The sequence below is a fragment of the Antechinus flavipes genome, chromosome 2 (genome assembly GCF_016432865.1).
Source record: "Antechinus flavipes isolate AdamAnt ecotype Samford, QLD, Australia chromosome 2, AdamAnt_v2, whole genome shotgun sequence".
In the NCBI taxonomy this organism is placed as follows: domain Eukaryota; kingdom Metazoa; phylum Chordata; class Mammalia; order Dasyuromorphia; family Dasyuridae; genus Antechinus; species Antechinus flavipes.
In genome coordinates, this window is record NC_067399.1 from 536,678,226 (window position 1) to 536,822,404 (window position 144,179).

At 36.1% G+C, this 144,179-nt stretch overlaps 1 protein-coding gene across 1 annotated transcript; it reads right to left on the reverse strand.

The window, feature by feature from the left end:
- Window positions 1–13,607: 13,607 nt before the first annotated feature.
- NOX5 (NADPH oxidase 5) lies at window positions 13,608–52,908 on the reverse strand. Its single transcript, XM_051980778.1, has 16 exons — window positions 52,699–52,908; window positions 49,288–49,438; window positions 44,970–45,180; window positions 42,986–43,220; window positions 42,317–42,470; window positions 37,199–37,377; window positions 36,264–36,446; window positions 35,555–35,687; window positions 23,208–23,350; window positions 21,530–21,709; window positions 20,906–20,950; window positions 19,551–19,675; window positions 18,450–18,534; window positions 15,672–15,771; window positions 15,186–15,352; window positions 13,608–14,638 (listed from the first exon to the last, which is right to left on the reverse strand). The coding sequence occupies exons 1-16, from the start codon at window positions 52,816–52,818 to the stop codon at window positions 14,507–14,509; spliced, it is 2,343 nt and encodes a 780-aa protein (XP_051836738.1). The 5' UTR covers window positions 52,819–52,908; the 3' UTR covers window positions 13,608–14,506.
- Window positions 52,909–144,179: the final 91,271 nt, after the last annotated feature.

The window sequence follows — 144,179 nt, forward strand, 5'->3', positions numbered from 1 at the left end:
AGCCCACATCGATCACTTCCTTTCTCTGAACCCTTTGTATAACATTCACAGGTTTATTGATTCTAATCATTTTGGCACTTGACTGTACACTGATGTATATTCATCTTTGTGTTAGCACAGCAGGGAAAATGGCACAAATGAGCAGAAGAGGCAGGTAAAGGAACAGGTGCAGCCTTGCTATAACAGGACTCCAGCTGTTTATGTTGAAGCCATCCGTTAGCTCCCCTGAATAATAGGCAATGCATGCAGCCAGCAAATTAGGAAGGAAGGAAACAAGCATTTATTAAACATCTATTATGTGCCAGGCACTGCCCTAAGCACTTTATAAATATTACTTTATCCTCACAACAACTCTGGGATGTAGGGACTATTATTTCCCCCCATTTTACAGTTGAGGAAACTGAGGCAAATATGACTTGCCCAGAGTTATACAATTAGTATGAGGATGGATTCAAACTCATATTTTCTTCACTCCAGACCCTATAGCCACTGTGGAGTCTAATTACCTTTGGGTTCATCTGAACAGGGTTCATAGTGGACCAGGGGGAGGCATGGAATAAGTCCCATTCTGGAACTCAGTTTCCTTATCTGATGGAACAAAGGATCTTAGGGATTCCTTTAGCATCCTTTGAATATGAGAGAATATTTACAAGTAGCCCCTCCTCCACAAAGCCTCCCTTGCCCATTCCAGCATATAGTAATCATTCTCCCTTCTGAACTCCTAATTGTAATTGCAATTATGCCATGCAATTTTGTGCCTGATTTTCTATAACTCTCTATTGACTTCTCATGATTTCACATATATAAGTATTGTCTGCCTAAGTTCCCTGGCTTCTAATGGTTCCATATTTATAAGTATTGTCTGCCTTAAGTTGCCTCTGTTCCATTACACTTAGCATAGGGCTGGGTGGATGGTATTAGATAAGAGGAAAAGGCTTAGATCTAGGATTTCATCAGCTGGAGAACTCCCAGGGGGGGAAACTCTATCAATGCAGTTGACAACTTCTTTGAAACCTAAGTTTCACAGAGGATTGCAGAGAGTGCTAAGATACTTGCTCAGTACTAAGATATTCTCAGATGTGTCAGAGTTGGGACTTGAATCCATGTTCAAGGCCAGTTCTTTCTCTATTAAACTACGCTATTTCCTGTGTTTCCTAAAGCCTGGATCTCATCTAGGGCATGAGTTGTAGTTTTTCCATATGATCTTCACCATCTGTTTTCTTTCTACAGGCCGTAGTGCTATTGACTTAAGCTCAGATGTGTCCACAGGATGGCCAACATCTGAATGCAAAGTGAAAAATGAAGTTGGGCCGGATGTTTTGTTTGCCTGCAGGATGCCAAACATCTGGATATTTGGGAAATATCCAGACAACTGACCGAATTTCCCTCTCTTAGTGCAGATGGTGTGATCCCAGAGGGCAGGAAGTAGGGTTGGTTAGCACTTTCTCAAAGAAGGCTAGACCAGCGCCATATACAGTTAAACACATCTCAAAGGCTTCTGATGACTTGGTTGGTTTCCTGATGGGTTTCAGGTTCAGGTTCTGGGATGCAAGAGCAAATACTAGTCATTAGGAATAAAATGGGTGAGTCTTATTTTGAGTAGGAGGGGAGGTATCTGCCTCTGCTGTGTGTGTAAAAGAACCAGGGGAAGTTCTCTTAACCCTAAACATTCTTTCTGAAATTATTCACTTGGACACACTGCCTGAAGTCCTACCATTAGTGTCATTCCTTTGGATGGAAATACTTTCCCTAATTCAAAAGAAAATCCATCCTGGGAAAGAGAGAATTATTAAGTCTTCTTGATTATAAAGGCTTTAATATGAATGAATTCATTATGTCTTTTCTAACCTTGTGTGAAATTTTTATTTTCTTGCCTCAAGCCCTTCCTCTCTTATTTAGTCTACAAATAGCTGCCAAAGTAATTGGCCTGAAAGGCAGATCTCACAATGCAATTCCTTTATCTTTATCAATAAAGTCCACCTTGGCTCCCTATTGCCTCTAGAATAAAAGAGAGATATCTTTAGCTTTTAAAGCCCCATTCAATCTGGCAGTCTCAGTACTTTTCTTCCCACACTTTGTGGTCCAAACAAACTGGCTTCTTCTCTGTTCCTCAGGACTAAAAACGCTGTCTCCCATCTCTGTTCCTTTGCACTGGTTGAGATTCCCCTCTTTCCCACCTTTGCTGTGCAGAACCTCCCTCCTCAAGACGCAGCTCATTCATCACCTTCTATACAAAGTTATCCTTGATTCCTTCCACTTTTGGCGTCCTTTCTTCCTAGTTATCTTGTATTGATTTTTGTATTTACTCAATATAAACATGTGTGCATGTGTGTGTTTATACATATATAATATATGCATTTGCATATTATATATTTTATATATATGCATATGCAATATATACTGTATATACTTATAAATGTATAAAAGGCCATAGAACCATAGATTTAGAAGTAGCTAAGACCTTCTAAGTCACTGAATCTAAAACCCTCCTTTTTTGTAGATAAGGAAATTGAAGCTTAAATGGCTGTTCCTCCCAGAACTTTCATTCCTAGATCGGTAACTTGACCAAAATCACACCGCTAGTGTGTTTTAAAACCAGGTTAAATTCCCTATTCATTATATTACACTGGCTCTCATTATGCTAAATCCTCCACAGAATGTAAACTTGTGAATTGAGATTGTTTGATGAGGTTTTTTTGTTTTGTTTGTTTTTGTATTTTTATTTTGTCTTTGTATTCCCAATGCCTAATAAATTCCATACACAGTCCACTCTTAGTAAATATATATTGATTTGTTGATAGATACTCCCAGAGAATGTAACTTTAGTTAGAGAATAGAAGGTTCCGCATGAGGACACTCGATATTAGAGAGGGAATAAGGTCAATGCAGGAATGAAAAAGGAATAGAAGAGGAAAGCTGGGTGGGCCTATTAGGAATATGGACAATTTCCCAATGTTATCAGAGAGAGCCTTAGGTATGGTGCTAATTCACAGAATCAGAGATCTAGAGCTGGAGGCACCTTAGTGGTGGTGGTGGTTGTTCAGTCGTCCGTGACTCTTTGTGAACCCATGTGGGGTTTTCTTGGCAGAGATGTTGAAGTGATTTGCCATTTCTTTCTCCAGCTCATTTTACAGATGAAGGAAACTGAGGCAAACAGTGAAATGACTCACCCAGAATCATATAGCTTGTACATATCTGAGGCCAGATTTGAACCCAGGTTTTCCTGAGTCCAAGTCCACTGATCTATCCACCAAATCTTAGAGGTGACCTCATCTAACACATTTTACACATGAGGGAAACTGAGGCAAACAGGGTTAAGTGATATCCAGGATTACATAACTAATAAATATTGGAGGGGCAGCTGGGTGGTGCAGTGGTTAGAGCACCAGCCCTGGAGTCAGGAGAACCTGAGTTCAAATCTGGTCTCAGACACTTAACACTTCCTAGTTGTGTGATCCTGGCCAAGTCACTTAACCCCAATTGCCTCAGCCAAAATAAAATAAAATAAAATAAATGAATGAATATCTGAGGCTATATTTGAGTCCAGCTCTTCCTGACTCGGGGTCCAGTCTATCCCCCAAGACTTGGAGGTGACCTCATCTAACACATTTAACATATGAAGAACTTGAGGTCCAGAGAGCCCAAGGCCATTAACCCAGATGCTGCCTCCAGAGTCGGAGCCCCGTCCATTGGACCACGGCCGTCGTGGAATCTTTCTGATGGCCCGGGTCGTGTGCGTCTGCGCCCACCCCGGCCGAGGAGTGGGGAAGACTCCAGGCTTTCGCTCTCAGGGATTCCCACCAGTCTCTATTGATGGGCCATAGTCAGCCAGTCTAACGGTCCGGGCTTGGGAGGGATTACTTAGTCTACTCCGCCCTCTAGTGAGCAAACAGCTTAATATCGCGATCAGAGCGGAAAATCCTAAACGGGTTTGCAAAGACTTTCTCATCATGGGATCAAAGATTTAGGTCTAGAAGGAGCGTCAGATGACAGAGTCCCGCCCTTTACTTTTACAAGATAATAACAGACAGCACCTCTGTAGAACGCGAAGGTTTGCAAAGCACTTGGCAAATATTTTCTCATTTTACCCTCCCAGCAAGCCGGGGCGGTGGGTGTTGGTTAATATCAGTAGATGGTTACATAATCTTTCCCAGTATTTGATTCTCCATCCTTAGAGCTTCATTACTGAGGACCGCATAAGCTATTATCCCCTGTTTAAAATGTAAACACTCCTGGGAGGCGTGATACTGACTCTGGTGGAAAGAGTTTAAATTAGGGAGTTAGAATTCAAATCCTACCTTAGATACTTAATAGCTGTGAGACCCTGAACAAGTCACTTAAACTCTGATCCTCAGTTTCGTCATTTATGAAATTATAGGATTGTCTGAGATGACTCTTGAGGTCCCTTTCAGTTCTAAATATATGATCCAGTTATTAATCAAAGAAAATATTTTATTGAAAATAGTCTATTAGAGATGCTTTCCAGTCATTTGAAAGAAAGCAAAACATTGGAAATTAAAGACTTTTGTATTTTATATATACATATACATATACATATATATATACACATACCTTGATATCTGTAATCATATACGTGTATACATACATACATATATATATTCATATATATCTGTGTAAGCCCACACTATGCTTGCTTGTCCTCTGTTTTGCTGAAGGTGGATAACATCATCCTTCCCAAATCCAAGTCTTCCCACAATTTTCTAAATTTACCAATTCATTTCCTACACCACAGTAATATTCCAAACTTATACTATACTAGTTATCTAAAATTATCTAAAACAATATTGATTAATATGGCTGACGTAGTGTAATTTCCCTATTTTTCTTTTTTGATTAAATCTATTTTATAATTTTGTTCAAAATCAATGATTACTAACCCTTACTTTTTTCTAATAAATTCTATTCCCGATTATTATTATTATGTTTGTGTGTATATCTTTTATTTCTTATCCCTGCTGATTCTTCTGCTTTACTTCTACCTGCTATCTTGCCTGCTATTATTTAGTCCTTCTCCCTCAGCCCAGGATCCCTCCCCTTGTCCTTCCCCAACTCTTCCTCTCCTTCTTTATCCCATTTTTATTAATCCACACAATCTTTTATCCCCACATTCTATCCTCTTTCATTCTTATTTCTTTATAAAATTAGAAGACTTTTATACACACATATATACAAATATCTACATTTATCTATCTTTCTATCGATCTTGTTTCCTCTTTAGCACATTCCTGATAAAAGTAGGATTCTAGTTCTTCTTCTTCTACTTCATTTATATAAAGTACTCTTTTTACCTTTTTCTACATGCTTTTGCTTTTTTGAATCACACCATACTCAGCTCTACCCCAATATTTCTTTTGAAGTATTCAATTACTAATGACAATCTTAGATATATGGTTTACACTCTCACATATAGAACATAAACAGTTTGTCCTTCTTGAGTCCCATAAAATTAGTCTTTGGTGTTTGCCTTACATTTCCCTTGGATCTTCTATGTCACATTTTCTATTAAATTCAGATCTTTCTGCAACAAAATCCTGAAAATTTGGCAATTCATTGAATGTCCTTTTTTTTGTTCAGAATTAGACTTAATTTTGCTGGGTATGATATTTTAGGCCACAATCCTACTTCTTTTTCTGTTTAACATATAATGTTATAAGTCTTGTGGTCTTTTAATGTAGTTGCTGCTAAGTTTTGTGAACGTCTAATTGTGGCTCCACCATATTTGAATTGTCTTTTTTTTCTTGTTGCTTGTAATATTTTTTCCTTAACCTGGGAGTTTTGGAATTTGGCTATGATGTTCCTGGACATTTTCCTTATAGGATCTGTTTCAGGTGGTAATTGGTGGATTTTTTTTCTATTTTTTACTTTCTCCTCTTATTCTAACATCTCAGAACAATTTTCTTTAGTTATTTTTTGTATTACTGTATTATCAAGACTATTTTTTTGATTGCAGCTTTCAGGTAATCTGATAATTCTTATGTTTTCTCTTCTTGATCTCTTTTCCAGATCAGTTCTCTTTTTATGAGCTTTCTCACATTCTCTCCTATTTTTTCATTCTATTTCATTATTATATTATTTCCTGTTTTCTTATAACTTCACTGGCTTCCCCTTGCCCAATTCTAGTTTTCAAGGAATCATTTTCTTTCTTAAGATTCTGGATCTCTTTCTCTAGTAGGTTGGTTTTCTTTTCATGATCTTGTTTTTCTTGGATTGTTTTTATTTTTTCCCCTCAATCTCTCTATTTGATTTTTAAAGTTTTTTTTAGTTCTTCTGCAAATTCTTTTTGGGCAGGTGATCATTTAATATTTCTCTCTGGGATAGGAAAAACTTTTGACCTCTAACAATGAAGTTTGGTCTTCTCTATTCCCAAAGTAACTTTCTATGTTTGGGTTCTTTCTTGTAGAACTTGTATACTTGAAACAAGGTGTTAACTCAGTGGAATTGATGAGATGATGGTTCTCTAGTTCACATATATTCTTAGTACTTAATATGGTGATATAATGGTTCTCTAGTTCACACATACTCAGTATACTGTAATGATAAAATTGTAATAAGATATATAAGAGCTGAGAGGACTGGAAAGAGAGACATTCCATCTTTGACTATCCTCCTGGTGACTCTCCTGCCTCCTGCACTAAGATCAAAGCTGGTCCCAAGGTCCTCCAGAGACATTACACTTTCTGCTCTTTCAAATACACAAACACACACACACACACACACACACACACACATTGTTGTTTGTTTGGTGCAATCACCTCTAGTTCTGGAGTGGGGGTGATGGTACCTCTTGCTGCAGTTCTCCCCTCTGGCCTGAAATCCAAAAACAAGAACAGCCAGCAGCATCCCTGCCTCACTGCTTCTGAGCTTACCTGGCTGTGCTGGCTCCTTCTGACCCAGTGCTGCATCTCAATACAGCTAGGCTTGTATCCCTCATCATCACAAATTTCCTCATTCTTCCCCAACTTAGACACCTGACTTCCCACACTGGTTGGGGGATGAGGGTAGTAGTAAAAATTCCTGTGGCTGGGAGGGAGATTACCATCCAACCCAGCTAGCCCCAGAGCTGGCTGCTTGCTGTTTCAGTGGAACTAGCCTGGATATATTTATATTTCCCGGGTGGGCCAAACTTCTGCCCTAGGATCTTTTTCTGTATATTTTCTTATTGTCCCAGGAAGCTCCCCTGTTGCCCCAATTCTTATTTATTTTTACCATTCTGCATTTGCCCTGAGGTGAATTTTTTATTTGTCTTTTTTTTTTTTTTTTACTTGTCTTGCTTATTGGGGGAAACCTGGACAGCTTGGAATTTTATGATTTATCTCATCTTCCCAGAATCCTCTCAAGAATATAGACTTTTGAAGTCAAATGCCTTGGAGCATGAATGTATGTATGACACTGTTGATCCTTCCACACCATGGAACTCTCCTACTCTTCCCTTAAGGATATTTCATTAATTATATTGTCTAATAGTTTTCCTACTGTGTTTTTATCATTCCTTGGTTTTTATATTAGAATTATATTTATGTCATAAAATGATTTTTGGTAGGATGCTTTATTTCTCAGTTTTTCAAAATAATTTGTAAAGTATGAATATCAATTAGTTTTTTTATAAGCTTGATAGAATTTTCCTATGAATCCTTCAGAATCTAGAGTTGTTTGGTTTTTTGGTTGTTGTTTTTTCCTTTTGTAGTTCCTTTACAACTAAATCTATTTCCTTTTCTGAGGTTGGATCTTTGAAGATCTCACCTTGGTCTTCTGATAGGTTGAAAAATTTATATTTTTGAAGCTATTTCTCCATTTCTTCTATTTTTTCAGTTTTATTAGCATATACTTGTACATAATATACTCTGATTCTTCTTCTGGCTTTTTTGTGATTTCACTTTGCTCATTTGCTATTTTAAAAATTTGATCATCTGCCCTTTTATTTTTAATCAAATTAATTAAATTAGTTAAAGAAACAGATTTTAGTTTTATTTATTATTTCTGTGTGTTTTTGTTTCCAAATTATCTATTTCTCATCTCATTTTTAGTATTTCATCTTTTGTGCTTTTTGGGAATTTGTTTATTTGTTGGCTTTTTAATTTTTAAAAATACATATTCAGTTCATCAATCTTCTCTTTTTCTTTTTTGTTAATATATAGCTGTAGGGATATGATTTTTTCCCCCTGAGGAGTGCTTTAGCTATATCCCCAGAAATTTTGGTGTATTGTTTCATCATCTCATTTTTTTGGTTATATAAGCATTGTTTCTGTGATTTGTTCTTTGATTTATTTACTATTTAGGATTTCATTATCAGGTCTCCATTTGGCTCTGTGTATTTTGTTTGTGATCCCAGAATTAATGACTACGTTTTTTCATTGCTTTATAATTTGTAAAGGATGTATTTACTATTTCTGTCTTTTATATTTGTTTGTAACATTTCTCTGCCCTAATATATGATCAATTTTTGTACAAATTCGATGTAGTTCCAAAATTTTTTTGCAATTTTGCTATACCATTTAGAAGATATCACAAGTCTTTTAGATTGTCTTTCTATCAATTTATTCAGTTCCATATTTTCCCTTTTTATCTTCCTGTCAAACTTATACAGAAGGAAGAGAAGCATATTAAAGTCTTCTCTCATTATTGGGTTACTATTTATATTTTCTTGTGGCTCAGATAATCTATTATTTTTGAATTTGGATGCTAAGACATTCAAGGGGTTTATTTTAAAATTTAAGTTTATTATTGATATTGGTTTCTTGTCTATGATTCCTTTCAGTATAATAAGGTTACTTTATTTTTCTCTTTTTGAAAGTTTGAATGTTTTGTGAGATAGCATTATTGAAAATTCTATTTTTTAATTCATTGAGTATACAGTAAAAATTTTTTTCTATCCCCTCAAATTTATTTTGTGTATGTCTTTGTTTTTTAAATGTTTCTTATAGGAAATAAATTATAAAGTTTTGTTTTCTTATTCAATCTGTCACTGTTTTCCATTTTACTGGATAATTCATTCATATTTTAAAAGGATGAGAAATTTATAATTTCCTCTATTTGTTTTGAATAGTTTTTTAATTATTATTTCTCTTCTCCATGATTTCTTCAGTGTCTTTTGTTTAATCTTATTTTACAGGTGGCCCTATTCCTATTGCTCTCTTCCCTTGACCACCAATATTCCCTACCATTTGTTATCCCTTCCCTTTGGGGTTTTGTTTATTGATTCCTGCTTTTTTTCCTAATTTTATCTATATATTTTCTCCATCTTTTTTTCTATTAAGTAAATTCCCACTTCTTTTCAACAAATCTTATTCATTAATTGTTTTTAATTCCCTCTTTTGTACCCATTTGCTGAGATTTCTTTCATTCTCTTCATTAACTATCCTATCTTTCTGTCTACTCCAAATTCTCATTCTGGTTCATGACCCCCCAATTATATGTTCTCTTGATTTTCTATATTCCTTCGTGTAACCAGAATTTCCAGGGTATCCTCCTTACACCATACTCTTTTCTCTTTCTGATACCACAAGAGGTTATTTTCTCCATATTGCTAGCTCTTAATTTGACTTGTGGCTATCAGATACTCTTCTTTATTGTCCTGCTTCACCCCCCTTTTCATGCACCCTTACATTTTGTAATATAGTTCCACATAAAATCATTGATTCAGTCATAAGCTATGTGTCACAAAATTTTGTTTATATTGCCCCAGGCCTACCTCTCTACTCTGATTTCTGCCTTTACCCCTGTCCCTTTGTGACCATTTACAAAGAAATCTCTTATTGTACTGTCTGTTGTTGCTGCTCTCCCTGGATGTGCATTCATTTATTTCTCTGATATTTCAGTTTATTTGGGGTATTTAACAAATCAATAATCTCATCAGGTCTGGTTTTCTTTCTAACAATGTTTCAAACACCTTTTTTTATTATTGAATGCCCATTTTTCATTTCATTTTTTCATTTATTTCATTTTCATTAATCTCAGATTGGCAAATTAACCTAGGCTGAATTCTGAGCTCTGTTACTCTTCAGAATATAAGATTTCATTCCCTCCTGGGAACAAAATAATTCTGTGTTATTTGAATTTTTTTCTTTGTATTTGAGGTCTTAATCCTGGTTGTTTGTAAAACTTCTTTCTGAATTGAATTGTTAAATTTAACCACTATATGTCTTGGAGTTTGCAGCTTTATGGTTTTTTTGTTTTTCCAGAGGCAATCTATGATTTCTTCCAACTGATATTTCATTTTCTATGTTCAGACATTCTGGGCAGTTTTTTTAATATTATTTCTTGTTTTATGGTTTTCAGGGTTTTTAAAAATTTGTTATGTTCTTCTGAAAGATCTATAATTCTTGAGTTATTCCTATGCACCCTGTCTTTGACATCAGGATGTTTTAATTTAATAGAGAACTTATTTTCTATTGATGTTATTATGTTTTGCTTCTCTTCTTATAGATTGTTTTTCACATCTGTGTATTTGAATTTGCAATCAATTTCTCTCTCTTTCTCTCCCTCCCCCCCCCTCTTTTTTCACTGGAATTTGCTATTACAGATTCAAGATTTCCATTCTGTCCACTATTTTTGCTGTGTAGGTTAGACAATCTGTCCTCAAATTTTTCAATTCTCTTTTAACCCACTCAGAAACAGGTCATAATAGTTCCAGGTTATCTTCAAATTCAAAAGTTTCTCTGTATCATCAAGTGTTGGATCATTTTCTTTTGTTTTTATTATTAATTCATAGATGGATGAATTCACCTATTAGATTTGGAGGCCATATTTCCTTCTGTTAATATTTTTACTATTTATTATTTGCTTTCATTTATGGTCTTTGAGTTTTTCTCTTCATGAGGTGTTTGTCTTTTTAGTTAGTCTTTTCTCTCATTTTTTCCTACTGCTGCTCTCTTTCTGACTTCCTCCTTTCTGATGGTGATTTTCCTGGGAGCTAGATCTCAAAGCCTCATCTAAGTCTCTTCCCATGTTAAGCAATTCACAGTTCACAGGCATACATTTCTGCCCCAACTGACTCTGTAAGGCATCGAACTTACTCCACCTGATTGTTGGGCTCTTTCCTTCCGAATTAGTGGAATTTTGCACAACTGTCCCCCCACCTCACTATGTCCTGTTCTATTCTCCCTTTTTTCTCAGTTCTCAGTTCCTCATTTGGTGATGATTCTCCCCAAATTTATTTTAGAGCAAAGGTCCTTAAACTGAAGTCTGCCATTGAATAATAGATTTCACCAGATTCATGAACTTGGATGGAGGGAAAATGCATCTTTATTTTCACTAATCTCTATTTGAAAATTAGCATTTTCTCCCATCACAAGTGTAGGCAGGCAACAAAAATTATTCTGTGGCAGATTCTTTAGGCTTCACCAGCCTGCCAAAAGGGTCCATTACACAAAAAAAGGTTAAGAATCTCTGCCTTCAAGAGATAATGAGATTTCCCAATGGCCAAAATCCAGCATCAAAGCCAGCTGGTCTGGTACTGACACATTTACATAATAAAGGCAGGACTGAGGGTCAGGAGAGTGAAGCTCAAGAATCTACCCTGTTTTGCTTAGTTTTTGTTCTACCTCAAACTCATTTGTATGCAAGTCTGAGTGAAAGGGGTTTCTCTCTTCATTGAAGCTTTGCTAATTATTACCCATGTAACCTTAGTCTTTCTCCTTCTCCAGACTTGTTTCCTCATATGTAAAATGAGATTTTTGGACTGGTGAGACACAGAGTAATATTTCAGATGGAGACCTGGATTTGAAGGCAAAGAACATGGATTAGAAGCCCAATTTGGGGCTCTGCTCTCCGCCCACGTCTGCTCTCAAATTTTTATAACAAGTTTAGATTGCATCTACCTTGTTCTGCCATGTCCACCTCAGCCCAGTGTGAAACATGTTCCATACTCCCTATTACTTCTTCAGGTCTCTTTAAAGAGCATTTTGTCCAGCCAAGAACACACCTGCCATTTTTAGTTCCTTTGTAATAAGTGTTCCTCACAATGTTGTTTTACCAAAAATTCTGTTTTTTTCTTTTTTAAATGAGCAATCATCAACATTAGTTGGATTTAGAGAAGCATTATGATATAATAGTCTCAGAGTCACCATATCCTGCATTCAGATCCTTCCTCTGAAATATATTAGTCCTAGGCATGTATATGTCTGAGACAGTACCCCTCAGGGCTCAAAGCTACTCTAACTCTATGAGCTACAAAGGATTTTTCAGTCTGTATTAGAAGGAAGTGTTTCTGTACTGGGAATCCCCTATATCAATGAAATGATCATTAAGTCTGCACAAAAAAGTGGAGTATTCCTGTATTTTGTGACTCAGCAAATAAGATCCCATCCATCAGATGGTGGGACAAAAAGGGAGGACTGCTTCCTGAAGAGAAGCCTCCCATGTATCATCCACTGGACATTATTATCATTTTTAAATTAACTCTAACAAGAAGACAAGAAAGGCAGATGGATATCTATCAGAAAAACTTCATCATGATTCTGACAGCTTTAATTCACACATTGTCCCTTCTCTTCTGGAAGTAGCATTGTAGTCTAGCAGACACAAATGATCTTGGAGTACAAGTTTTATTACATTTAAGGGAATTTCAGGGCACATACAGTTGAAAATGACAACTGATAGACATTTTTAATGGTTAGTCAGCTTAGCTCAACTCAAACTCATAAGCCCTCACAAGCTGTCCATTATAGAGAGATGCTTCAAGTTCTCTGGTTTTTGCTAAAATATGTTCCTGGGAACCTCATGGTAAAGTAGAATGTGGAAGAGTGAGCATCATCACCTTCCTAACTCCATCCACACCCCAATTTGGGATAATTGTCTACCTGTGGTTCTATCCTCCCAACACTATCTGACACTGATGCTGCCAGTGCTAAATAAGGGAGGGACTATTTCAGCTAAATTTTTAAGTGGGACTCTATGACTGAATGAGATGGGAGTGGGGTTAGAGTATTAAGGAATGAATTATTAGTGGGTTTTTTCCTCATCCCGAAAAAGCATAACAAGAAAATATTAAACAGCAATAACTATACTGATGGCATAAAAAAATTCCTACAGGAAACTCTTGTCTGTCCTCTTTTGTCTGTCCCTGTAGTATAATGACTAGGGCACTGGATTGGAAAACAGGAAGAACTAAACCTTAGGCACTTACTTGGTGTGTGACCCTAGGTAAGTCACAGAACCTTTGTGGACCTCAGTTTCCCCATGTACAATATGAGAAGTTTTCTGCTTTCTCAACATGATCCTATGATATTAGCCTCCCACTCACTCTACTCATACTCTGTCCTCCTGAACTAAATTTCTTTGTTGGTGTCCTTCTAGTCTCCAGATGAGAAAGGTCCTCAACTATTTAGGCCCAGAGTTTACCCCTCTAGTGTTTCATCAGTACCATAAGGACATTTTAACTATCTCTTTTATTACTGACTCTGGCCCTAGAAATTCCTAGAGTCCTATAATTTACCATCATATTGGTCTAGGACAGATCCTTGATGCTTCCATAACATCACAAAATTACATACATATATACATACATGTGTGTGTACATATACATATGCATATACATGAATATATACATATATATGTATATATGTATATATATATATCAATCACTGGGAGTAGAAAGCATGATAAAATAAATAAGAGAGTCAAGACAACCTAGGTTCAAATCTCACCTCAGAATCACATAGATGACATGCTTGTGACTTCTACAGCCCTACGGAGCCCTCTAAGACTCTAGGTCACTAAATAGTTTCTGAACTGCATTAATAGGGGAGTTTCCTCATGGAGAACTTTCTAACCCCATTTAAATCATAGATCCTCTAAAAAAAAAGGAAAAAAATGTAAAAGTGTGTGTATATGTGTGTTAAATACTGTGGATGAGCTCTTCCTGCTGAAATTTTCTCCTAGGGACTCTTTCACATATCTGAAAATCCCAAGGAAGAGAATTCCAGAAAAAACCTTCAAATTTTGATCTTCTGAGAATGCTTTCAAGTGTTGTTTTGAGTTTTCCAATCAGTAAGATAAAAAGAGAGGTGACTATAATGTTTTGGGTTTTGCAAAGAGCTTTCTGATATCCCATCTGATTCTCACAATATCCTGTAAGAGAGATTCACTGTTTTATAATGAGAGACTCAGATTTAGGTTATTCTGCTTGCACATATAATCTTCTCATCCCAGCTAGCCTTCAGCCTGAGATGGTTAAGAAACAAATATCATAGCCCTTCGAAGTTCTAGAATACAAACATTCAAGAATATGTTTTTTCCCACATTGTGTATCAAAGGATATCCATCTGGCATTGGTCTCTTCAGTTCCATCAGGACAACATAAATTTTGGAGATGAGCATTAATACCTCTGCTCTTATCTTTGTCCTTTAAAGTAGTCTATGTGACCTTAAGTTTGATCAGAATAACAGGTTTTGACATGCAATAATAACAATAAATCGCTATTAAATTATGCCTCCAGAAATGGCAGTTTTCCAAATCCTAGGAAGAAAGAGCTGGCAGGGTAGGAGATTAGAAATTCTCTTTGAAAAATCTGAAGTTGAGCAGTTCACAGTGACTCTTCAGCACCTTGGCCAGAGCTGGAGATCCACAGAAGAAGACCTGGACTTGGCCCTTGTTTTCAGCAGCCAACTTTTGGAACACCTGAAGCAGGGGAGGAAAAAGAAGAGGAAGGGACAGAGGAGATTGGTCATAGATTTAAACAAGAAGGGAATTTAGAAATAATTTACTTCAACCTCCTCATTTTATAGATGAGGAAATTGTGGTCTAGAAAAGTGATTGAAGTAGTTAGGAAATCTTGGTTGAAGACAGAAACTAACCCACGTTTCTATTACTAACTCCATGCCCCTCAAACAAGGCACATAATTTTATTTCCTGGGTCTTTTCCTCACTCCTCTACTGGAATGGCCTCCTTTTCTCCACCATGTTCTGTAAAACTTGTAGAGATCACACCAATGTCTCTCTACGATCTTAAATTATAGCCAAAGCCTTGCTGGGATCCCCAGGCATGCTCCCCAGTTTCCCCATTTTAGAAATGGAAAAGATCATGCCTATTTTCCCTGGGCGAGAAGAGGTGGCTCCATGGGTAGGTTTCTAGATGGCAAGGAGAATCACAGACTAGTATGAAAGTGCTAGTGTGTGTGATTACTTTAAACTATATTATAATTATATGATACCACAAGGTTCTTACTTTGTTCCAGTCTGGTCTCCCTGGCTGGGTCCTTGTCTTCAGCCCAGTGATGGAGTCTTTGTTTTCTTTCTTGGCAAGGAGGTCAAGTGCCATCTGTAGACCAATGGCCTTCATGTCATTCTTGCCCAGGGCTGAAGTCATGTACATGTGCAACTCCAAGAAATGGCCTGGGGGTAAGAGAGAGAGTGTGCTTTGGGGAGAGGCTAATTCAGCTGAGCGAGGACATGATCCAGTTCTATCCCTTCTTGGATTTGAGTTAGCAATGGAAAGGCTCTGAACTTCATTTATTTAACCAACTTCTAATTCAAAACTTGCAATAATTTAGGGTTTTGTGGGAATTTCTTTCCCAAAACAGATCCTAATTCCCTTACCACCCTCTTTGACTTTCCCTGTGCCTATACCATTCCCAATTTGCTTATTAGGGAGCACCTCATTTGCAGGCCTTCCTGTAAAGTCCCTTGAGACTATCTGACCATCTCAGTTTACCTCCTGGCTCCTCTTTGACCTGATCCATCTCAAGCTTGGTCAGCAAACTCACAAACCATTCAAATGACCTCTGGTCCCGGTTGATCCAAATGAAATCCACCTAGTGATATTAATCCATCAAATTAGTAAATATGCCATTAACTTTTTCAAGATACTTTCAATCAAGTTGATCATCTGAGCACCTACTGTGCATAAGGCTCTGAGTGAAGATTATTTCACATTTTTACATTCACTCCTTATGACAACCACTTGTGATATTACTACTACTAGTACCACCATCACCACCACCTATTACCTACTACTAGCATTTATTTAGCACTACAAGATTTGCAGAGTGCTTTACACATATTATTTCATTTTATCCTCACAACAATCTTGAGAGATACTATTTTTATTCCTTTTTTTTTTTTTTTTTTACAGCTGAGGCAACTGTGAGGAAGGAAGATTAAGTGATTTATCCATGATTACACAGTGCCTGAGGACAGAGGTAAACTCAGCTTGTCTTAACTCCAGATCAGCACACCACTGAGATGTTAATATTCCCTTATATTCATTTGCCTGTAATTTTTTAGTTTATTTTTCACGTGAGAAAGCTGAAACCCAAATAAGTAAAAAAAATCATAAATCATATATTTTTGAGTCAGAAGAGACCTTGGAGGTCATCAAACCCAACCCGCCCATTTGGCCCATAAGGAAAGTGAGGTTGAAAAATTAAACAACAGATAACCAGAACACAAATCATCTATGTCCTGGCTCTTGACTTTTCCATTGGAATAACTAAGACTGGATATCCTGTTTAATTATGAAATTCAGCCTGATTCTCTATGTGTCTCTCTGATTTGTTGCAAGTATAATGTAATGGAAAGTGTGCCAGACCTTGGACTATGGAGAGCTGAGTGGAAATCTTGGTTGTTTCCCCTATTAGATTAATAATTAATTAAGATTAGCTCCTTAACGTCAAGGACTGTCTTTTTGTATTTCCATGGCTTAGCACAGTGTCTGGCATGTAGTAGGCTATTAATTAATGTTTATTAAATTAAATTAAAATCAGGAGAATAATATCTGGCAACCACTGAGTAGTTGTCAGGAAACCTTAAAGTGCTATCTAAATTGTAAGTTTCTATTATTGTTATAGAATAGGCTCATGTCCGTGACTATTCTTTCTTGATTGCCAGTATGTTGCCTATAGCAAAAAGGTTCATGGCTTCTGAAACTCAGAATTCATGTAGCTGGACCCTCCTCTGGCAGAGGAGCAAACTAGACCCCAAAGAAAAATAATCTATCTAAGGTCACAGGGCTGGCTGATGGCAGAGCTGAGTCTAAAGCCAAAAGTCACCAATCCACCTCCTCATTTTACACATGAGGAATCTAAGGCCCATAGAGATCAGTGATACATTCAAATTCACACAGACATTAGGTACAGAAGGAAGATTTGAATCCAGGCCTTTTGACTACAACCTCTGCAACTTTACTTGTCACCATGAGGTCTTGCCAGAATCTCAAGAAAGTTTCCTTTCTGACCTAGACACTTAAGAGAGAGGGCATCTTAAACTGCTTTTGGTGCAGTGAGTTTGTAGGATGTTCTTGTCCAAAACTCCCAGCCTTCTGGGACTTGCCACATTCTGCACTCAGCTCACAGCCATGGCCATATACCCTGTATCCTTGGCATAGTCCTACACTAAAAAATATGTGGGAAACTCATCTATTTTCTGCCCAAGTTATTTTTTTAAAAAGATGGAAGGAGTTGGATGTGGAACAAATCCTTTTGCAAAACAGAAAAATTAGAGCAGGAATTCTTAACATTTTGGTGATGTGGATCCATTTTGAAGCCTATGGATTTTTTTTTAGAATAATGTTAAAGGTATGAAATATAATACAATGGAAGCCAAAAAGGAGTTTTAAAAGAGGAGATGGAAGTTATAGCATTTCTCCCATCAATACATCCACCAAAGCAAATAGGATGTGCTTTAAAATAACTCAGTGTTATTTGAATGGCCAAGGAATATTATCTTTCCCTCTATCTCTACTCCCACAGCACTACATACATTTCCCTTCCCCCCCCCCCGGAAATTTATTTCTTTATGTTTGTTGACTATCTCGCCTTCAAAACGAGACATACAGTCCTTTATTGGAATGTAAACTTTAGGAGGCATTAGAATCATAGACTCTTAAAAATCTAATAGAGCCTCTTACTCAAAGCAAGAACCCTTTTTGCAGTGTCTTTGACAAAGATTCAAATCCTTCTCATGATAGAGAACTCATTTTTCTGAAAGCCAAGTCCCTCATTTTGTTGTATAACAACTTTAATTACTATGCATAATCTAAATCTTCCTCTCTGCCTTCCCAGATCATATATACTTACCTACGAGTTCTAATTTTCCCCTCAGAAACTATACAGGGTAAGTCTGATCCTTCTTTCATATGACAGCCTTTCCCATCTGTTTTGATTAGCTTAATCAGATGCTTTCTTCCTGATAGATAATTAAGATCCTCTCACAAAAAGGAACAGATGATGAATGGATGAAACAGAGGAGGGGGAGAGTAGGTCCCCAAAGATAGGACAGCATGAGAACATTGGGCCCCTGGGAAAGCAGGATGGGGGAAGCAGGGTTGGGAGAGGCTTTGGGAGAGGAGGTGGAAAAGTAATGAAGGACTCCAGCAAGTTAAAAAGTCATCTTGTTCCTCCCTCAGTGAAGGACATTCTTGCTCTAGTTAGTTATACTTAATTAGAGAAGGATGTGATCCCAGCCACTCCACTCTTAGAAAACCACCACTTACCTTCTTCAGCTTCATCTCATCATCCTTGACATCTTCACACCACGAATAATGGCAGTTGGGACAATTTTGTTTTCTCTTTTGGTACCTGAGTAAAGTTAATCAGAGAGGGCCAATGAGAGAGATTGGAAGCTGGAGTATGAAAAAGAGAGGAAAAGAAGAACAAGGGAGAAGAGGAAAGTAAAGGAAAGGGGGAAAGAGGGTATAATGGACCAAGATACTGATGGAACATTTTTTGGTTGCTAGCAGTGATTATCATGAGCAAAGAAGTTATGAGCAGATCTGGGCCCATTGGAATTAACCTTGGCTCCAATGGCTTGATCTGGGACTGGTTGTGGACCCTTTGGGTATCCATAAAATCATTTTTTAGGACTTTGGTGATGAGCTCCTGAGACCTTAGAGAACCTCCTTGCTATCTTTTAAAAATTTCCTTGTTGATGCTTTTATTTTCTGGATAGTTTTATAATACTCTTGGAAACTACTTTCACTTTTTGAATATTTGAATATGTTTTAATCAAAGAGGAAGTTTGCTTGACTCCTCTGTCTGAGTGATCCAGTGTTTCAAAAGTGGAATGACAACAAGGATAGGCTTAGAATAAGGAAAAAAAAAAACAGAAGGAAGAGAAGAATGGAGCCAGATTCTCTCTAGACTTCAGCAGATCAAGGCTGGATGACAAGTGAAATCTGAAATAATTGAGGAAACAACCGTTCAAGCTTCTGAACATATTGATTTATTAAGTAATGCATGCCAGTAGCATAACACATTGGGACAAGTCTCCTCAGCTTGACATTGGACCCCAAATGTAGGGGAAGACAGATTTTTATGCTTTAAAGGAAAAGTTACTCTGACATAAACCAGGATATAAGACTAAATAATCTAATAGGAGGAAGGATTAGGGACTTTTCAAAGTGGAAAGGGACAGAGTGAGCAGGTAGACTTGTGATATGAAACAGGATGCCACTCAGTTCCTAGGATTAATAAACAGATGGGATTTATAGAAAAATGAAATTTAAGTCTCAAAATAGAGTCAGTTTTTACAAGACAGAGTCAATCTGGTACACAGAATTCTCTTACTGTCAAGACAGTACAGATCTCCCACTCACCTGTACATGATGCTCTGCAGAATGGAGGCAAAAGGAGTAATGCCGATACCAGCCCCAATCAACACTGCATGTTCAGAAGCAAAGATCCGTCGGGTTGGAGTCCCATAGGGACCATCCAGGTAGCACTGGCGTGAGAGGAGGGAAGGAGGAGAATTTCATGCTTCTCCTTCTGGATTGCTGAGCAGCCCTGCTCAGGCTCTGGGGACTCACTCCCTCCCCCCCACTTTTCCTGGGGAAGAGGGGTCTCTTTGAAGAAGCCAGATAATCACTGGGAGAGTCCACGTTTCACTTTTCAGATACAGATTCAGAGATAGGAAGTGCTTTGTCTATGGTAGCTAGGTCATGCAATGGAGAGGGTTCTGGACTAGGAATTAGGAAGGGCTGAGTTCAAAGGCAGCCTCTGACACTTGGCTGCATGACCCCAGGCAAGTCATTTAATCTTGGTTTGCCTCAGTTTTCTCAGTTGTAAAATGGGGATTAAAATAGCATTTACCTGTTATGAGAATCAAATGAGATAATATCTGTAAAATAACTAGTATAATGCCTGGCATGTAGTAGGTACTATATAAAGTTAGCTCTTATTAGGTATTATTAAAATGCATGGCAGAACAGAGACTAGAAAATGGATCCTCTGAATTAAGTATTATATTTAGTACAATAGAAAAATTATTAGACTGATTTCAAATCTGAACTCTGTCATTTACAAGCTAGGCAATGTTGGAAAATTCACAATCTTTCTAGGTCTCAGATTCCGCATCTATAAAATGAGGGAATTGGTTTGAGATCCCTTCCATTATCTAGTAGAATGGCCCAATGGACAGTTTCCATTTGTTATGTCAATGGGGCATAATGACATAGAACCATGGAGTTAGCACTGGATGGCACCTTAGAAGTCGTCTATTCCACCCTCCTCATTTCACAGAAGCGACAGTGAAAATCTAGAGAGGGTACTGAGGCCACAAAATGAACACATCAAAAACACAAATGAAGTGGAATTTGAATCTGTTGGCTAACATCAGAAACAATTATCTTTCTACTTTTTCTTCACTTTGCCCTTCATTTTATGGATGAGGAAACTAACACCCAGAGAGATTATTACTTTCCCAAGACCACATAAGTTAAACAAGAGATGGACTAAAATTCGAATTCAGGTCTTTTCATTTTCAACTGAGTGCTCCTTCACCCATAGGGATAAACCTTCCAACAGAGCCTCTATTATAGCTCTGGTCCTCTCCATCCGGAGGAAAACAAATGACAAATGTAGATTCTCCCAGGGTCACATGACTCACAACTTCTTTAAAGACTTCTACTTGCCCACCCCTTACCCCATGCCCTCTTCTCTTGCATTCTCTTACCTTGATGTTACATAATCGTTGGTTTTCATTTAACAGAGTTAAGACCTACAAGGGACAGAAAGTTGGGCTGGTTCAGAGAGCCACATTAAGCATTTTCCCTGTTCTTGGCCATAACAACCCTTTTTCTATTGCAGGAACTGGGAGGAGGCTAGGGCAGTCCTTCCAGCCTTTTTTAAAGGTCATCCAAACACTGGACTCCAGAGTTATTATGGGGCACTTCATCTGTTCCCTTTGGGAGTAATGCTCTTCCAGGAAGCCAGCAGGAACAAAGGGAAATAGATTCTTGCTGCAGCATGAGTGATAGAGATTACACACACACTCATCTCCACTGCTGATGGCCCACTCTTCCTCTCCCTCTGCAAGATAGGCAGCCCCCCCATTCCCGATCACCGGGGTACGCCATGCCATGCTTTTCCTTGGGCGAGGTTATACGAACCCTTCTTCTCCAAAAAAGGATGAAGGACTATATCCTATATCTTGAGGACTTTTAAGAATGCCAGTTTAGCAGAAAACTGAACCTTAGAGGTTATAGAGTAGAGCTCAGAGTCCAAAGTGACCCCTCTCTACTCCTAACCCCTCTGTTTCCTTCCCCCCTCCAGCTTCCTTCCAGTGCCACAGGCTCACACGTCTTGGCTGAGGCTTCTCTTCTCTCTCTTTTCCACAATCAGTAAGGTCTTCTTCCTTTTTCTGGGTCAGTTTCTCAGGATTGTAGGACATCAGTTCCACTGTTTTCTCCACGTTAGAGGCCAGTATTCCTTGAGTTGTACCAGCAGAACAAGTATTTAAGATGTGGGTCTTGGTTTCCTGGAAACAACAGTTTTCAGTGTTGAGATGTTTTGATTGGTTTTCCTGCTTAGTTTCCCCTTTGAGTTGCTGTGCCTGATTGGGCACGTCCAGCTCTGATTCCTTCTTTTCCCTTACCCTCAGTCACAAGGTGTTGTTTTATCTTATGCTATTTGTTCAGATGTGACTGATCAATCAAAAATTGCCTTGGTGTCATTTCCTGGGTCTTTCTTATTTCTATTACAAAATTATAAACCCCCAGGGGAGGCAGGGATAGAATCTGGCAATGTTGTAAGCCATTGTATACATTACACAGAGAGAGAGAGACAGAGACAGAGACAGAAAAAGAGAGAGAGAGAGAGAGAGAGAGAGAGAGAGAGACAGAGAGAGACAGAGAGAGAGAGAGAGACAGAGAGAGAGAGAGACAAAGAGAGAGACAGAGAGAGAGACAGAGAGATAGAGACAGAGACAGAGACAGAGAGAGACAGAAAGAGAGAGAGAGACACACACACACACAGAGAGAGAGAGAGAGAGAGAGAGAGAGAGAGAGAGAGAGAGAGAGAGAGAGAGAGAGAGAGAATTTAAGGAACCTTAAAGACTTCATTTGTCAGATAAGGAAAACGAGACCAGAGAGGCTACATGATATTCCCCATAATTAAAACACATAACTAGAGGCAGATTCTTTGATCCCACGTCCAGTGTGCTTTTCACTGGCCACTATCTTAGGCCTCCATGCTCCCTAACTACTCCCCTTCCATGTCCTGATGATTTTTTTTTCCTCTCCTGTCGGGAGATGCCTTCAGATTTTTAACTAAGGTATTAGTGCCCGAGAATAGTTTATCTTCTTTCTCCCCAGCATTTGCCTTTTAATTGAGAATAGTTCTAATAATATACAGCAACAACAATAAAAAGAACCTTAATATAAAAAGTTAATCTGGTAATAGGGAAGATCAAGACTCAAAACCCAGAGGAACATAACAATATTAAAGCAGTTACAAGCAACACCTCAAATAATATAATATAACTAATATAACTATATTATATATTAATATAACTACATAATATAATATAAAATAACTAATATAAAGAGTTTATAAAATTCTAATTTTAACCATTAGAATTACAGACACCATCCCATGGGTCTTCTGAAGGCTAACAAATTCTGCAGGCTAATTACATAAGTAGTAATTCTAGCCCTGTGCAGACTTCTATTGCTCAGTAAATTCTATCAACTGACTTTAGGGGGAGTATTTACATTAGTGTCCTAGGCTAGAGGTTAGCTCTAATCTATTCTTAAATTTTCAATGAAGCATTTACACCTTGGAAATCTGCAAACAAGGCTTGACTTTTTTTGGTTGTTCATTGTCTAAGCTTAAGTAACAGAGAAAATTTTAATAATGTAGACTAAATTTTAAGTGTGTCATGGACACTTTTTTTACCCAGAAAGCTGGTTCCAGCATATCTCTGAATGGAACCCATGGCTTTTGAGGGAAACTTCCCTTCTTCTTTGGTAACCTACCTGGGGCATCCTCTGACTTCTTCTGAGCTTCAGGTTCTGGGTCAGTCTCTTGGTACCAAAACAAATGGGATCAGAAGCCTTGAAGTAGTCATACACTCTATTTGTCCATTGTCCCTGAGATCTGACATGCAACCAGATGGTATCTGGGAAGGAGATGAGACAAGTAGAGAAGAGATATAAAATTGAATTTTACAGGGAAGAAATGAGCATTTATTAGGCACTTTTTATGTAATAGACACTGTGATAAATGCTTTACAAAAAATTAGGGAGCCAATATGCCTCCCTAGAGAAACTGCTTAGCTGTTCTCTCCTAAATTCCCCTCCAAACAACTCTAACATAATTCCTCAAAATTCTAGATTAACAGCACCAACAAAAAGTCAGGTGAAAAAATTTTCTAGCAAAGATAATTTAGGAGGTCATCAGGAAACTTCTGTCTCACAGGATGCTCAGGCAAGCCAAGAGCTCAGGGTAAACCACGCAACTCAAGATGCTCCTTGGAGGTGACTACATTGATAACAGAAGCAACTTTGGTAACTCTCAGCCAATAGACAATGAAGAGATAGGACAACTTTTAAACCAAGAGATAGGTTGGAAAGAGATTTCAGTAAATCCTTTGTTGCTACTGAACTCAGGACCCTCTTTTGTTGCCCACATGCAGTTCCATACAGATTGCTGCCAAAAGAACTAGGGCCAAAAGAACTAATTGCACTTGTAGCTTCTGGAGAGCAAGAGCCCTGAGTCATGAGTTCCAGTATGGAGAAGAGTGATAGTGTTGATGGCCAAAGGAGAACAAGGTCACTTTTTGGGTTTCTCTCCAGGAGAACAGTTATGACGCTCCCTGGATCCTATGATCTTACTAAATTATGCTACTTTGGAAACATCAAATCAAAAGCTAGTTCTAAAAAAGAATAGCAAAAAATACCTGAAGCTTAAGAACAGTATCCTCTCCATCCTGGGAGCAGAACCCAATTTTAACACAAAGACCAGAAATAGTCCAGAAACTGGCAAACAACAACAATAAAAAGAACCTTAATATAAAAAGTTAATCTGGTAACAGGGAAGATCAAGACTCAAAACCCAGAGGAATATAACAATATTAAAGCAGTTACAAGCAAAGCCTTAAAGAAGAAAATGTAAATTGGATATAAGTCTAACAAGAATTTCTAGAAGAGTTCTAAAAGTATTCTAAAAATCAAATAGAGGAAAAATCAGGAAAATAAAAGAGAATGATAAAAACAATTATGAACATAGAGTCAAGGGTTTGGTAAAAAACAAGGCACAAAAAATATTGAAGAAAATACCATCTTAAAAACAGAATAGCACAGCAAGTTGGCACAGTGGATATAACACCAGCCTTGGAGTCAGGAGGACCTGAGTTCAGATCCAGCACTTTACACTTACTATCTGTGTGATTGTGGGCAAGCCACTTAATCTAAAATTATCTTGTCAAAAAAACAAAACAAACAAAAAAACAAGAACAAAAACAAAATCCCAGAATAAGCCAAATGGCTTTTTAAAAAGGCACAAAACTCCTCTGAAGTGAACTCCTTAAAGAAAAGAATTGACCACATGGAAAAAGGAGGTTCAAAAGTTCACTGAAGAATTAGGAATGGGCAAATAGAATCTAATGCGCCATATGACATCAAAAAGCAATAAAACACTATCTATACTAGTGGGGGACTTCAATTTTCTCTTCTTAGAAATAGACAATTTTAACCATAAAATAAACAGGAAATGAGATGATAACATTTTAACGATATACTCTACTTCTAGAGAAAACTTAATGGGAATAGAAAAGAGTGTCTTCTTAGCTATACTCCTCACATCACACAAATTGACCATGTGTTATGGAATAAAAACCTTACAACCAAATGCAGAAAAAAAGAAATATTAAATGCATTTCAGACTATAATACAACAAATTATCGTTAATAAAAGCCATGAAAATATGTTAAAAATTAATTTGGAACTAAATAATATAATTCTAAAGAATGAGTGAGTCAAAGAACAAATCACAGAAAGATTTTTTTTTCTTAAAGAGAATAACAAAAATAACAAAAATGCATCCTTATAGCATGCAGCCAAAACAGTATTTAGGGGAAAATATATTTTTTGAAATGCTTAGATCAATAAAATAGAAAAAAAACAGATCAATGAATTTGGCGTGCAATTAAAAAAAACACTGGGAAAACAACAAATTCAAAATTCCCAATTAAACATGAAATTGGAAATCCTGAAAATGAAGTAGAGATTAATAAAATTGAGAGTAAGAAAATCACTAAACTAACAGATAAAATGAGAAGCTGGTTTTATGTGGAGGGGAAGAAAGCCAATAAAATAAACTATTGGTTAATTTGATTTTAAAAAAGAAAGAAGAAAACCAAACTATCAGTAAATAAAATACAAAGGTGAATGTACCATCAATAAAGATGAAATCAGAATAATTATTAGACATTGTTTTGCCCAATTATATTCCATCTAAGTTAAATGAATGTTTACAAAAATATAAAGTGCCCATATTAACAGAAGCATAAATAGGAAACATAAATAATTCTATCTTAGAAAAAGAAATTGAACTCATAAATGAGCTTGCTAAGAAAAATTTCCCAGAATTAGATGGATTTACAAGTGAATTCTACCAAACATTTAAAAACCAAGTAACAACTATTTGGAAAAAATAGGTAAAGGAGCCCAATCAAATCCTTTTATGACACAAATGTGATTTTGATGCCTAAAATCAAACAGAGCAAAACTGAGAAAGAAAATGATAAACTAATTTCCTTAATGACTATTAAGGCAAAAATCTTAAAGAAAATACTAGTATGAGATTATATCAATACAACAAAGAAAATATACTATGACCAGTTAGGATAATAGGAAAGCGAGATTGGTCCAGTAGTAAGAAAATTATCAGCATAATAGTCCTTATTAAGAATAAAATAGTATTTCAATAGATGCAGAAAAGCTTTTGACAAAATACAACATTCATTCCTATTAAGAAAGCCTAGAAATAAGTGGAGCTTTCCTTAAATGATAGTGTCTATCTAAAACCATCACAAGTATTGTCTATAATGGGGATAAGCTAAAAGTCTTCCCAATAAGATTGGGGTGAAGCAAGGATATCCATTATAACCAATGTTATTTAATTTCATTCTAGAAATACTAACTATAGCAATGACAAGAAAAAATGGAGGAATAAAAATGGGCAATAAGGAAATAAAATTTAAGAGATTTGATAGACTACTTAGGGAATCCTAGAGAATCAACTAAAAAAACTAATGGAAATAATTAACAATTTTATAAAAGTTGCAGGATATAAAATAAACTCACACAAATTATTAACATTTCTATGCATTATTAACATTGCCTAGCTGCAAGAGATAGAGAAATTCTATTTAAAAGAATTGCAGACAATATAAAATATTTAGGAGTCTACCTGCCAGGACAAACCTAGGAACTGTATGTATAAAATACCATTCATACAAATAAAGTTAGATTTAGACATTTGGAGAAATATTAATTTCTCATAGGAAGGAGGAACCAATACAATAAAAGTGACAATTATACCTAAACAATTTACTTATTCAATGTCATATCAACCAAAGTACCAAAAAATGTATTGTATTTTAAAGAGTAAGAAAAATCATAACAATTTATCTGGAAGAACATCAAGGGAATCAATGAAAAATAATGTGAAAGAAAGTAGTTGGCTGTACCAGATCTCAAACCATATTACAAAGCAGTAATCATGAAAACAACTTGGTACTGGCTGAAAAGTAGAGTGGTAGATCAGTAGAAGAAATTAGGTATATAATACACAATAGCAATTGTCTATAATAATCCAGTATTTGACAAATGCAAAGATCCAGGATTTTACAACAAGAAATTGGTAGTTGACAAAATGTTCCAGGAAAATTGGAAAGCAGTTTGGCAGAAATAAGATATAGACTAACATCTAACCCTATATACCAAGATAAGGTCAAAGTGGGTACTTGATTTAGAAATAATGGTGATATCATAAATACATTAAAGAACCATGGCATATTTTACGTGTCAGATTTATGAATAAGGAAAGAATTTATAATCAAATAAATAGTAAAGAGCATCATGAGATGTAAAATGGAAAATTTTGATTATATTAAATTCAAAAGATATTGCACAAACAAAAGATATGCAAAACAGAAAGAAAACAGGACAGTGGAACATGTTTCTCTGATTAAAATCTCATTTCTCAGATATATAGGGAACCAAGTTAAATTTATAAGAATAAGGGCCATTCCCTAGATGATAAATGGTCAAAGGATATGAAAATGCAGTTTTCAGAGGAAGAAATCAAAGCTATCTATGGTCATATGAAAAATATTCTAAATCACTATTTGAGGAGAGATATGCAAATTAATGCAACTCTGAAGTACTACCTCACATCTATCAGATTGACTAATGTCATAAAAGGAACATGACAAATGTTGGAAGTGATGTGGCAAAATTGGAACACTAATGTAGTATTGATAGAATTATGAATTAATCCAACCACAGTGGAGAACAATTTCAAATTATACCCCAAAGACAATAAAACCATATATATCCTTTGAAAGTTCTAAATTTAGAACTCAAATGTAAAAATGTTTACATATAATTGAGAAAAATAATGAACAATGCATGCACAAAAAAACCCTTTTGAATATCCTACAAACCAGTCTATCTACAATGCTATAAGACATATTGAGGCCTCCTCTCCATTGATCACATAACTTTTTGTGATCTACTTTATCCCAGATATCTCAATCTCTCTTGTTAACTTCCCACATTAATGTACTGCGTGGCATAGAGAGCCTTCTTTCCTATATACTTTCTGTAACTTGGTCTCTAATAGCAAACTACAGTCTTCTAGGATTTTGCCCAGTGATAGGAATTTCTAGACCAGTATTTCCAAAACAATCTGGCTATGGAAAACCTGGGGCTTAAAATAGAACTAAGAAACTCCTATCTGTTATTCCAAGGAACCTCATGGTCTGTAATATTTTTAGGATAAAGGGTGCTTGCAGAAATTTTAGAGAAAATATGAGAAATTAAGCCTAGTTTTATATAGAAAATAACAGTTTTTGGTATTAACATGATTTCATATGTGATATTCTAAAGGGATATGTAAAATAGCACTATTATTTGATTATAGAACCATATCTACTCTATCAAGTCAATTAAATGGCACAGTGTACCAGTCACTGGATTTAGAATCAAGAAGACTTAAGTTCAAGTCCAATCTTAGATACTTATTATCTACAGATCTCTGGCAAGTCACAACTTTTCTCTGGCTCCATTTTTTCTTCCCTAAAATGGAGATGAATATAGAACCTATATTCCAGTTGAGGATCAAATGAGAAAAGATTTATAAAATGCTTTGAAAAAATCTTAGACTTATATAAATGCCAGCTATTATTATTATTATTATTATTATTATTGTTATTATTATTAACATCAGGATAATATTGATGAATACTCCTCTTGATTAATTCTATAGGGAGGACTTAGCATGTCATGTTTCCTGAAGAATTTGAATTTTGTTTTTATTTTCTTTGGTATCCCGGGGCTTAAAGCTAGAAGAGAAATAAGAGATTATCTAGTCCAGATCCTTAACTTAAAAATGAAAAAAACTAAGGCTCAGAATTAAGAAATGACTGTCCCAGGGACATACATAATAACTTGGCAAAGCTGGTATTCTGGCTGAAAAATGTGTGTCCTTCATATTATATTGCATTGTCTCTATTTGCTTATTTGACACAACTAGAGTATGAGCAATTTAAAATGAGAAATGATCAAAGAATCAGGATTTGGGAGGTGGAAGAGATGTTTGGAGCCTTCTTGAAGGCTCTTCTACAAAAAAAGGAATCTTTACTTATTAAGATACCTGACTAACCAGTGTCTGGTTAAAGACATCCAAGAAGGGAAGAATCTACTACCTCTCAAAATAGCCCAGTCCATTTGTTAGGAAGTTGTTGTTATTGTTGATGATGATGATAATGATAATGATGGTATCAAGCCTAAACTGACCTCTTTGCAACATTCACTCATTATTTCTGGTTCTGTTCCCTGAGACTAAGAAAAACTAGTCTAATCCCTTCTCCATGTGGTAATCCTTCAAATACTTGAAGACAGATGTCATGTTGCCCCTGAGTTTTCTCTTCTCCAAGCTAAATATATTCAACTCTTCATTTGATCTTCACATAACATGGATTCAACACTTTGCATTTTTTGGTTGCCCTATTCTTGGCTCGCTTCGATAAGACCAGAAGGTCTTAAAACTGGAAACTGTTTCCCTCTCTTAGAATAGAGTGGACCCTGTCCTCATCATTCTTTGTATGCTTATTTCTCAGCCCAGACCAAGGTTCTATACAAAACAGATGTTATTTTCATAGTAGGGACTAAATGATTCTTACTATGGGGAGGTAAATGAGATGGGTTATTTATTTCACCTAGTTCCAGAGACTGTACACAGATAAGGAAGCTTTCATCATTCTTTTAATCAACACTGACGTCACTCTGGGTACCACACTGACTCTTAGAAAGTAAAACTTGCAAAGGAACACTAAACACTGGGCCTATTCGTTAATTTTTTTAATTCACCTCTTAACTATCACCAGTATCTTTGACTATATCCACTGAAAGTAGGCAGTCCTGAAAGTATAACTGTAAAGCACTGTTATCCATTCTATATTTTGGCTTTCCCCATTGTGGTATTGATATATCATGTATCAGGAAAAGAAATCAAATAGAAATTTTGGAGGAGTTTTATGGAAGCTGCAGTTTTTGAAGGCCAGCAGATGACACAGAAAAAAAATAGGAACTCAGAAATATGTAAAATATTTGGTATTATATAGTATCAAACCAAATTTTATAATAAGGTACAATATTCCATTAAAGAAAGAAAAAAATTCAGACTTCTTTGGTTCAAAGGGAAGGCAATTTTACACAAATTTTCCAGATCATGGAGGCATTGTACCCTTAACACCGCTGATGGAGAAGGGATAATCATATAGTTTCCCATTGCATGCTCTGAATTGAGAGTGGGAAGTAGGCTGCGTGCTACATCCACTGAATCATTTATTTGCCTCTAATTGTCTTGGTATACCCTTATCACACCCATGTCATATGGATGCTATTATTATTCCTGCCTGAGATAAACCCAAAGATCCCAGCTACTGGGTCAAAAACTTATTTGACAAAAATTCTTGGGAAAACTGGAAAGTAGTCTAACAGAAACAAGATATATACCATCTCACACTGATACCATGATATAGACATAAAGGATAACATCATAAGCAAATTAGTAAAACATGGAAGAAATTACCTGTCAAATCTATAGATAGGGAATAAGTTCTTGACCAAACAAGAGTTAAAGAGGTTCACCAGAGATCAAATGGATAGTTTTGGTTGCATAAAATTAAAAAGCTTATGTACAAACAAAACAAATACAGCTAAAATTAAAAGAAAATTGGGAAATCTTTGTAATCATTTTCTCTGATAAAGGTCTGATTTCTCAAATACATAGTATGCTGAGCCAATTTTATAAGAATAATAACTACTCCCTAATTGACAAATGATTAAGAGATATAAACAGTTTTTTTTAGAGGAAGAAATAAAAATTATTAATAATTATGTAAAATGCTCCAAATTACTAATAATTATAAAAATTAAAATATTCTGGGGTACCCTCACATCCATAAAATTGGCTAAGATGAAGAAAAGGAAAATTACAAATGCTGGAGGGGAGGTGGGAAAACAGTATATTAATGCATTATTGGTGGAATTGTGATCTAGTTCAACCTGGAAAGCAATTTGGAACTATATATAAGAAATTATCAAACTTTGCCCTTTAACCTTGAAATAGTAGGTCTATATGATAAAGAAATAAAAGGAAAGGCTCCGTGTGTACAAAAATTTTATAGCTCTTTTCATGATGGGAAAGAATTGGAAACTGAGGGGATTCCCATCAATTGGGGAATGGTTGAAAAAGTTGTGGTATATAAATGTGATGAAATATTATTATGCTGAATGAAATGTTAAAGAATATGGTTTCAGAAATACCTAGGAAAACTTATATAAATGGATGTGAACAGATGAAGTGAACAGAACTAGGACAACAATCTGAGCAATAACTAAAATATTATAAATATAATCCACCATGAAAGACTTAGTAATTGATGAACTCAGTGATCCACAATAATTCCAAAGTACTCATAATAAAATTGAATTTTTAAAAAACCTCATCGTTATCTCAATTTTGTGGATGAAAATCTGAGGTTGAAAGCTATTAAATGACTTAACATAGTTAAAAGCCTGAGACACATTCTGAACTCAAATCTTCCTGATTTCAAGTCTAGTGGGGGTTTTTCTGCCTCATTTGGGCAAGTTACTTAACATCTCTCAGCCTATTTCTACATCTATAAATGGAAATAATAATAGTACTTCATCACAGGATTGTTATGAAAAACAAATGAGATAATATACATAAGGTACTTGGAAAATATTAAAGTATTATATTTATGTTAGCTGTCATCATCATCATCTCTTCCTCCTTCTTCTCCTCCTCCTCCTATCTTCCTCATCATCATCATTCCAGGCTCTAATTCCAACAAGAATGGAATGAGGGGATCCAGATGGGAAGTGGAGAAAAGAGAGAATTATCTTAGTAGTCCACTCAAATGTCTTCTGCTACTCATCTCACAAGATTGTGAGAAAGTGTTGCTTTTTTAAAGCCATAAAGTGCTATTGAAATACAAATTATTATCGCTAATATCCTCCTCTAATGTACTTTTAGGATGGAAAGGTGGCCTTAGCTTATCCAAGGCTATTCTAATGGGTCAGAAGCCTTGGTAGGTTCTACTAGGCTAGAAAGACTGAGTACAGCCACAAATCCAATGAATGACTTCTGTCTAAGGACAACCACCAATAGCCTGGCCATCAGGTAGCAATTTTTTTCAATCAAAGAAAGTATTAAGAAGATCTTAAAATATTATTGTTTTTAAAGAAATGATCAGCAGGATGATTTTGAGAAGGCCTGAAGAGACTTACATGATTCTAAGTGAAGTGAGTAGAACCAAGAGAACTTTGTAAACATCAATAACAAGATTGTGTGATAATGCACTGTGATGGACTTGGCTCTTTTCAATAATGGGGTGATTCAGGATAATTCTGAGAAGCATCTGCTTTCAGAAGGAGGGACTATGGGGACTGAATGTGGATCACAACATAGTAGTTTCACTTTTTTTGTTGTTGTTTGCTTAATTTTTTTCTTTCTTATTTTTTTCCTTTCTGATCTGATTTTCTTGAGCAGAATGACAATTGTGAAAATGTGTTTAGAAAAACTTCACGTTTAATATATATTGGATTGCTTGCTATGTAGGAAAGGGATGGGGTAAGGGAGGGAGAAAAATTTGGAACACAAGGATTTGCAAGAATGGATGTTGAAAACTATCTATGCATGTATTTTAAAAATAAGCTAAAAAAGAAAAAGCTATTATTTAAAATTGTTTTTAAAAAAGAACATCTTAGTATTGTGGAGGGGTGATGATACATATTACTGAAGGGGGTACTAAATTCTAATCAAATCATAGATCCTTGAAATAGAATAAATTCAAGGGGCTCCCCACCAAGAAAGAAAAAATGAACACTATTCATTTTGAGGAATTGGAAAGTGATATGTCATCTTACTATACTCTGTCTTTATCAGACCTCCTTAGGGAGTATATGATTAGATAAGGGTATCACCATTTCAGAAGGACATAGGAAGTAACTATGTTGGCTGGGAGCCTTGAGTTCATGCCATTGCAAAATAAGTTGAATGAAATGGACTTGTTTAGCCTGGAGAATACTAAAGGAGAATACAGCACTTCTGTTTGGCCCCTTAAGCCAGATCCAGAAGTAATGGGTAGAAGTGTAGGCTTTATGACACGAAAAAGCTTCCTAATAATTAGAACTATTCAAGTGGACTAGGACAACTAAGTGGTGCAGTGGAGCATTACATATGCAATTAGGAAAACTTATGTTGTGATATTCAGATCTGGTTTAAGACACTTACTAGCCTTGTGATCCTGGACAAGTTACTTTATCCCATTTGCTTCCATTTCCTCATCTGTCTGTCATGTGAGCTGGAGAAAGAAATGGCAGAGCAATGTCCAATGTATGTGTCAAAAAAAAAAAAATCCAAATGGGATCACAAAAAATTAGACATAATTGAAATAACTGAACAACAAAAATAACTGAAGTAAATGGGGCTTTCCTGAGAGATTCTTCCCTGGTTCTTCTTTTCTGGAGGTCGTCAAGCACTTTTAAGGTAAGTTATTAAAAGCATCAGTCTCTTCTATCTCTTTCATCTTCCATCACTATGATTTTGTGACATTTTAGACAACCCAAGGCAGTAAAAACTTGGGCCATGATTGACCTAAATAAACAAATCTAGAACCAAGAGATTTTTAAGTGCTGATTGGTTGAGAATTGTCCACAAAATAGAATGTTACCCTTTGATCCAATAGTGCCTTTACAGGGTCTGTATCCCAAAGAGACCCTAAAAAGGGGAAACGGACCCAGATGTGCAAAAATGTTTGTAGCAATTCTTTTTGAAATGGCAAAGAACTGAAAACTGAGTGAATGCCCATCAGGTGAGAAATGGCTGAATAAATTATGATATATGAATGTTATGGAATATTATTGTTCTATAAGAAATGATCAGCAGGATCATTTCAGAGAGTCCTGGAAAGACTTATATGAACTGATGCTAAGTGAAGTGAGTAGAACCAAGAGAACATTGTACACAGTTACAAGATTACATGACGATCAATTGTAATGGACTTGAATCTTTTGAACAATGGGGTGATTGAGGCCAGTTCCAACAGACTTGTGATGGAAAGTGCCATTCACATCCAGAGAGAGAACATAGTATTTTCATCTTTTGTTTTGTTGTTGTTTGCTTGCTTTTTCCCCCTTTCTTGTGTTTTTTTCCCTTTTCATCTGATTTTTCTTGTGCAGTATGACAAATATAGAAATATGTTTAGGAGAATTGCACATTTTAACCTATATTAGAATGCTTGCTGTTTTGGGAAAGGGGGAAGAAAAGGAGAAAATTTTGAAACACAAGGTTTTGCAAAGGTGAATCTTGAAAACTATCTTTGTATGTATTTGAGAAAATAAAATACTATGTAAGTTGTTTTTTTTTTAAATAGAATGTTGTACCTACTCTCTCTTCTTTTGATTGCCTATATGTCTAATATTTATATCCTGACCAGTATTTGTTTCCAGTCCAGTCCTTACACATAGACAATTGGTCTTCAATTTGGACAGTTGGTTCTTTCCTGTACCATGTTAATTAATAATCAACTAACATTCATTAGGGCAGCTAGATAGTGCAGTGAATAGTACACTGGGCTTGGAGTCAGGAAGATTTGAGTTTAAATTTGGCCTCAGACACTTACTAACAGAATGACTCTGGGCAAATCACTTACCCCTATTTGCCTCAGTTTCTCATCTATATAATAAGGACATCCTAGAGAAATGACAAATTATTGTTACATCTTTCTCAAGAAAACCATGGGATCTCATAGAATTGGACATGACTAAGTGACTGAACAGCAGCATCAAACATCTTACTCTGTTCCAGACACTGTCCTAATTGTTTACTGTGCAAATTTCCTTAGGTGGCATTTGCAATTTAAATAAAGTTCTGACAAAATGTGATTGAATGAACAATGACTTTGGAATCAGAGAAACTAGGTGCAAATCCCACCTCTGACACTTATCCTAATGACTCCAGGCAAGTTCTCCATGAGCCTCAGCTTCCTCATTTATAAATGAGGAGATTGGACAAGATGGCCTGGGCAGTCCCTTAACTCTAGTTGTGTGATACCTATGATTCAAATCTACAGTTCTATGAGAGTTACCACTTGGTTTAAGTCAAAGGAATGAGCTCTAATTTCAAACATCTGTCAGTAGGTAGGAGAGAATTTGGAGCCAGAGTTCTTCCCAGAGTCTCTGAAATTACTCTCTAATGGCAGATATCTATACTGTACACATGAACCTTATTCTATCTATAGAAAGGTGGTTTTGGTCTCACTCCAGATGGCCAACCTAATGAAGAAAAAGGGGCTAGTGGGGGAAAGTGATCATTATGAAAAAGAACCATGAGCTCTGTAGGCAGTAGCATCCAAGAAAGAAAAAAGCTTTTTGGATTCACAATTTCCCCTAGGCAGAGTGAATGAGACTATATTAGGGGAATGAGGACATCAGGATTGTAAGGTAAAAGTATCGTTCTTACAAGTGACAGGCTGTCAAATGTCCCTGACACAATCCCTTCCTACCTTCCTGCTCTGGAGCACTGCTGATGGTGAAAGGGTGCCATTCATACTTGGCAATAGCTGGGATGTTCAAATACACGTAGTCTCCAGGCTTATAGCTGAAAAAAGAAGGCCGCTTAATCACAAGGTGAGTGACCTGGGGTTGGAGAAAATAAATTGAGTTAGACAAGCATTCAGAAGAAAGCATTTTAGTAGGGAAAGAAACGAGGGTATCCTAATGGAAGATTTTGAGGATGTTAGAGTCCAGTGAATTAAATACCCTCATTTTACAGTTGAGGAAACTGAGGAAAACAGCAGCTAAGTGACTTGCCTAGGCTCTGATAGCCACTAAGTATCAAAGTTCAGATTTGCACTCAGGTCTTCCTGATTCCAGATCTAGGGCTCTATCCATTGCTCCATATTAGTCATGGAGAATACTAATCTATTAACTGAAAAAAAAAAAAAAAGCAAATGTAAGGAGCAAGGGGTCAGGGCAGAAATGGAATGGGGTGTGATGCCTTATAATCAAACCCTCAATTATATAATGACTGACATCTCTCATTTATAGAATGATTAGATCATAGGTTTAAGGCTACAAGAGATCCTAGAAGTCATTGAGTCCAACCCACTCGAACTTTTCTCTTCCAACTTTTGTTCCCTTAAATCTTCATTGTGATGAATTGGGGTACAATACATAAAAATTAGGGGTGATAACAGAGGACAACCAATATACCTTGGAGGAAAGGAGGTTGGCTTCCACAATACTTAGGGCTGCCATGTGGGACAGCACCAGCCCCACAACTTTTTCCAGGAAGAATAAGAGACCAGGGACCAGCAGCCACTTCCAGAAATTGGGTCCATGTATGATGAGCAGCATCCAGATAGGAATGTAGGATAGGTGGGTCCAGTAGAATACCTGTAAGAAAACAGAGAGAACTACTGGCTGGAGGTGGCTTCAGATTCATCAGGGAACTGTCCTATACTACACCATGGGAAGGTTGAGGCAGGCAATGCGATAGTCAGCACCAATGACTTTTTTTTTTTATGGTTGAGTTTGCCAGAATTAGGACAGTCTTGGCCATTCATTCACTAGGGATAGTAATTTCAGCCAAATGAGGCACAAAAGAAACTGTTACTTTGATTTATTGTCCAGAGTAGAATGAGGCTCCCCACAATGAGCCAAAGGGTTCAAGACCTGCCCTGTAGGGTAGAAACAGTCCCTATCTACTATCTGGCCTCCTGAGGACCGTGCTAAGTGACCAGAAAAGGGGAGTCTTGACCTGGAAATAACTAGCCTCTCCCCCAAGACCTTCACTGGCCTTTTCCTCTTTGGGCCCTGCAAGTCTTTTTTGGCTTCTGCTGTCTGTCATAGGTAGAAAAAACCTGACAGAGATATTAAGTGGATGAGACTGAGGAAACTGAGAATTTATCCAAAGCCAAATATTTTGACTTGAGCATGAAAATACTGTTATACAAATGAAAATGACATGCAAATAACATGTAAACATACTTATAAGTCTTTTGTTCACTGGGACATGGCTCTGGGAAAGCTTAAGGAAGATAACTAGAATAAAGAATGTGGAATGGGAGAGGAGCAGATAGTCACAGACATGGTTCTGAGAGATAGATTCTGGAGGGATGGGAAACCAAATATAAAGGACGCCATACCTCAAAGTGCCCACTCCTCCGGACAAAGGAGCAGGAACATACAAGCATGATGAGGATGAGAAGCTGCAGAACAATGCCTGTGAGGGAAGCTGTGCCACGGACCCAGCCAATGCCAGGCCGGGTGGTGAGGAGATATTCCCAGAATTGGAAGGGATTGTCCACTAATTGAGCCAGGCGCACTAGAAAAAAATCCCAGAATGGGGAAAACAGACAGATAAAATCCCTCTGGGTACCTGGAACAACTATGCACAGTAGATAAAAGCCAAAGTCTATGTTCTGAAGTTCAGAAGCCAGCAGCTACCAGTAGACTCATTAGTTTTCTAAATCACACTGAACTTTCTTCCTCCTACTTAGCATTTAGATTCTTAGTCATAATCTAATGTTGAAAAGGGATTTTGGAAATCTTTTAGTCTAGAATTTGAGTCTCTTCCATCTCTTATAATAGGTAGTTCAGAGCTGGGCACACAGCAGACATGTTTGTTGAATTTTTTTCATGAAGACTCATTCAGGCTTGCACAGAAATACCTTCTGCCCTCTGCTTGCCTGTGCTCTTCAAACTTACAGTGAAGAAATGGAAACTTGAAGCAGTTGAGTTCCTATTTAGTTAGTATCATATATACTGGCTTGAATTAGATATTTAAAGGGTCATCTTGAAAATGTTGTCATTTTTTTTCTTCCCTGGTCCCCATCCCATCAATAGGTAACAAGACCATCAATACCTGCTACCATTGAAGGGAGCCACTGACTTTTTCTCTTTCCAGATAATCCTCATTGTCCCCCTATTCAATTCCCACTTAGTACAGGATGCCCACTGTCAACTCTAGATCATTACACCTTAAGTACCAACTAAGTATGTGCTTAGCTAGAGAATCATTATCTCATCAATCATACTGAGTCTTAAGTATACCTTTTCAGAGTTCCTGCCCTCTACAGGGATAGCCCATTCATCTTTTAAATGGCAACCATTTTTAGGAACTCTGGTCTTGCTTAGCTCTTTACAGGCCCTCCCTACAACCTTGCTCTTAAACAGAACTGGAGGCAAAAATACTTGGATAAATAATCATGATGCAGAAGGCAATAACTCTGGCAAAGATGGACAAGTGGCTATGAGCAATGATTCCTCCTGCTTTTGAAATCAGTCTACGGATTCTAAATGCTTTTTGATGAGACTAAGAATTAGTCTTATCATTCTAGAAAGCTAGTTTGAATTATGCTAAAATGCAAAAGTGCTTAGACTGTCCGTATCTTTGAGCTAACAATCCCCCTGCTAAGCATATACTCAAAAAAAATCAAAGACAAGAAGATCCTATAATTACTCCATCATATTCATAATGACACCTTTTTGTGGTAGCAAAAGTCTAGAAACAGAAAAATTGCCCATTAATGAGGGAAGAACCAAATTGTGGTATGTGAATATAATGGAATACTACTGTGCCATAAGAACGGACAAAGGTGACATTTTAAGAGACACATGGGAAGATCAATATAAACTGTTACCAAGTAAGAGAAGCAGAGTCAGAAAACCATTTCATGTTTTCAAAGGTTCTGAGCCTGGGAGCCTTGGATAGATTTAAAGGGTTCCATGAAGTTGGATGGGAGAAAAAATTACATTATTTTTCTCCCATTAACCTGCTTCACATCTCTCCCATCCTTCATTCAGAACTAAAAGGATTTTCCTAAAATGCAGGTCTGATTGTGTCACTCACTAACTTATTAAACTCTTCCTATCCTTTTCAAGTGCAAATCAAGTACAAAATCTATTTGACGTTCAAAGCTCTTCAGAACTTAGCTCCCTCCTATCATTCTAGTCTTCTTATGCCTTACTCCCCAATATATGCTCTGATCCAGTGATGCTAGTCTCCTGGCTGTTCATGAACAACTCACTACTCGAGGCTCTAAACAGTTTCTCTGACTGTACTTCCTTACTGAATGCTTTTCTCACTCATCTTCTCAGGCTTTCTTTAAGTTCCATGAAAATTTTCATCTTCTATAGGAAGCCTTTCCCATTTGTTTGTTTGTATCTATTTGTTTGCTTGTTTTCTCCCCTGTTTGATTCTAAGCTTCTTGAAGACAGAGACAAAATCTTTTGATTCTTTTTTAAAAATCCCCAGGGCTCAGAACAGTTACTGGTACATAATAGACACTTAACAAATATTTTTTGAAGATCAACTAGCTGAAATTTAGCATTTTCTCCAGATATTAAAAGTATATTATTTTGAGGAGTCCATAGACTATCTTAGACTGCACAAAGGGCCAATAACACAGAACAATCTTAAGATTTTGGAAAGATATAGTAGAAAGAACAATGGATTTACTGTTCAGGGACTAGTGTTCAAATCTTATCTCTGATACTTCTGTGAACTTAGTAAATAACTTTAATCTCCTTGGGTCTCACTTCCTGATCTATATTATACAAGGGACTGGACTAGATGGTCTCTAAGGTTCTTTTCAGCTTCAAATATAAGGTCCTATTTTCTATGAAGAAAAACAATGACTATAACAATTTAAATGGAAAGAATAATAAATTAATCAATCAATTGAATGGAAGAGCTGGGAAAATATGCCACTTTCTCTTCTTTGGAGAAGATACTATAGGTGTGGAAATTGTAAAAACTGTGAGACTTGGCTGACAAATTGGCTAGTTTTGATGAAATGCTCCGCCCCCCCCTTCTTCTTTTATGTTTTGTTACAAAAAAAGCTCACTATCTCACTGAGATATTTAGAGATGAAGGTAGTGTAAAAGTAAATAATCGGTAAAATGTGATTAAAAAGAAATTGTAGGTCAAAAGAATAAAAAACACAAACAAATTGTCATCTGCAGAGTTGTTTGCTCAACAGAATGTGTGGCCATTGGCCTTTTGCATGACATCCACTGAAATATTTAGTGTTGTCATAAGAATATCAAGAATATTCCTATAAATTGGAGGAGGCAGAATTCATACCAGCACAGCCCAGAGCTGAAAATAGATTTTTAAAATATTTTTGTTCTTGTTGGGTCTCAGTATAGTGACCAGCAACGGGACTGACCTTTTAGTAATACAGGCTTTCCTACTTATTGATTAGCTTAGTGAAAATTTATATCCTGGATGTGATTATACACAGTTCATGTCATTATAGCTGGAGGAAACAGGAGAAATTTGCAAAAAGACTTGATAAATCCTCTTTCTAAATACCACTGCAAATGCATGACATGTCTGGCTATACAACTCTTAATGTTCTGTAGCTGTTGAGTCAGGTGTAAGCATGAGAAATAGTATGGCCTCAGTGGTATGGCCAAAAGCATGTTATCTCTCTTTTCTTAATGCATGAAATCTCATCCTTAATCAGAAGATTATAGATCTAGAATTGTAAGAGACTTTAAAAATTATTTACTCCAACTTCCTCTTCTTACCAATGAGAAGAATGGGCTCAGGGAAAGTAAGAACCACCAAATTCAATGTATTGTTGGTGGAATGATGAACCAGTACAGTCATTCTAGAAAAAAATTTGAAACTGTGTCCAAAGGGCTACAAAACTTAGCATATCCTTTGACCTGGCAATATCACTACAAAGTCTATATCCCAAAGAGATCAAAGAAAAAAAATATTTATAGCTACTCTTTTTGTGGTGGCAGAATTGGAATCTGAGGATATGCCCTTCAATTGGATAATGGCTGAACAAAGTATGGTATATGACTGTGATGGAATATTGTGCTGTAAGAAATGATGAGCAGGATGGTTTCAGAAAAACTTGGGAAGATTTATGTGAACTGATACAAAGTAAGCAGAACCAGGAGAACATTGTACATAGTAACAGCAGTGTTTTAAGGATGATCAACTGTGAAAGACTTAGTTACTCTGATCAAGATAATTATCCAAGACAATCCCAAAGGACTCATGATGAAAAAGGCTATCCACCTCCAGAGAAAGAATTGATGAATTCTGAATAGTTTGAAACGAGCTTTTTTTGTTTGTTTAAATTTTTTCTTGCTATTGGTGTTAGTATATGTGTTGTCTTTTGCAACATGGATAATACGGTAATTTGTCTCACATGATTTCTCATGTATAATCAATATTCTATTGTTTGCTTTTTGAAGGGCATGAGGAAAGGGAGAAAGTAAAATATTAAAAAATTGAAAACATATTTATGTGTAATTGATAACATTTAATGAAATAAATAAAAATATATATTTTCAAAAGAACTACCCAGTTCAAACAAATAGTGTCTAGCCTCTAATGAGGCTAGATTTGAACTCAGATCCATGCCTACTGCCCTTTTCATTGCACTACTTTAGATTTTGACATTGCCTTGTAATCTCTAAATTCCTTTGAAAAAATTATTCCTCCCTCTCCCCATTAGAGGAGAAACACAAAATCATTAGCATACTTGTGTGAATATATATATATATATATATATCAAATGGCTTCTTGATGGGTAGATTTGGACAACAGAGGGACACTGGGGAAGATATGGGAGTTGAAAGCAAAAGAAAAGGCACCAAAATAGGGGGGATAGTGGTAGACAGCCTTAACACAGACTTAGAATCATGGAACCTCAGATTTGGGAAGGACTTCCAAAACCATCTAGCTTGTCCTTAATGGAATGGAGATCCCATCTTTAATATCCCTTACTAGTGATCATCACTTGCCTCAATGCCTGTGATCAATCACTTGATCAGCCAGTATATGTGCCATGTACATGAAATGTAATAACAACTGAAACTCTTCTTACTCTCAAGGAGCTTACATGCACATCTTTAGACCTGTTATTGTTTGCCCTTTATTCTCCAAAAGGCCCATGACATCAGGGAGGTGATGCTATGACATGCAAGTGAGTAGTATTTAAGTGAAGGTGAATATTTAAGTGAAATATTAAGTGAAGAATTATGCAAAGTCACCAGTCTCATTTTCTACTCCAGAGCCATCTGGTTCCAATAGCAAGACAAAGAACAGGATGACTGGAGATGACCTTCTTAGGTCTGTGCAGAATATATACAAAGTAATGGTGCTCACAGCTAGGGGACATGATCAGAAAGTAGGACCTGCACTTTAAGAATAAAACAAAGTGACAGGGGAGAATCATGATGAGATTCTGGGTGATCTTGGCTGAGGAGGTGAGTTTTTGAGAGCAGAAACTTACCAAAGTTGACCACATGGGCAATGGTATGTATGAGTGTAAATCCAACTACCACGTAGCCAATGAGCTGGTGGAATTCAACATTCTGGTCCAGTGGAAAAACTCTGGCCAACCATGTGGCCCTCAGCCATGTGAGACAACGCCGCAGCATCAAAACCTAGAAAGACCATGGGATGGGGTGAGGGGAGGAGAAAAAAGAAGCAGATGGACAGAGCACCAGCCCTGAAATCAGGAGGACCTGAGTTCAAAACTGGCCTTAGACATTTAATACTTCCTAGCTCTGTAACCCTGGGTATGTCACTTTACCCCAATCACCTCAGCAAAAATAAATAAATAAAAACAAAGCAAAGATATGGTTGGAAAGAGGAGGTGAGATTACTGACCAAAATAAACTTAGAATTTTTGAAAATTTAATTCACTGTCTCTAGTGATTATAGATAATTGAGAATTAACTTCATTTAGGGGCATACTTCTTCATTTTCCCTATAACTTTCTACTATTCCCACCTCTTCATTCCTGAGTAAATGACTCCATGTACTTCTTCAAAGTGAGGAAAAGACTTCAACTCAGGCAACTAAGTGATCCTGACACCTTCCCCCATCTTTCCTCTCCATTCCTTACTAGCCAACTATTTTCCCATGACTCTTGAAGAAAAGTCCATCTAATCCTCACCACAATGAAACTGCAGTTGAAGTTCAGACATTGGCCACAGCCTTTGGCAACCATGATGCTGACTCCGAACGATTGGTGCTTCAGGGCTGCCAGAGTGAAGAGCAGTATGTTGAGCCCAATATAGGCTGACAGAACAGCCAGCTTGCCACTGTTGTTATGCCAGTATGCTGAGGTCAAGTGGCGAGGCATCTGTGGCCTTTTCTTGGAGGACGGAGGCTTCAGCCAATTGGCTGCACTGTGAAAAAAGATAGTTTCCATTTACTGGAGAGGGCACCTAGTTATGAGAAAAAGACTAATAAGTGAGTTCAGAGAATAAGAGAGAAAGGAAACCTTGTATGCCATGAATCATAATCAAAGTGAACAAATAATAAAATGGATAAACTGCAAAATGGACAATGTATACCATATATCATTTACATGGAAGGGAAAAAAGGAAGAACATTTATTAAATCCTACTGTGTTGCCAAGAACTTTACAATTTTTTATTTCATTTTATCCTCATAACAACCCTGGGAGATAGAGGTTATTATTATCACAATTTTATAGTAGAGGAAACTGATACAAATAAAAATGAAATGACTTGCCAAAGATCACACAGACAATAAGTATCTGAGGTGGAATTTTAACTCGGGTCTATCTGATTACAATTTCATTACTCTATCTACTGTGTCTACATAGTAGATAACCTACAAATTGGAGAAAATGCAAAATTGATAATTTATAAGATTAATAAATGTTTGGGCAGATAATCTACAGAGCTTGCAAATTTATGAGTGGGGTGATCTACCAAATACCTAGAAATACGATCCAATGAGAATAGATCATGATCATCATCATTGTCAAATGATGTCTTAATTTTTAAAGTCTTAATTTAAGAACCAAATTGCATTTGAACTGATAGTTCAACAGTTGTCCAAAATGTGATATTCCTGCTGTGAAGGAGCTTAATCAATCAATCAATATTTCTTGTGCCTATCATATGCCAAACATTATGTGAAGTACTTCATGAATATCATTTCATTTGATCCTTACAACAGTCCTAAGAGGTGAGTGCTATTATTCCTCACATTTTACACTTGAGTATACTGAATCAGACGAGGTTAAGATTAGGATTCAATAGTAAGAATTCTATCAGTGTCTGCATCCTGCACATGTGCTTTGTAGTAAGTGCTAGACTTGGTTCTAATTAATTGCTCATCTTCCATAATGATCCCAGTAGCCTCCCCTAAGCTTAGTACCTAAACTAATCTCCTAGATAAGTACCTTTTTCAAGATGCCTTGCCTGACTCAGTTGTTAGTTCAACTCCCCAGCCCGAATCACTATGTATTATATATATTATATAATACATATATGATATATATAAAAATATGTGATATATATATATCACATATTTATTTATTGTGATCCCTCTCAGTAGAATGTAAGCTCCTTGAAGGGAAAGAACTGACTCCTTTTTGGATCTGTATCCCCAGTGTCTAGCATAGTGCTTGGCACATGATAAGTGCCTAATAAGAGATTTTTGGGGCAGCTAGGAGGTGCAGTGGCTAGAGCACCAGCCCTGAAGTCAGGAGGACCTGAATTCAAATCTGACCTCAGATACTTAATACTTCCTAGCTATGTAACCCTGTGCAAGTCACTTAACCCCAACTGCCTCAGCAAAGAGAGACAGAGACAGAGAGACAGAAACACACGCACATGTTCACACACTCATATACACACACAGAGAGAGAGAGAGAGAGAGAGAGAGAGAGAGAAAGAGAGAGAGAGAGATTTTTGATTGATCAATTGATTGGACTAAGATGGACAGATTGATATGCATAAACACAATAGAATATATACAAAGGACTAAAGAGAAATGGTAATTCAACTAAAATTTAGATAGTGAATGGTATATTAGTATCAATTTCAGGCTGGGGTGAGGGCATCTGGGGAGAGAGAGTTGGTCCAAGATGGATGTATTTGTTCAAAGGAAGGCAATAGTACCTGATGGTTAAATTTTCAATGACTTCAGGAAAATTGGTTAATTCCTCCTGGAGCTCCTCAAAGGTGATAGAGCCATCATGGTCTTTGTCAGCTGATTCAAAAAGGGCCAGAGTGAGGTCATCCAGCTTCTCCTCTGGCAAGGAGATGGCACTCTCCTTCAGACAAGACTGCAACACTGTGCGAAGCTCATCTGGATCAATGGATCCACTGCCTGATAGGGAGAAGTAGGAATTGTCACGAGACCATTATTATTCAATATTGTATTAGAAACACTGGCCTCTGCAATAAGAGTCGAGAAAGAGATTAAAGGAATTAGAGTAGGCAATGAGGAAACCAAACTATCACTCTTTGCAGATGATATGATGGTATACCTAGAAAACCCCAGAGATTCTACTAAAAAGCTATTAGAAATAATTCATAATTTTAGCAAAGTAGCAGGATACAAAATAAATCCCCATAAATCCTCAGCATTCTTATACACCACCAACAAAATCCAAGAGCAAGAAATACAAAGAGAAATTCCATTCAAAATAACTGTTGATAGCATAAAATATTTGGGAATCTACCTACCAAAGGAAAGTCAGGAATTATATGAGCAAAATTACAAAAAAGTTTTCACACAAATAAAGTCAGACTTAAATAATTGGAAAAATATTAAGTGCTCTTGGATAGGCCGAGCAAATATAATAAAGATGACAATACTCCCTAAACTAATCTATTTATTTAGTGCTATACCAATCAGACTTCCAAGAAAATATTTTAATGATTTAGAAAAAATAACAACAAAATTCATATGGAACAATAAAAAGTCGAGAATCTCAAGGGAATTAATGAAAAAAAAATCAAATGAAGGTGGTCTAGCTGTACCTGATCTAAAATTATATTATAAAGCAGCAGTCACCAAAACCATCTGGTATTGGCTTAGAAATAGATTAGTTGATCAGTGGAAAAGGTTAGGTTCACAAGACAGAATAGTCAACTATAGCAATCTAGTGTTTGACAAACCCAAAGATTCTAAATTTTGGGATAAGATTTCATTATTTGATAAAAACTGCTGGGATAACTGGAAATTAGTATGGCAGAAATTAGGCAAGGACCCACACTTAACACCACATACCAAGATAAGATCAAAATGGGTCCATGACCTAGGCATAAAGAACGAGATTATAAATAAATTAGAGGAACATAGGATAGTTTATCTCTCAGACTTGTGGAGGAGAAAGAAATTTGTGACCAAAGATGAACTAGAGACCATTACCAATCACAAAATAGAAAATTTTGATTATATCAAATTAAAAAGCCTTTGTACAAACAGAACGAATGCAAACAAGATTAGTAGGGAAGTAACAAACTGGGAAAACATCTTTACAATTAAAGGTTCCGATAAAGGCCTCATTTCCAAAATATATAGAGAACTGACTCAAATTTATAAAAAATCAAGCCATTCTCCAATTGATAAATGGTCAAAGGATATGAACAGACAATTTTCAGATGAAGAAATTGAAACTATTACCACTCACATGAAAGAGTGTTCCAAATCACTATTGATCAGAGAAATGCAAATTAAGACAACTCTGAGATATCACTACACTCCTGTCAGATTGGCTAAGATGACAGGAAAAAACAATGATGAATGTTGGAGGGGATGCGGGAAAACGGGGACATTGATGCATTGTTGGTGGAGTTGTGAACGAATCCAGCCATTCTGGAGAGCGATCTGGAATTATGCCCAAAAAGTTATCAAACTGTGCATACCCTTTGATCCAGCAGTGTTTCTATTGGGCTTATACCCCAAAGAGATACTAAAAAAGGGAAGGGGACCTGTATGTGCCAAAATGTTTGTAGCAGCCCTGTTTGTAGTGGCTAGAAACTGGAAAATGAATGGATGCCCATCAATTGGAGAATGGCTGGGTAAATCATGGTATATGAATGTTATGGAATATTATTGTTCTATAAGAAATGACCAGCAGGATGAATACAGAGAGGCTTGGAGAGACTTACATGAACTGATGCTAAGTGAGATGAGCAGAACCAGGAGATCATTATACACTTCGACAACGATATTGTATGAGGATGTATTCTGATGGAAGTGGATTTCTCTGACAAAGAGACTTAACTGAGTTTCATTGGAGAAATGATGGACAGAAACAGCTACACCCAAAGAAGGAATACTGGGAAATGAATGTGAACTATTTGCATTTTTGATTTTCTTCCCGAGTTATTTTTACCTTCTGAATCCAATTCTCCCTGTGCAACAAGAGAACTGTTTGGTTCTGCAAATATGTATTGTATCTAGGATATACTGCAACATGTTTAGCATATATAGGACTGCTTGCCATCCTGGGGGGGGGGGAGGAGGGAGGGAGGGGAAAAAACGAAACATAAGTGATTGCAAGGGATAATGTCGTGTAGAAATTATCCTGGCATGGATTCTGTCAATGCGAAGTTATTATTAAATAAAATAAAATTTATTATACCCTGAAAAAAAAAAAAAAAAAAAAAAGGAATTGTCACGAGAAGAATAGCCACTCTTGACCCCATAGAGACATAGATCCAGAGCTAGGAAGGACCTTAAGATTCTTCCATCAGATCCAACACCATAACTTCACAAACAAGAAAATGGAATTGGCCAGGGTCACATGGATAGTAAATGCCCAAGTACTCCCTCTCTCCCACTCCGGGGCTCCTCACAATGTAAATTTCTGTGCCTCCTGGATGATGTCCTTCCAATAAGAAAATGAATGACGCTGGCAACCACAACTCCCTCAGAGAAAAGCCTTTCCCGAGAAAGGCAACAGGATGGTACAATGAGAAGAAGGCTCACTTATGCCTGATTCATTAGGTCTTCCTCAATTAAGACCTAGTGTCTTATTTTTTCCTTATATGCCCCATAATACATCTAGGCTATAGATGATAGAATGACGTATAGACAAAAGGCATCATGTAACCTCCTCTGCTCAAAAACATCAAGTTAACAACCATTTATTAAATGTAGTGTGCTTAAGTCAAGGAAGCTAGATGGAACAATGGATAGAGACCAGGGCTTACATTCAGGAAGACATCTTCATTTAAGTTCCTAGTTGTGATTCTTCCTCGTTGTATAACCTTGGCAAGTCATTTAACCCTTTTTTGCCTCAGTTTCTTCATCTATAAAATGAGCTGGAGAAGGACATGGCAAACAATTCCAGATCTTTGCCAAGAAAATGCCAAATGGGGTCATGAAGAATTGGAAACAAATGGAATGATTCAACAACATAATGTTCAGTGTACTTTACTAGGTTCTGGAGATACAATTTTTTAATGGCACTTTGCTCTACATAGTTTTTAATGGATGTATGAGTATGGGGGTGAGTTTTATAAATACTATAAGTGAGATTGGAGTAGATACTAATTATATGGAATTATACTAATTACATATATATGTATTAATTATGTACAAGTTGCCCCCCGCAATAGGTTCCCTGAAAATTAAACCCAGACTTAGAACTCTATTAGGGTCTGTCTACATTAAAACTCTAAGTCTACTTTTTCATGATTATCCTAAGCCAAACTAGCAGATTTATAAGAAAGCACTTAGTGAAACAATCTCAAAGAGATAGCATGAATTGGAGGGAAAGAGAACAAGGGTAGAAAGAAAACATTTATTAAGTACCTACTATATGACAGGCCTGTGTTAAACACTTTATAAGCATTATCTCATTTGACATAGACCACAGTCCTGGGAGGTAGCTACTATTATTATTCCTACTTTACAGTTGAAGAAATTGAGGCACTTAAAGATTAAGATTATCATTAGATAACAAGAATTTTGACTCTTTTGATGATTGATACTTGCATTTGGGCCTTCCAGCTAGACTTGGCTCCCATTCACTAATGAGTTTTAGTAATGACCCCACTAGCCTTTCTATTCCACTGAACAAAGCCATTGGGAAATTCAAATCCCCCAGTCACCCAGACAAAATAAGACCAATAATAACAGTTCAAAATCCCTTTCCTCAGTCATGGGAAAGTTTAAATATCAATCAATTCCCAATCCCCATGATTCTCCTCCCCCTCACGAATCCCCAAGGATCTATCCTCTCCTCCTCCACCTACTACCTACTAACATAAATTATCTCCACTCTCCAGTTCAGGCTCCTCATTCCCTCCCCTGAAGATGTGATTCTGCTAGCCCCGCATAAGAACCCTATTAAGAAGAACCCAGATCAGAATCCATTTCTACCTGGGGGTCTGAGTGGACTCATTTTAACCACTTCAGTATCTTTGCCAAGAAATGAAATCAGGAAGAGTTGTTTCTCCCACTGAGGCCAATCCTTACCATCCACGTCATATACATGGAAGAGGAATTTGAGTTTGTCCATTGTATTCCCATGGACGAGCAGATTCAGAGCCCCTAGAAGCTCTTGCAGAGTGATAGTACCGTTTCCATCAGAGTCAAACAAGGTAAAAAACCTCTCTGCGAAGAAGGACTGTGGGAAGAAAGAAGGGTTAGAACTATGGCCTTAGAAGTCATCACATCATCATCACTCTCACCATCATCATCACCACCACCACCATCATCATCACCATCACCATCATCATCACCACTACCACCACTATCATCACCACCACCATCATCACCACCACTACCACCACCATCATCATCATCACCATCACCATCATCATCATCACCATCATCACCACCACCATAATCATCACCATCACCATCATCATCATCATCATCATCACCACCACCACCATCATCATCACCACCACCACCATCATCATCATCACCACCACCACCATCATCATCACCATCACCACCACCATCACCATCATCATCATCACCACCACCATCATCATCACCATCACCATCATCATCATCACCATCATCACCACCACCATCATCACCACCACTACCACCACCATCATCATCACCATCACCATCATCATCATCACCATCATCACCACCACCACCATCATCATCACCATCACCACCATCATCATCATCACCACCACCACCATTATCATCACCATCACCACCACCATCATCACCATCATCATCATCACCACCACCACCATCATCATCACCATCACCATCATCATCATCATCACCATCACCACCACCATCACCATCATCATCATCACCACCACCATCATCATCACCATCACCATCATCATCATCACCACCACCACCATCATCACTACCACCATCACCATCACCATCATCATCACCACTACCACCACCATCATCACCACCACCATCATCACCACCACCACCATTATCATCACCATCACCACCACCATCATCACCATCATCATCATCACCACCACACCACCATCATCACTACCACCATCACCATCACCATCATCATCATCACCACTACCACCACCATCATCACCACCACCATCATCACCACCACCACCATTATCATCACCATCACCATCACCACCACCATCATCATCACCATCACCATCATCATCACCACCACTACCATCATCATCACCATCATCATCATCACCATCATCACCACCACCATCACCACCACCATCATCACCATCATCATCATCACCTCCACCACCATCATCATCATCACCACCACCACCACGACCTTCATCATCATATCATTTTGACTAAAGTGAGCATTTACAAAATGCTTTAATATTTGTAAGTCACTTTACAAATATCTCATTTTATCCAAGCAATAACCCATGCTTATTATCCCAATTTTACTGATGAAGAAACTGAATCAGAAAGTGGTTAAATAATTTGCCCAGGGTCGTATAACTAGTAATATCTAAGACTAGACTTGAATTCTGTACTCCAGGGCCAGTACTCTAACCACATAGTGCTACCTGACACCTAGTCTGATAACTGATACAAGAATCTGCTATATCACTGTCAAAATTTGCTTGAACACTTCTATCAATGGGAAGTCAACTTCTATGGGAAAAAGCTAACATTATTAGAAAATTCTCAGAACAGGCAATTTGCTGACCAATGGCTTCTGTTTTTAGACCTAGCTCTGCCTTCTTCAACTACAGAGCATAAGCTTTATCTCTGAATTGTATGGTAGCCCTTCAGGGAACAAGCTGTGATATTCACTATCAGGACCCAGAAAACAGGGATTTTTATTTCCTTCCTTTCCATTGGGTCTACCTAGCCTTCTATAAAGAGATGTTAGAATAAACAGAGTTGAGATGCCCTGCTCACATTTAGCCAGACTTTCTAGGATCATGTCTATTCAATTCAAATCAATTCAGATCCCTATGTGAGAGAATGCTCACTTCCCCAGGTTTAGATTTCAAGGAAAACAAACAATGGAAGCCTCAGAAACATATGATTAGATCATTGCTTTACATCCTAGGGAATCAAGACTAATCTAGACTCTTACTCTTGTTTATAAAAGAAAATGATTTAATGGATTTTGGGATAATTCTGCCCTCATAGGGCTGAACATACATACATACATATATATGCCTAAATATGCGTTTGTATATGTATATACATAAATGAGTATAGATATATAATACTGGGATAATCTATTTAAGATTCAAGATCAGTGGCATAGGCTACTAAGGAGCTTACAAATGTTTAATAATCAGTTTTTTAAAAATATCATAGGACACATATTTAAATTTAATCTGCATTATTAATATTTTCTCCATTATTCTCATAAATCTAGACAATTACTAAAACAACAAATCAAGTCCTGATTTGTTTTGCTTATTTTGGAAGAAGAAATTTTAATATTGAAATTTTAACTAGCAGATTTAGAGCTAGCTTTGCATACTCTGCATGTAACCCATACAAAAAGACCACTTAAAAAGGTTACTCTCAGATGCTAGGGATACCTCTGTAATGCAAAGCCAGATTCATCCAATACTTATTAGTTGCAACATTTCCACATCAAATAATATACATGAAACACCAATAGGACCAACTTTAACTGATCACATGATCATCAGCAAAAGATTTATGTCTTCTGCTGGTTTTTGCTGATAGCCTGGTAGCCTAGAGAAGTAGTATATTAGTGAGATCAGCTACTGCTGTGGAGAAACTCTATATATGAGACATTTTTTTAACTAAGCCTTGGGTGAGCAAAGAATCAGCCTGATAAAAAAAACAAGAGCCTATATATGGGAAGAAATTAAGGCAACCTGAATGGAAGGGAGGGAAGACTGAACAAAAATATGGATAACAAGAATTGAAAGGATTTGGTACACAGTCAGTCATGGTCCAAACTAAAAAGGTATGGATTAATATATATTAGATAAGCATCAAACTACTCCTGACACTTCCAGGTAAAGCAAAGAAATATTACTGCTCCTGCATAATAATAATAACTAACTTTTACATAGTACTTACTAGGTGCTTTATAATTACTATCTTATTTGATCCTCACAATTACCCTGGGAGTTAGGTGCAATTTATTATCCCCATTTTACGATTGGGGAAATTGAAGCAGACAGCAGTGAGATGATTGCCCAGGGTCACATTGTTACTGTCGGAAGCTGGATTTAAACTCAGGTCTCCCTGGTTCCAAACCTAGCACTCTATCCACTGTACCTTCTATCTACCCTAAAGGATAACTTTTCATGAAGGAAAAAAAATCACCAGATTCTCATGTGGGATCCTCAGCTTTCTTGGAAGCAGTGAACAGACCAATCATGCATTTCTTAAGCTCTTTATTGCTTTTTCTATGGGTGAAATATTAGTTCCAACTTAATTTTATGGGTAGGCACTTGCCTCTTTCACTTTCAATGCTGATTTAAACTCTTGCAGGTCAATCTCCCGATCTTCTCCAGCAATGATTTCAAACTGGTGCGACACCCACTCCAACCACTTAGCATCATCATCAGCATTCATGGCACTGGGGAAAACCAAAGGAAATTTTCTAGCTTGTCAATGGAAAAAAGTACCAGAAATCTGAAAGAAGGTCTAAATGATCCAAATGCCTTTACTCCTGTCCCAATTGGGGCAGGCTGCATTCAAAGTCTCTGACTTCTTTCTGGATACAATGAACACCTGAGGATGAAAGAAGAAAGGGAGGGAGGAAGGAAGGAAGGAAGGAAGGAAGGAAGGAAGGAAGGAATGAAGGAAGGAAGGAAGGAAGGAAGGAAGAGAGGGAAAAGGAAGGAAGGAAGCGAAAGAGGGAAGGAGGGAAGAAGAAAAATTTGGAACACAAGGTTTTGCAAAGACGAATGTTGAAAACTTTGCATTTATGTGGAAAAATAAAATACTATTAAAAATGAAATCCAATTAAAAACAAATAATCTTTACTGTGAGGAGAAAGTCTGCTTTTGGTGTCAAGTACTGCTCAGTCTTTCTGGTCTCCTGAATTTTTTTTAATGACATCCAGACCAATAGTACTTATCACTATGCTGTAATAAATTCCCCTGACTAGAACTCTTGCATACCTAGACCGATGCAACATACCATAGACTTCCCCTCAAATATAAAAGCATTCACATTATGATCCCAGTGTAACAGGGTAAAAAAATGGATCCCAGAATCTGGGTGAAAAGTAAAAAAGCCAAATCTCTGGGACTATGGCAAGTAAAACCTGAAAACAAAAAGAAAATGTGTATATCTGTGTGTGCATCTATGTATACACACATACATATATGTGTATATATACAGGTATATATGTATATGGTATATACATACATGTATCCATATATATATATGTTTCCTATAGGTTGATAGGAAACTTCTCTCAGCAAATCATTCTATGACATGAAATGAAGCTATCTCCTGATAAGATTAATGTTCTTTCTATATGATGGCAGGAAAAGGACAACTTAAAATGGAAACAGTGGGAAATAATTTGCAATTTTAGAACTGGAGCCTGAAATGCTATTGAAATGAATTAAGGGTTATGGTAGTAAAATTGAGAATATTGTAATGATAAATACATGTAGAAGATTGATTTCAAAAAAACATTACATGATTAAGGATGTCCAAGATGCAAATCAAAAAGAGGAAAACTCCAAAAGGCTTATAAGCAAAGCCTGAAAAAAAAGGTTTGCCTATAAGATCAGTTAGAATTACTAAAAGAAATAACACAAGATTTAAAAATGAATTAAAAGATAATATTATAAGTGAAATGAGAATGATAGAGGAAAGAATTAGAAAAGAACTATGGGAAGAGATTTGAAAGAGAATTAACAGCTTAGATAAGTGTTACAAAATCATACCCAAGTAATAGACACCCACAAAATTAAAATGGACAAAATCAGATTTAATGAAAATAGGAAAAAAAAGAAATATTAAAAGTCAAGCTGTCTTATGTCAAAAACAGTTCAAAGAAAGATAATTTAAAAATCATTGTACTAGACTAAGGTGACATCTGAAAAAAAGAGCCTGGAAATCATGAAAGAAAACTACTAACAACTTAGAATCTGAGAACAAAGTTTAATTTAAAGAATTTACTAATCATCATTGGAAAGAAATTGAAAACTCCTAGACATGGAATGGTCAAAATCTAAATGTTGAAAGTCAAAGAAAATTTTTCCTGAAAGAAGAATTTTAGATAGCAAAGAACCATTATCAGAATGACATAAGATTTAGTTGCTACCACTAGAAAGAAAGAGGCTATAGAACACAAAAGATATAGGCTTATGATCAAGAATACAATTAAGAATTATTATCCAGAAAAGCTAAATATAATCTTACAGTGGACCAAAAATGGATCTTTAATGAAGTAGAGAACTTTTAGTCATCCCCAAAAAAAAATCAGGGTTTAATAAAACTTTGAAGTACAAATGTGAGAATAAAGAAAAACACAAAAACATAAGTCAAAGTTATCAGTCAGAAGAGACTTTATAATTATGAAGTGTTTGCATTCTACTGGGGTATAATGACACAAGCATTGATTTAAATGATGATGTCAGTGGGGGTCACAGAAGAAATCAAATAAAATGGAGAGCCTTGGAGGTTTTTTTTTTATTTTTGATAATTTTTAAAAGGGAAAGTAAAGAGAGAGAGCGAAAGATATATTAAGGAGGAAAGGGAGAAGAGTGGGACTTCTCTCAGATAATCTGGGATGGAAACAGAAGATTATACAATTAAAAAAGATAACATGTATCATTTGAACCCCACTTGGAATGATTCAGAGTGAAATGAAATGAACCAAGATGGGGAAAAATTCTACTGTAACAACATCATAAAAATGAATAATTGTGTAAGTCTTTTAAAAAATTTATTTTATTTGAAAAAACAGAGTAAAAAAAAGAAAAACAGAAAAGGAATACAAAACAAAATAAAGCAAAATAAAAGAGAACATTGTCATGTGCCCAGCAGAACATCAGGGAGCATTCAAAATATACAACAACAAATTATCAGAACAAGAAAGTATATATATTAGTAAAATAAATTATATTCATGAATGTCCATTTTTTCTTTACTTCCTTGTAAATTGTTCTTTGGTTCTTGGTGGTGCACCTAATTTACTTTATTCTTTTTTTCCCCCTTTCATACCTCCACCACCCCCAAATAAGCTACAGTTAAGAAAAGATATATTCATGTATACATATGTAAATATATACATACATATACATATATGTATATATACATATATACACACATACATATACATAGACATGTCCTTTCTATCCCTGCTGACTCTTTAATTAAATTCTGCTCCATAACTTGCCTTGCTATTACTTAACCTCCCCCCACCCAAGATCTCTCATTGTCTTCTTCCCTTACCTTTAGCTTCCCCATATACCCATTCCTCCTCCCTTATTTCTTTATAGACTTTGAAAGGTACTATATGTACATATATAGTGTTGCCTATTGAACCCATTCCTGATGTGAGTAGGTTTTCAGAACTATGAACCCCCTTCCCCTTCTAATGTCTCTGTGTCTGTTCTTCCTCTGCACCTCATTTGTATAACATAATTATTATTTTTACCTTAACTATGGCAGTCTTTCTTTTGAGTTACCCTATTGTTGATGTGAATTTTAAACATATAGTATACATTTCCCATGTTAAAAAAAGTTTGCCCATATTTAAATAGATTGTCCATGTTGAATCCAAATTGATTTTTGATATTGGCTCTTATATGTTAAATTTTCTGTTAAGTTCGTATTTGGTTGATAGAAATTCCTGAAAATCTACAAGTTTGTTGAACGACCATTTTTTTTCTCATTCAAAATTATAGGTAATTTTGCTAATTGTAGAAGTCTTAAGAACTCTGATTGATACAATAGACAACCATGCTTCCAGAGGACTGATAATTTAGAAGGCTGACAGAGAAGTGATAGACTAGGTATCTAGAGTGAAATATGCATGATTGGTCATGGTCAACATGGCGTTATATTTGCTTGATTGTACATATTTATTATAGGGAAACTTTTTTTCAGTTAGGGTGGAAATAAGATGTGGAAAAGCCAAATAATGCCTATCAATTTAAAAATGCAAATTGACTTTCTGACTTATAAACCATAAATCATCTGGCAATATAAATGAGTAATAAAAATAGCTATGCACTTTGACCTAATAATCTCATTATCAGAAATATATTCCAAGCAAGCACCTAAAAAGAAAAAAAATACTAATAGAAAGAGCTATTGCTAGTGTAATAGGGAATGGAGTTAGAAGTAATGCAAACATAATTATCAGAAAATTTACAAATTTATGCTCTCTAAGCTATTACTCAGGTAATGTGTAATGGAGTTTGAAGAAGTCATGCAACTATAACCATTGGGTTCACTGCAGATGCATACTCTCTAAAAGCATCTGGACTCTCAGGAAAACATAGTAATTCTTTTATTTATCCCTAATCTTCTCTCCTTAAGCTTCCTACACCACTCTCTACAGTTGTAAACATTACTTCTTACTTTAGTGAGAAAATTGAGGTTATTCAAGTGAGTCCACTCTTTCCTCCCTCCAGTCTATATCTCCAAACTCCTTAACATTATCCCTATTCTCTTTTCCTTTTCTGCAGTTTTTGGTTCAAAGGTAGCTTTTCTCCTTGCTAAAACCAGCCCCTGAAATGTATTCTTTATCACATCTCCTTCCAGTGTCTTACCCAACTCCTCCTTCTTCACCTTACATGTTCAATCAGTCTCTATACATTTCTTGTAGGTACTAAAGACTACCATCCTACTTCAGCCCTTCTTGCCCAGACGATCATAATAGAAGCCTAATTGGTCTTTATTTCTTAAAATTACACTCTATAAGCCATTTCCCAAATTGTTGCCCAAATTATTTTCCTAAAGTGCAGGTCGGATCATGTAACACCTCTACTTGGAAACTCCAATGGCTCCCTGTCACTTATAGGATCAAACAGACGCTCATCTCTTAAAGCCTTTCCCTACAACCTAGTCCCACTCTACATTTCCATCTCTATACCTACTACCCTCTGCATGGAGTTGCTAGGTGGTACAGTGCATAAAGTGCTGGGCCAAGAATAAGGCAGTCTTACTTATAAGCTAAAATCCAGCCTCCAATACCTACTAATTGTGTGGTGAGCTTAGGCAAGTCATTTGTCTGCCTCAGTTTGCTCATCTGTAGAATGAGCTAGATAAGGAAATCAAAAACTACTCCAGTATCTTTGCAAATAAACATCAAATAACATCTGTCTCAAATAAGGTCATGAAGAATAAACATATTCATGTCAGACATGATTGAAAAACTCTTTTGCAACTGCAATCTAGGTAAACCTGTTTTCTTCCTATTCTCCATACATGACACCCCATCTTCCATTTCCTTACCTTTTATGCTACATTTTTATTAATGCCTGGAATTCACTCTTTCCTCACTTCTGTCTCTTAAGATCATTTGTTATTTTCAAAATTCAACTTAAACACCATTTTTCATATGATCACCCAACTGCTAGTGCCCTCCCCAACCAAATACTTTGTAGGCATCTAGTAGTATTTAATCAATATATAATTTAATCAATTTGTATGTAGATATTTATAGCTTAAGAGATAAAGGGAAATAGAGACAAACAGGGAGAGACAAATGACGAAGGGGAGACAGAAGAAAGAGAGAGGGGGGAGCAGAAGAGTAGACAATGACAAAGATAGTAAGAAAGATTGTCAGATTTGAGTTTTAGGAAAGTCAGAGTATATAATAAAGAAGAATAATATGAGATAAATCTGGGAAGACTGGGTAAAAGTCAGATTGGGAAGGACTTTAAATGTCAGAATAGTTTATATTTTATCCTACAGACAAAAAGAAGGTACTGAGATTTTTTTTGAGGAGTGATATTTTCTCATTTTTGACAGCTCTGTGGAGGATGGTTTAGACAGAAGAAATGCTGGAGGAAAGGAGGCTATTTAGGAGACTATTATAATAATCCAGGTAAAGGGTAATGAGGACTTGAAGTAGGGTGATAGCAATTTAAATGCTTAGAGAAGAAGAGATGCTAAAAACATTGTGGAGGTAAAATCAAAACTTGAAAATTAATGATAAGTAGCATCTATCTAAAACCAAAAATAAACATTTTCCGTAATGGACATAAGCCAGAAGCCTACCCAATAAGATAAGATGTGAAGCAAGGATGTCCATTGTCACTATAATTCAACACTATTCTAGAAATGTCCAGTATAGCAATAAGACAAGAAAAAAATTGGAGGAATAAAAACCACAGGCAATGAAGAAACCAAATTATCACTCATTTTAGGTAAAATGATAGTATACTTAGAGAACTCTAGAGAATCAATTTTAAAAACTAGTTGAAATAATGAACAACTTTAGAAAAGTTATATGATATATAAAATAAATACACATAGATCATCAGCATTTTTATATACTACTAGAAAAAAAATTCAGTAGTAAAAGATAGAAAGAGAAAATTACATTTAAAACAACTGCATACAATATAAAATACTTGACAGACTATCTGCCAAGACAAAGCCAGGACTATATACACACAAGTACAAAATACCTTTTATGTAAATAAAGATAGATCTACAAATGGAGAAATATTAATTGCTCATGGGCAAGCTAGGCTGATATGATAAAAGTGACAATTTTACCTAAGTTAACTTTTTAATTCAGTGCTATACCAATCAATCTACCAAAGAATTATTTTTATAGAGCTGAAAAGTTAATAACAACATTCATCTTTAAAAACAAAAGGTCAAGAATATAAAGGGTGTAGAGGGTGGAACTTTGGAGAAGAATATTTGAAACAAGGTGTTAACTCAGTGGAATTGATGAGATGATGGTTCTCTAGTATACATATACTTAGTACTTAGTATGGTGATGTAATGGTTCTCTAGTTCACACATAATCAATATGCTGTAATGATGTAATTACAATTAGGCATATAAGGGCTAAGAAAGACTGGAAGACAGACATTCTATCTTTAACCAACCTCGTGATGGCTCTCATGTCTCCTGCCTCCTGCACTACAGGGAGACTGGCATTCTGCTGGAGGAGGAGACTGGGTCAGACTGTGACAGACACAGATTGTGAAGGGGACAATAAAGACTTTGGACTTTATTCCTGACTATTCTCTGGTGATTATTCTGCTGAGACCAAGGCTAGTTCCAAGACCCTCCAGACAGCTACTCCGGATATTACAAAAGGGAATCAATTTTAAAATGTAAAAGAAGATACATTAGCAGTATCAGATTTTGAACTATATTACAAGGAAATAATGATGAAAAACAGTTGGGTACTGGCTAAGAAACAGAGTAGTACATCATAGAGTATATTAGATACACGAAACACTGTAGTAAATGACTATTTAATGTAGTATTTGATAAACCTAAAGATCTAAGCTTTGGAGACAAGAACTCATAATTTTGGGGAAAAAAACTTGAGGGAAAAACTGCAAAGAACGTTGGTAGAAACGATGCATAAACTATTATCTCACATCATATTCCAAGACAAGGTAAAATAGATAAATGGTATAAACATAAAGGGTAAAATCATAAGTAAATTAGGGAAGCACAGGAAAATGTATCTGTCAGATATATGGATAGGGGAAGACCTTATGGCCAGACAAAGATAGAGAGAATCATGGGAAGTAAAATGAAATTATAAAGATTTTGCCTAGATAAAACGAATGCAGCCAAAATTAGAAGGAAAATAGGAAACTAGAGAACAAATTTAAAACAAGTTTTTCTGATGAAGGCCTAATTTCTCAAATATATGAGGAACTGAGCTAAATTTTAAAAATTATGAGTCATTCCCCAGTTGACAATTGGTCAAGGTTATGAACAGGCAGTTTTCAGAAGAAGAAATCAATAATCACATTTTTTAAATGTTCAAAATAACTATTTATTAGGTAAATGTAATTTAAAACAACTCAGAGATACCATCTCACACTTATCAAATTGTCTAACATGACAGAAAAGGTAAGTGAAAAATGCTAGTAGTGGTGGTGGGGAAATTGGGACATGAATGCACTATTGGTGAAGTTGTGAACTTGTTTAAACATTATGAAGAACAATTTGGAACTGTGTCAAAAGGGTTATACAACTGTGTATAACCTTTGACCCCAAAATACCTCTAGTAGATCTATATTCTAAAGAGATCAAAAAAGGGAAAAGAATGTATTTATACAAAAATAGTTATAACAACTCTTCATGGTGGCAAAGAATTAGAATTTGATGATACTGGTGTCAAAGAACTGGATTTGATTCCATTAACTATGGAATGACTAAACAAATGGTGCTATATGATTGTGATAGAATACAGTTGTGCTATAAGAAATGACAAACAAAATGGTTTCAGAAAAACCTGGAAAGACTGACAGGAAGTTAGGCAAAGTGAAGTGAGCACAACCAAGAGAACATTGCATTGAGTAACTGCAATATTGTAAGAACGATTTATGTGAAAGACTGTTACTCTGATTACAATGATCCAAGACAATTCTAAAGAACCCATGATAAAAAAGGCTATCTGTCTCCAGAGAGAGAAGTGATGCATTCTGACTATAGATTGAAGCAGACATTTTTTTAATAATAGCTTTTTATTTTCAAAATATTTGCAAAGGGGGCATCTAGGTGGTGCAGTGGATGGAGCACCAGCTCTGAAGTCAGGAGGACCTGAGTTCAAATCTAGTCTCAGATACTTAACAATTCCTAGCTGTGTGACCCTGGGCAAGTCACCTAACCCCAATTACCTCAGCCCCCCTAAAAAAAATATATATATATATATACACATATATATGTTTTCAACATTATATATGTATATATATATGTTTTCAACATTATATATGTATATATATATGTTTTCAACATTATATATGTTTTCAACATTATATATGTATATATAATGTTGAAAATTTGAGTTCCAAATTTTTCTTCCTCCCTTCTCCCCAACCCCTTTCTTAGACAGCAAGTAATGCAATAGATGTTAAACGTGTGCAATTCTTCTATACATATTTCCACACTTGAAATTGCATTTAAAAATGAAAAAAAAAATGAGAATGAAAATAAAAAGCAATCAAACAAAAAGGGAAAAGGTGAAAATACATTGTTGTGAGCCACATTCAGTCCTCATAGTCCTGTTTCTGGATGCAGATGGCTCTCTCCATCACAAGTCTATTGGAATTGGACTGAATTATCTCACTGTGGAAAAGAGTCAAGTTCATCAGAGTTGATCATTGCATAATCTTGTTGCTGTGTACAGTGTTCTCTTGGTTCTACTCACTTCACTTAGTATCAGTTCATGCAGTCTCTCAAGTTCTTCCAGAAATCATCCTGCTGATTGTTTTTTATAGAACAATGATATTCCATTATATCCATATACCTTAACTTAGTCATTCCCCAACAGATGAGTGTCCACTCAAGTTTCCAGTTCCTTGCCACTATAAAAATGGCCGCTACAAACATTTTTGCATATGTGGGTCCTTTTTTATGGGATACAGACCCATCAGAGACGCTGCTGGATCAGAGGGTAGGCACAGTTGGACATAGTACCAAATTGCTCTCCAGAATGATTGGATCAGTTCACAACTCTATCAACAATGTATTAGTGTCCTAGTTTTCCCACATCCCCTCCAACATTTATCATTATCTTTCCCTGAAATCTTAGCCAATCTAAGATGTGTGAGGTGATACCTCAGAGTTGTTTTAATTTACATTTCTCTGATCAATAGTAATTTAGGGCATTTTGTCATATAAGTAGAATTGGTTTTAATTTCTTCATCTGGAAATCAACTATTCATATCCTTTAACCATTTATCAATTGGAGAATGCTTTGTAGTCTTATGAGTCAATTCCCTATATTTTAGAAAAGAGCCCTTTATCAGAACCCTTGAGTACAAAAATTTTTCGGTGGTTTTATGCATCCCTTCTAATCTTGTCTGCATTGATTCTGTTTGCACAAAACTTTTAACTTAATATAATTAAAATTGTTTATTTGGTATTTCATAATGTATTCTAGTTCTTCTTTGGCCATAAATTCCTTGCTTCTACACAGATCTAAAATGTACATTATTCTTTGTTCTTCTAATTTGAAGAATACTTTTTAAACTTTATTTTTCTTGGGTTTGTGTGTGTATTTGCATGTATGTATGTTTTCTTTTTTAACATTGTTAATGTGGAAATATGTTCTACTTGACTTTATAGATATAATATATTGTTTATTTTCTCAAGGAGTGAAAGGGAGAAAACTTGGAATTTTATTTTGGTAAAATGTCAGGTTTTTAATGTTTCAATCAAATACAATTAAGTTGAAATACAAATTAGAAATATAATACACTCTTTGGTGCTATTGGTTTGGAACAAATAAAATAGTATCCCTTTCCCTTGGGTTTTCTGCAAATGTAGTGTTTACTGAACATCAGTTTTTATGTAAATTAAATTAGCCTTAACCCTAGAAAATCTTATATATAGTAGCAGATTTTAAGTTGGTGTGGATTTTTCATACCAAGAAATTTATCAAAATTGCAAGTACATTTATGTGGTATTTGATCTTTCCAAAATATTGTACACCTGGCAAGAAGTCATATAGTATAACTTCAAGTATTTAGAAGCACTGATGAACAAGAACTATATTTTGACACTGGGAAAGAAAATGTTGATACTAGTGTAAGATATTCATTCTTAAATTTTTTGCAACTTCTTATATAGTTGTAAAAAGTGAAATAATTTTATATTGTTAATTTACCAGAAACAAGCTCTTTAATATTAATATTAAACTGTGCAAAGAATATTTTGGTATTAATAAATCTCAGTAAATCAGTACAAATAGTTTGTATTGAGTAAAAGAATAGGATTCTTCTGCTTTCATAGCTATTACTGTTGGAACTCAAAATTTTAAAAAAGGAATATTAATGTTTAAACTATATCTGTCTTGCTATCTTAGGAATGGGGGGAGGGAGTAAAAGGGAGAAAAATTTGGAATTTGGTTTTGCAAAGGTAAATGTTGAAAACTATCTTTGCAGGTATTGGGAAAAATAAAATACTATTTTGAAAAAAAAAAGGAAAAGATAAATGTTAAAAAATGAATATTAAAATATATTGTACATGTAGTTGGGAACTATTTAATGAAATAAATTAAAACAGTAAAATCCTATCACAGGAAGTTTTTCATTTTCAGCCAGCACTATTCATAATTCTATTTTATAGGATTTAGAACTGGAAGTAATCTGTAAAGGACCCCAGGATCTTATATAAAGAGTTAGGAAGGATCTTAGAGGTCATTGACTTTAACCACCTTTATTTTACATATTGAGGCTCCAAGAGGAGAAGAGCCAGATAACAAGTGCTAGAGCCATAATTTGAATTCAGGTACCTTGAATTCAAATCCAGTGCTCCTAATCACCTAGCCCAACATCCCTCACCTTAAAGATGATAAAGCTAAGACTCATTCAGAAGAGTGGAGGAACTTGCTCAAGACTGCACAGATAGTAAATGGTAGAAATAAAATTCAGTTTCGGGTCTTCTGACAGATAACAGGGGGAAATTAGTAACCAGAGTTGGCAGGGCCACTCTCTAGAGACGAGTCCACGGTGTGAAGTGCCCAAGGGCCAGTCCTTATTGCTCCCAGTTGTACCCTAACCTTCATAACATAACTGATCCCTAACTGCAAAAGATACTAAGTGACCCATCTATCTGATATGATTTAAGAAGAAGGCCCCCTGACCCCAAATCTCTCCTGTGACCTCCCAGGTGATCACACCTGCCTGAGTTCTCATGAGAGCAGAATTTGCAGGAAATGATAAGCCACCTGCACAGAAAGGAGGAGAGACAGTTGGTCTGAGAATGCTGAAGTTTCTTCTTAAACCCAACTTTCTCATGGTCCCTTCATACACTGACTGATTTGTCTACTTTTTGTTTTCATTTGTGTTTCTTTAGCAACATTGTGGTTAGAAAGCATTTAAGGGTACAATTAATGATAATAAAGCACCGAGGCTCTCTCTATTCTCTTCTGGAGAGAATTCACTTTGTAAGAACACCGGTGTCTGTTTTGTCGTTCTTTTCTGTCACTTTTCATGGTCTCTGTGAGAGCCAGAACAGCTGGTCTGCTTTTTGGCATTTTTGTGGGTTGTACATTCCACACTCTCCTCCATTACTCTCTAGAAATTCTTTATTAACTTCTCCTTACCATAATGACTGGCATTCTATCAACTCTTTGAATAATTCTTTTGAACCAGCTACACTCTTATAAAATGCCCAAATCCCCAAAGTTAAAATCATCAAAAACAAAACCCAGGAGTGTTAAGATGGGTAAGGGTGATTTCTCCCCCCCCCCCTTTTTTTTTGTCAAATCAATTTTCCTAAACTAAGGAAATAAAAGTTTTGATAGGCACGGGGTAGCAGGAAGAAGTAATATTGGGTAAGGGAACATAGTGAAAGAAGGTGAATTACAGAGTCTAGTGTTGGAAGGGCTCTCAGAGATCAAGTCCATTCCCCTTATTTGACAAAGAGAAAATGGAGACCCAATAAGGCAAAATAATTTGGGCCACACAGACAGTAACAGAGTTAATATTCAAACCCAAGCCTTTCTATTCTATCTGGGTAGGTCTAGGATGCTTACAAGGAATTTCCTCTTTTCTCCATCCATCAGGTTTCCACCAAAACCCAGTCTACCTGCATCAACAGAACATAGAATTAACAATGATTTTAACACTTACCTTCTGCTTTCCAGGAGTTCCAGTTCTGGCTGGCTCAATTTTGTATCTATGCTTATTTTCTCTCCCTGCCTCTGGACTAACTGCTACTAAAATGACATCTGTGAATTTATATGTTTTTATAACAAATAAGAAAGATGTACTGCTGATGTCTGAACCAAATTTTCTTGCCAACTGACACACCCTCCTCTTCTTCAGAAATCCGCTGGTTAATGAGTCACTTGGCTGCCTTCACATTGTTTCCAAAGAAATCTATTTTGTGGTTTGGGAATAGGTTGGAGATGGAATTAGAAGAAGATTCTCATTGAGATAGAGGTCATCTAGTCATTCACCTTTTTCCCCCCATCTATAAACTATTGCCCAAATCCTAATTCTGGATTTGCAAAAATTAGATTTAATTCTGAGAATTTCAAACAAATCATTTTTTTTGCTCCTGTTCTCACCTAGGGAGACTTCAGAGATCATCATATTTTCATTAATTTGACCCTGACTTGAGCTCTCTCCTAGGAACATGCATATATACATATACGTATACTTGTATACATGTAGGAGGGGAAAGGGAAAGACAGAGAGAGATATAGAGAGAGAATTCATGTCTATGTCTAGAAAAATAAAGAGGTTTTTAACTTCCAAACAAGCATTCAGACTAACAACACATCGAAGACATGATTGACTTGATTTTCCCAGATAGAAAATGCAAAACACAAAAGAATACCCAATCAAATTTTCAAAGTAACTCTCCCTCAGAGCTTCACAAAACAAGAGCAGGAAGGGACCTTAGAAATCATCTGTCCATCCTCCTCATTTTAAAACTGAAGAAAATCGGCCCCAAAGAAATTAAAGGATTTGTCGTACATAAAGTGAGGGGCAGAGGCAGTATGATTACAAATACCATTAGTCTTTACACTGACCATGCTGCCTTCCAATAAACCCAATTTCCCTCAGAGACCTATGCAGTTCTTTCCACTAATAGTATCATTATTAAAAGCTTGAAGCTTCTCCAGAAGATGAAAGATTGATGTTTCTCATTTTGACTCCTCCAATCCTGTTAGTCCATACAAATTTATAATAATAATAAAAATAACAATGATAAATCATATTTTGGTGGCACTTTAAGCTTATAAAGTACTTCATACATACAATCTTATTAGATTTTCACAACTACCCTGTGAGGTAAGTGCTAATACTTTCCCCATTTAACAAATGAGGAAACTGAGATTGAAAGAAATGACCTTATACTGCAACATATCCAACATATAAAGGACTGCTTGCCATCTAGGGGAGGGGGTGGAGGGAGGGAGGGGGAAAAAATCGGAAAAGAAACGAGTGCAAGGGATAATGTTGTCAATATAAAGTAATCATTAAATAAAAATTTAAAAAAAAAAAAGAAAGAAAGAAATGACTTGCCTTGGATCACACAACTAGTAAGTAGTTGTCTTCCTGACGTCAAGTCCAGTATTAATAAAAGTTCTCTCTTTGTGCATGTCAGGAATCAGAGTAAATTATAATTTGGAAAATATTTACAAAATAAATAAAACTATAATAGAACAGAGGTAATGTTAGGTCCAGTGGAGAGAGTGCCAGAGTCAGGAGAGAGTCCTGGAGTCAGGAAGCCTCCTCTTCCTGAGCTCAAATCTGGCCACACACACTTATTAGCCGGGTGACTCTTGACAAGTCACTTAATCCTATTTCCTTGTTTATAAAATGAGCTGTATAAGGAAATGGAAAATCATTCCAATGTCTTTACCAAAATAACACTAAACATGAAGTCACAAAGAGTCGGACACAACTGAAATGAATGAACCACCACAAATGTTAATGTTTTTTAAGTCTCTATACACCTGCAAGGACCCTTAAGTATAGTTTAGCTATCTCATTTATTTTATTTTATTTTTAGTTTATAGAATAAAGCAAGCATTTACACAAGACATTTACCATGCACAACTTGCTATGCTTTCAAGAGACCATTTCTAATCGAGTTTGACATCAGGCCTCCACATCACAACTCTATTTCACACATGGGCTCTTCCAGATTGAGACCCATCTTTTGCTGCTCCTTGACTTAGCACACCGTCTCTGAGGTCTCCTTGTTTTGTCCAGGTGAGGAGCCTAAAAAGAGATGAAGAGATTTTCCCCAGCATCACACAACTAGTGATGGGCAAGATGAGCATCTGGAGGAAGGCTGGGGTCTCAGCATTCTTAGCATTCTGCCTAATGGAAAGGAGGATTCTTCAGCTGTTCCTCAATTACCAGCTTTAGAGGAGAGGGGAAAGGTCCCAGTACAAAAATGGTTAGATAGTAGAGATAAGACCAAAGCATTGATGTTGGCTCAGAATCATGGAATGTTCGACTCTTTCCTCTTATTGTCCAGCCACCCTCTCCAACCACCACCACCTCCTCCTCTTTCTCACGAATGTGTGTGCTCTTTGCCCGGATCCTCTCCTAATTAAGCCCACCCAGCTGGATGATCTTGGTGGGAGGCCTGGGCCAATTATATTTGGAAATCAAGGTCTTTCTACCTAACAAGTGCCATTTTACTTCCTAATTGATACATATCCTTGCAACCGAGGGTCCTCTTTGTTGACTCGATCAATTCAATTTGGCAAATGTTAATTAAGCATTTACTATTTGTAATAAATATACACAACAAATAACACAATAAAATACAACTCTATTAATAAGTAGCTTTACTCTGCAAAGAAATGACTCAGCCCCATGACCTTTACCCTAACCGCAAATAGTATAACAAAATTGAATTACTACAGGACCATTCTGGGAGTATAATAAGAAAAGAAGCAGGCTTTCCAAGAGGCTGTATTGAAATCTGTAAGGAGACAAGCTATCCCCCAGTTTCCAGTTTTGCTTGTCTTCCAGAGTAGTCCATAGAAAAAATGGACCCAGCTCTGATCCCATCTCCTTGTCATACCTAATAATCCCCAGATAGCCAAATGTTTTCATCTCCTTCTCTCAAATCTCATTTCCCTAAAATGTGGTGATTAGGGAGAAGTCCACTCTCTTTTTGAAATGTGTGCCTTTCTGGATTATCTTTCCCCTATTAGGAAACTCGGTTATAAAAGTAGTGGTGAGGTTTGAATTTCATCACCTGGCTGCATTCAGCTTGTTTTCACCTTGGGTGCCACAATAAACCCCTTTGAGTTTTCTTCACCTGAGTTTGCTTTATTATTGAGGGCAAAGATCTGAACAAAAAGTTTCTTTTAACAGTTGAAAGAACTGGAATAAATGGAGCTTAATTGTGGAGGTGGAATCTATGGGTGTGGAACATTGTATGTATTATCAGACTTGGTTAATATGTTAGTTAATTGAATTTATTTATTTTTCTTTTTTCTTCATTTCTTCATTTCATATTGAGTAGGGGAATTGGAAACAAATGTGATGTAAAAACAAGATCTATCATTTTTAAAAATTGGGTCAGTATCTTCTGAGAAATTCTGAGTATTTTCTATCTTATTTGTGCTTAGACCACTCTATATACATAATAACTTGGGAATTTCATAAAAATTTAGACAGTTTCAAACTGGATTCATTCGTGATTTAATTAAATTTTGTATCTCCCACAGGGCCTAGAACAGTGATATACAAATAGTATGTGATTAATTAACATTTGCCAAATTGAATCGATCGAGTCAACAAAGGGGACTCTAGGATGCAAGGACATGTATCTATTAGGAAGTAGAATGGCATTTGTTAGGCAGAAAGACCTTGGTCTCACAAATAAACATTAAATTCCAATTTTATACCTTGTTTGAGACTGATCAGGGTTTTTAATCTAAGATCAAGTACTTTCTTTAATAAAATATTTTAATAACTATATTTTAATATAATTGATTTCCTTTGTAATCTATGTATTTTATTTTTATGAATTTAAAAATTTTGAGGAATTCAGAGACCGCTAGATTTCACCAAAGGAATTCATGACCCACAAAAAAGAGTAAGAATTCCTGCTCTAAGATGATTCCAAAGGTCAAATTGACTACATGAGAGTCTACAAAGAGCAGTGTCCATATCCCCATTTAGTGATCTACAATATTCCAGTCATAAGAATGACTCCAGGGACTATGAAAAGGAGAAACTAGGCATTTTTGTTCTATTCCCTAATTCTCTCACTATTAGTAGTGAGACGTTTAACAAGTCATTCAGTCTCTCTGGACTTCAGTTTCCTCATCTGTAAAATGAGAAAAATAATCTGTTTCATTCACAGAGGTCACCTGAGAATACAACAAAATGCTCCAAGAATGAAAGATTATTTTTTCTGTTGTGTATAAAAGAAAAGGAATTTGGGAGATGTTTTGTATTTATTTGATGCATATCCCAGCCCTCCTCTGAGCTTCCTCCTCTAATTCGCAATCTCCACTGGCCAAGAAGTGTGTTTTCCCCTAAAAGGCAGTAACATTTGGAATAAAATTTAGAATATTGGGACAACATCCATGAAGCAAAACAAGCAAATTCCATAACCAAGTTCACATCATTGTTTATGGCTTTTATTGCTATCTTGAATGATTATTTATATTTTTAAAAACTATTCAATTTTGCATTAGGTACTAATTTTGCATCTGATTATGTCTTTCCATGGGACTATAAGCTCTTGGAGTAGTTAGGCTGGGTTTTATTCACCATTGAATTTATTCTTGCACCTAAAGGCAAAGGGAAAGGGAATAAACATGCATAGAGTGCCTGATATGTGCTAAGGGCTTTGCAAATATTATCTCACTTGATCCCCACCTACAAGGTAGGTACTGTTATCATCCCCATTTTACAGCTGCCATAACCAAGGCAGAGAGAGATTAAGTGACCTCCTTAGAAGTGTGTGAGCTGGATATCAGCTCAGGCCTAACACTTTACCATTCCACCGAGAATGAAGAGGCTGAGTGAATGAACATTAGATACCCCACACCCACATGTTGTTCCTCTTACTTGGATGGTCACCTGAGATTCAGACTGTTGTCATTCAGTCTATCTCATTGATCTGGGGACCTATTACTACAGAGACCTGTAGGAAACATTGTTAGAAGAAATTTTAAAAATAGGTACATTTTAAATGCTATATAAATATTAGCTGCTACAATAACAATAACTACTACTATACAGCAATAATGATAATAATCAAGAAATTACATAAGGGATGATGAATAATGTTGATAATAATGATAATGAAGAGACTTCCCACCTGAAGAGACTAAATATGTCTTTGGAGAGACTAGTTATACATAAAACACTATGGAGAAAAAAATCCAGAGAACCAGATCAATTTTTTTTTCTCAGTTTCCTCATCTGTCAGATAACGGTTGGAAGAGATGGCCTCTAAGATCCTTTCCAGCTTGAGAACTATTATCCTGTGACTTTATTACTCTTCCACACACATTCACTGGATCAGCTAAAATGTTCTCTCTTCTCTATCCTCCAAGCTCAGTTTGAGAATGCTCTTCCCTCATCTTTGCTCATCTCACTGTCTCTACCTAGAAAGTCTTGCCATTCTTGGCTACCCATCAACATCCTCCCCATTCTTCAGGGCCCAGAGCATTTCCCCCTCCTCTAAGAAGACTACTCTGACCATCTGAACCCACTAAACTCTCCCTCTCCTCTGAACTTTCATAGTACTCAGTGTCTGTACTGTCCATTTGACATTATAGTACTATCAATACTAGTTATAATTAGTATATGTATATATTAGCATATATCACAATATTAGTTATATAAAGAGCATATGTACATATATGCATATAGTAGTACATACATATTTTAGTATATGTACAGCATGATATCCCCAAATGTCTTGTAGTATCATCGGCAGTTGCGGAATGCACAACCCATGAGAATGCCAGAAAGCAGACCAGCTGTTCTGGCTCTCACAGAGACCATGAAAAGCGACAGAAAAGAACGACAAAACAGACACCGGTGTTCTTACAAAGTGAAGTTCTCTCCAGAAGAGAATAGAGAGAGACTCGGTGCTTTATTATCATTAATTGTACCCTTAAATGCTTTCTAACCACAATGTTGCTAAAGAAACACAAATGAAAACAAAAAGTAGACAAATCAGTCAGTATATGAAGGGACCATGAGAAAGTTGGGTTTAAGAAGAATCTTCAGCATTCTCAGACCAACTGTCTCTCCTCCTTTCTGTGCAGGGAGCTAATCATTTCCTGCAAATTCTGCTCTCATGAGAACTCAGTGCTCCCGAAGCTTCCAGGCCTCTGCCAGCCAATGAGCAACCTGGAATGGGGGTCTGTGTCAGGTCAGAATGACGCGAATTACTGCAAACTGAGCGCAGATTGGGCAGGCCAGAAGCCGCAAAAGTACAGCTTGGACATAGCAAGCTGCACAGACTAGGCAGGTGATTCATCACCAAGGCAGGTGTGATCACCTGGGAGGTCACAGGTGGGAAAATGGGTAGTGGATTGATCATTGGAACTAAAGTCCAGAAGATTTAAGTTCAGATCCTACCTCAGGTTCTCAACCCTAGGTTCTTCCTTTGTAAAATAGGGATAATAAGAATACCTTCCTCCCAGGGCTGGTGTAAGGATAAAATGAGATAATATTTGCAGACCACTATATAAATCTTAAAATATGCTAATTATTATTTTATTATTTATCATCATTATTATCAACATTATTCATCATCACTTATGTAATTTACTTTTAACATTATTTCTTGATTATTATCATTATTGTTGTATAGTAGTAGTAGTTATTGTTATTGTAGCAGCTAACATTTACATAGCATTTAAAATGTACCAGACACTGTGTGCTAAGCACTTTATAATCCTTTCATTGGATCCTCTTAACAGAGTGGTAGGTGCTATTATGATTCCCAATTTACTGATGAGGAAACTGAGGCAAAATGTAACTTACTCAGGGTCTGAGGCTGGACTTGATCTCCAGTTTTGCTGATTTCAAACTCAGGGTTTTATCTACCAGGTCATCCAGCTACATACTTTTGCTGAAACTCTGTTTCAGCACTGTTGGGAAACTCAGATGACACGATCAAACTAGTAGCTCCTTTCAAGGTTCCTAAGGATGAAGGAGGTGACTTTCCCCCATTTTCAACAGTTCCTTCTTCTGATAGTCCTTATTTTTGACAGGACAAAGAAAGTTGCAGCATAAAAGTTCTGTGATTTAGCAATGCTGAAAAGAAAGGCCCAAGACCAGGGGAAGACCCATTTTTTCCCCTTTGTTTTCCTAGGACTAGTCCCTCCCCCACTCCAGCCCTATTCAAGCAAGAAAGACAAAGGGATCACACATGCTTCACGGTCAGCTCCAGCCTCCAAAGTTAGAACCAGGAGGGATTTTTTTGGTTTTGTTTGTTTTATTTTCTAGTTATCAGAAACACATGGGGTCAGATGCCAGTTCCTACTGGTCCCTCCATCCTCCTTGTGGTACAGACTCTTTGGGAGACTCCATACTGCAACTGCTACTCTCTGGTGGCAAAGTCAGGTGGGGGATGATGTGGGGGAAGAGAATTAAGAGTGACATCCAGGGCCATAGGAAGGACCAGGATGTGGAGGCAACGTCAATCTCAGAAAGCAGAGAAAAAGACAAGAGTTTACTGACAGCTCAGTCCAGCTCCCAGGCCACTGGTTTAGAAGTAAGAGGAATAATGATCATAATAATAACAGTGATAATTATAATAATATATAACTATTATTTATACAAACATATAGATGTATATGCACACATATGATTTACAATCAGCTCTTTAAAGTTTCCCAGGTAGTTTACATATTATCTCATTTAACATTCACAATGGCCCTATGAGATAAATTATTAGACACATTTATTCATAGTTTTTAATCAATACTTATATATTCCAAGTTCAGAAAATTAATTTTTACATCAGTCAATATATTGTACAAATAGTTGAATTCCTTTTCATTCTTTAAAGCCTGATTCAAATTAGGAGCTATTATTATACCCATTTTGCAGAAACTGAGGCTGAGAAAAAGTTAAGTGACTTGTTCAGGCTCACCCAACTATTAAATCTCTGGGGCAGGATTAAAATCTCAGATCTTTCCAATTCCAAGTCAGGAGACAAGTGTTTGTAGCTAGAATCATGGTGAGAGAATTTCTAACTTAACTTTATTCAAAAGTAAATTTGAGGAGAACATAATTGACTCCATTTTGTTATGTATAATCCCTATGTGGACTGTAGGAACAACTGTGTTAACTGGTTCTCTTCAGTATTTTGTTGTTTTTTTTGCTCTTTTAAATATTCTCTCTCTCCTGTAGCTTATGATATACATTCTCCTTAAGAAGCATACTTCATTTCTTTGAATAATGAAGTCCTTTTTTTCTCTTTGTATCATGTAGATACAAATGACTGGCTGAATTCTGAGGATTGTATACTCCCATCACTTGCCAGTGGAGTGTATCACAATTACTCCAAGTGTAATAAAATGTCTGCAGGACTGTGCTGGCTCGTTAGGTGTTAGCTAGTCAGACTGATGTCTAAATTCATGCAGCAGGATCACAAGCTATGAGACTATGAGAGGCTATGAGAGGATCTTACCGATCCTGACCCTTAACAACTAAGGAAACAAAAACCTGGAATGACTATTATTTGCCCAAAGTCACTCGGGTCTCCAGGTTCCCATTCTCTTTCCACAACACCACACTGATAATATAGAATAATGGATTTTCTCTTTTTCTTCTGATCTTTTCACTAAAAAAGGTCAAATACCAAGCACCACTTCTCTCACGCTGACAACACCCCTCTGAATTTTCTGAATCCTAGGGCTAGGGCTTGGGTTTAAATTCCTCTGCCTAAAATTTTGAAAGGCAAGATCTACTCTTGAAATCATTCCTCTAAGTGATCACAGACCATCCTTGCCTGGATTGATCAGAGGATGAGATCTAATCCAAACTCTGCCACATTTTGTTCTCTTCTCTGGGATCCGCTTGTTTTAGCTATTTCCCAAGAGGTTTAGACTAGACAAATATTTCCCGCCTTCTCACATTCCTCTCCCCACTTTCTTCACTGGGCTGGCTTCTGAAGCCAGTTGATATTTGGGGATTCCCTTATTCACACCCGACTTCCCATTTCCCCCCCTCTATCCTCACATCACATCACTGTAGACCTACTTTGGCGATACCTTTCTCATCCCCTAATGTATTCCACAAGGAGTTTCATGTTAATTACTAAAGAGTTATTTACTAATTATCATTTACAACAAAACTACCAAAATTGGTTATCTTTATCTTGATAAAGGACAAGGATCTTTCTCTTAAATTTTTTTTAAAATGAAGAAATCAAGTTAATATTGTCTCCATTTTTGTAATTGATTCTATTTGGTATCAACACCAACATTTTGTACACTGCCAAAGTCACATTTCTTTGTCTCTCAGTTGAGTTCATAAATTCAGCTTTTCTCTCTGAATAAAAATTTGGAAGTTCAGTTTTCCTATTAATCATTGTTCTAGTCTTACATCAGGGAAATCTATTATCCTTAAAGAATGTAGAGGTATACCAGGAAGTCTGGTCTGTTATCTCTGCAATACTAACTATCCTTCAAGAAAGTCTGATCTTTTATCACAGTAACATTAGTTACCCATATAGGTGGATACCGCTGATGAGCTTTCCATAACAATAAAATGGAAAGAGGGATTGTTACTAGCCTCACATTCTAAACTTCCAGTCAACCATATTGTTTTCACATTCATGATGCTGCCTTATACCTTTTGGATGCTCCTCCTTTTGTTGTTAAAAAGAAATGATCTGTCATTCAAGATCATTTTGCTTAGTAAGGAGCTAAAAATCCCTTTTATTGTGGCTGATAAACTGGTAATGGATTTTTCCCAGCTATATAGTCTACAAGATAGAAAAGTCCCAGATTTAGCCTGAAAAGGGATTTCTACTTGTGTACAGTGATTTTTAAGTGTTTTTGTGTCTTTCCAATCAATTTATTTATGTTTGTGAGTCAAAGTATATTTTTCCTGGGGCCTGGTCAAGTTGAAGGAAAAGGAGAAGAAATTTTTAAAAATTCTTCAAAAAAGTTTCTCTATTTTTAAATTTTGGCCAAATTAGAACACCCAAACAAAATGAAATCTTTATTCCCAATTTGCAGATCTATATGGAATTTTTAAAAATTAAAAACTAAGTTATTGACTTAAATGTAATTTCACTGCTATGAATTTCCAAAATGTGTTTTAAATGTTTTTTTTTTTTAATAAACGTTAAAATGCTTGAGTAAATTTTGAGGTAGCTCTCTATAGAATTTTTTTGAAGAAAAATGAGAATAGAATTGTAAAAGTTAGAGAAACAACACAGATCCTGTAATTGTCCCTGGATGATGATAGATTTTTTTTCTTCTTTTTTTCACTGTTAGAAGAAAAGTAATTTCATGGCTCAGGAAAAACCTGAGTCAAACTGTGGTCTTGTATATTTGTTAGCTATATGATCTTAAGAAAGTTACTTTACTTCTGTTTACCTCAGTTCTTTCATCTGAAAGGAAGAGGATGACCTACCTCCCATGAATGCTGTAAGGATCAAAATGATATAATTGTAAAATGCATAATGCAGTACTTGACATATGGTAAGCACTATATAAAGTATTATTGTTATTATTTCCTTAATTGGCTATAATTATTCCATACTGGGTAACTATATATTAGTTCTTAATATGATTAGTATAACATGCTAAAGGTGACAAAATGAATGATCTTCTATGTAAGATAATTTGGAAATTCATTCTACTGAATTAAGGTCATCTGATAAGTATCAAGTTTTACTTCATGATATCATATATGTTTTTATTGTTTTTCTAAGTTTTCTTATATTTTTTGGAAATCTATTGCATAAGAAATATTGTTAAGAAGGTAATGCAATTGTATCATTGAAAAACTAAAGTCTTTTAATCTGGATATTCTGGAATGAGTTATTAGATGCTTTTGTTATGATGCTAAAACCTATAAAGTTTTTAAATGGATATATTTTATGAAAGAACAATTACTTTGTGGAGGGAAGGAAAAGAGAGAAAGAGAAAGGGGGCAGGAAGAAGGAAGGGAAGGAGGAAGGAGGGAGGGAGGGAAAGAGAGAAAGTGCTTATAATATTTGCTTATTTTGCAAATTTGTCAGACTTCTTGGGACCATATGCTTGGGAAAGGTGATAAAATCTTAGCACTGTGAAAGAATTTGTGAATTGGTTTACTGAGAAGATATGACTGGCTCTTCAAGAAGGAAGAAAGGAAGATTTACTGAGAAAAATATGACTGCCGAGGAAGGAAGAAAGGAAGGAAGGAAGGAAGGAGGAAGGAAGGAAGGAAGGAAGGAAGGAAGGAAGGAAGGAAGGAGGAAGGAAGGAGGGAGGAAGAGAGAGAGTGAGAGAAGGAAGGAGGGAGGAAAGGAGAGAGGGAGGAAGGAAAGGAGGAAGGAAGGAAGGAAGAAGAAAGTTTGTGGGAGAAGATAGAAAGGGCCTGATTCAAGAGCACAAAAAGGACAACTTCATCTTTTAACACTGAAGCTAAGTAGAAGAGGATGGGAGAATGAGGTTGAGATCATTTAAATGTGAAACTGAGGAGAACATTCACAAGAAATTACTTCATTTTAGGACATTCAATTATGGCATTTAGGGCATTGATAAAAGAGCAGGGAGATGAAAGTATAAATTGCTTAAGAAAAGAAGTTTGATGCAATCAGAAAAAGGGGGAGAAATATATTTATTTGAGTTAAATACTACAACAGAGAGAGAGCCCTGAGCTCACTTTTTCTTAACCAAATGTCATATATCAAAGGGCCTAGGGTGTGTTGGAGCCAGCTCTAACAGCTTGAAAGAATACACTATCAAAATTTCCATCTGTCACTTTTTAATTTTACTGTAGTATTTGGTCCATTAAAATCTAAAAAACTTTATAAGAGTTTATATTTTTCTCTGTCTCTACTGCTGTTTTTTTCAAATTATAATTTATTTTTCCTCTTCTGATATAAACTAAGTACTGTACTTCTTCAATTACTTTACTTTAGTCTTTCTAAAAATAACCCAGTTATCTTTCTAGCTCTCTCCCCCTCATCCCTGATCCTCTCCCCTCCTTTGTTACCACTTTAACTTTAGGAATTTTGCTCAGTGGTTTCTTTTTAATCTCTTGATTTTATTGGGTTTTACAATTCTTCTTTCCTTTTTTCCCTTTCAGGCAAGTAGATTTACTCTTCTTCTTTGTCCCTTCAACTGATCCTGTTTTATTTAATTTTCCTTTTCCAAAGAGGATTTCTTTCATTCTCTTCCACTGGGTCACTGTGGCACTGCTGGGTCAAAGAGTATTCACAATCTTATGTTCAGCATAGTTCTAAATTGCTCTCCAGAATGGTTAGATTATTTCATAACTCCACCAACAATGCATCAGTGTCCCAGTTTTCCGCATCTCCTCCAACATTTATCGTTATCTTTTCCTGTAATCGTAGCCAATCTGAGAGGTGTGAGGTGATACCTCAGAGTTGTTTTAATTTGGACTTCTCCAATCAGTAATGATTTAAAGCATTTTTTCATATAACTATGGATGGCTTTAATTTCATCATCTGAAAATTGTCTGTTCATGTCCTTTGAAGGTCCCATTTCTCTTCACAGATCATCTCTTTTCACTATTAAGTATATTTACACCTTGCTTACATAGTGAGCATATTTCTGTTATTCTCCCTTTTCACACACACACACACACACACACACACACACACACACACACACACACACACACTATCCTGTCCCATTCTCTCTGGGCAGTTCAAAAGATGTCATACTAATTCTATAGAGTTGTCCACCCTACACAGCAGAACTGAGGTACTAGTACTCTGAAGTTCTCCAGCCTGTTACTAGTAGCTGAGCTTTGCTTCACTAGTTCCATGGGGTTATCTGCCCCAGCACTGGCAGTGAAGAAATTTGTTGCCCTGACACTATGGGATTGTGTTTTATTCTTAAAATCTTCCACGTTGGCTGCTCACTCCAACTTCTGCAGCCTGGAATCTGGTTTTCCACTGAATTACAAAAAGGACCAACCCAGAATATTTCTTTGGATTTTGTTGTGAGCCCCACCTGTTTGTTCTATCCTCGGGTCTGCTAGTGTAGCCTAGCTGATGGTAGTCTCATTCCCCAATCCTCTTCTACTTAGCTTCAATGTTGATGAAGTGATCCTTTCCCTAGAACTGGTATCTATTGTCCTTTTTAAGCTCTTGAGGAGACCCCTCCCATCTTCTCCAGAAACTTCACTTTCTTAACCATCTCCTCTCTCCTTCCCTTCCTCTTTCTTTCTTTCTTTTTGTTTTTCTTTCTTTCTTTCTTTCATTTTTTCTCTCTTTCTTTCTTTCTTTCATTCTTTCTCTCTTTCTTTCTTTTTTCTTTCTTTCATTTTCTCTCATTCTTTCTTTTTTCTTTTTCTTTCTTTCTTTCTTTTTTCTTTCTCTCTCTCTCTCTCTCTCTCTTCCTTCCTTCCTTCCTTCCTTCCTTCCTTCCATGTTCAATAATTGAGACCAGAAGCTAGTGGGATCTCAGCCCTAGTCTGCTGGAGCTGAAGCGGGGGACAAAGCCATGCTCCTGTATAGGTCACTGTGTGAGTAGACATGGCAGAGGAACCCCATTGTAGCTCTACCATCTTTAATAGCCTCACAATGGATTATACAGCTGCGTGGTTAAATTTTCCTCACTGAATTGGCCATTTATAAAAGGAAGGTATGCCTATTTTGCTGAACAAATGTTACACCATACCTCTTTTTTTTAATGTTCAGAATAGCTGAATACTTGATATCTGTCTAGTGTTCTATAAGTCGCCAAGGGCAGTGGGAAGCTAAGAGGGAGTCTGAGGGAAGATTCACAAATCCACAAGACAGAGTCCTAGGAACCAGATCTCTCTACCTGATTAAGTAGAAGCAAGCCACACACAAATGAAAAGCTGCCAATTCTAGGGAGGAGGTGCTAAAAATCAGAATTCTTTTAATAAGGTCAGGAGAGAAATTTGATTTTGAGTTAGTTAAAGAAAGCTTATGGAGGAGCTGGTATCTAACTAACCTTCTAATTTTATAGATAGAGAATCTGAAGCCCTGGTGGCAAAAATCAAGACTAGAACTGCTGCCAGTAGGGTATGCTTGCCATTCTATTTCTGATCTTATGTTAGTTCATTCCTTTGACTAACAAACATTACTAATATCTGCAAAGACATTAATCTTCTGAAATATTCCCTTAATACTTCCAAATGTTTTGGGGACAGTTTCCTCAATTGTTTTCCCTCCCAAATCCTTTACTCTTAACTTGTTTATTTTAGTAACATTACTCTAGAGGTGCCTAGTAATTCATTGTCAGAAAGTAATAAAATGTCACATTCATAAGGTCTTTTAAGGTTTACAAAACACTTTATGACTGAAGTCAGTGTAGAAGTTTTATTATCCTCACATTTATTAATGAGAAAACTGCAGCTGTGAGACATTACATTATGTATCAAGGGCTATAAAACCAACATCAGAGCCAAGTTTTTTTATTCCAAGTCCAAGGCTTAGCTACATTTAACCCTCTTAGAAACTAATCACAACGGACATCATTACCTGTACAAGGCCTACTGAGTGCCCTATCAATAGTTCTTCCTGGCTATTTTTCCATTTAATTTCTTAGAATCTTGTGCATTATTGACTTGTGACGAATTGAAGATGGGGACTGCCTTGCTGTTTTGGACAATAAGTGGCTCCCAAGTGCCAACAGTATTTTCAAAATTGTATTTTATCTAATCAGGGTATGAAGACTCTGTGGACTGAATAAAGAGGACTACCCATATTTGGGTTATATATCAAGGTGAGTTTGAAGTTCATTGTCAACAAGAAAGTAAGCAACACAAGATTGACATGCACAGACTTGGCAAACATGCCAGATAATAATTAGAATCAACTCTTTTTCCAAGGACTAATAGAATTCTGCAGGTAACAAGATTGAGACTTGATACCTAGATGTCCTGATAATCCACTGTGTGCAGATGCTTATGATAACATAGAAAGTAATAGTAGCGGAGGATATCAAAGAGGCTTCTATTTTCCAAGAACTAGAAAAGATTCAGAGAAGTCCTATTTTGGCATACTTTCCAATGACTGAAGAATGAAAGGATCCATGGGGAAAGAAATTCAGGATAAGGTTTGATATGTTCTTGAAGCATAAATAAAACTTTGATAGAATGGGGAAACAGGTATACACAATCTATCTTAACAGGGAGACATCAAGGGAAATACTTGGTTCTGGAGTTAAAGGACCTGAATTCAAATTGCATCTTTGACACTCATAACTTATGTGACCTTGGCAAGTTCTTCATTTTCAATATAGGATCTGTACATTTGATCTTAACATATTTCTGCAACACAGGAGGAGAAAACAAAGATAACCTTCATTTGTCTAACAGATTCTATAACTTTCATCCACAACCCCTGAGGAATCTCAAATTGTCTGCCATTTGTCAATATATAGAGAAGGATTATAGAAACTTGAATTGTCAGAAGATATAGGCATATTTTTCCTAAACTACCTTGCACTTAATTATAATTTATCAACTTTTTAAATGCTGTATGTGTTTTTATATATTCTTGTCTTCCCCATTAGAACATAAACCAACTATGAGTGAGGATTACTTTATTCTTTTTACTTGTATCTCCAGTGCTTGGGATAGAGTAGGCATGTAATAAATACTTGCTGATTGATTAATTGGATGATCTTTGTAAAGAAATTAGAAAACATAAGAAAAGGAATAATTTATCATTCAAAGCCTCAAAGAAAAATATAAATTAGTCTTAAACCAGGGAAGAATTTTTAAAAATTTAAAAATCAAATAAGAGAAATAAAGGGAAAACTGGGAAGAGAAATAAGAGTGATACAAAAAAAAAATCATGAAAAAAGTGTCAACAGCTTGGTAATGGAGGCACAAAAGAAGAAAATGACACCTCAAAAATAGAACAGGCCAAATGGTAAAAGAGGTACAAAAATTCACTGATGAGGAAAACTCCTTAAAAGTAGAATTGGCCAAATGAGAAAGGAGATTAAAAAGTTCATTGAAGAAAATACTTTTTTAAAAATTAGAACTGAACAAATGGATATTAAGAACTCTAAGACATCCTCTCACATGAAGGGATCTAATCTGCTGGTCAGCAGCAGCCATTAGCAGGTTGCTCTTGTAACAAATGATGCCCAACATGGGGCACAAGAAACAAAGAAGCAGCAGTGCTTGAGAGCTGTTTGTGAGTAGGATCTTCCCAGAAGAGTTACTTAGGTAACCCACGAGGAAGGAAAGGGAGAAGAGACTCGGTAAGACCTTTTCAGTCGGGGTAATTAAAATGGGCCAATACATCAAAGGGCTGAGCCAAGCGACTGATGAGGGACTTATAAAAAATGCCTGTTCTGACTATAGTCCTCTCCTCTGTCAGAAAGTTTGCCTCCATGACATCTCACAAGCTTCAACACCTGATATAGTGTCTCACCCTGCAACTACCCTGAAGAATCGGATGGAAAAGACTTTGATAGTGCTGTCTGCATTCCTCAGCATGGGATTCAGATACCTTAGCATGTAGACTCAGATAACAGCCAAGGCACAAACTTACTGGCCATGCTGTTGGGGAAAAATCATAGTGTTCCCATAAAACAAAAAGTGGGGAATTGTTAAGGACCTTGTCTAAGTGTGAAGGAGCGGGTCGATTCTCCGAAAGCCCCCACAGCTGTGAATCATAACACACTTGAAGGAATTGCAAATCAGCCTTTACTGACTTAGATGTTGCTTGTGGATTGGGAATGAAATAAATCATAGGCAAGAGAGAATGCAACTGCCTCTCAGTCTCTTTGTATCCTTATCATCCTCTCACAAGAAGGGATCTGTTCTGCTGGTCAGAATTATATCCCCAGTAGCCATTAGCAGGTGGCTCCCATAACACCTAGGGATCTGTCCTGATGTGGTGTTTGACAGGGGCAAAGCTGGCAAAGGTAGCCCAATAAGTCTAACCCCCATGTGTCTCAAGTTGAGGAAACCAAAGAGAGAAATGGAAAGTATTTCCTCACTGAACATCCATATCCATACTCTGTGTTAAACTTATTTTGAGTTAAATCCTTCTTCTCTGTTATTTCTACATATTGATCCTTGTTCTGCCCTCTGGAACCATAGAGAACAAATCTACACCCTCCTACATGTGACTGATGGCCTTTCACATATTTGGAGAACATGTTGTCTTCTCCTTGTCATTTCTTCTTCTCTGCTAACTGACTAGTCAATCAACAATCAGCATTTATTAAATATATACTACCTGTAGACATGGTTTTAAGAGATGGAGGTGACATATAAGCAAAACCATAGGCACTCCCTGCCCTAAAGGAGTTTACATTCAAATGAGGAAGGACAACATGCAAAAGGCCAAAGAGATGGGAAGACTGATTAGGAAGTGATGAGCTACATGTGACTGAGAGGAGATTCTGGAAAGAATTCACCAACAGGAGTCATTTTTCTTCTGAAAAATTCTTATTGTAATAGTCTCCAGCCCTCTCACCAACATGGTGATCCTTTCCTGGATGCATTATTTGCTGATATTTTTCTCAGTGTGGTATATGTAGAAGAAGATACACTGTTCCAGGAATGGTCTGATTAGGGCAGACTACATTGGGTCCATTCTCTCCTTGGACCTTAAACTCTGTGTGTGTGTGTGTGTGTGTGTGTGTGCACTTGTCCATGCTCTAGTTAACCACTGATTAGGATCAAAATTCCTCTATCACGCTGTTCAAAAATGGTGTCTCTCTTATCTGCTTCTGTAAATTGACTTTTGGATTTAAATATTTTGTTGCTGTGGGCCCATTATTCCAGTTTATTGGGTTCTTGTTTGAATTTTAATTCTGGCATTCAAGGTGCTAGATATCTTTTGCATGATCTATAAACTTGATCCAAGATCAGCATTCAGTTGACAGCCTACTTAACTTAAATCAAAAAGATCTGGTTTTGAATCTTACCTTGGATATTTACTAGCTACTTAATCCTGGTTCAACTTTTCTGAAACTACAGCCTCTGCATCTGTAAAATGTAATACTTGCATCTATCTTACAAGAATGTTTTAAACATCAAATAACATATAGGAAGGCTTTATAAACTTTAAAGCTATGTAAATGTCAGGCATTTATTTCCATCATAGGAATTAAATGTCTTTATACCTTGCCTTATTCAGTCATTTCATTTGTGTTCATTTGTGACCCTACTGAGTTTACTTGGCAAAGATACTGGAGTGGTTTGTCATTTCCTTCTTCAGTTCATTTTACAGATAAAGAAACTGAGGCAAAAAGGGCGCAGTGATTTGCACAGGTTCGTGTGGCTAATAAGTGTCTGAGGCTGGATTTTAATTCAAGTCTTCATGACTCCATGTTTTTAGCATTCTATCTACTGAGTCACCTCACTGTCCTTATTGATAAGAATAACAATTTCCAAAGGGGGTCTCATAGCTTCTCAGCAAGACCTCAAGTAAGGACTTACAAATCATTTTTTATAGACAAAAGGAGAATCCTCCAAAAATTAGAAGGGAGAATCTTAGAGAAAACAAAATGATTACAAGGACAAAAATGTCATAGATAAGGAAAACAACACAATTGGTTACAAAGCCTGTAGCATCACAAGCAGTAAAAACAATATGATTGGCCAGATACTTGGGGCTACCAACAGCCTTTCTTTCATCATCTGTTAGGAAAAGTTGATGGATGGAGTCCATCTGTATGTTAGTGGAACAGAGATAACAGACTTCCTTGACATGGACTAGATTAGCAGGAAAATAAACAGAACCTAAGACAGAACACATTTCTACTAACTATTCAAGGACAGTCAGTGATATAAAAATAATACAGTTTTTTTTTTCAGTTAAAAGTAACTCAAATTTAAGATAGCAGACTTCTTTTAATTAAAGTATTTTAATGAGAAAGTGAACTTTTAAACTTAACTTGAGACAGGTAAGTAATGTAGTTGATAAGAGTTTCAGGCCTGGAGTCAGAGACTTGTCTTCCTAAATTAAAATCCCAGCCTCAGACACTTATTGGTTATGTGATCCTGGCCAAGTCACTTAACTCTGCCTCAGTTTCCTCATTTGTCAAATGAGCTGTGGAAGGAAATGACAAAGCACTTCAGTACCTTTGCAAAGAAAACCCAAGAGAGGGTCATGCAGAGTCAGACACAATTTAAATTACTGAACAACAACAACAAAATGTAGAGAAAAAAACAACTTTTGAAATTTGAATTTCTGAACTGAACATAGACAAAGGAGTGACCAAAATTGTGGTGGTAATACAGAATAGAATCTACAAAATGGAATCAGAATAATTTTGATTTTCTCAATATCTTCCTTGTCTCCTCAGCTATTTATATATTTAAAAAAAGGTCTCTAGCAAGAGACAGGACTAAGTCTCAATATAAAATAAAGCCATGTGCTTTTAATTAAAGGAAACTCTCAAAAACATTCATTGAAATCCCATTACTCAGAATTCAAACATGTTTGTTATCTGGCTATCTAGCTCAGGAGAGATGAGAGTCAAAAATGGAAGAGTTGGGGGGTGAGAGTGGGAAAGATGCCAGAACAGAAAAAAGGTTAGTGAGAGGGATGAAAATTAACATCTGGAAAAAGCATACTAAAAGAAACGACAGAACAGTGTAATTGCAATGGCCAACATTGGCTCTGGAGGAAGAAGGGAGAAATATTAATTTTTTTCTTCCTTGGAAAGATGGAAGACTACAGATGTAGAATGTTGTATAAACTGTCTGATGCTAAGACTGCTGAATTTGTTGTTTTTGAAGGAAGGCTCTCTTTACTGGGGAGAGGGGAGGGATCCAGAAAAATTCAGAAAATCCAGAAAAGATAGTGGTGTTAAGACAAAATATAATTTTTTTTAGTGACAGCTGGCATCAAGATAATTTTCTCAATTATGGGGAAACAGGAATGTGGAATTCTAAAATAAATATGGCTTCTAAAATAAATAGTAATCAAAATAAATCACATAAACCAATACCTAGACTATCATTTCAAAAGAAATAAACAAAAAATTTATCAAGCCAGATGCTTAAGACTCAATTACATTAATTTTGTTTAATGACAAGAAGATATGGAAAACTAGAAAAAGTAGACAGACTCAAAGAATAACAGGGAAATTTTAACATAGCGGGAAATGGTCCTAAGCTACCTAGTTCTTAAGAGCATTTTGACAAGGATTACAAGAACATTAAGAAAAGTCTAGTTTGCTGTTGGTGCAAGTCATTTATCCTATATTTCTATTTGCTGAATAAGAATTGCAAGATCTTCTGAGATCACCATTTGTTGATGAAATCTTAATAATACTCTATAGTGTGAATGTGCATACATATGTATTTGTATGTGTATATATGTTCACATATATAAATATATGTGTATTATATATATGTATATGTATATATATGTACACATTCAAAGTCCACTTGTGAATAGAAGTCTAAAGAAATATGATCAGGAGATCCTCAATCCATTTCTTAGAGGCATATTATAGTCAAAACCCTCTTTCACTGATTATATATTATCACCCTGCTTAAAAACATGGAAATAGGCATTTAAAAAGGCTAGAAATCTGTTTTGTAAAACTAGTATTTCTTAAAATGTTTTTAAAACAAGATGAGAATAATCTTACCTGTTTCAAAGAAGTATTGTTTTTTGATGCTTGTAAAGTTGATTATAAATCTTTCCAGGAAGAATATAAGCAATTAGAAAATAAATAATACTATCAGAGTCTGAAAAAGTATATATATATATATATATATATATATATATATATATATATATATATAATATATATATATATATATATATGTATTGCCATTAAAAATTTGAGCATTTTTCTTGACAAAATCATTTCTAATAATTTTGAGGTGATAGTCTATTAGTCAAAACTGATATTTTGATGCAAATTAATTTGATTATTGCCTTCTGTTATCCTAATATTGAGAAAATGATCTTATAAAAATAATAAATTATCTCAACTGTTATTTTGAATTAAAAATTCTGACAGATTAAATTAGAATTTTGATCAAAATTAGAAATAGAGTCTTGAAATTAGATTTTTCCAGATAACTGGTGTACATTGCCATTACATATTGCCACAAAACTGGAAATTGAGGAAAAGTGGAGCAATGTGTTAGATTAAAAAAACTTTGTAGGTCTTATATATTGATCTAATTTATCTACAAAGTCTGTGTCTTGTTTATAGAATATCAATGTTAGAAGGGATTTGAGTGGCCATCAAGTATAACCTGAGAAGAAATGGATCACAGCCTATTGGACAAGTAATTTTCCAGCCTTTACCTAATGTTTTGCAATGAGTGTTGGGGGCCGGGACCGGTCGCAGGAAACCTCAAAAGTGACTGCCTCTTCCAGCTTCCCCGAGCCTGACGGGGCTTCGGACGTCTCCGGCCCTCCTAGTGGAGACAGGAGGAGGGAATCACCAGACAGAGAGCCGAGGTTGATAGAACACAGTGATGTTTATTGATGTTACAAGTCAGCCATGTCTCCCCGAACCGTCCTGTGCCCACTCTTTTTATAACTCTTTTCTTTCCTCCTTGCCGTTCACCAATTGGGGTAGAGACTCCACCCCAATCCCTCCCCGAAGGAGGAGCCCAACCTTTCTGTGCCTCCCCTGCCCCCCGGCCAGGCCAGGCTCCACCATGCCAGCAGTGCCGGCGTGGTAGTCCAGGGATCCGGTTTAGGGTGGGCCTGACACAAAGGCGTCTCAACTCACTCCAGGAGGGTCAGGTCCAGAGCCTCTTACAACTCCCCCTTTTTGTTTAATGAGTGTGTGTTTTAGAGATTGATTAGCACGCTTCACTATTGCTTGTCCTGTAGGGTTATAAGGAATACCTGTAATATGATGAATGGCAAACTCATTTAGGAAGGCCTTAAAGCCTCGAGAAGTATATGCAGGGCCATTATCAGTTTTTAGAGTGAGGGGTACTCCTACAACTGCAAAACATTCTAACATATGTTGTATTACACTTTTTGTAGCCTCACTGTTCTGTAGAGTTGCCATTATAAAGCCAGAAAATGTATCCACAATTACATGAATCAAAGAGGATTGAAAGTGAGTAACGTCCATTTGCCAAAGAGAATTTGGTAGATCACCTCGAGAATTAGAAGTAGGTTCTCGAGGAGGGGGTCTAAAAGGAATACAGGCAGTACAGCGTTTGACTATCTGGCGGGCTTGATCCCGGGAAATACCATATAACCGATGTAAAGATCGAGCGGATAGGTGGAATTGAGAGTGAGCTAACTCAGGGGCTAAATACCATATAGTTGTGACAGGAGATGAGAGGGAAGAATCAACTATAGAATTGCCCTGAAATATAGGCCCACACTGCGAGGTGTGAGATCTAATATGAAGAACATATATAGGTTCCTTTCTAGCAAGGAGTAGACTTTGAACTTGTTTAAACAGTTCCTTAATAGAAGAACTTGACATATCCAACTCAGCATCAGCTATGTGTTGAAGAGCATTAGCACAATATAGACTGTCAGTAATTAAATTGAAGGGTTCATGAGGCAATAGCCTCAATGCAAAACAAATGGCTGCTAGCTCATTCTTTTGAGCAGAAGAGAAAGGGGTCTGTATTACTTCTAATATTTTCCTTTCAGGGATATACACAGCAGCCCTATTGGCTTTAGTGGCATCTGTAAACACATTCACACCATCTACTGGGTATTGTGAAAGAGGACTTCTAGATAAAGTTATGGGCATCTCTTTCCATCCCCGAATGATGGGGGGAAGAGGTGAAGAGGTGAATGTATGGGTGATATATACCACAGCCCAAGCTTCATATTCTTGAGCTAACTCTCTAAGGACCTCTGGAGGAGTTGATGAGTAAATGATTGGGCGTTTCCCCAAAAGTTGTACACATCTTTCACTAGCTTTCATTACTATTGCTGCTTGTGATTCTTGGCGGTCTCTTAAACATTTCTTCACTTTGTTTCCATTCACCCACTCTAAAACTCCGCATGATTGAAAAAGGACAGCAATCATTCCTTCATTATTAAGTATAGTCAACCCTATAGGTTCTTTTATATCCACACGTGTAAGGGTTTGTGGAGTTCTCTGTGCTATGATGTCCAGGACCTTTAAAGCATCCTTAGACCATTCTCAGGGCGAATTTAAGTTTGGGTCTCCTTTAAGAATTGCATAGAGGGGTTCCATCTCTTGATCTGTTATAGGAATCGAGGTCCTTATCCACTGGATCGAACCTACCAATTTTTGGAAGCCATTAAGTGTCTTTATCTTCTCCAAGGCCATTCTGGGAATTTGCTTAGATACTTGATTCCCATTAATTCGATGGCCTAAATACTGAAAATTCAATCCTTTCTGAATCTTTTCTGGGGCCACCTGAAGGTGATTATTATTGAATGCTATAATAGTTTGTTCTAATATTTCATCTATAATCTTTTGTTGAGGATGTGAGATCAATACATCATCCATGTAATGGATTATTTTTGCTGTAAAAAATCTCTCCCTAATAGGGGTAAGAATAGCAGCTACATACATTTGACACAAGGTGGGGCTATTAGCCATTCCTTGAGGAAGCACTTTAAATTGATAACGCTTTGCGGGGGATTCCAGATTAGTAGAAGGAACAGAGAATGCAAATTTTTCACAGTCATCTGGATGCAAGAGAATTGAGAAGAAACAGTCTGCTCTATCTATTATAATAATTTTCCATCCCCTTGGGATAGCAGTAGGTGAAGGTAGGCCAGGTTGAAGTGCACCAAATGGCACCACTACCTCATTCACCTTCCTTAAATCTATTAACATTCTCCATTTCCCTGATTTCTTTTGGATGACAAACACTGGAGAATTATAGGGGCTTGTTGATGGTTCAATATGTTTCTCCTTTAATAAGTTTTGAACTATCTCGTGGAGGGCTTGTAACTTCTGTTCTGTTAGGGGCCACTGGTCCACCCATATAGGTTGATTATGTTTCCATTTTAAGGGGATAGCCCTCGCTTCCCAGGTGGCCCCAATCAGTTTAAATGATGATCTTCAGTACTTAGTTGCGCTCCCATGCTATTCAAGACATCCCATCCCCATAGATTTACAGGAAGCCCAGTCACACAGAGTGGTTTGAAAACACCCTGTTTATCCTCATACTCCCATCTCAAATATCTTGGGGTTGTATACGCAGCCTGGAGACCACCCACTCCAGTTATTGGCTGAGGTCTCCATCTCTTTGCCCATTCTAAAGGCCAATCTTCCTCTCTTATTACTGAAATGTCTGCTCCAGTATTCAACATGCCCTCTAAATGATGTCCTTCTACCCCTAATATGATCATGGGGCGGTCTACTGTGATTTGTTGTGCCCAGTTTATTAAAGTTCTAGGAGTTGTCTTTACATAATCCTTATCTATCCATGGAAGTAGAATGGCCTTTGCTATTTCCTTTTCATATGTTATCTCAATTGGCCATGCATGAGGATTCGTAATCCAAATATCTTTTCCCCCAGGATTTAGTAATTGACTATGTACAATAATAGAAGGAAAATATTCAGACCCGATAACTAAACAAGGGTAGTTTTGTTCAATTACTTTTACAGTGACCGTGCTCCATGGGGAGAGCTCAATCAGGGGTTCATTTAGTGCGATTATCTCTCCTCTTGCTTGGGTCGAAAAAGTTCTGCTTGGGGGCAGAGTTTGCCGGAACGGCTCATCCCACTCTGGCCTCCCAGTCTCCCGTTTCCCGCCTTCTGTGGCTGTTCTGACCTGCAATATTTGGTAATATGTCCTGGTTTTCCACAGGAACGACACTGTATCCCCTTTTTTGGCTGTCTGCAAGCTGACTTATAATGACCTGACTTCCCACAATTAAAGCATTTCCTCTCATCGGTTGATTTTTGCATTCCTTTCACAAGGTTGGTCATTGTCTCAGTGAGCATAGCCATAGGATCCTTCTCTGGAATATCTAATAATTTATCAATCAACTCCTCAAGGGTAGGACTGGATGGAAGAGTGGCTAAAACTGGTTTGTATTCGGGGTGGAGGCCCTCTTTAATCAATTGTAAAGTTAATTGAGGACTGGCGCCAGTTCTTCCAAATGTACTCTCTACGTCTCCTGTACTCTAGATATAAACTGCTCTCGCACACCTTTGTGCATAGGCCTTAAAGGCAACAAATTCTGCCGGGCCTAAGACTGTCTGCATGATTTCTGCATAATCCTAGGGAAGCCATGGTGCAACTGTAACAGAGGCAGAAATACACTTCTTTACATAAGTAGAACCTGCCCCATATTTTTCTATAGCTTCCTTCATATCTTTCAAAAATTTATATGACAATGGCCGATGAGCGAGTGCGTGAGTCCCATCATTTAAAACTTGTGTAAACACTGGGAACGCTCCAGGTTTCAAACCCCATTCATCAAGATCCACATTGTCCCTCTCCTTTAAGGCCGCTCTCAAACTTGTAGTTAATATACTCTGATATGTACCTCCTTTTGTCTGAGGGGGTCGTATAGTAATGGTTTTTTGTTTTTCTCGTTTCTCACTTCCTGATTCTCTAGTTTGCATATCTGTGGTTTTTTGTTTATGTCCCTCATTACCTGGCTCCCTAGAAAAGTACACTAAAGGGTGGGTCTTTGTTTACTTGTTCTTTCTCCCCTGATTTCGACATAAATCCTGCATGTTTTTTCTCCTGTTCTATGACCCTGATCTGAGAAAACTCCCCTTTTTTCAGGGTCAAACATCAAAAAAGTTCCCTTTCTTTCTTTCTTTCTCAGGTTTCTCCTGGAACTTTCCATTCCCTGCCCTTCTTAAACTATCCCATGGGTATATTGGCGGGGGGTCACAGGAGAAATAAATCTCGTCCTCACTATCCGTACCATAAAGGGAGTCACCTACCTGGGTCTCTGGAGAGTTTATAAGCGGTGGGGGTGTGGGATGTAAAGCCGCCCCTACCACCGTATACATCACAAAATCTTGTTTGGAAAGAAAGGACGGGTCTTCTTTGTGGTAGGAGGCCATCTGCTGGCCAACCACTCCCCACCGGTCGGGGTCTAAACCGGTGTGTTCTATCCAGGGGCTGACTTGAAAGATTTTTCTGACCCATTCCCTGCAAGCTCTTATATTAATCTTTACCCCGTTACTCTTACACAATTTATACAATTGACAGGCGAGTACGCCTGCATCTTCCGGCTCGATACAGGCTCTTACTTGTTTCTGTCCCATTTTTCTGCCTTCTAGTGAACTATTCTCTGAATTAGTTCAACTAGGCTGCCTGGTCTTCTCAATTGCTGACCTGCAGCAATATGAGGTGAAAGAGCGCAGCACTTACCCTTCCTGGTTCTCACGGTGAGTAGACTCTTGGTCCGGCTTCGTCTTCATTCAGGTCCCGGTCCCTGTTCGGGCGCCAGTTGTTGGGGGCCGGGACCAGTCGCAGGAAACCTCAACAGTGACTGCCTCTTCCAGCTTCCCCGAGCCTGACGGGGCTTCGGACGTCTCCGGCCCTCCTCGTGGAGACGGGAGGAGGGAATTACCAGACAGAGAGCAGAGGTGGATAGAACACAGTGATGTTTATTGATGTTACAAGTCAGCCATGTCTCCCCGAACCATCCCGTGCCCGCTCTTTTTATAACTCTTTTCTTTCCTCCTTGCCTTTCACCAATCGGGGTAGAGACTCCTCCCCAATCCCTCCCCGAAGGAGGAGCCCAACCTTTCTGTGCCTCCCCTGCCCCCCGGTCAGGCCAGGCTCCACCATGCCAGCAGTGCCAGCGTGGTAGTCCAAGGATCCGGGTTAGGGTGGGCCTGACACAAAGGTGTCTCAACTCACTCCAGGAGGGTCAGGTCCAGAGCCTCTTACAAATGAGTTTTGCAAAGTTTGGCAACTCTAAGGCAGCACATTCTACTTTGGGGAAATTCTAATTGTTAAACAGTTTTTCCTTAAATAAAAACCTATATTTGCTTCTTTAGCTTTTACCAACCACTCCTAATTCTGTCCTTTGGAGTCAAACATAGCAAATCCTCTTAAGTGAAACCCTTTCAAATTCTTGAAGATAATAATTCTTTATTATATACTTCCTCTTTCCCCTCAATTCTTGTATGATCAATTGTTATATGGCATAAACTTGAAGATTTTTTCGCCATTCTAGTTCTTCACTCCTAAATGCTCTACAATTTAAGAATGTTTTTTCTAAAGGGCATCATCTGGAATTGAACATGATATTTAAGGATTATCCTGAACTATACTGAATCTATTAAAGCCCCCAGATCCTTTTCAGATAAATTGCCTTAATTTTATAGTTATGAAGTTGGTCTTTGGAACCCTTGTAAAACTTTAGTTTTATCCCTATTGTATTCTATCTTATTAATTTGGATTCATTATTCTAGCATGCCAAGATACTTTTTAATTTAACTCTGTCATCCATTGTGCTATTTTCAATTTTGTGCTATCTGAAAATCTGATAAACATGCTACCTCTATCTTTCTATATCCCTGATAAAAAATTTTAAATAGCACAGGGACAACTCTAGTTTTTTGAGGACTTCTAGTAAAACTCTCCTTCCAAATTGACATCAAGCAAATGATGACTTTTTTAGACCAATCATTCAACCAGTAAAAATGTAGTATTGTCCAGATCTTTCATTTTACACAAAGAAAGAATGAGAGATTCAATAAAATGCTTTGCTAAATCTAGGTAAATTATATTTATGACATTGATCACCACTTTCTTCTAAATAATAGTGTCATAGGTTTAGAACTAGAAGAGAACAGAGAAGTAGTTTAATTTATACTTCATTTTTCAGATAAACTCCCTGCAGTTCAGACAGATTAAATAATTCCCCTTAGGTCATATAGATAATAATCAGTATAGATGGGATTTGGTTCTTTTCCCATTAAATTGGTCAAAACTGGGAGAGGGGGAAGAATTGAATATTGAATAACTGAACATATATTCAAGAATTTTGGCAGGAATTGAAGGGATGTCCAATATGAAGCCTCCATTACCATCTTTGAAAATCTTCACACTTTCTTGTCTGTAATTCTTCAGTTTATTTTCCACAATATTACAATAATTACTGATCTAACTTGCCATAATATTCCATTAATTACTGATCTTACTTGCCAGTTCTTTCAGGATTGTAACATGAATTGTGGTTCATCTGGGACAAGGGCCTTCAAGGGCAGCTAGATACTCTCTTGTTATTTCATTACTATTAATACTCTGTCGTAGATATCAAATCTATTAACCATTTTTGTTTTGTCCTCTGTAGTTCCCACATTATCTTCCTTGGCAAGAAGAATAAATAATAAATAATGATAATAAAATGAATTGAGCATATCTCCTTTCTGTCATCAGTATCATTCTAACTACCTTAAACAAAAGTCATTTGCCTTCTTTGACTTTTTTTTCTTTTATAACTTTTTTTTAAGCATACATTTGTTCATTTTGTTTTCACAACTTTGGAATTTCTGGCATTATTTTTACAGGACTAAACTACACATTTGCATGCATTCTCTATTGCCTGTTCTTTCTTCTATCTCCTGTATTTGTCATTTTAAAATATAAATTGATTAGTGAGTTCTCTGTGCATCCACATTAGCTTCTAAATAAATCTCACCTTTTCTCCTCACTTGAATGATTTCTCTTTATGGATTCAGAATTTTATTCTTGAGCATTTTCCATTTCTCCTGGGTGAATTTTCTCCGTAGGATTTCAATCCACTTGAAATCAGTATTTGGGTGGGGGGGGGGTATATCCAAATATACTGGCTTTTTTCTTTTTGTACTACAAATTCTAAGATTAAGTGGTCTCTCCCCCCAAAAGATTGCTTTCCTTTCTACCCAATTATCAGCTTCTCCATATAGGTAAGAATTAAATTAAGAATACAATTTTTCCTTCAGTGGTTCCTCCTCTTTTTAATTAAAGACTTTCATTGAAATAAAATAAAAGGATGTCACAGCTGGAAGTGATCTTAGAAGTCAACTACCACCTTCAACCACTCTTCCTAAATGAGAAAATAGAGGTATTAGTAAAAATAATTTGTCTTAGTAATTGAGAGAACTGGTTTCAAACCCAGATATTCTGAAGAGTAGTTGAAGTCCAATAGTCCTTTATTTTCCTCTATTATAATATTCAAAGGTAGGGACAAATTAAGAGGCATCCGATACGATTTGAAATCATGACACAGGTTCAAATTCTGTCTTATATTTAATAGCTGTGTGATAATAGATAAATCACTTAACCTTTCAGGGACTATTTCCTTACCTATAAAATAAAACTTTCACTCCCTTGCTCATAAGATAATGAGGAAAATGCTACATAAAATGTGAAATATCATCACTGTGTTAGTAGTGAGAAGGAATTGTTGGTTCCCTACTTTTCCTTGTCACCATCATTGTTAATAACTTGAAGTTTTGTTCTCAGTGTCTTGTGCTCTTGGTAATTTGCTGGTTGGCAACTGATATCTTTTATCTGTCTGAACAGTGATAAGGAAATAGACTGATACATGTTATCACTAGCTTATTACTAGTGATATTTGAGAAGTAAAAACGAACTGGAGGGATCTCATGATAAAGAAGAAAAGCAACTGCTTTTTCTGAGCTTCAAAATGAGAAAGAAGATGATTCTTTCTGGTGGAGGCTGGTGATTTTGCTTTTGATTCTTAATAAAATTCTGGAAGAAATTGTTTTTTTTAATTTATTGATACCTTTTGTTTGTATATGAGTCTTTCTTTGTAAAAACAAAAACAAAAACAAAACAGGCAAGCAAAGCCACCCAACACATCCACTTGGTCAGACAGGATGGGTATAGCTCTTAAAAGGGGGGGGGGGGGAGAGTTTGAGAACTTAAGTAGGAAGTGATGCATAGAGCCAGATTAAGCTTACTAACAAATCATGTCAAGCTCGTCTCATTTTCTTATTTGATTAAGATTTGTAGATGAGGCAGATAGTGTGAATGAATGAATGAATGAATAAATGAATGAATGAATGAAAAAAATATTTCTTAATCAGTTGCCATATATAAAGCATTGTGTGAGCCCTGGGGACAACAATAGAAAAGAGGTCTTGTTTTCAAGGACCTCACTTTTTAATGAGGGAGATAGCACAGATAGAGTTTCAGGTGCAAATTAGATGGAAAGATCCTATAGCCCTTAGGATGGAGTGGCAAAAAAGATACTTCTTTGATGTCATTTCCACAGAAAAATTCTTATCAGTTCCTGATATCAAACTATTTGTCAGTTCCAAGGATTTTAGTGCCAGAGCTTTGTCTTCTGAATCTTCAGTACCTTTGGTTGTAGCATCTGCAGAAATAGCAGCTTTTATCTCCACCTAAGATGCTAGGACTCCATGACAGGTACTCTATCCACTTGCTGCTCCTGTGGTTAACAAACTACTATTTAAAGACCTCTAATATTGGGAACTTAGTAAGTCCCAAAAGTTGCTCATTTGACTTTTGGATAATTTGGGTAATAGTTGGCATTTATATAATACTTCTAGGCTTACAGTGCAGTTTACAAATATTAACTAATTTTATCCTCACAGCAACCTTGAGAAGCAATCCTATTATCTCCATTTTACAGGTGAGGAAACAGATACACTCTGGGTCACACAATAAGTTTGAGGCCTGATTGGTACTTAGAGTCTTCTTGACTATGTGTCCAGTGTTTTATCTACTACACCACCTTGTGAATTCCATAATTTTAAGTCCTTAACTAACAATCTATTCAGATAGGTCTTAGACTGGCTACATTGGGGGCTGGGAAAGCTACAAGTTTCAGAATCTCTCAGTGACTTTACCCAATCAGGGAGCAGCCAATCCATGACCTTTCTCAATAGATTATTGAATTTATAAGTCCTTCTATGCCTTCTATAATTCGTTTGCATTTTCTCAGAGGTTAACCAAAAATACTTTAACCCTTCTACCATATAACAGCACCTGAAAATACTTAACACAGTCATCTCTCGTTTTTCTCCTTCTTACTTCTCCACTTATTCCTCCTCCTATTCAACTTTTTCTCTTTTGTATTCCATTTGGGCAAGACACTGTTCTCAAGAGAACCATTATGCTGGAAATGACCTAATGAATTAATGGTATTAATGGTGTCAATGACTCATATTTCAGATTTTAACAGGGGACAATGGTTTCACCTACCCCAAATAAGAATCCCTAATGGAATATCTTGTGAGAGTGGCAGGAATATTTTGAGATGTCCTCACATCATATTACTTAAATAACCATCTGCTCTGAAAGTCAGTGCCCACTCTGAATGAAAACATCTGTGTTTTCAGAAATGAACTCTCTTGTATACTCTACTTTAAATCTTTAAGGATCTGTGGTTTTGTAGATATACAAATACTCCTCCCATCCACAGAGATCACCAAAATCTCTCCACACCCCTAGTACATTTCCTTTAAGAGTTTCTAAAACTGAAACTCTATACTACTAACTTCATGAATAATATCATGAAATTTGGATGAGAGACATAGAGTTCATTGCCAATGTATATTTAAAGTCCTTCCAGCTTTGGAGGAACCACCAAAGTTTGTGTAATGCTGGAATAGACTACAAGATTCCATCACATAATTAAGTGTTAAGAATAATGAGGTTTTAGTGATCACAAGAAAATTAAAAATCAAGAATGGAAAAATCAGTAAAACTTTCAAATATGAAAGCTAGGATAATCCTACAACAATGTAAATATCTCTAAATTTAAAAAATAAACAAAATAGTTGGTTTTCTTTTTTTTACTTTTTGCTAAGTTCTAAGAGATTTGTCTTGCTTTTATCCATATTAAAATTTGAACCTTCCTATTCCAATAGAATTTCTTTTTATTTTAATATATAACATTTTATTTTTCCATAACTGAATGTTAAACAATGTTTAACATTGTATTAAAAAAAGTTTTATGTTCTAAATTTTATCCCTCCCTCATTACTTCCTTCTTCTTCCCTAGTCTCCTAGATCCATAAGAAGGTAAGCAATTGAATATAGGCTATACATGTGCCTATGTATATGCCTAAGTATGTAAAACATTTCCATATTGATTATTTGTGCAAGAAATTCAAATTTTAAAACTCCATATTCAGATAATATCTCTAAAATAAATTTTAATAGAATTTTCTTTCTTTGAAGAGAAAATGATATTTACATTTAATGGAATGCATGCAGGCACAGAAATTTGAAATTTCAAATTTCCATTGGCTAATGGGAATAGATGTTAATGCTAATATCTGGTTAATTGACAACATACAACAGGTAATTACATTATTAACTATAGAATCAGAACAAAGAGAAATTCATCATACTATTATCCGCTACATGAGTACCATTAAAGAATAACAATTATTAGCACTTTGTGTTTGAGTGACTTTTCTTTAAGACCTGTTAATGAGGAAATTGTTAATGTGTTTTTTAATAGGATTTAACATTTTCAAATATTTATTACAGTTAAATTCCAGTTTGAATTTGGAATTTAACTAAAGCATTAGTTTATCCTTATAAATGCTCTTTGAAAATATCATTGAACTTCAGTCTCATCTGTGTGCTCCAACTACTCTCAAAGCAAATGTTAAATAAGATAATCTATAAAATAGAATTTCATTTGAAAGCTATTTTCATTTTTAATCAAATATTAATGATTAATAATATTCTTATTAAAACATGATTTTTTATTGCAAACATTACTTAAAATATTCTGTACACAGTGAGATTTGAACTCATGAACCTTGGTTTACCCAGTTTATTAACTCTTGAGCTATTGGAGTCCATATAACATAATTAGCATTATTTCTGTCAAAGCAAAAGACTACTTTACTAGAAATAATCAAGATGATATATGAGGTATAAAATAGCATTTTAAAAGAAACCTTTGAAGATAGTTGAGGGTATTTTAAGCCAAGAATTCATTTGAAATAAATATTTTTAATATGTGAGAATACCTCAGGGGTCAGTTAACTTCAATCCAAAGTCATTGCTGAATTATTGCATTGCTATTCTGACATCCAGAAGGCCCAACAAACCCACCATTACCACTTACTCCACTGCTGCATGCCAGCCTAATTTCTCTGCCACAAATGGGCAATCTGCTGAAATAGTATCCTCAGAAATAGAGCTGCAAATAACATTTGTGCTAGTCTGATGAAAGCAGTAAGGTCTTAACCATGTCATATCTGCCAAGGAGAGAAGAAAGGTGCATAAACTTACCATATGGGAGGTGTATTGAGCCTCTTTCTTGACAAGGATATTCAATAAGAAGATATTCTTAATTAAAAGTCATCTTTGGCCCTCAGATTCCTGTAAGTCTCTCCAGGTCATTGGAGGATAGCATACTCCTGTTAGAGGCTGAGGGTCTTTCCCAGGCAGACCATTCATCCAGACTGGAACTGGTGCCACATCTCTGGGAAGTGTTATAGCCTCCAGGCAGTGTTAAACTGGAATGATACTTGTAATATTTGTAAAATGCTTAGCACAAGAAACAGAGCAGTTGATCAGTGGAGGTGAGGTTCACAGGACAAAATAGTCAATAACTATAGCAATAGTGTTTGGCAAACCCAAAGACCCCAGCTTTGGGGATAAAAACTCACTATTTGACAAAAACTCCTGGGAAAATTGGAAACTAGTATGGCAGAAACTAGGCATGGACCCACACCTGACACCGTACGCCAAGATAAGGTTGAAATGGGTTCATGGTCTAGACATAAAGAATGATATTATAAACAAATTAGAAGAACATAGGATAGTTTACCTCTCAGGCCTGTGGAGGAGGAGGGAATTTGTGACCAAAGAAGAACTAGAGATCATTATTGATCACAATATAGATAATTTTGATTATATTAAGTTTTTGTACAAATAAAGCTAATGCAGACAAGATTAAAAGGGAAGCAATAAACTGGAAAAACATTTTTACAGTCAAAAGTTCTAATAAAAGCCTCATTTCCAAAATATATAGAGAATTGGCTCAAATTTATAATAGTTCAGTCATTCTCTCATTGATAAATGGTCAAAGGATATGAACAGACAATTTTCAGATGAAGAAACTGAAACTATTTCTAGTCACATGAAAAGGTGTTCCAAATCACTATTGATCAGAGAAATGCAAATGGAGACAACTCTGACATACCAGAGATATCTCTGGCCAGATACCACTAAAGACTTGTCAGATTAGCTAAGATTACAGAAAAAGATAATGCGGAATGTTGGAGGGGATGTGGGAAAACAGGGACACTGATACATTGTTGGTGGAATTGTGAACACATCCAGCCATTCTGGAGAGCAATTTGGAACTATGCTCAAAAAGTTATCAAACTGTGCATACCCTTTGACCCAGCAGTGTTTCTACTGGGCTTATACCCCAAAGAGATACTAAAGAAAGGAAAGGGACCTGTATGTGCCAAAATGTTTGTGGCAGCCCTATTTGTAGTGGCCAGAACCTGGAAACTGAGTGGATGCCCATCAATTGGAGAATGACTGAATAAAGTATGTTATATGAATATTATGGAATATTATTGTTCAGTAAGAAATGACCAGCGGGATGATTTCAGAGAGGCCTGGAGAGACTTACACGAACTGATGCTGAGTGAAATGAGCAGAACCAGGAGATCATTTTACACAGTAACAACAAGACTATATGATGATCAATTCTGATGGACGTGGCCCTCTTCAACAATGAAATGATTCAAACCAGTTCCAATTGTTCAGTGATGAAGAAAGTCATATACACCCAGAGAGAGGCCTGTGGGAACTAAATGTGGACCAAAGCATAGCATTTTCATGTTTTCTCTTAATGTTTCTTGCATTTTGTTTTCCTTCTTTTTTTGTCGATCTGATTTTTCTTGTGCAGCAAGATAATTGTATAAATATGTATACATATAATGGATTTAACATATATTTTAACATATTTAACATGTATTGGATTACCTGCCATCTAGGAGAGGGGATGGGGGGGAAGGAGGGAAAAATTTGGAACAGAAAGTTATGCAAGGGTCAATGTTGAAAAATTATCCATACATATGTTTTGTAAATAAAAAGTTATAATAAAAAAAAGAATAAAGTGCTTAGCACTTTATCTGGCACATAGTAGGTGCTGCTCTATGGATGCCATTTTTAGGGCAGCTAGATAATGCAGTGTATAGTGAGCTGGGCCTGAAATTAGAATCATCTCTCCAAGTTCAAATGCAGTTTCAAACACTTACTAGCTGTATAATCCTATTTACCTTAGCTTTCTCATTTGTAAAATGAGCTGGAGAAGGAAACGGTGAACTATTCCACTATTTTTGCAAAGAAAAACTAAATGGGATTACAAAAAATCCAGAACAACTGAACAACAAATTATTATTTTTAATTCCAAAGTCTATTTATGTTAGGGTTTCTTCTTTGGCTTTGATTAAATAGCTTGAAAAACCTGTTCAAAGTGAGGTTCTATAAAGGACAAACTAAATGTTGATTTTATAGTGTTTATCAGCATGAATCAGAAAAACTAACAATCTCCTTTTACCATTATGTAATAAAGTCTTGTAGCATGACAGAACAAAACATTACAGAGCAACATTCTCAAATGAGGTCTTTCAGATGAAGGCATGTTACAAACAAGAGACAATCAAATCAACAGTTTAGAGAATATCATTCTCACTCTAATGGCAAGATAAGCATTACAGCAAATGCTCTCTGGCTTGGTGTTAGGGTAGAGGACTCTAACCTGGGCCATACAAGCATATACTATACAAGAAGAAAAGATTTACAGTTCCAAAAAGTGGCAGAGTAAGTGCCCATCCATGGTGAGTTGCAAAGTCACAAGACTGAAATGATCTTTCAAAAAGTATTTTATAGGCTTACACTACACAGATCACCTAGATTGCCATATTATCTAAATAAAGTTGAAGAGATTTTATTATGAAATTTAAAAAGGGCATGTGTGTGTGAGGGAGAGAGAGTCAGAGACAGAGACAGAGACAGAGAGAAATAGAGAGAGATAGACAGAGAGACAGAGACAGAGAGAGACAGAGAGAAATAGAGAGACAGAGAGACAGAGACAGACAGAGACAGAGACAAAGCCAGAGACAGACAGAGACAGAGAGAGACAGAGAGACAGAGACAGAGACAGAGAGAAATAGAGAGAGATAGACAGAGAGACAGAGACAGAGAGAGACAGAGAGAAATAGAGAGACAGAGAGACAGAGACAGACAGAGACAGAGACAAAGCCAGAGACAGACAGAGACAGAGAGAGACAGAGAGACAGAGACAGAGACAGAGAGAAATAGAGAGAGATAGACAGAGAGACAGAGACAGAGAGAGACAGAGAGAAATAGAGAGAGAGAGAGACAGAGACAGACAGAGACAGAGACAGAGACAGATACAAAGCCAGAGACAGACAGAGACAGAGAGAGACAGAGAGACAGAGACAGAGACAGAGATGCTCCTTCCCTCCCTTTGGGCTAGAAAGGATGATTTGGGGAGGAGGGAGATTCCAAAATGATGATTCATGGGAAGCAAGGCATTATTGACTATTTCTGTTTCCAGATACACCCTTTAGGATCTTAGAGGAATCAGAGTATGATATCGAAAAGGTTCTTAGGGCATCTAGGTGGCTCAGCTGATAGAATACTAATTAGAGTTCAAATCTCACTTCAGACACTTACTAGCTGTGTGACCTTGGTCAAGTCACTTAACCCCAAGTGCCTCCCCCCCACACCCCGAAATTTCTTGGATTTCTTGGAAATTGGCTTTGAAGGGGGTTTGAAGATCTCATATATCATGAGGGGATATTTGAGTATGGATAGACAATTTACCCAGAAAGCAATAGTTGCTTTCCATTCCCCCCCCCCAAAAAAAAAGTACAAAGTTTGGAGAAAGAAAATCTCATTTGATTTAGGCATGGAAATAAAAGAAATCAATGAACAAATAATGCAGATATTAGTCAGATTGATATGGGTACACTTCTTTCCAGGAAATTCAGAGGAGTACCAAGAGAATAACTTTGTGGTATCCTCTCAGAGAGAGGATTAAAGGCTTTAGGGAAGGGATTAGGATTTCCATCCTTTAGGATTCTATATATGAATACTAATTCAGATTCCCTAAAAGAGGAGAAGTAAACTTCCAATCCACAAAGATCTCCCAAAGGGGAAAGAAGATATTAATATATCTACCTATAAAAGTATGTATGAAGGCATCTATTTTCTAGTAAGCAATGTCAATCCATTTATATTCATTCACCAGAGTGAAAAATGATAGAATAGGCAATTACAAAATTCCAAGAAGCAAGCATACCTCATCTACAGCATAAGAAAAGGTCAGAGAAACCATAAACTAGGAAATGAATTGTGGCAGTTGCATTTCAAGGGGCCTTATGACATCTGACACTTCTTGATGTATTTATGTCATACCCTCAAATATATCCAATGTTCCATAAAAACTGGCCTCCTTCTTGCTCTTATATATAACATTACTCCTCCTACAGTACAAGCAAACTCACACCTAAAATGCTCTCCCTTCATTTCTACCTTTCAGAATCTCTAGTTTTCTTCAAGGTTCAACACCTAATATACAAGACTTTTCCTGATCTCCCCAATTATTATTAGTGGCTCCTGTTGTAATAATCCTTTAGTCATTTTAGTCATGACTCTTTGTAATTCCCTTTGGGATTTTCTGGGCAAAGATGCTGGAGTAGTTTGCCATTTCCTTCTCCAGTTCATTTTACAGATAAGGAAACTGAGGCAAACAGGATAAAATGACTTGTTCAAGGTCATATAGCTAGATAGTATCTGAGCTTAAATTTGAATACAGAAAGATGAATCCTCCTGATTCCAAACCTCTATCCACTGCACCCCACTGTAACTATTCCCAAGTGCTTCATACCCTTTAATCACTTTAATTATTTTTATAATCACTTTTTAAATCACTTTATAAAGTGTATCCCCTTGAAGAGGGTAAGCTCCTTGAGGGCAGAAACTTTTTTTTTGGTCTCCATATCCCTAGTACCTTTCACATAGTAGATGTTTAATAACTTTATTAAAATAAATAGGTGAATCAAATATAACTTTGTTATACTATAACTAATTATTGCATAGATTGAAGTGTAATACAGATTACATATCCTGTAACATAACATATAGTGAACACAATACAGTTAACTTTAATGACAGGCATTAACTGATCCCTTAGAAGGAATTCTACTGTATACATGCATACTTAAATAATAATTAGAAAATTAGAAAGTCCTCATCAAAAAACATATTTCAGCCTTTCTTACAAATATCTCCCAATAATTAGAAGAACTGGATATTATATATAGTTCTCATTTGATCATCTACATTTCAAGAAGAGCCAACATTTACCAAACATTTCTAACATATACCTAAGCATAGAAGTCAGACAAGATTTAAATACTTTCTCAGACAGCAATAAAAATGTTCATTTCTAAGCAATTTTTAGCAACATATTTATGAATCCACTATCTCATACAAAACATAGTTTAAATATAAAATAAACTTGTAAAACAATAATCTAGATTAATGTACATTTAAAATCAAGCAAATTTACTAATGCATAAAATAAAAGGAAATATTTTAAACACAAAGTCAATAAATTTGAAAGAAATTAAAAAGATATCACAAATTATTGAAAACAAATTATACTTAAATTACTAGGTTTTAATTATTTGTTTGAAATCTTTCATGTTGTATGGCAAATTATAGGTGTTAATAGATATAAAATACCAAATCTATTTATAAAATTTTAGTAAATAAAATTTAACTGCTTCTTTTAGAAAAGAATGACTAGGTCACTGAAAACCTAGTCATGAGTACAATAGAGTACCAAATATGTTTAACATTCTTAAATTATCTTCGAATAATATTTTAATAATTTATTTTCTTTATTTTCACAAAATATATCTTCCATAATGTTGAATAAAATAGCAGCCTTTTCATGAATATATGATGGAATATTATTTATATTTAAAGATAAAGTTAATTCTGACCTATAATCATATAATAAGCATGCTAAGATTTTTATCATCAAAGCTTCCTTTTATCTTAGTTTCTAAAATAATCTCTGTTTTGCTGCTGAAATAAAAAGATTGGGGCTTAGATTTTTTTAGCAGAATTAATATTACCTTTGAATTCATTCATTTGTTTAGCATTCATAATAACATAGTTAATAATTTTGTTAGTTTTTAAAATGTTTTATTTTTTAATCTTCATTCATATATTCATTTTCTGATTGGTTTTCAATATTTCATATTTCCCTATTGATAAAGATTGTGATTGTTGTAGAAGGCTGGAACTCTGGAGAAGTATCCTTGAACCAAGCAAGGTAACTCAGTGGAATTGATGAGATAATAGTTCTCTAGTTCACATATATCTAGTTTGATATAATGATATAATCACTCTAGATTGGCTTATACTCAATATACTGTAATGATGTAATTATAATAGGGTATTTCAAATGGGGACAGAGTCACACTCGGAGAGAGACTGGTTGAGACTGGCAGACTGGCAGACTGCTGGAGGAGACTGGCTCAGACTCAGATTGGATCAGACTATGACAGACATAGACTGGGAAGGAGACAAGAAAGACTTTGGACTCTATTCTTGTCCATTCTCGTGGTATCTGTCCTGCTGAGATCAAGGCCCTTCTGGAGAACCTCCAGAAAGCTAGACCCAACATTACAGACTGTGACTTGCAGTTATTCTTTATTAACGTGCCTATGATCTTAAGTTGTCTCTTTAAATTTGTTTAAGTTGAATAACAGAGTTAACCATTTCTAGAGCCAAATTCATGACTTCTAGATCTGGACCCAAAGCTGATAACTCAGCTGGAGCAACTGGAGCAGATATCACAGCAGTAAGATTTTTATTAAGTTTGATATTCCAGAGTGGTATAATAATCATTATGTGGCTTGCTTCTCTGTGTCTCCGTCTCTCTGTGTCTCTCTGCCTCTGTGTCTATCTCTGTCTGTTCTCTATCTCTCTCTTTGTCTTAGCTGAATAGCTAAGTGTATGGGGTTTATCCAAATGTAATCCATCAAAAGAAATTAACTCTACTTCTTGGTAGACTTCATCATTTCCAAATGGTATAGGAATATCTGTTTTAGGAGATTTTGAGTTCATATTTTTCCGAGGCTGCTGGCCCACATTTATCAAGAAAAGTATGTTATATAATAGTTTTCCAATTGATTTAGCTTATATTCTGGTTCTCTTCCACTGGAGACTCTTTGGATAATCTCCTCTAAAATAATCAGAGTCCTTCCAAGTATTTTCATTATGCTCATAGGTAGTATGATTTGAAAGTCAGATTGTATAGAACAATCATTATGGAATGTAAGTGGACTAAAAATGCACAAGATTTATTTTATATATCATTGTTTAAAAGTTAACGAAATCTTAGTATTTAAAAAAAGCTCAGCTATTTTCAGTTGGACTTTTTTTTTAATAACTTTTTATTGACAGAACCCATGCCAGGGTAATTTTTTACAACATTATCCCTTGCACTCTCTTCTGTTCCGATTTTTCCCCTCCCTCCCTCCACCCCCTCCCCCAGATGGCAAGCAGTCCTATACATGCTAAATATGTCACAGTATATCCTAGATACAATATATGTGTGCAGAACCAAACAGTTCTCTTGTTGCACAGGGAGAATTGGGTTCAGAAGGTAAAAATAACCCAGGAAGAAAAACAAAAAAAAAAAAAAAGCAGTTTATGTTCATTTCCCAGTGTTCTTTCTTTGGGTGTAGCTGCTTCTGTCCATTCTTGATCAATTGGAACTGAATTAGATCTCTTTGTCAAAGAAATCCACTTCCATCAGAATACATCCTCATACAGTATCGTTGTTGAGGTATATAATGATCTCCTGGTTCTGCTCATTTCACTTAGCATCGGTTTCTGTAAGTCTCTCCAAGCCTCTCTGTGTATACATCCTGCTGGTCATTTCTTACAGAACAATTATATTCCATAACATTCATATACTACAATTTCAGGTGGACTTTTTGAAGCAAATCTTACTTTCAGGATCTCCAAAATTGTAATAAAAATTCTTTTGTTGCTTGTTATTTTTTTGTCCTTTGTTCTCAAAGAGGATCATGACATTAGGGAGGAAGGCAAACCATTTTCCAAAACTAGTTTACTTTTTACTTTCCTAAGCCAAACTAAAGAATGGCAGGAAAACTTTTGACAGGACATAAGCATTCTTTCTAACCTGAGAAAGACAGCTGTTGAATCTTAGGCCTGTCCTTCAGGCCTAAATGTGACATCACTGCAAAGACCTATAGATAAATTAGATATTGGTAACCTCAACAAACTATGGATAAAAGAAATTTCATTTTCCGAAGTAAATTTTGCTTTCTTCGAAACAATGGAAGTACTCATACTATTTGTGTAATAAAATTTTCTGTTAATAATTTGTTTCTTTCTCTGAGAGCTCTACAGCAATTCTATACCCTGCCAAATCTCAACTGTTGGATCAGGATTTCCATTTTGTCTATCTTCATTAAGTTCCCAACTCTGTATGCCTCCATTTTATCTTGTTTTGTTGTTGTTTTTGTTCAAACAGTATTAAAAAAAAAAAAAAAAAAAAACCTTTGGCTTCATACAATTGAATGAGACTCTCCTCAATACTTCTCTCTGTGATGAACCTGCCTAGATAACAAATAAAAACTATGCTTTAACTAAGCTGAAAATCATCTTCTGTGAGTTAGTTCTTTGACACACCAAATTACACAAGTCACCTCCAACTGGTAATTTACTTTGCAGCTAAGAGATGTTGTTACTTATCTACGATGCAATCAGAATTCAAAGGAGCATAAAATAACAGTTTTTTAGTTCTTCTGCATTGGATTTTCACCTTATTCACTGCTGTCATCACTGTCATGATTTTTAAATTATATGCCATTTTGAAATAATCCTGTCACTTTTCTCTTCCTTTAGTGCACCTAACCAAGGATGTATAATCAAAAATCTATCACTGACTCAAAAACCACAATTCAAGAATTTCAATACTTTCTTAGACAAATAATAATAGCTAACATTTTTAAATGCTTTACAATTATTAGCTCATTTGATTCTCACAATTGGGAGATGGGTGCTATTATTATCCCCACTTTATAGAAGAGGAAACTGAGGTAAACAGAAGTTAAATGATTTGCCCAAAATTATAGAACTAGAAAGTATTTGAGGCCAGATTTTAACTTAGGTCAAGGTAGGTCGTCCTTACTCCAGGCCTTATACTCTATCAATCACTCCACCTAGAATATTTTTGGAATTCTACACTGATTAAATGAAGAAATTTCAAGTTTCAAAGTACTTTTATATGGTGATCCTGAGAGTACAAAATATTTTAAATGTGCCCTAGTCTCTAGAGACTTCCTCCTTCTGAAACTCTCAGAATTCAGAAGGATAAAAGAGAAGTTCTCTTTCCAATTAAAGATAAAATACATAGAGGAATTGCACATATTCAAAATATATACATATATATTTATATACATAAAATATATATGAATATATTCATATTTAAATATAAAGACAAAATATAAAGAGTCATTCATGACTGAAAAATGACTGCTGATCTTGCCAATGATTTTCTTTAAACATGGAACTTAGAACTGAACCCATTATTCCAGGCATGGGCAAGATGAAGAAAAGTACACTAGAACTATCCCCTTCCTAATCCCAGAGACTATGTCCTTCCCTATGCAGCCTAAGACCTTACTTGTTTTTAGCTGTCTTTTTATTCTACTGATGCATACATATTGATCTTCCAGTTGACTAAAATTTTACCCCATTTTTTTTTCAAAACAAGTTGCTGCCTAGTCCAGACTCTTCCAATCAGTCAGCTAGTCACCAAGCATTTATCAATGTCTAGGTATGCAAGGTATTGTGCATCTAGTACTTATGAAACTGATTTTTTTTTTTTGGATCAAGTGGTAAACTTTACATTGATATCTATCAACTGTCTTATTAGTTTTTCCTTTCAAGATTTTTTTTCCATCTTGATTCCATCATCTGTCAGTGTGTTTCCTTCCAGCTTTCATCTGTAACTCTGATAAGCATACCATTTATATCTCCACAAATGTCATTGATTAAATGTTAAAAAGCACAGAGACATGCAGATCCCTGAGGCACTCGATCACAGACTTCTTTTCAAGTTGACATTGAACCGTTAATGACTATACTTTGGAATTTGGCTGTAACAATTCTACTCTCCCAGATTGTACTTTCCTATATCCTATAGCTCTCCATAGTCCCCCTCTCCCTGTCCCCCCCCCCAGAAGATGGACTACAAGCTCTTTTGTCAAATACTTTTCTAAGATCTAGGTAAACTATAGAGATTTTTCTGATCTCTCGGTTTAATACCCTACTAGAAATGTAAATACAGTAAGTATGCAATGACCTAGTCTTGATGAAGCTTTAATGATTCCCTATAATCTCCTTTTCCTTTTGTAGCTCTTCACAAACTTTTCCTTTGCACAACAGATTCTAGCATTTTGCCAGGAATATAAGTCAAACTTCCACAATGTGCAAACTCTATTATCTTCCTTGGTTCGAAAATCAGAACAGCGTCTGCTCTTCTCCAATTGTATGGTATCTATCCTGTTTTCCAGAACATTTCAAAGATAACTGACCAGAAGGAATCTGTCTCATGATTTTTACAGCAATGAGTTGTGAACATTAATCATTTTTCCTCTGCTCCATCATATTTCAAAGATTTCTGACTGGAAAGAAACACTGTCTCAGTGACTTTAACAATTTTCAGGTATTGTGACTAGTGAATTTAACCTGTTTTATGTTAATATAGCTTTACTGGTAAATGACTGAAGATGTTAATCTTCTATCCTACATGCATGAAAATCAGATGATTATTGGTGACCTGGTTAGCACAGCATAACCTCTGTCTTTCTTGGTTCCACAGTGACTGATGATACCAATTTGAGGCAGATGGCTGCAGCTAACAAGAACAAAGCAAACTATCTAATTAAAAGATTCAACTTGTAAATTTAGCCAAATAGGTGCCACACCCTAATCAATTTAATTAGATTTTTTTAACCCAGAATTAACCCACTAGGGACACTACTTGATATGCCAAACTAATGATGAATTATTAGTAACCATCCTTCATCAAATCCCATAACAAAATCATCATTTAATCATGGTTTCTCTTTCTGGCTTGTTATTGAAAACCAATAAAGTATGAGTTTGGCATCAAATTCATATGTAATAAAAATGTCCATATATAATAAAAAGCTTTGCCATCTATAAGCTGTGATTTTATTTTTTGGAAAAAATAGCATGTCAGTTTGGCAAAAATTCAAACTCAGCAGGGACCCTTTCACTCTCCATTAATGTTCTAAACTATTGTTTCATGGTGGTGCAGTAAGACCTCCGGATCCCCAAAGGTTATGCCAGAACTCTGGCTTATCATACCAAGCCACAAAAGCTTTTAATCTGACAACAAACTCCGTCTTTTTGAAGGTTAATCTGGCTAACTTCAGTCTATTATTAAAATTCTGGCACCCAGATAAGGAACTGTGTTTGGACAAACCAATTCATGAAGACTACCTAAGACACAGAGAGACTGTAATCTGCCTTAATGGAGGTAACATTAATAGCAATGAAATCATGGATTTTTAGAAATAATCTTTTAGGAAGCTTGCTAAAGATGATTGTTCTTTAGACATCATTTCTAAATATGAGATTTATTTGTTGGAAGCTATCAGAAACACTAGTTTTCAAAGCTTTCTGGTTGGTATAGTATTAACTAACATAGCCTATAAGTAAGTTATATTCACTAATTCTCCTTACATTTACATGGCTTGTCAGGGCAAAAACAAAAATGGAAATAAAATTGGATTGTTGGTTTCATAAACTTTATGCTGGTTCCTTGGACTCTTCAAGATGTTTTAGCATCTTTCAAGGTATTGAACTAACTGGTCTCCTATGGTCCTTGAAACAAACAAAAAGATCTACATCTTCTGTTTTTATTCTAACACTCCTTACAGGGGATGCTTATTCACAGAGTAAGTACTCACAAAATATTTACTAAATTATAATTTATGGGGCCTGCATACCTTCAAAAATTGAGAGCAACATGAAAATACACTGTAAACTCTCATTAATTCAATCAATAAGCATTTAATTAAGGAAGCATCTATTGAGTATTTATTGAGGACAATGCCCTATATCTGGTATTTAAAGATACAAGGATGGATAAGATGTATAAGACTTCCGGGAACTTACACTGTGGTAGGGAACACAAAAACCATACACAAAGATAATTAAAATTTTAGAACCAGAGGAGATCCTGGATATCATTTCGCCCTCCTTCTCCATTTAACAAATGAAGAAATTAAAACTCAGAGAGATTGGAATCTGCCTAACGTTACAAACATAGGATTTGAATTTGGGGGTTCTGCCAAATCATGTTTTCTCTTGATAATATAAAACAGAATTAAATAGCTGCATAATACAGGCACAAGAGGCTATGAAAAATCCAGGGAAGGAGAAATCACTTTAAATAAATTCAGATTTATTGAAGAGAAGACTACTCTAACTTAGAAAATATTTCCTAAAAAGAGAGCTTCAACTCTTTTAAAGAAGGGTTAATTTCACTCTTTTCTTCTTTGTTATAAGGATTACTCTCTGGGAGGAGAAAGGCAAAGATATATTGGGAAATGTGGGGACATAAAACAAAAAGATATCATAAAAAAAATTTTAAGGTTAAGAAGAGAATTGAAATAATATTATGCTATTGTCCACACTATAAGGCAGATTAGGCTTATAAAGTATTGAATTATTTCAATGAATAGATAAAGACTGATTTACTATTAGCATATCAAAGCATCTTCCAGTTCCCATCAGGCTATGGTCTTTATACTGAACACTGCAATTATATTATAAGTAAATAGAATTTTCTGAAGAATATGAAAATACTTTGATCTTTGAAGTAGGTCAGCATTTCCCTCATAATTGTGTTATACTATTCATTTGTTTAAATTAGTAAAAATGAATGAATTAGATTTAATGTAACTAAAGATATAAAAGTTAAATTCCTTTTTACTCAGTCGTATGAATGATACTTTCACAAGTACAAAATCCTAAGAAATGTTCTGTATGAATATATCTGCCTGCATTAAATTAAGTTACTACTAGGTAGAATTTACTAAAAAACCAGCATTCAAAAAGAATGTGACCAAATAACTTAGTCATTTGACAGAAGCATTCACTACTGGCACAAAAGGTTATAGTTTAAGATGAAAATAGTTTTAAAATTATAAAGCTAAAATTCTTCATGGAATAAAAAATAAAGCAGCAGACTTTTTATTTCTATAACCAAAAGGCTCTTTGAGAGCTAAGTTATGACAATATTGAGTGTGGGAAGAGAAGGAGAAGGAATCCCTTTCTAGCTCAAGCAGTCCCCATGTCTACCAAGGGATTCCCCACTCTCCCTCCCATCAGTATGCCCAGATGAAGGGCTGCGGGCTGCTTAGGGAGAGGGCAATTTCTCATTGCAACATGTCATCAGTCTAGGACTGACAGCAGATATGTAGACAATAGAAAGGAAGATAACAGAATCCCATGTACCCGATAGAAACCATGTCCAAAATAGAAAAATGATTATTGATGATTTTGAGACCAAGAAGATTCAAATAAAAGAACAAGAATGGCAGCTGAGGTATGACAAATGGGATGTGCCCCCACTGGCTGGCATTTTCTTTTCCTTGGTGCCACTGGAGCCAGCCAGTCAGCATAGTCTGTAAGATCTAGAAGCAGAAATGCTTTAGTAATGGTGAATGAAGTGCATTCCTTGGGGTGGTGGGACCATATTGCAATTAAAAGATATTGTGATATTGCTGCTAGATACATATCAGAGAAACTTATCTGCTCAAGTGGTCTTGTTCTCTCATTCCACATGAGTCTTTTTGTGAGATTGTGTATCTTCTTCCAGTCATCACTACTGGGTTTGGATGCTGGGAAATCACATTTTCTCTTTATATCCCAGGGAGAATGAAGGGTTCTGGTCTTGAATCTCATCAGTATATTTCTGGTGATGAGAAGAAGAAAAGAACCAGAAAATTGGCCTTAATGGTCCTGTTCTGTCTTCCCAGTCATGCAAAGTTGCATGATCATAGAAATATCAGGAGTATAGCAGACAACAAAGCGGTACCTGAGAAGAATCACCATGCCAGAAAAAGAGAAGTGGAAAAGGCAAATTAGGCACCGGCTGTCAGGGACAAAAACAGAAGTGAAGGATCATATGAAAGAGAGACAAAAAAGACCAAGGAAGCTGAAGAAACTAAAACATGCAATTGAATGAGTTGGATCTTCTAAACATATAGCAGTAATTTCACCTAGAGATATAGCAATTGCTTTTGTTTAAATGGCCTCAGACTAAGCTGTCTAAGCTTTTTTTCTGTGAGTAGAACAGCTTGTTTGCATCCTTAAAGAATAATACATGGAGAAGATAGGACTTCACCGCTAGATTGCTAGAAATCTAGATGGTATACCTAAATCAGCATGAGATCATAGGATTTTAAAGATTAGCTAGCCCAGTGTTGTTAAACTGAAATAGAAAAAGATACTAGTGGACCTCATATTGACTTAAAAACTCACAGATTAATCATCTTCTTTATAATGTATTTTTGTTTATTTTGTTAAATATTTCCCATTTATGTTTTTATAAAAGCTTTTTTATTTTTCAAAATACATGCAAAAATAGTTTTCAACATTCACCTTTACAAAATGTTGCGCTCCAAATTTTTCTCCTTACCTCCCTTTCTTTCCAAGACAGAACGTAATCCAAAATAGGTTAAATATGTCCAATTCTTCTAAATATATTTCTACATTTATGACATTGTGCAAGAAAAATCTGATCAAAGGGGGAAAAGAACATGAGAAAGGGAAAAAAAAACCAAGCAAACAAACAAAACAACAAAGGTGAAAGTACTATGCTTTGATTCACATTCAATCTCCATTGTTCTCTCTCTGGATGTTGATGCTTCTTTTCATCCCAAGTCTTTTGAACCCAATTACATTTTAATCTAGTTCAGCCACACCTGAGGATAGTCCACTCCTCTCTTTATAAAGAACTGACCTGCCCTATGCCACATAGTAGTACATGTAAAAATCAGAATTCAAAGTGAGGTGTGTGGGTCAACCCCCCCCCAAACCTCAGCTGCCAGTTCACTTACATATAGATCTAGGAAATGAAGCTCATGATGGGTGGTAATTCAATTGGTACGCCTCCATTCACATTTTAGTTATCCCTTTCACATTGTGACATTTTTTAATCACAGTTTTGATATATTGCAGTTTGACATAAGAACTTAAATGGGAATTTTCAAGGAGTTTTGTGGAAACTGCAAATGATACTTGAAAGCCAGCAGACAACACAGAAAAAGTTCTCTTCATATGGTATATTTACTTAACATTGACCTATATATAACCTATGACCAAATACTTAATTCAAATTTTACAATAAGGAAGTGTAAAAACTCCGTAAGAAAAAATTCAGACTTCTTCTCTGATATAAAGGGAGAGCCAAAAAATTTTACATAGGTTTTCTACATTGTGGGACCACACCTCTGGTTATGATACTGTTATAATCTTCCCAGTCCTGTCCACGGGTTCCCAGGCTGCCACTCCTAAATTCTATGGATGCTTGATTTTTTTTTTTTAATTTACCTGAAGTATAATGGATTTTATTCTACCCTCCAAGAAGTTTTACTGATATGGGTCTGATTATGGCCTGAGTTTTCCCTGTAGTAAGAAGGTTTTATACATTGGGACCAAGGAATAGAGGAATTATTTGAGTAGCTAGGAGAGAGAATTTGCCCTAGAATAGGATAGAATGCTTTCAAGGAAAGATGCCTAGAATATTTTCTGAGGCAAACCATTCCTAAGGGACTATCTTCAGGTGTGGCTGAACTAGATTAAAATGTAATTGGATTCAATAGACTTGGGATGAAAAGAGGCATCCACATCCAGAGAGAGAACAATGGAGACTGAATGTGAATTAAAGCATAGTATTTTCACCTTTGTTTGCTTGTTTGTTTTTTCTTTCTCATGTTCTTTTCCCCCTTTGATCAGTGGATTATTCTAATTGCAAGGAAGTTTTTCTAGACATTGACTCAATATGCCTCTTTACATCTTCTACCTCTTGTTCCTGGTTCTGTCTTCTGGGGCCAAAGGGAACAAATCTAATTATTTTCCCTTGGACAGTACTACTATGTCCCAGAGGAGTAGATACCATCAACTTGGATCATTATGTGACACAAAGAGGGGAAAAAAGAAACAATATCAAATTAAATATACAAGTCACAGAAGCATATGAACATAGCATTATCGTTCCATATCATTATCTGACAAAAACTGATAGAAAAGCTGAAAAGCAGCCATTCAGAAATTAGATTTAAATCACGATCCTACATAAATGATATAATGTAAGCTGTAACTAGAATCAAGAAGACCTGAGTTTTCCAGGCAAATTATTTCACTTCTTTTTGCCTTCAATTGAAAGGCCTTTCTTTTCTTCAGTTGAAAATGGAAACAATAATAACAATGACCTTACAAGGATTATTATGAAATAACATTTGTAAAGCACTTAGCTCAATGATGGGTATATAATAAGCACTTTATAAATGCTTATTCCCTTTCCTCTTTTAAAGAAAAAAGATTTGAAAAGATTTAAAAATGACAAACCATGCGTCTTCAGAGGACCAGTGACAGAGCAATAGACCTGCTTCTTGACAAGGAGGTGATAGAGCTCAATGAGACTTCACATTTTTGAAGTTGGAAAAAATGTAATTTGTTCTGTTTATGTAAAAAATAGTGGTTTTTCCCCCTTTTTATTAGGAGAGTAGAGAGGTAGCCAGCAAAAGTGTTGCCAAAATATAAGAAAAAAGAAATAAAAAAGGTATTATTGAAGCATCTTTTAAAATACACAGAAGAAATGGGAAGAAATTCTTTAGGAAACAAACAATACAGCTTTAAAAATTTCGTGTTGAATCCTCTACCTTTTAAAAATAGCAAATGTATTTAAGGTTTCACATACAACTTGTTTTTCTGTTATATTTTGCATATAAAAACTCCTTATTAAATTGACTTTTTTTTTTAAAAAGTTCAATCTAAAATCATTCACAGACATATTCTGGCATTTTGTTGTTGTTGCCTCCATTTCCTCAATTGTCAAATGAGCTGGAGAAGGAAATAAGAAACCATTCTAGTATCTTTGCCAAGAAAACTCTAAATGGGGATCAAAAAGACAACTAAAATAACTGAACACCACCACAAATAACAAAAGTCAGCCAAGCATTTATCAAGTACTTAGCGTTAAGTGATCAGAATGAAAAGAAAGGCAAATACACTCTTTGCTGTCAAGGAGACAACATGCAGGCAGGTGGCGACATCCATGACAAATACAGGATATATTAGAGATCATCAACAGAGGGAAGGCCCTAGCATCAAGAGGCTCAAGAAAGTCGCCTTAAAGAAGGGGGGATTTTAGTTGGAACTTGGATGAAGGAAGCCAGGAGGCAGTCGAAGACAGGGAATATTCCTGGCTTGGGGGACAGTCTGTGAAAAGTCACAATCAGGAAATGGCCTTTCCCATGAGAAGAAAAGCTAGAAAACCAATGTCACTAGATAGTAGAGTTTGTGGAGGAGAGAAAAATGTAAGATTCTAAAAGTAGGAAGGGGGTCAGTTTGTGAAACCAAAAGGAGTTTACATATGATCCTCCAGGTAATTGTTGTTCAGTCATGTCCAGTTCTTTATGACTCCTTTTGATGTTTTCTTGGGGAAAATATCAGTGCCTTTCCCTTCTCCAGCTCATTTGACAGATGAGGAAACTGAGCAAACAGGGTCCTTGTCCAGGGTCACGCAGCCAGTAGGTGTCTAAGGCCAGATTTGAATTCAGGAAGGTGAGTTGGAAAGGGACTAGAGTGGGGAGAGATCTGAAGCAGGCAGACTCCCAGCAGTCCAGACACGATGGGGTAAGAACCCGGGTCAGCATAGAGGCTGTTGTGAAGCTAGAAAGGATAGGACTTGGTAGTACATGGTTTGGGAGATGGGAAAGCGCAGGGAGTCCCATTGTCCTCAGTTCATAGGGGATGTGTTGCTACACTAGAAGGCCAGGGTTGTGGAAGGAGCCCACAAAACTCAGGAAGCTCTGCCTAGGTAGGTTCCCTGTTTTTGTTTGTGTGCCTCCTTGGTTTCCATATGAGGTCTGGGTCCCAGGAAAGGAATCCTGCTGGTGGTTCCCAATAAATTGGGCACCATTGACCATAGGTTCTCCTAGACCATATTGGTCTGTGCATTCCATTGGTCTAAATCGGGCAAACGAGTATGAACTGGTCAAATCACTTTGAGAGGTCTCAAAAATAGCCTCAGAGTAAGACAACTAAACTGAGCTGAAAATGTGTCCCTGGGGCTCCCTCTGGCTTAACTTTCAAGGAACAACAGCCAAATAAGGAGAGTGCTCAGAGAGCAAAGGCAGCAGAAGTATTTCCTAATCTATATTCTTAGCAATAAGGGAATACTCCCTGAAGCTTTTCAGATCTGTAAGTTGTTTTTAGGACAGTTGTTCCTAAATCAAACATGGCTTATACTAGCACAAGATCTGGGACCACCAAGCTCATGAAATTTTAAAAAACTAAGGCTATAACCATTCTATGTCTTTGTCAAGGTGTGGATCTACCTAGAAGAGAAAGGTTACAAGTACCATTCTGTTGATTTACTATTCTGCATCTTAGAAATGCAGACAAATGGGCATCTTAGTACAGAATAAATCTCTAGTACATTTTAGATGATCATGAAGAGTATATTCCTTGATAAAATAGCTTCACAGACACCCTTCAACTTCTGCCTTGTTTTTATAAGTTGTCTAATATCACTTCATAAAATAACTTTAATTTGATTTTTTGAATTATAGAAAATTGACTATTCCACACATTTCACCAAATATGGAGTTCTCTTTAGTTTTTTAAAAGTAAATATATATTGTGATAGATAAAATGTGATATGTGCATGTTATAACATCAAGGCATATGTTATAATAAATTATTATAATAATGTAAATTTCTTAACAAAATCCATGCTTTTTGCATGACATATAAAATTAAATGCTGATCATTCTGACAAGCAAAAAATTAACTGTAACTAAATCAAATTACAACATCGTTCAAAATCATATTTTCAAATCTGGTTCTTCAAGGCAATAATATACCATTATAATTTTAGTTCTTCAGATAGATAAAAGTCAGTTAGGCAGCTCAATGGATCGTGTGCCATGGTTGGAGTAAGGAGGATTTGTCTTCTTGGGTTCAAATGCAGTCTCAGACAATTACTGGCTATGTGACCCTGGGCAAGTCACTTTACCTATTTCCCTCCATTTCCTCATCTATAAAAATGAACCTGAGAAGAAAATGGCAAACTTCCCCAGTATATTTCCCAAGAAAACCTCAAATGTGATCATGAAGAGTTGGATACAACTGGAAAAAATGACTGAATAACAATAGAGAAAATAGGAATATGGAGCTAATATCTATAGTTATATTAAATTTAAATAGATCTGAATTTGATATTATTTTTAGTATATCTTTGAAATTGCAGCAGGTTCTAAAACTTTTATCCAATGGTACAAATTAAGTCTCTCCACTTTCTCTCATCTCTATTATTTTCTGCAAGCAACTTCTCACTCCACAATACATCCCAATGCTTTTTTCTTGAATCTTCAAACTTTGTTTCCATCATTATATCCCTATAGCTCCCTTTTGCCCCTTCCTTCCTATAACACCATTAATCTTTCTTCTCTGTGTATGTCTCCAGTCCTATATAAATGCCATTCATTTTCCACATTTGTATTCAATTAACCTCCTTTATGACTTCTCCACGAGGATTACACTTTAACTCCTGATAAAGATAATTATAACTCTCAAGTGCTTGGAGAACAAATCAGGCTCCACTCTCCCACATTTAGGATCAGCTTGGTTCTATTTTTGTACTTCTTGGCCCTAATAGCTCTGCTCCGTTAAAGCAGTAGGAAGGGGTGCAAAAAGCATGTGCTTAAGCTGTTGATAAAGGTATGAGGCTAAACACAGCAAATGACCAGTAATGATTCTGCTTCAGATTTTGCTTGCTGTTTCTTGGTTGTCCTGAAGCTTTGCCCTCAATCCAGCTACTTTTCCAGTTGACTTATCCACAGTATATGAGTGTTCTGGATTTGTATTGCGGCTATCTCTACTCTCATGGTGACTCCCTTTCTCCAACTCTTTACCTAATATTTGACCACTATTTTGCATTTCTGATTCCTGATTTCAGTGCCACTATCCTTCTTTAAGCTGTAAAAAACTATTCCAACCTACCAGGAGCTCAACCATTCAGGATATTCCTAGTCAAGCTGGCTATATATGACATTGTCTAACATAACCTAAAAATACAGTGATTCTGGATGCTATGATCAATATGTTTTAGGCTGAACTATTACAAGTAGAATTCTACCTTACAAAGTTAGCTGGGGAAGGGGGAATCCTAACTAATGGATCTAAATATGCAATTCCACAAGTATGCAACAAAATGTCACCTTATAAAAAGTATAATAATTGGAGTAGACTGGCAGACAGGTTTACATTGTTTTATGGTCCTGAAACTTCACAACAAATGTGGAAGTAGGTTTTCTGGGACAGGCAATTTGATGGACAACCTCCTATATCATCAAGCATTTCTATTTGAATGATAAATAGAATAGAATAGAATAATAGTCTACCTTAGTGGACTATCAACAACCTCCTTAGTACTTTATTAGTCAACTATCTGTGTAGGCAACTCCAGCAAAATATGAGAACCAAAAGGCCTTCACATTTCAGGTTATTGTCTAGAACTTGGTTTAGGATGATTTGATTTTGAGAGACCAATTTATTGAAAGAGGGTAGTTCCCATATGAGACCATATAGCCCAGGTTTAAAAAAAAGTATTCACCCTCTTAAAAATCTTTCCATGATGCTGAGAGTTCAAGCAAACAGACAAAATCACTAAAGTAGATGATGTGAAAAGAAAACTGATGACAGCTTTGGAATACTCCAACATCTATCACAAAGATTTCTAACCTGGGGTTCATGGACCCAAAATGGTCTGATGGATAGATTTCTTTTTTTAAATAACTTTTTATTGACAGAACCCATGCCTGCGTAATTTTTTATAACATTATCCCTTGCACTCACTTCTGTTCCGATTTTTCCCCTCCCTCTCTCCACCGTCTCCCCCAGATGGCAAGCAGTCCTATATATGTTAAATATGTCGCAGTATATCCTAGATACAATATATGTGTGCAGAACTGAAGAGTTCTCTTGTTGCACAGGGAGAATTGGATTCAGAAGATATAAATAACCCGGGAAGAAAAACAAAAATGCAAGCAGTTTATATTCATTTCCCAGTGTTCTTTCTTTGGGTGTAGCTGCTTCTGTCCATCCTTGATCAATTGAAACTGAGTTGGATCTCTTTGTCAAAGAAATGATGGCTAGATTTCAAAGGGCCTGTAAACTTGGATGGGAAAAATAGTTCTCTTTGTTTTCATTAATCTTTCATTTTCTTTATAATTAATTCTTGTATGCATTTTATTTTATGCTTTATGATTCTGAAAGGAGGTCCCTAGGCTTCATGAGACTGCCAAAAGCATCCATGACACTACCAAGAACCCCTGAATCTAGCGAGTAGGAGAAGCAAGAAAAATCAGAGAAAGGGGATCAAGAAGGAGTGGTCAGAAGCTACACAAAGAACCATGAGAACACAGCATCACAGAAACCAAGGGAAGGGAAATTTTCAATAAGAAAAGTGTAATTAGCAATGTCAAATTTTGTAGAGAGATCAAGGCTGAAAAATAAGAAAATCTCATTGGATTTGGCAATTAGGAAGTTCCTGATGAATTAAGTGGGCCTAAATTTCAATAAAGAGTTTGAAAAATCCTTTCATTCTACTCTTTTGAACAGAATGGAGAGATATGAACTAGATGATAGTACAGTTAGATAGATTAATGAATTGGATTATCAAACCAAAAGAGTTAACATTAATGGCTTAAGGTAAGTGTGGAAGGTAGTCTCTTAGAAGAATGACCAAGGGATCTATTTGTTTTATCCAATTTTTAAACATTTTTATTTTAAACTTTGAGTTCCAAATTTTATCCTTTCCTCCCTTCTTCCTTCCCCCTTCCATGAGATGGTAAGCAATCAAATATGGGTTATACATGTGCAATTATATAAACATTTCCAAGGGATCTGCCTTGAGTCTTGTTTTAATTAAAATTTTATCATTGGTTTAAATATAGTAATAAATGATATGTTTATCAAATTATTAATGACATGAAACTGAGAGAAATGACAATCAAAGTCTAAAAATATCTTTATGGTCATGAACAGTAGAGTATGGGAGCATATTGAGTCAGAAAACCTTATTTTATTTTAATCTGATTTGGGGACCAGAAGGGTTGCAGGCAGCAAAGTGGCCTATATGGCCTATTTGACATCTCTGAGCTAGAATAATGGAAAAAAATACAATAATATGAAATTTAATGGAGATAATTACAAAATCCTATATTTAGATTCAAAAAATAAACTGCCTAACTACAAGATGTGAGAGAATTATGCAATCACCTCGGTGACAAAGACCTGGAGATTTTAATGGATGTGAACTTTGAGTTTAAACTTTGAGTTCCAAATTTTATCCTTTCCTCCCTTCCCCCTTCCCTCTTCCATGAGATGGTAAGCAATCAAATATGGGTTATACATGTGCAATTATATAAACATATAACTCAATATGTGTTAACTGTGTGACATGGAAGTCAAACTCATGTTGTTATGTTACATGAATAAAGTCTAACTGCCTGATCTCTTTCATAAGTGTCATGCAAAGTAACAGGTTTCCTAATTGACACAGTTCTTTCAGATGAACCTTGAAGAGGTAAAGAATTAATTGGTAATTGGTAATGTGAAAAACTAGGCAGAGATGCAACAGATTAAGTCTAAAATCAGATATTAATAGGAAGACTCGATTTAATCAGGATAGCCGACAATGTGGGTGAAAAACCAGGGAAAAAAACTCCTAAAAATTAAAGATATTAAACTTGTAGAAAAGGTTTTATTTGGAAAGAGGGGGCAAATGGGGAGAGCATAGTAGCTGTCTACAAGTATCTGAAAGGCTAGTTACAGGGACAGAACTATCATCTAACTCCCTAAATAGTGGAAGTCTAATCCATCCTTGTTGTTTGACTGAATTGAAATTGTGTAAAGATGTAAGACATGTTTAAATGGGAAAAAAATCTTTGAACAATTATAGCTATACCAAAGGGGATACCAAAGGCTGCTTTGGAAGGAAGTAGATTCTTTTTCACAAGAAATTAAAATTGTATGGCCACTTGTAATGGACATTATGAAGAGATTTCTTACTCAAAAGGATTTGTACTTGATGACCTCAACAATCCCTTTCAATCAAAGTTTCTATGACTTCAGTTCCCTTTTAATAATTTTGTCCTTAAGTGAACTCATAAAATCCTTGGCAAACTATCCCATAAAAACTGTGATTAATCACAAGCTAGAACTATTGAGAAAACTTTAGAATCATCAACAACTGAGCACTGCTTCTAAATTCCATGTCCAATTGGTCATAGGCTTATCTAGTTCTCCAAAAATTTCTTAAAGTCCTAAGGCAAAAATCTTAACCTTTGCCAAGGAATAAGGATGTTGTCTTCTGTTGTCATAAAATAATTATAGGGTCTACCTCTATAAATAGGGTATAGACAAGGCAACTTTGGTTTGATCACTGGGAATTTCTAAAGTGGAGTCCCTGACACAATTTGATCCAAACTAAGAACCCAATAATGTTTTGACTGATCCATGGAATCCAAGGAACACATGACTAGGAAAATATATGTTCCAAGTGCCATGAAAGCTAATTTATTTCTCCATAGATAATCTCCAGTTCAGAAGTTCCTTAGTTCAATGATGATAGTTGGTCTGCTAATATGCATCTTTGGTAGTTATCAGAATTACTGAAGATTGTTGAGCAGCTTCCAATTTATTCATGTGTCAAAGTCTATCAATTTGCCAGAGGTACAACAGTAAACAGTTTGGATATAGGGAAAAATCATGGTTGGATGTAATATTTGCAATAGAACAGTGTTATTATTAACTGTTATTACTAGTTATAACAAAATTCATCCATGGGGAGGATGATGCACTAATCACTTCCACCTGTCTCTGCCAACAGGTTGTCCCTAAAACCAACCCCTAGGCTTTTTCTCTATTAAAAACAAACCAGGGACAGATAGGTGGTACAGTGATTAGAGCACCAGCCCTGAAGTCAGGAGGACCTGAGTTTAAATTTGGCCTCAGACACTTAACACTTCCTGGCTGTGTTACTCTGGGCAAGTCACTTTACACCAATTGCCTCAGCAAAAAAACAAAAAACAAAAAAAAAAAAAAAAACCCTGAATTTTTTCCAATATCAAAACACCTTCACTTGACCCAACCATCCCTTAAGCTAACAACTCTATATATCTCTTCCCCAAAACTTCTAATAAAAGCCATCTATATTTGTTTCTTCCCTTGTTCCTCTTTCACTCCCTTTTCAACCCCTTTAAATCTGGCTTCAAATATCATTGATCAATTAGAATTGCTCTCTCTGAGATTATCAATGATCTCTTAGCTACCAAATCTGATGGTCTTTTTTTAAGTCCTCAAGCTTCTTGACCACTTATGTAGCATTTGATGTCATTGTTTTGAATTATTATTTTCCTCGTTAGAGAGGCAGCATAATAGAGTTAGCTTTAAAGTCAACAAGATCTCTGACATAAACTATGTGATTTAACTCTTAATACTCTAGGTAACTCATAAACTATAAGCTGAAAGCACTAATCTTACCTGAGAGTAACCTAGGCCAGTGAAATCACAGCTCCAGTTCCTATCTATATTTAAAATGTAATTTAAAATTTTGATGGATTAATGCCTTGTACTTCCAAGTAGACTATAAACCCCCCCTATAGAGCAAGTATTCCCAGGTTCTTTACATCTTTCCAAGTGCTCAGCATGACCATGTAGAGAATAGACTTTAATAAATATTTGCTGATTAACTGATAAAACATTAACATATAATTTCATCAGAATTTTAGGGTTAGAAATCAGTTATTCTAACCTGATACTTAATTATTTAAATTATAAAAGTAACATTTCACACAACCTACTACATCATCAACAAAGAGCAATACATTTTCTGGTAATTTTTTAAATTTGAAAATCATTTTTTATTTATTATACTTCTATCTAGTTCAATTTTCTTAAATAGAGAGAAATGATGGATGGATGTATAGATAGATAAAGCATTTGCTAAGTATTTATTATGTGCCTGTCACTGCTAAGCACTGGGGGTATAAATACACGCAAAAAAGAGGGAAAATGTAGAAATGATGGCTGGAAAGCAGGAGGTATGGTTTGCAGATGGCTAGGAAGTGAGAATGAGCACTGGATCCAAACAAAATAAAGCAAAAGCTGACCTATCAGAGTCCAAAGTGGTTCAACTAACAATCTTCAGTGAAAAGAAGGGAGAAATGATGGCCAGAGAATCTTGAGAGAGTCTTGACTCTAGAATTTGCCGGAGAATGACACTGAGCAAATAAGTCACTTTCCTGATTCCCATCCCCCATGAGTTCTTCTAAAATTATATTATAAAATTTGGTATATGCTTCGGATTTACTTGTTTTATGTACTTCCCCAGCAGAACATCAGCTTTTTGAGGTCAGAAATTATTTTAAAATTACCTTTGTAGCCCTACTCCCAATTACCACACCTTGCACGTTGTAGAAGATTAATAAATGTTTATTATTTCAGAGTGGGGATTTTGTTTTTTTTTTTTAAAGACTCTAAATCCTGGCAACTCTACATAAGCAAATCTAGAAACCTGCAAACAATTAATGTTTCAATGAATTTTATAAATAGTTTTCTGTCTCTAGATTATAGTCTGCTCAACAATCCATTGTTTTAGGCCTACTGTTTATCTCTGCTCCTGTCAGAACCATCGGCACTGAAGCTGTGGTCCCAAGCTTTTGCGTCACCCAAGTGACTTGAGCCGTGTAGTGACTCATGGTGGCAAGAGAAGAAAATCAAAATGCCAGATGGTGCTAAAAAAAGGAATCTGAGGTGCTCACTATATTAACATTATGACCTCCCCCTCACTCTTGCTAAGACAACACAATCAAGATTTGAGCTGGCTGGCAGTAACTATTCTGCAAACACTCCACAGACTACATTGCCTTTTTGTGACATCTTTCCTTTGGCTACATTCTCCCCTTCCCATCTTCCTATACTGCAATGGTTTTGTTCCAAGTTCTAGCAATAAAGGTTGCCCCTAATGTTCATTTAAATCAAATGTTATCTAAATAAAATAGGGATTGATCAGGGATGCAAAAAATATCACAATTTTACTTTGAAATAAAAATGTGCATCTTGCTATTTCAAATTTCTTTGTCTTATGAATTTTTAAAAATGTACTGCATCATTTGATTCTTCAAGATATTTTTATAGCTTTATCCTTCTAGTATTGACTTGGAATTTTTAAACAAAAAAATGATAACTCTTCTGAAAACCTACTCACATAGAGAATGAGTTAAATAGAAACAATACATACATATATGTGTGTGTGTATGTGTGTATATATATATATATATATATATATTTACCATGAAGGGTATAGCACTCTCCAAAATCTATAAAGAAATAGGGGGGAGGGAATAGGATAAAGTGGAATATAGAAGGATGTGGATTTATGCATTGGGACAAAATGTATAGATTAATAGGCAAGAGATAAAGAAGGGGAAGGGATGGCATAAGATAAGGTGGGGTACAGAAGGGTGTTTAGATTAATGGGAGTGGGATAAGGTATGTAGATTAATGGGAATAGGATAAAAAGGAAGGGAAAGGTGGAGGAGAAGATAAGGGAGAGATCCATTGGTGGGGGGAACTTAAGTCACAGCAAGACAAGTTAAGGAGTAGAATTAAAGTAGAAGTGATAGCATGAATAGGAAATAAGATATATATACAAACACTATGACATGGATCAGGAGTAGAAATTATTAGAAAAAAAGTTGGGCTAGTAATTATTGATCTCAGACAAAGTCAAACTTAAAAGATTTACACAAGAGAGAAATCTACATTATATGTCAGCCATATTAATGTTGTTTTAGATGCATGTTTATGAATGTATGCAGGTAAATATATGTGTGTATATAGATCTATATATACTAATTATGTGGGTATATAGGTGAGTGTGAATATAGATGTATCTTAACATATGCTCAACACTAAGCTGCTTGGGGTAGGTAAGGGGAATGAAAGGGAAAAAAAAAGAATAGAATAAAAACTGTACAGCAGAGAACAAAAGAATAATATACAAGGAAGCAAAGAAAAGTTGGACAGTCATGAATACAATCTCTTCTATTATTATATATGCTTTCTTGAAATGGAAATTTATTATATATTTGGAATCCTCCCTTATGTTCTGTTGGATAGGTGACAATGTTTTATTTTGTTTTAGTTTTTTATTTTCCTTTCCTGTCCTTTTGCTATTTTTTTCTTATTTTGCATCTAGTTTTTAAAAAGTAATAACTATTTCAATATAATTGTTTTTCTTTGTAATTCTACATATTTTCTTTTATGCATTTAAAAAATATTATTCTGAGAAGTATATAGGTTTCATCAAACGGACACATAAAATGCTTAAGAACACTTGTTTTAGAATTACTGTGATGTATCCTTAGTCCCAAAGGCCCCTGAGGAATAGTCTGAATTATCATTAAAACACATTTTTCTCCCTTGGGAATCTTCCAAGGAAATTAAAGCCATCAAAATTTTAACAAGTAGAAAAGCACTACTTTAAGAATTGGTATAGATAAAGGATCTTATTTTTTCTATCCTAGTTTGTTCTTTTACATCACCATTATTTCCAATCTATGTTCAGTATAAAAAGACAGCACAAACATACTTTTTTGTGAGCCCAAATGGAAGGAAAGATGGCAACTGTTCTTGAACATCTATCTCATGTTATTGTTGGTAGCACAACTTGATCATGATTACTAATGCTGTTGTGTGTGCATATGGTAGTATTTTTTTCTTTTTCTATTTTGTATTTAAGTTTTAAATAAATAAAATTTTAAAACAACAACCACAACAAAAACAATTTCCCCATAACTATTTTATATTAACAAATAAGGCAAATAATTTTTCCTTTTCTTTCTTTTTTTTCTTCTAAGCTGAAAATCTAGCATCCACTCACAGCTCAATTCCAATGCTGATGGGCAAGAAAATTTTGACCCTCTTTACTTCCATTCTAGACTGGTCTACCTTTCCCAAGGCAGCTGGTAATCCTTCCAGGGACTCACAATAAGTCATCAGACTTAGAGCAGTTATTCAGTTGACTTTAGCTCAATTGAAACTCAGAACTCCTAAGTTCAAACCATCTACCAGCCTCAGCTTCCCCCAGTAGCAGGAATAATAGGCTTATACCAATAGATTGAGTTTTTATATATATATATATATATATATATATATATATATATATATATATCAGCTTTTTTGCACAATACTCAAGTATATTGGTTCTCAGTAACTAGGCTCACACTGCAAGTATTTCCAGCCTGGCAAATACCTCAAGATTCTATATTCTAATACTCATAGTCTTTGAGAACTCAGATATCTCCATGCTACAATGAGACATCAGAGGAAATGGATAATCAAAAAAGATGCAGCAGTCACACGTGGGAAACCAGAATGGACAGTCTTTTTGTTCTGCTAATAGTCTGGAGATTTCAGGACCAAGCAAAAAGGTTCCTTCCCCCACTCCAGTCTAATGGGTAGACTCCCTGTGGCAAATTTATAGGAGGATATGTACAAGAATAGAACAGTATTGACAGACATGGATGAGTCATAATAGGCAGGTGAAATCATAGTTCCATTTGAGCATTTTCAATAAATAAGACAGTAAAGATCAATGGAAAGAGGACGGAATTTCATAACAGGAGGTCTGGATTTTAATTCCTTCTCCTCTACTAATTAGATGTGTGATTTTAGGTAGTCATTCAATTTTCCTGGGTTTATTCATTTGTAAAATGAAAAGATTAGACTACATATAATCTAAAATACTTTCCATTTCTATATATTTGTAATGAAAAATGACTGTAATAGAGATAAAGAAGCTTAAGGGAATATAATGATTGTCTTTTAATATTTGAAATGCTATACTGACATGTGGAGGAGTGAGTTGATTCATTCTATACAGTCCCAGAAGGCAAAATTAGGGAATAATGGTATGCAATTACATTGAAGCATACTTCAATTCATTATAAAGAAAACTAATAATTAGAGTTGCCCCACAATAAAATGGAAAACTTCCCATCCTTAGACATATCCAAGTACTCATATAACCATCTATCTAGGATGCCATAGAAGAGATTCTGCAAATGAGTGGGAGATTGGATGGAAAAGGACTCTTTCCTAGTCTAAGATTCTATTGCTTTAATTTGTACCTTACATAAACTAAAGCTAAACCTCAACCTTTCTCCAAATGATCATAAATTCTTAATCAATGGGAGGAAAATCAATGGAGTTTTTGCTCTATAAGTTTAAGAATTATTTTAACCTAACAAATGAAAAATATTTCAAACTCCTAAAGATAGGAAGAAATTGACTCCATAAATATTAAGATTTATTTTATATTACATACCTATAAACTACTAAATATGAAATTAAATTGGTAATTGATAAATAAACATCCTATATTTGCCCAGATGAATAAAATAAAGCAAATGAAATAAAGCAATCAAATTCTCAAGTTTGGTACTTGGTAATTTGACAATTTTACTCTTAAGATTTGATGATTGTTAGTTAAATCTTCAAAAAATCACCTATTTCAAGTGAGATACAAGGATTAAAAAAGACAGTTGAAGTTGTCAACTACAGGATGAAAGATAAGTTGAAAATTACATTTCAAAACCAAGTTGATAATTAAAAAGATAAATTACAGAGACTTAGATGACATCAAGGAAACTAAAGTAACTTGTTTACAGCATGACCAGTTAAGTTATTGTGACTATTTTTAAAATCTATTTTGGAGTGTCACATAATTGATCTGATTCATTTTGTACCACTCCAGCTAAAAATAACAACCAATAAACCTGATGGGTTTCATATTATTATGCTCTGTTTAGCATATTGTAATAATGAACATAAGGATAGAAAAATCACCAATATGTGATAGATTGCTGGGCACAAGAAGCTTTGGGGTTCTTAAAATCCATCAAAGAGGAGGCTGATGGAATTACAAAGATAATACTTCAAATTTAGAGACTGAAAAACTTTTTTAGCAACTATATTGGAATATATCATAACTCTCTCCACCCCCACAAAAGCACATGAGCAAATAGGAAATAAAAGACTAATTTTATAGTTCAGTCTTAATCTTTGCTGTCATTGTTCTCTTCCAAACAAATAATCATTTGGTACTATTTACAAATTTAATGAACCTCAATCAATAAATTATCCAAACATTTTATAAAAATCTCCTCACTGAGCAGTTATCTCATGCTGATATTACTGCTTATGCAAAAATTCACAGAAATCACATCTCCAAATTGTATAAGGAAATACATTAACAAAAGTCAATCCATTAGATTCTAAATTTCTTGAGAGTAGAGGTTTTGCCATAATGATTGGTCGATTACTATTGCTTAATATAGTTGTCTCATATATAGAAGGACTTAATAAATATTTGTTGAATTGGATGAAAGGACAATATAGTAAACAAAATAAAATATTACTTAAAAGTTGCAAAAATTTGCTCTTGGTTACTCCTTTACTCATTAGGTTTTATGGATTCCTAGAAAACCCTAATCTCTTAATCAGAAATCCAAAATTACTTAATACTCGTCAAATAGCTCCCCAAATCTTCCTGTCAACTGATTCCTGAAAACTGAATACAGGACACAACAGCACCTTGACCACTCCTGCCTTGTTTCCATAGGAGCCAAGTCTTAAAACTATCAAATCTTGACAGTCAGTCAACTAAAGTTACATTATCATTTTTCTGATGTTCCAAATAGATATACAAATTGAGATCATTATTTTTTCATTCTAATGTCAGAGCCCTGGTTTTCCCAATCTAAGAGACGATAGGAGGCAGGGTAGTGATAAGACATTCTGGAGAAGCACACCTGTCACCTGAAAGGCAATTTCATGGATAATATCCTTCCTGAACTCCTATCTCCTAGTTAGAAAATGAGGATTTTTTTGGACATCACCACTTTTGGGAAACTGATATTTGGATTTATGGCCAGGAAAGATGAATTTCCTAAACAATATTTCTCATGAGAGAAAAAGAATCACATACTTCTTGCAGTTGGAGAAATCAAAAAAGGACTATAGTTATGACATAGGAAAGCAAAAGAATTTGATTTACATAGGGTGGTGTAAGTTCAAAGGGAAGGGGATTTTCTGGATAATAGATACAAAATGCGTTGCTCTTCTAGTGGGGCTTCAAATCACATAGTGGTAGTTCAAGTCAAGGAGGGAGATTATAGAACTCTGTGAGACTAAGAGGTCCATCAATCTACCAGGATGTCTCAATGACAACCCCAATTTCTTTGTAAACCATAAAATAAAATTGGGGCAGAAGGATTCCAGGAGCCTTTGGAAAAGTGGTACCCACCAGAAAGAGAGAAACTGTGGTTCATTGTGAGTGCCAATATCTTGTTTATCTTTAAGCTTCTTCATGTGCTTTGATCTTCTGCATTTTCCATTTTTTTGTAACCCTCAGCACACATATGGAAGTTGGGGACTCTAACAATCACATTTATGGAAAACTGATATTCTAGTTTGGGCCTGACTCAGCTCTGGTACTTCAGGTTTTATATTAGGACAAAATAAAATACCCGTAGGTCATCTATCAGACAACAAAAAGAGATTTATTTAGCTGTAGCAAGCAAAAACTATTCAACAGGGGTAAGCTTGGGAATACTTAGAGGTGATTTAACTGAATAAAATTTTTTTGCCTGAACTGCCCATGATGATCCACCAGACAAGTATCAGAGAGAACGAGCTTGGAAATCTCTTCAGAGACTTTACTCCTACTATACCTAGATACAAGCTACATATAAGTAATATTCAGAGATTTTTCAGTAAACTCTGAATGAAAGCAAAATAAAGCAGAGAAAATGACCTTCTTAGGTGTCCTCAAAGATTGGAACCTAAAGCTGGAGTGTCCCTGGATGTTGCGTAAATCAATACCTTCAACCTTCCAAAATAGTTAGAATCAAGTTAGAATTTTTGAATTAGCAAGTGACCAAAAAAGCTTGTGAGCATACTCAGCCACCAAAATAGCCCAGAAGATCATAGATAATCACATGTTCCCAGAGATAAAAATGAAGTGACTCATCATTTGACCCCCATCCAGATCAAGGCATGCTCTCAGGCTTTCAATGGTTGTTAAACTCTACTAATGTCCATATATGGAGGGTGGAGAAGAACAGGGATATATAGGGAAGAGAAAAGTGAAGAAAAAGGAGAATTGATATGAAAAAATAAATATATAGAAAAGGACAATGTGGCAAATAGCAGAAAGAGCAACAATTAGACATGACACAATGGAGAATAAGTGAATTGAGGAATCATAAAATTTTACAAAAAGAAGAAACACTAGACATCACTAAGTTTAATCCCCTCATTTAACAAATGCTATAACAAAATTGTAGAACAAGCCAGCAGAACAGGCACTGCTATAGAGAAAGAAAAAAAAAACCCACCAACTAAAACAACTCAGTTGGGAAGTTAGAAACAATGAGGGGGGTAATTAATAAAAGGGTAAATTAAGTTCTACACAACTAGGTATGCCCTGTGGGCATATAGCAATAGGTATGCTATTCTGACTGAAAACTAATAAATATAGTATGGCAGTCTGTGAGATTTGTAGTAAAAGGTCCATTCACCTTAATAGCCTCATTGGGTACCACTACATTTAGTATGAGGCTAAAGATATAATAAAACAGAAAAGTATCTGGTAGCATTCATCTCAGAGTTTGGAGACAGCTCAGATATCATTTAATGCAACTCATACCTAAATATGTATATTTCCTATTCAATATTTCAATATTTCCAATAAATGTTCATCCCTTTTCTACTTGAGAACCTCCAGGAATGGAGAATTCAAATCACCAAATTGAACCCATCACATTTTTGGAACAATTAAATAGGAAGCTTCATGTTATATTGAGGGGAAATCTGATTTTTTACAACTTCTATCTGTTGTACCTAGATCTACTTTCTTGGATTGAGTTGAACCAAATCTAATGCTTCTTCCACATGGTGACAGTCTTTCAAATATTTAAAGACAGTGATCATATCTCCTCTTATATCTTCTCTTTTCCAAGTTAAGTAAACCAATCCCATTCCTTCAAATCTTCTAATAAGACTTCTGATGTCTTGATAATCACAGTACCTGGCACAAAGTATGTCATGCTTAATAAATGCTTTTTAATTTATTCATATTGCTCTCTAGTTTGCCAAAATAGTGACAAGGACAAAAAAAATCTATATCATATTCATGGAGTAGTTTGACTAGAGAGAAGTACATCAAGATTCTCTTCCCTTACTCTAGAAACTATGTTTTCTAAAAATTCAGCCTAATTAGTATGATTTTTTTGATAGCCATGTCATACTGCTGATTCACTGAAATTGCAACCCAATAAAACTTTCTCATACAAATTTTTGTATAGCTAGTTTCTTATATTTATATAGTTGGTTTTCTGAATCAAAGTTTTGATCTTTACATTTATATTTATTTTCACCTTTTTTAGTCTATTATTTAGTCTATAGAAATTTTTTGCCCCAATTTTGTTGTCCCTATTTGTATCTCTTCCAACTTCATGTCACACATTAATTTAATATTTGTGCCATTAAGGGGACTTCCTCAAAGTCAATGATAAAAATGTTAATCCAAATGTAGCTTAGGATAAATCTCTAGGATATTCAACCATAATTTCTCTCCAGGTTGAAACTGAAACACAAATTGCCCATCATTTAACATGTTCCAAATCCAACTAATTCTGCTATTATCTGAGCTCACATCTCTCCAACTTGCCCACAAGGACATTAAGAAAGATTTCACGAAATGCTTTGTTGAAATCCAAATATATACTGAATGTAACATTGCCCTGACCTGCCAGTTCAATTACCTTGCTAAAAACATTAAAAGGACACAAGATAGATCTTGTATGACTCATTCATGATGGACTCATGATGGATATCAGTAATTATCACAATGTTCACAAACTATAATTTGAATAGTCCACAATATAAACACTTTGTGTATTTATTTATAGTCTGAAGAATCTACCTCCTTTATGAATAATGCACTCTTTTTAAAGACTGGGGCTTTTGGTTGGGACAGACATTTATCTGTCTCTGGTCCTACAGAATCTTTCTATCAGGCAATGGAAAGGCCTAAGAATTAAGTGAACTAAGAATTAAGTGAAGCAAATAAAGTCAGATCTAAACAATTGGGAAAATATTAAATGCTCTTGATCAAGCAAATATAATAAAGATGACAATACTCCCTAAACTAAGCTACTTATTTAATGCCCTACCAATGAAACTCCCGAGAAATTATTTTACAAATCTAAAAAAAATAATAACAAAGTTCATATGGAAGAACAAAGGGTCAAGGATTTCATGGGAATTCATGAAAAAAATGCAAACGAAAGTGGTCTAGCTGTCCCCAACATAAAACAATATTATAAAGCAGAGGTCATCGAAACCACTTGATATTGACTAAGAATCAGAGTAGTTAATCAATGGAATAAGTTGATAATCAATGACTATAGTAATCTAGTGTTTGACAAACCCAAATTTTGGGATAAGAACTCACTATTTATTCATTCCCTTTGATCCAGCAGTGCTACCAATAGGCTTATATCCCAGAGAGATACTAAAGAAGGGAAAGGGACCTGTATGTGCCAAAATGTTTGTAGCAGCCCTGTTTGTAGTGGCTAGAAACTGGAAAATGAATGGATGCCCATCAATTGGAGAATGACTGGGTAAATTGTGGTATATGAATGTTATGGAATATTATTGTTCTGTAAGAAATGACCAGCAGGATGAATAAGAGAGGTTTGGAGAGTTTTACATACAAGTCCTAACTGATGCTAAGTGAAATGAGCAGAACCAGGAGATCATTATACACTTCAACAACAAGACTATATGAGAATCAATTCTGATGGAAGTGGATTTCTTTGACAAAGAGAAGATCTAATTCAGTCCCAATTGATCAATGATGGACAGAATCATCTACACCCAAAGACGGAACACTGGGAAATGAATGTGGACTACTTGCATTTTTGTCTTTCTTCCCAGGTTATTTCTACCTTCTGAATCCAATTCTTCTCGTACAACAAGAGAACTGTTCGGTTCTGCTCACATATATTGTATCTAGGATATACTATAACATATTTAAGATGTATAAGACTGCCTTCCATCTAGGGAAGTGGGTGGAGGGAGGGAAGGGAAAAGTCAGAACAGAAGTGAGTGCAAGGGATAATGTAAAAAAAATTACCCAGGCATATGTTCTGTCAATAAAAAAATAGCAAGAAAAAAAAGAAAGAAAATAAAAAGTTTCAATAATAACTAAATAAAATTCTGAAAGTGATCTATGAATTCCTTCAATTAATAACTCATTCTTTATGGGGTCTGCAGTGTTCAGAAAGGACTAGCACCTCAGCCTTTTTCCAGGTTGCTCATCCACCTGTGGTGTCCACTTTCACCCAACTATCTATCACCTGTGGCTCCAAGAAACTAAAGCTTATGCAGTGATCACATCCTGGTAATACTGCCTTGGCAGACAAACTAAACCTGGTTTAGGATAACTGAAAAGCCTCAAACCTGTTGGTGAGTTAAGGGAATGTCTACCCCAACCATGTGAAGACTTCCCTCAGTGGAATGAGTGAATACGAACAATTTGTTCCAGTGGCTTTGAAGGTGGCTAAAGCAGACATTCTGTAAAACTTAAAAGTTGGTTAGATATGAGAAATGTCAATTTATCCACTGCCTCCTGTGCCATTTCCAATAATCTTTGTTGGACTTCAATGACTTAGGAAAAGAGATTGATGCTGTGGACTTTGTCTCACTTAAATCCAATTCAGGCACAAGTCAAGACATCACCACTGACCTAAATGGTACTCTATTAAAATGAAAGACAAACAATAGCATTCTTTATGTTTACAAATTCTAAGCAATTCTCTTGCTTAGAGAACTTGCTACCCTACATTATGGTGTTATGGTTTTGGTTTCTCTGGGAAACCTGTGATCCTTAGTTTGTCTATATACTCTGCTTCTAGATCAGTATGTTCTGCTTGCATAATGAACATATTCACTTCCAGATTTCTTCTGTTCATTTTCACTCCCAGTCTATTTTTCTCACTTTTGTTACTTTGGTGAGACTTGCCATTGCAAATTCCATTCTATTGCGCACATTATTTTTACTTTCCAGGTCATAAATTCTGCTCTTAGAATTCCCATTTCTTTTTTAAACCACTCAAGAACAGGATGCTATGGTTCCATGTTCTCCTCAAATTTCAGTGTCTTCTTTCTTGTACTGAATCATTTCCCTTTGTTTTGTAATATTTATTCATAGATATCTAACTGATTTATAGATCTGGAAATCACATTTCTTTCTACTGTTAATGTTTTCTCTGTTGATTTACCTGCTTCTGTTTTTGAATTTTCTTCCTGATATCTTTGGCACTTTCTAATTTCTTTTTTATTTCTCCTGTTGCTCACTTACTTTGACCCCACTCTGATGATGGTTTCTTTGGGAGCTAAATCTCAAAGTGTCTCATGCTTCCTCCCATGCTAAGCAATTCCTGGTACACCAGCCTGGTCTCTACCCTAAATGACTTTTAGATGGACAAAACTGGTTCCAGTTAAATGTTGAGTGCCCTCCCTTAGATTTAGGGGAGTGCCAAACTGATCTCACACAGTGTTGATGAGGTCCTAAATGGTGGGTGTGGCTGGCACAGAGAAATTGGAATTGGATGGAACTGTTCCCGGGACAGGCAGGGAGAAGGTTCTGTCAGCAGTTTAGCTGTGTGGTCCCACTCTAGGGAGGTCATCCAGTCAGAAATCCAAATTATATCAGACCCCTGAGGCCCACCCTCTGTAAGGGCCCTAGACAGACTCACTTTGACATGTCCTATCAGAATCCTAGTCAAGTCCCTGAGGTGAAAATTTACCTATAAATCTACTTGCTTACTACCTGCCATACTTCAGATTGCTACCCACACTGGTTCATGTGGGGTCTCTCCTAACTCCACTGTGCTTCCCAACCTCGCTTCTCCTCCTTACAGCTAACAAACTCCTTTGGGGTGCTCAGTCCCTTTCAGGATTTAGCCTCCAGCTAAGGACATGTCCCAGCTTCATGGGGTTCTCCCTTTCTACTAGGCCCTTGTGAGTTCCACTGAGGAATTTGTCTTCCTATGCTCTCCAACTCTATTTCATATTTATCATTCCCGGTATCTGTTGTATTTCATCATTCATCTCTTCCCCTAAATAAACCTATGTTTTGCCAAAGAGAATGGCCATTGTGACTCCTTCACATGACTGAACCCCAACATTTGGTGTTTCTCCCAAAGCCCATCACCTGGTGGCACATCACGTCTACATCAGTTTCATGTCTGCGTCGGAAAAGGTGAAGAACTTACAGATTAAGCACATATTGATCAGAGACTGTTAGTTAAAGTAGATCAAGCCTATAGGCCTAAATTTTGGCTTCTCCAGAGTCACGTGATTTTAGATAAGGCCTGGACTACATTCCATTGTCCAGGGAAGGGATTATATGGCTGAAGAAGCTGTTTCTCACCTTGTCTACTACATTTCGCTGACCAACTGGGGAACAGTAGACTTATGTGATCAATCACAACATACAGAGGGTGGGATTTTGCAGGTTCTTTGTCTGAAATGTATAAAAGCTATAAGCATTTTCAAGGCTCTGGCCCTCTCCTGCTGTGAAATTTGGCTCACAGATCAGGATGGGGTCCACTTCTCAAGATTCTAATAAATAATTCTGCTTTCTATGAGTGACCTCTATAGTAGTCAATTTGAATAAGTCTTTCTGTCCCAAACAATGTCCCATTTTCTTTATTCTGCAGTTCTTTGACATACCATCTATAGTTCAGAGAGCTGCCACACACTTGCTAAGGGGTTGATTTATATATTTAGGGTCTCTGAGGCTCTGGGAGCAGTGGAGGGCAGGATGTGACTCTGAGCTCTATTTCCAGTGCAGACATATCATTATTCCCTGCACATAGTTTCTATTTTTAAAAAATTTCAAAGAGCAAAGGGATCAGAAAAAATATTTAGTCCTCCATCTTATCACATGATCCCCTACAGAAGGTACTTAATAAATGTTTGTTGAAGCAAACCATTACGTGTAACTAAGTAGTTGTGGATTTAGATTTTCAAAACCTCATACATAAAACTGAATACTTAAAAATTCCAGTCCATTTTCCACTTATTTTTTTATATAACAATTAGTGGTTTTTCAACTACCTTTAGGTTTTTTAAAACTGTATGTGTATTTGTTTGATGAATGTTTGTTGAAGGAGTGAATGCATGTTAATGTCAATAAACACTTGATCTTCTTGTTCAATGAAGAATCATAAGAAGTCAACCAAGAAAAAGTTCATGGACGATGCCTTATATTGAAGTGAAAAAAAAAAAAAAGGACACAAATAATTATTGATCTGAATATCTACTTTCTAATCACCATAAAATTTTCATAAGAATAGCCTTTGCACACATTAAAAGTAACTTTAATGCAAACATAAATCAGTATTAAGTAGATTTTTACAGATTTTCTATAGCAGACTATATTTATGCCTACAAAAATGAATGAGACAGAAGAATAAAAGATCCTACTATATTGATTATTTATTGATTTTTAGAAAGCATTTGATTCAGCATAGCAAAATCCCCCAAAGTCTCTCATATATCACAATTATACAATAGGTCATGATATTTATCATTACTAAGCATTAAGATTAAATAAGCTTATTATTCAGTGATGTCCAACTCTTTGTGACCCTATTTGGAATTTTCTTTGCAAAGATACTGGAGTGGTTTGCTATTTCCTTCTCCAGGATATTTTATAGAGGAGGGAACTAAGGCAACGATTAATTGACTTGCCCCCACACAGATTTGAACTCAGCAAAATGAGTCTTCCTGATTCCAAATTCAGTACTCTATCAACTACACCACCTAGCTAACTATTCAAACAGGTTATGCATAAATAAGTTATCTCTCCATGTTTGCCAACATAATAGAAAATGCCCTATGTAAAGTATAAACAAAATAAGGCTTGCCCATCTATAACAAGGTTCTCCAAATTTCTTCTTCATGAACATCATATTTTAGACCTTGGAATACAATAAAATTAATGCTTTAGGGAAACAAATATATAGTAATGAACAAATAATTAGCTGACAATCCATATTTTAAAAAATGAATTGTAAAAGTAAATTTGCTAAGATTATGACACAGTAGAACCATCAAATTATTCTATCAGGATAGATAGAAATTAATATCTGTATATGTATGTACATATGTTATGCTTCTCTCTATATGTGTGTATAGTGAATATGTGCATTACTATATATATGTGTAATCTATATAGAGAGAATATATATGCATATATATGAGAGAGAGAGAAATGAAGGAAAAGGGGAAAGGAGAGAGACAAAGAAGGAGGGAGAGAAGGAGGAAGGGAAAGAAAGGAGAGAAGGGGAGAGATGAATTTGAAGAGCTTCTCATTCAACTACGTCAGAATCTGAACAAATATCTTTTTACTATGGATTATTAGCTAATAGATATTTGAATTGAATATATGTATCTAACACATATATATTGTATAAATACACAAAAATATATAATATACAAGTATACAGTACCCTGCATGCCTAAATTCCCTCGTCCTTTGCCCCTGTGCAAACAATCTATCATGAGGTTCAATATATAGGGGGGAAAGGATTGAAAGCCATGCCAAATACTAAGGTGTGTACTTGTTGGTCTTGTTCATCTCTGACAAACATGCGCTCGCAGCAGTGCTCAGTCTGAGTATAATTTTCAGTGTAATTTCCAAAACCTCAACCTCCTATGTCCAGGATGGTCAAGGCTAAGATTCGAGCATTGATCAGAGTTGCAAGCAGCCTCTTGGCAGTCATCTGTGCCAAAATGAGTCAGGTCTGGAGCGAAGACATATTCAGGGTCACCAGGATTGGCATCTTATAAGAGTGGTACTGGTGAATCAGAAGGAGGAAAGACTCTCCTGTCACAGCATTCCTTAGGTTTGTTAACACAGGGTCTGCTCAAAAGATGAGGTCATCAGCATGCAATTTTTTTCCTGCATTCCTTTCACTACCTGGAGAAAGCAGGAAGGAAAAGACAGTGAACTGAACATTCCACAGGATAGCTCTAAACAGGTAATTTTATTCATTTCCTTTGCACAACAAAATAATATAGTCACAGTGTGAATTGCCAGTGCGGTAATGATAAATATCAGTTGTGAATAACAAAGGGAGATTCTAACAATAGGAAAAAGGCAGAGATGAGAAGAGTGCCCTATTTTACTCTTTTAGGAATATATTACATTGTATGCCTAACACTATATTGAACCTAGGTAAGTTAGGGTCTTCCCCATTGGTTAATCAAAATTTGATTTATTATTTAAATACCTCCCTTCTTTTGATATGGAATAAGCTTTGCAAGATCAGTTTGGAGCAGAAAGAAATACGCCAGCTGCATTGGTTTTAGGTGATCCTAGGCCATGGAAACACCTATGTCCCAGCCGCCCTAGGAGGGAAAGGCACCGGTTTGAACTGATGGAGACTTTGGAGGAGAATGGGGAAACTGAGATTTCCCTCAAATGTTAGGATTTATACAGGTGCAAAGTACCTGGGAGGGAGAGATTTAAAAACGATCACAGAGGATTACAGGATTACAAGGGACAAGGCTGGGTCGGGAATCAGGTAAAACAAAAAGCAGGAAAGAGAAAAAGAAGGGGCCACAGGTGGGCAAGAAATAAGGATAAGGCAGAAGCGTCGGCGAACTTTAGGGAGGGGGTGTGGCTACAGAGGGGGAGGGGCGGGGCCAGGCTGCCGGTGAAGGGAGGGATTTATAGAGGCTCTAAGCTCCTCGACTTTCCTAGCCAGTGGCTCAATGGGGCGTGCCTGGGCAGAGCAGAGAAGTAGCGCCCAACAAGGGCGGCGGGCTTCAGAAGCATCTGCCTGAGCACTTCGCCACGCGGAGGGGAATCCTAGGGAACTTCAAGGCCGAGCCCCGGAACCGGAGGGCGAAGGCGGGAGCCCAGGACAACTGAACTCCCAGCAACCATGGAAGCCCACGTGGAGAGCTGGGCTCCGCCCACCGTTGCGGGCCTGGCCGCACAGGCGTAGAGGGAGGAAGCTCTATTCCTGGAACGCTGCCTGGCAACTTTCCCGCCTGATGTCTCCGGCATCTTGCCGAGCCACGTTCGTGGCAATCTCATTTAAAACCAACGCAGTGGACAAATCTTTTTCTGCACGACACTGAGTTAGACAAGCTTAATCCACGTGGAAGGAGGGGAAGAAAGAAAGGGGAGGCTGGTTGATTTTTCCACTCTCAGAGGAAAGGTGACAAGGACCTTCCAACAACCAAGCGAGCCCCACGTGCAGAGCTGGCTCCGCCCACCGCTGCCCGCCCCACTGTGCGCCCCACTGCGCAGGCGTAGAGGGACGACCCTCCGTTCCTAGCACGCTGCTGGGTTGCTTTCTTGCCTGATGTCTCCCGCGTTTTGCCTTTTGTTGTTCAGTTGTTTGAGTAGTGTCTGACTGACCTAGTTTGGGGGTTTTCTTGACAAAGAAACTGGACTGGTTTGCCATTTTCTTCCTCAGCTCATTTTACAGATTAGGAAACTGAATGACTTTTCCAGGGTCATAGAGCTAAAAAGTATCTGAGGCCAAATTTGAACTCAGAAGGATGAGTTTTGCTGATTTTAGGGCATTTTGTGGGAATGGGCCCCAACACGGTCTCTGTTTGTAGTTAGGAGAAGAAAAACAAGTTGTTGCCCACCAGGCCAGATGGAGGGGGCTTGGGTAAACAGGATATGGTTAACCACAAACCCAGGTGCAAAATACTTGTGTCCTAGTAGACAGGTTGCCAGGTTTTTCTCAAAATTTAACCAATGATTAAGAAATAAACGTGTCTCTGGGGAGGGTCTAATGAGCAAAATGTAAACATCTTTCCCTCTCCCCAGCCCTCCTATCTTTCCCTATAAAATACCCGTCCTGTTGGACTCCCCCCCAACTTAGACCAATCAGTCCCCTGATGTTGCTGCCTATATATATGTGCATATATGTGTGTGTATGTATATATGAGTGTGTATAGATATATGTGTGTGTATGTATATATACATATGATCATAAATAGGCACGTGTAAACAGCATATATAACATGTTTCCATTTGTTATAGATGAACATTTATTATAGCTATTAATAGTGTATTCATATAATTATTCCTTTAAGAAACCAGTCGATGTCCAGGTAATTTCTCCATTTAGCTTTGTTTTTTTCTGTAAAGGTCATTTTGTAATTGTATTCAAATGGTTCTTAAGTTTGTTTTTACAGATGGACTTCCAAATATCTTATACTTTCTGTAGTAATTTTGAATGGAATTTTTCATTTTATTGGTAATATTTATAAAGGGTGAAGATTTGTGTAGGTTTATCTTCTACTCTCCTAATATCCAGAAGCTGGACTTTATTTCTATTAATTTTAGTTGAATTTATGGAGTTTTCTAAGTAAACCTGATACAACCTTGTACAAAAAAACCTGATAATTTTATTTCCTCTTTGTCTTATGCCTGTGTCTTTACTTTTTTAAAAAATTGCTATTGTAAACATTTCTATATCAAATAACAGTGGTGATAATGGACATCTTATCTCTAGGGTTTCTTCATTATCCAAGTTAAGTCATAGCTTAAAATTTCATTACGACTTTTGGGATACCTTTTATATAATACTGGCTCTTGGTTTTAGATGCTATTTATTATGTTAATAAAAGATCTGTTTATTCCTGTGCTGTTTAATTTTTTTTTTTGAAAATATTGGTCTAAAGTTTTTTTTGCATCTATTACTGATGTCCTAATAGTTTAAAATTTTTCATTATTCATATAATGTATTAAATTTATAATTTTCCTAACATTGAACCAAGTCTGCTTTCCGGTATAAATAAAATCTGTTTATGGAATACAATCTTTTTAACATGTTGCTTAATTTTTTGGCTAATATTTTATTTAATAACCTGCAACAGTAGTTATATTTAAATATCATATTTGTTATATATTAATGTGTATCATAGTTATTAATAATTGTGTGTTTGTATAATTATTATATTACATTATCACATATGTTACAATAAATATTTGTGAAGGGTAATGTGGTACACTGGAAAGACCCGCCATGTTAGCTTGCAATCTAGACAAATATAATATAATAAATAATTTAAAAATTATGATGCTCTCTAGACTTATATACTATATCATAATTATCAGACTACCAAAAGGTTATTTTACAGATCAGAGGGAAAGGGGAGTAATAAAATTCAACAAAAGAAACAAAGGTCAAGAGTTTCAAGGATAATCATGAAAAAAGTGAGAAGGAGGCTTAGCAACACTTTCTTCAGTGTCTAATACATGCAGTTTCTTTTAACCCTTTTTATGAAGTGTGTAAGAATATTATTTTTGTTTCATAGAATACTGTCCTTCCTCAGTAAGGAATGCCAATGCTCACATAGAATATATATATGTGGGGGGTGTGTGTGTGTAATATACATATATATACCTTACATAGCTTAATAAATGCAGTCTTGTTAGGATTTTTGTGTATTAAAAGTTTTTCTTCCTTCAGTTATGAGATCAGAGTTAGCATTCCACATGTAGAATCCCAAAAGGGTGAGGAAAACCTATAAACGTCTCCATGAGACCTTTTTTTTGCTCATTTGAAGAAGAGAAACCAAGATCACTCTCGAGATACTTTCCAGACAACGGCAAATATCCAATAAGGGTTAATTACATGTAGCTTTTTCTTTTGTTTCAAAAATAAGCCATAAAGGTGTTCTTTACTTTGGCCAATAATAACTTCATAGATAAGTGTCTTTCTCAGCCTTGATTGCTCCCTAACACCTGACATCATAGATGAGACTGTCTACATCTCCATTGTTAATTTATCTGGAATAAATAAAGGAACCTAACACTTTGTTCTACCAATCAACATCCTGAAATTTCTCCAAAAGGAGGGGCATCTCTGACATAGAAGACCTGTGGGACTTCTTACACAAAAAAAGGAAACTTGGGAAGTCATCTTTAAAGGTGTCACACTCCACAATGATTGAAGTTGCTATGCCATCAACCCACTCCATACCCAGATTCATAGACCTGCAATTGCAGTATTCTACTTCCATCTCTAGCTGGCTATAATAAATATCCTTTTAGACACATAAGTTCATTGTGTGTATTTCCCTCCTCCCTCTTTAATGAGGATTCAGGATAATTACATAATTCTTCATTTGAAGAGACATAAGACTAAGAAGGAATTCAAATGAGCAGGGAAAATGGATCAATTTCCTTCTTTATTTTACAATTCTATGACCTAAAAGAGTCCATTTCAATTGCCACATTGACAAGCTGTAATTGAATTGGTATAAGGAATGGGGTGGTTTTGCAGTATCTCATTCCCTCTTGGAGTGCAAAAGGGTCTGGGCTCAGTAGCACAAATTTCACGAATTTCAGTAGCAGACTTCTTGTCTGCCATTTTTCTATTCATAGCTTTAATACAAAATTATTATATCTTATACTTAAAAGTGGGTACAAGTAGGAGCAGAATTCTGGAGATAAACTCTCAGAGACAAGGTAAACTATAAACAGTGATGTGATTCAGGAAAGCAATTTCTAGCCAAATGATGTGTTTGGGGTTCAGCACCAAACAAGGGAGATTGATGTAGGTACCAAATGTTGGGTTTGGTCAAGAATTCACAATGGCCATTCTCTTTGGCAAAAGGTAGGTTTATTTAGGAGAAGAGGTTACAGACAAAATGAAGAGATAGTAGACACCAGGAATGGTAAATATGAAATAAAGTTGAGAAAGAATACAGTTAACAAGGAAAAGAGTTTTAACAATTAAAAATGGAAAAGACAAGTTCCCTAGTGGAACTCACAATTAACAAGGAGAAAAGGAATACACCATGAAGTGGGAGTATGCCCTTAACTGACAGGCTAGAGGAGTTTAATATCCTAAAAGAGTTAGTTAGCTATAAGAAGGAGAAAGACATCATGAGACATGGGGGAGGAATGAGAGAAAAGACACTATGTGGCATGGGGGAAGGGTGAGAGGAAAAACATTTTGAAGCAGAGTACTGCACAGGCTATAACCCAAAAGGGGTTTAGCAAAGATGGTGTGGGTTATAGGCAGATTTAGTGGAAAAATGTAATCTCAGGATTTACAAAGGTCCTGATTTGTAGCATTTGCTATTTTTCTAAAGTGTATTCCCACTGAAAATTTAACAACAAGTTCTCCAATCCAATTTGATCTGGCAAAAGCAAAACAAAACAAAAAATGCTTAATTAAATAAATTTAAATCATTTTTTTTAAAGAAAGAGATTTTTCAGCAATAAGATTTCTTGAATTAGCTGATTGGATCTTGAGCACAGCACTTTTTCTACTTCTTTATATGACCATTCACAGAAAAGACAAGAAAAACTGGAATGAAATTGCAAAGAAAAACAAGTGTTCCACATTCCTGCTATTTGTTATCTTGAAAATTAAAATCAAATTGATAGCTAATTAGATATGATCTTTTGAATATGAATTTCCATTTTGTAATGGGGGTGAGTTTTCAATGTGTTCACATGTTGAAATACCTCAGATTATGATTGTCCTTTCCCCATTCATGAAATTGTTATTTTGGGGATTTTATGGAATTTTGGTACAAATGCATCCTAATTAGAGAGCATTTCCTCCTTGCCTCTCCATGCTCTTCTGCCTCTCCCAACTTTGTAAGGTCTTGCTGTGACAGGGATGGATTTTGTGGTACATGAGAGGCTTATTAAGCCTTTTACAATTTAAACATATGTC

Excerpts from the sequence above, each read along its gene's own strand:
- NOX5 (XM_051980778.1), bottom strand. The coding sequence starts at position 52,818 with ATGAATGCTGATGATGATGCTAAGTGGTTGGAGTGGGTGTCGCACCAG. Across the intron at positions 37,378-42,316 it reads TGCCCATGTGGTCAACTTTG|TGCGCCTGGCTCAATTAGTG; the intron begins GTAAGTTTCTGC and ends ATTTTTTTCTAG. Across the intron at positions 15,353-15,671 it reads GGTCAAAGAGGAGCCAGGAG|GCCATTTCTTGGAGTTGCAC; the intron begins GTAAACTGAGAT and ends TCTTACCCCCAG.